This window comes from Elaeis guineensis, chromosome 7, assembly GCF_000442705.2.
Source record: "Elaeis guineensis isolate ETL-2024a chromosome 7, EG11, whole genome shotgun sequence".
Taxonomy (NCBI): Eukaryota; Viridiplantae; Streptophyta; class Magnoliopsida; order Arecales; family Arecaceae; genus Elaeis; species Elaeis guineensis.
Window position 1 is genome coordinate 1,105,146 of NC_025999.2, and position 144,179 is coordinate 1,249,324.

General features: G+C 38.4%; 7 protein-coding genes, 1 non-coding gene and 2 pseudogenes across 10 annotated transcripts; 6 read left to right on the forward strand and 4 right to left on the reverse strand.

Annotated features, from left to right (window-relative positions):
* The first annotated feature begins 46,950 nt into the window (after positions 1–46,950).
* Positions 46,951–49,047, forward strand: LOC105049268 (uncharacterized). Its single transcript, XM_010928866.4, has 3 exons — positions 46,951–48,074; positions 48,319–48,607; positions 48,720–49,047. Exons 1-3 carry the CDS (start codon positions 47,124–47,126, stop codon positions 48,854–48,856), a joined length of 1,377 nt encoding a protein of 458 aa, XP_010927168.1. The 5' UTR covers positions 46,951–47,123; the 3' UTR covers positions 48,857–49,047.
* A 7,798-nt stretch (positions 49,048–56,845) lies between these two features.
* Positions 56,846–62,194, reverse strand: LOC105049269 (uncharacterized). Of its 2 annotated transcripts, none has more exons than XM_010928868.4 (4): positions 62,072–62,194; positions 61,167–61,400; positions 59,264–59,363; positions 56,846–57,251 (listed from the first exon to the last, which is right to left on the reverse strand). In XM_010928868.4, the coding sequence occupies exons 2-4, from the start codon at positions 61,344–61,346 to the stop codon at positions 56,995–56,997; spliced, it is 537 nt and encodes a 178-aa protein (XP_010927170.2). In that variant the 5' UTR covers positions 61,347–61,400; positions 62,072–62,194; the 3' UTR covers positions 56,846–56,994. The 2 variants fall into 2 exon arrangements, with proteins under 2 accessions (XP_010927170.2, XP_010927169.2); XM_010928867.4 differs by lacking the exon at positions 62,072–62,194 and adding an exon at positions 61,518–61,969.
* Positions 62,195–69,854: 7,660 nt separating this feature from the next.
* LOC114913616 (small nucleolar RNA R71) lies at positions 69,855–69,960 on the forward strand. The gene has a single exon (XR_003799538.1). It is a non-coding gene; the product is annotated as a small nucleolar RNA R71 (small nucleolar RNA).
* A 3,308-nt stretch (positions 69,961–73,268) lies between these two features.
* LOC105049353 (protein GRAVITROPIC IN THE LIGHT 1-like) lies at positions 73,269–83,035 on the reverse strand (annotated as a pseudogene).
* Positions 83,036–83,723: 688 nt separating this feature from the next.
* On the forward strand, positions 83,724–90,016 carry LOC105049270 (protein APEM9). The gene is made up of 6 exons (XM_010928870.3): positions 83,724–83,869; positions 84,719–84,883; positions 86,683–86,760; positions 87,238–87,520; positions 89,021–89,412; positions 89,752–90,016. The coding sequence occupies exons 1-6, from the start codon at positions 83,820–83,822 to the stop codon at positions 89,879–89,881; spliced, it is 1,098 nt and encodes a 365-aa protein (XP_010927172.1). The 5' UTR covers positions 83,724–83,819; the 3' UTR covers positions 89,882–90,016.
* Positions 90,017–92,140: 2,124 nt separating this feature from the next.
* Positions 92,141–92,548, forward strand: LOC140859143 (probable LRR receptor-like serine/threonine-protein kinase At4g31250). Its single transcript, XM_073260685.1, has 2 exons — positions 92,141–92,200; positions 92,255–92,548. The coding sequence occupies exons 1-2, from the start codon at positions 92,141–92,143 to the stop codon at positions 92,546–92,548; spliced, it is 354 nt and encodes a 117-aa protein (XP_073116786.1).
* A 1,320-nt stretch (positions 92,549–93,868) lies between these two features.
* Positions 93,869–94,692, reverse strand: LOC105049272 (large ribosomal subunit protein uL11). The gene has a single exon (XM_010928871.4). The coding sequence runs from the start codon at positions 94,627–94,629 to the stop codon at positions 94,129–94,131; it is 501 nt and encodes a 166-aa protein (XP_010927173.1). The 5' UTR covers positions 94,630–94,692; the 3' UTR covers positions 93,869–94,128.
* Positions 94,693–94,990: 298 nt separating this feature from the next.
* LOC105049354 (U-box domain-containing protein 52) lies at positions 94,991–99,091 on the forward strand. Of its 2 annotated transcripts, none has more exons than XM_073260818.1 (10): positions 94,991–95,286; positions 95,511–95,608; positions 96,008–96,129; positions 96,235–96,446; positions 96,585–96,639; positions 96,781–97,051; positions 97,196–97,297; positions 97,412–97,840; positions 97,943–98,698; positions 98,891–99,091. In XM_073260818.1, the coding sequence occupies exons 1-10, from the start codon at positions 95,118–95,120 to the stop codon at positions 98,972–98,974; spliced, it is 2,298 nt and encodes a 765-aa protein (XP_073116919.1). In that variant the 5' UTR covers positions 94,991–95,117; the 3' UTR covers positions 98,975–99,091. The 2 variants fall into 2 exon arrangements, with proteins under 2 accessions (XP_073116919.1, XP_073116920.1); XM_073260819.1 differs by having other exon boundaries at positions 96,238–96,446; positions 98,891–99,089.
* Positions 99,092–128,743: 29,652 nt separating this feature from the next.
* LOC105049273 (uncharacterized) lies at positions 128,744–132,144 on the forward strand (annotated as a pseudogene).
* A 2,502-nt stretch (positions 132,145–134,646) lies between these two features.
* On the reverse strand, positions 134,647–143,922 carry LOC105049274 (biotin carboxylase 1, chloroplastic). Its single transcript, XM_010928872.4, has 16 exons — positions 143,651–143,922; positions 142,592–142,926; positions 142,217–142,358; positions 141,139–141,237; positions 140,950–141,006; positions 140,017–140,088; positions 139,795–139,884; positions 138,906–138,965; positions 137,740–137,925; positions 137,556–137,648; positions 137,392–137,473; positions 136,906–137,012; positions 136,619–136,694; positions 135,880–135,926; positions 135,690–135,752; positions 134,647–135,067 (listed from the first exon to the last, which is right to left on the reverse strand). Exons 1-16 carry the CDS (start codon positions 143,690–143,692, stop codon positions 135,011–135,013), a joined length of 1,608 nt encoding a protein of 535 aa, XP_010927174.1. The 5' UTR covers positions 143,693–143,922; the 3' UTR covers positions 134,647–135,010.
* Positions 143,923–144,179: the final 257 nt, after the last annotated feature.

Consider the following 144,179-nt stretch of genomic DNA (forward strand, 5'->3'; position numbering starts at 1 on the left):
TATTTTGATTTATTGGATGAAAAATATTAAAAAATTAAAAAATAAAATAAATTGTATTAATCAGATGTTCATAATTCATAAAAAAAATTATTGATTTTACGATTAAATTTAAAATTCTACATTAAAATATATAAAATTTTTTAAATTTATTATATATGGTCCGAAAAATATTAAAAGATTCACATAAATAAGGTTCATTGTGTAAAATCGAAACATATATATATATATATATATATATATATATATATACACACACGTATTTAGTTTAAAAATTAATAATTAAAAAAATAATTTTAAAATTATGAATTATATTTATTGATTAATTTTAATATTTAATAATAAATAATTTGTTTATAAGCTTGAATCTGGTCAAGACATATTAGTCAAATCAATTTAATGTTATTCTATAAATTGGGCTTAAAACGCTTATTTTTTTTGAATCCAAATATGTTATTGGTTTAACTATGGATCAATTTAGGGTTAGACTAACCTTAAAAAAATTAAAGTAAAATAATTTTATATATGATATTTATATAAAAAAATTTATTATAAATATTTTAATTTTTTAATTCTTGTTGAATATTTTTTTATAACATTGATGCATTTATATTGTTTCCATATTTGTATTCTATGATAGAGATATTTAATATATTTTATGCTTAAGATTTTTATCCTCGATTCAAAAAAAAATATTGTTGGATTTTATTTATGACATAGATTCAAAATGATGAAATAAGAATAAAAAGATTATACTTGAAGTAATTTAATTTCAAATATTATTATTTATTTATTTATTTATTTATTTTATTAGTAATTTTTTTAATTCAATAATACTCTATAAAAATTTTTAATACTAATATTTTCTATCCAAAAAAAATCAAGATCAGTATAGATATTATTTATTAATTCATAAAAATTTTCTCAATATTATATATTATATTATATAAAAAATTTATATATTGATAAAATATTTTAATTTTTTTGATTTTCCTACCACAAAGTGCGGGTTATGTGCTAGTAATTAATAGAGAAATTCTTTGTGCACCACGTGCGGTGCAATAAAAATGACGTGGAGTGCACCATCTAATCATGATAGAGTACATAGTCACTATTTTTCAACACATATTTCATAATGCATTTAATGCTTGCAGCCTTCATTTGAAACTTTGAACGACGAAAATATCTTTTTTTTTGAAAAAATTATGATATTCTGCATAGATATTATAATATTTTATATCAATATTACGATATCTTACGTTGAAATTATGATTTTTTTGTATAAAATATCATAATTTTTTTATAGAATATTATAATTTTGATAAAAATATTTTCATCACATAAAAATTTTATAAATTTTTTAATAATAAAAAATATATCTTTTTATGATATGTTATAAAAAAATTATGACATGAAGTCGTAATTTTAACGCAGAATGATGTCATAATTTTTTTCATAAAAAATATAATTTTATTATTTAAAATTTTAAATAAAAAATAAAATTATAAATATTAAATATATATTAAAAAATAATCAATCTAATCAGACACATATCAGATTTTTTGCGTTCTTAATTAATGATGCGATGCAGGCAAACCGGTTTTTGGGGCCCGTTGAAAAGGTCTGCGGGCTAACGCCAAACTGATGGACTAGATTGTAGCACGCCTTAGTCGTCGGACTCCTTCAACGTGATCCCATCCCCATCACGAGGACGTCACATCATACGTATCAGATGGACTGGAGGGACATCGGTCTATCATCTTTATTAAAAGAAAATCTTAAAATTATAGAAAATTTGAAATGATGCCTACCTATTTAATAGGCACCTACTACGTCAAGCCTATTAAATACTTTGGATAGGTACATGCGCAACTCTTTTGAACTAATTTTACATCTAAACTATAAACTTTCCATCAGCATTCAATGATGCCACAGGATAATAACAATTGAACCAAACGGTAACCACTACTATTAATATTGCAATTGTTACAAGAGTTTTGTGCAACCACTACCTAATCCTACTTCACTTAAGATTTCGAAAATGTGAAATACAGTGCCATGTGGAGAATGAAAATGCTATTGTCATGAAAATTCTCAACCGTAAGTGCATCCAATCCCTCAAGATTAATGACGAGGCATTGATTTTATTACTACCAAAGGTCTTTTTTTAGTTTTTTTATTTTTTGGTAAAGCAGATTATCTGCACATTATATAAATCAAGAAAAAAGGGGTCCAAATTTACAACTCCAAAACAAACAGCCCGTAAAGTACATCATACAAAAGTTGAGCTATGCACGAAGTTTGCAAGGTTAAACATAAAACAAGAAAAGATTGCTTAGGACAGAAAATAAGATAAATACAAAACAGGAAACCCAAAGACATGTCAGTGCCACAAAGCAGAACCCAAAATGAGAAGCTGTGAGACACCTTGAAGTTGACCCCGAGCCAAAGAAGAATTAGCAACATAGAAACAATGCACCTGATTTGCTTGACTTCATTCCCAGCCGGTGATAGATAGTTGAGTAGAAAACAGTGATTGGTCGGGTTGTTCGGATGCCGTTTCCTGCATCTGCGCATTAGTAGGCTAACACAGCTCCATTAAAAATCATTTAACAGGGATAGATACAGCAAAAGATAATGCAATATAAATTTCGGCACATATCCCAGGTGCCCTGCCCCAGGCCAAGCATAAAGAGAGTCGGGTAACACAAATGAAGCAAAACCATTAAAGGCAACCCTGTGATGAAGCAAGTTGACAGAAGAACCACCTTCCTGGTCATTCGGTTTGAATAGGCAGTAGCCCTCCCAGTGAACAATATGTACAACATAAACAGGAAAAATAAGAAATCTTAAACTTTAATGCATAAATAATCATATCTTCGGCCATTGTCATTCAAATCCTAGATGAATGAACGATCAAAATCTGCACCTATTTGCAACCTGCAACCATAAAAAAATCAATCCTGGATGCTCTTTGTCATCAATGAGCAACACTTTAGTTTTTCTGACCCTAATCCGAATATTCCCGAAGAAAAGGATCTCACAAACTCTCGGATGGATAGGGGACCAAATCCATAGAAGCATTTTTATAACATGCACCATTCATCAGAGACAGTATCTGAGTCAGTCACAAAAATTGGAAGATAGACGTTATCCATAATAGTTGTATTGAGCTCAATTTTATCAAACCATCTAATATATCCCTATTACTTTATCGAAGATTTATCTTTAATCATAGTTCAGATTAATTAAAATATACAAAAAAAATCTTGATGTGTATTAGTGTGGGCCACATCCGGATGTGCATAATCAGAGAAATCATAATATTCTCCTACTTAATCCAACCTAATAAAGCATCTTCGTTTTAATTATTTAAAGTTGTTGGGTATAAAATACCCCCCGGCCGAAGTTTGTAAAAGACCGATCCTTCGGGGCTCTTCCGGCTCCCGACCTTGTATGTGGCGCCTCTCCGAACTCCCTCGGCCGTCCGGACTTCTCCGACAATGAGCTTCTCCATCCATCTATCGGGCCGCTCCAAAGGCTCTCCAGGCCTCACTATCGGCCGACCTTCTACAGTGATCAGCTATTCTCCGAACTCCTTCCGGACTTCGTCAATGTTGGGTATAAAATACCCCCCAGCCGAAGTTCGTGACAGGAGTGACCCTCCGGGGATACAACCGACTTCCAACCTCCGACGACGTCTCTTCAAACCTCCCGGGCGGCCGAGCCCCCGCAACACTCTCAAGTTTTGCTGACGGATAAGTCCCCACCAGTGTCGACCGGATTCTTCGCGACGGACGGACTCCAACTAAATTTCCACGATGATCGACCATCTTCTAGACTCTGCCCGGACTCCTACGGGAGTCGGACCTCGTCTCCGACTCCGGCTGCAGGCAGACTTCGTCCGGACTCCTACGGGAGTCGGACTCCACCCACGACTCTAATTGCAGGAAGACTCTGCCCGGACTCATACGGGAGCCGGACCTCGCCCACGACTCCAATTGCAGGCAGACTTCGTTCGGACTCCTACGGGAGCTGAACTCCGCCCACGACTCCAATTGCAGGTAGACTTCGTCCGGACTCCTAAGGGAGCCGGACTTCGCCCCTGACTTTGATTGCAGGTAGACTTCGCCCGGGCTCCTACGGGAGCTAGATCTCGTCTCCGACTCCAGCTGCGGAAAGACTCCGCTCGGACTCCCACGGGAGCCGGACCTCGTCCCCGACTTTGACTGAAGGAAGACTTCATCCGGACTCCTACGAGAGCCGGACTCCGAGCTCCTCTCAGTCGGGTAACTAGCCACCTCTCTCCGCCAGACACTCCAGCCGGACTTCGGCCGACAGGTCTGGACCCTCTAGCAGGCCACAGCAATGGCCATGACTCTGCTCCACTTCCTGCGACGGATTCCACGCGGCTCCATCACTCCCTGGCGGGCCGCAGTAACGGCCACGACTCTGCTCCACTTCCTGCGATGGATTCCGCGTGGCTCCATCACTCCCTGGCAGACCACAATAATGGTCACGATCCTGCTCCACTTTCCACGATGGATACCGCGCGATTCCTCCATCCTCTGGCAAGTCGCGACAACAGACGTCGCTCCACTCCCCGCGACAGACTCCACGTGGCATGTCCCGGTGATAGCCATAATTTCACTACACTACTCTTCGCAATAAACTCCTCCTGACCATGGGCAGCCCACGGCCAGACGGTTACAAACATCGCTATCAGTCTGTTGCTCCCTCCACCTATAAAAAGGGGACCCCAAATACGTTATTCTCTAAGCTCTAGTCTCCATCCAAAAACTCTGCTAAAATTTCCGTTCGAGCACTCCATTCTTGTTGAGGCAGAGAACTAACTTGAGCGTCGGAGGATCTTGCCGGAGCAACCCCACCTTCGGTTTAGACTTCTCTTGCAGGTCCCGACGGCGACCGCGACTCCCTCGACTCCAGCTTCTCCGACGCGGGCGAATTTTTGCACCAACAGGATTGGCGCTAGAGGAAGGACTGTGTCTTCGCAGTACCCTTATTCTTAAAGGAGTGCTCAATGGGACCGCCTCCGGTCATCTTTTTCGGTGCCCTCTCCTCCTTCCCCCACTAAGTCTTCGCCCGATGCCTCCCCGCAAAGCATCCACACGACGATCCACGGCCTCCGCGGCCAGATCTCAGGCTCCGACCTCACCTCCAGTTTCCCAGCCTCCTCCTCCTCCGACGACGGCGGTTGGTGCGGAACAGTTCGACCTACTGGTGCAGCAGGTCAGAGGCCTCACTGAAGCTGTGCAGGCCATGCAACAGCAGTAGCAGCCGCAGGCATCAGTGCGACTAGAAAGAGCGTCACCGAAACCCCAAAACCCGACGGTGGGACGGGCCACTTGGGCCAGCCGCCCCGTCTTTCCCAGAAAGATGAATCCAAGGGTGGAGAGCCCTCAGTCAGACCACGATTCCATCCCTGGAAGATCTCTACCTTCATTCTGCCAGAAGACCCTCGAGACCCACAGTCGAGAGGATTTTCTGGATCGGAGGCTCCAGGAGATGAACAAGCGGATCGAAGAGCTCCGCCACGCTCCCCCCGCTTATGGTGAGGATATTTGTACTGACCTTCCCTTTTCTCAAATGATCATGCAGGAACCGATCCCGCCGAACTTCAAACTCCCTCAATTCAAAAGCTACGACGGGACTTCGGACCCGATTGACCACCTGGAGGCCTTCCGGACAATAATGCTGCTTCATGGTGCGTCCGACGCCATCCTGTGCCGAGCCTTCCCATCCACCTTGAAGGGCGCGGCGAGAAATTGGTACTCGACACTGAAGTCGGGTACCATTTTTTCCTTTGATCAGATGAGCCACCAGTTTGTGGCTCATTTCGTTAGCAGCCGGCACCTCCGGAAGGGTTCGGAGTCCCTCATCAACATCAAGTAGAAGGAGGGGGAGTCTATTCGGGCCTACATCAACCGTTTCAATATCGCCGCGCTGGAGGTCCGGAACTTGGACCAGTCGGTAGCGATGGCCGCTCTAAAGGGCGGCCTTCAAAAGAATGACCTCTTGTTCTCCCTGGAAAAGAAGTACCCCAAGGATTTTGCTGATCTATTGGCTCGGGCCAAAGGGTACGCTCGAGTAGAAGAAGCCTTCAAAATGAAGGATGAAGAGACCACGAGAGAGCGGCAGGCGGGGGAACCGAGTAAGCTCGCAGTCAAAAAAGGGCTGAGAGAAGCTCGGCCACGTTCTCGAACTCCTCCCGGGCACAAGCGTGTCCAGACACCTCCTCGAGCACGCAGGCAAGGAAGCCCAGATCGTCGGGCTCGGCGGGGTTCTCCCACAGGAAGATTCTGCAACTACGCCCCCCTCAATGCATCGAAAACTCAGGTGCTGATGGAGGTCAGAGAGCAACTCTCTAGGCCAGAGAGGATGCGCACGCACCTCGGAAAGCACAATCCGAACAAGTTCTGCCTCTACCATCGTGACCACGGCCACGACACGGAAGAATGCATCCAGCTCCGAGACAAGATCGAGGAGCTCATCCGACGAGGTCGGCTCGACAGATTCATTAGACGTCGGTCTGAGGGTAGAGAAGATCGGCCAAGGGTCCTGCTGCAGCCTGAGCCGCCAAGAAGGGAAGAGCAGCCCGAAGATCGGCCTCCAATCGGGATCATCAACTCCATCTCTGGAGGACCCCGACAGGGAGCAGACCTTCCACAGTGCTAGGATTTGAAAACTTGTAAATATATAACGAACGACTCTATTTTAAATCAGGATTCCTTTCAGATCTACACATCTTTTCCTTTTTAGCACGGACTTGTAACGACAGGGGATGACCCCTTTAGGCAACGAAAACAAACCCTGATGTGGGCAAAGTTGAAGGCCCAGTTCTCTTAGACCGGATGGGGGGAGAGGCCAAACAGCGCCCATATGCGCCCCCACAGCCATGTTAGGGACAGGAGGAGAACCTCATCCTAACATGAGCAAAGTCGAAGGCCCGATTCCTCTTAGACCGGATGGGGCCTCTCCCCACAGCCATATTAGGGACAGGAGGAGAACCTCGCCTTAACATGAGCAAAGTCGAAGGCCCGGTTCCTCTTAGACCGGATGGGGGGAGAGACCAAACAGCGCCCATATACACCCCCACAGCCATGTTAGGGACAGGAGGAGAACCTCGCCCTAATATGAGCAAAGACGAAGGTCCGATTCCTCTTAGATCGGATGGGGGGAGAGGCCAAACAGTGCCCACATGTGCCCCTACAGCCATGTTAGGGACAGGAAAGAATCTCGTCCTAACATGAGCAAAGTCGAAGGCCTGGTTACACTCAGACCGGATGGGAGGAGAGGCCATACAGCATCCATATGTGCCCCCAACAGCCTCGTTAGGAACAGAAGGAGAACCTCGTCCTAACTTGGGCTGAAACCGACCACATCAAAAATATGAGAAGAACCTCATCGCGACGTCGACTAAGGTCCGACCGTTCGAGACCCGACAAGAAAAAGAAAACTTTTGCGACGACCCCTCTACGCCACCGCGACGACCCCTCTACGCCACCGCGACCCTCTACCCCAACGAAAAATGGAGGCCGAACTACATTAAAAGTACAAAGGACCTCGTCTCTATGAAGAGGGAGGAAGAGAGAGTAAGATCTACGGTCGCAAACGAAAGGCAAACCGACACGGCGATGATCAGGAATCTCCAAGCGGCGTCGATGCCGAACCAAAAACTCGGCAATGACGACCTAATACACAGATGAACAAGGAATCCTCGAACAACATCGACATCATGCGGGACAAAAATGAAAGAAGTCCGGCACACGACAGTTCAACACGACATACGGGTAAGATGGCAAAGACCTTTTCATTTCATTAGCAAAACATGCGTTACAGAGCCTGAAAGCCCGAAGAAGAAAAATAACAAAAACAACAACGACAGCGACAACGGAGACGATGAACAGACAAGCGACAAAAGAAGACACTTAGAGGAACAAAGGACAAAAAGAGCCCTAAGGGGGCCCGACTTCCTCCGACCTCGAACTTTTGGCTTCGACCCTCGCCAGGGAGCACCTTAAACTTTCGACTTCTGCTTCTAATTCTCTCTCTCTCATTAATATCTCTATGTATCTTCGGTGAAATCGCTGGCTTTCATTCTCTGCCTCTCGACGTCTTTTTCTCAGAACCTCGAATTTCACCTCTGCGTCCTTGACGGCCTGCTGCTCGTATACCAGCTGGATCTTCAATTACTGTAGCTCGGCCTTTCCCTCCCCAAGGGCGACAGATAGCTCTTCTGCGGTTCTTCTCAGGGATTGGAGTTCGCTGGAATCCCGAGCGGAAGCAAGCTGAGCCCCTCCAGCTAGCTGCCCTTGAAGGCGGGCAACCTCGTCGGTCGTCATCCTGAGCCTCCCCTTGTATTCGTCCACCTGCTTGCGCCAGCCGGTCCGATATGCATTATAGCTCGCCTCGGCATCCTGGAGCTGTTGCTGAAGGTCGGAGACCTTCTTCGACCATTCCCGGTCGCTGTTGGCCCGAGTCAAAAGCCGGGATGAGCTTCCTTCCAACTGGCTAATCCTCTCCTGTGTAGCCGACAGCTCCACTCGGAGGGAACTGATCTTGGCAGCTTGAGCCCAAATTCGATCGCTGACGCGCTTCTTGTGTTCCTCAAGCTCCTTCTCGAAGTTCGTCTTCCTCCGGCTGTACTCCATGATCCCCTTCACGTGGAGGTTCTGGAAGCGGGTGGCCTCCATGGCGGCTTCAAAGTGGCTCTCCCTCAACCTACGAAGCTCGCCTTCCATCTTCTTCGACCTTTTTGTCAAATGAAGAACTTCCTTCTTCAGGCGCGGGATCGTGGACTTCAGCGGAATCCCCTGAGGCAGGGGAAGCGCTTCGGCAGGACACTGCCATCGGAAGACAAAAGCGTCAAGGCACGTCTCATGGCAGAAAGAAAAATAAAAAGGAGGAGGAAGGAAGAGTGGAGAAGAGTGGAAAAGCCGTCCACAAGGAGAAACTCAACTTTATTGATTGAATGTTTCTTAAAGACAAAAAGAAAAGGAAAAATTACAGTAAAAGAAAAATACAAGGTCGGAGGTCTCAGACATCTGCAGTAGGAGTTGGGGAGCTCGGTGTCCCTAGAAGGGGGGCTGCGGCAGCGATAGCAGCAGGAGGGGGATCGGCCTCATCTTCAGACTCCTCGCCCAAGAAGCTGAGATCGAGCTCAGAAAATTTTCTGGCCACCTTCTCCTAGCAGAGCTCGAATCCCTTGATGAATGCTTCTTGGCCGAACCTGTCGTTCAGGTCCCTCATCTCCGCAGAGGCCTTGAACTCTTCCACCGCAAGAATCCTGACCTCTGAGACCAGGACCGGGATCTGCTCCGCCAAATTTGCGACCTCGGCCTCTGCCTTCCTCACCATCTCCTCCGAGGTCTGCTTCTCTTCCTCCCGGGCCTGCTTTTCTTTCTCCAAGGCCTCTTGGAGGGTAACTACTTCGGCTGCCTTTTCTTTGAGGCGAGCGACTTTGGCCCGACGATGCTCCTCCGCCTGGATGGCGTCTCTCCTCGCCCAGTTCATCGCCTCGATATTGGCAAGGAACTGATGCCCAATCTGCAAGGGCGGCTAGGAAATCAGAACAAGGGTCGAAAAGCCAATTAAATGAAGATTTATTTACCTCGAGAAAGGATCCTAGGGAGTTCCAAACCCGCTGCTCAGGATCGGCGCGATCAATCCTCTCGACGACTTCGGGCAGAATGCAGCCGTCGATCAACAGCTTGATCAAGTCTCTGTCATTGAAGGGATTCTCCGGCTCTTCTTCAGAACTGTGGGATTCTTCGGTGGCTACCCGGCGGCCACTTATCCTGCGGGCCACCGACTTCCTTCTCCTCCCCCTCTCGCCCCCGGACGCCTCCGCGGGATGGACCCCCGAAACAGGAGCCTCAGTGAGGGGACTCCTTGAAGAGGCCCGGGGAGCCGGGGTTCGGCATCCGAGGGAACCTCGACTGCGGGAGCCGCCTGGGCAGGCGCGGTCGAGCTCGTCTCCTCTGTTCTGGCCTTCTTTGCTGATCCGGAGGCCGCAGTGCCTTTTCTTTTGTGGGCCTTGAGGCCCCTAGCGAGCATCCGTGCTGCTTCGGCATCCATTCCTAAAAAAAAAAAATCAATCAAAAATTGGTGATGGGGTGAAAAAGGAAGAAGTGACATGCAAAAAAAAAGAAGAAGAAAGAGAGAGAAGAAAAGAAGAGAAAAAGAAGAAGGATGGGAGAAAAGAAGAGGAAAGAAAAGATGGAATACTCGCAGGATCCTGGGGACTCAAGCCGATGTTGAACAAAAACTGCTCTTTCAGAAGGTTGGGAAGAGAAGGAGCGGAATAGCCAAGAAGCTTTGGACGGCTTGAAGGTCGTCCTCCCCCAGGCTGGGAGCCCGACGGACAGAGTCCCTCAGAGAGCCCCAAGGGGGCAAGCCCAGCCTCAAAGTCGGACAGTGGACGAAGAGGTACTTCCCCTTCCAGTTGTGGATTGAAGATGGAGCACCTTTCAGCAACCCCTTCTTACCAAACTGGGGGGAGAAATACCACCAGTCCTTTGCCGAGGGATGACGCTTGAAGGTGTAGAAATGCCTAAACAAAGAGAGGGATGGCTGAACTTCGACTACGTGGCAAAGGGAGAGAAACCTTATCAAAAACCTAAAGAAATTCGGCGCCACTGAAGCTAAAGAAATATCTAAGAAACGGAAGAGGGCAACAACGAAAGGCAAAAGCGGAAGTCAGAGTCCGACACGGAAGGCCTCCTGATACAGGCAGAAGCGGTCAGGCGGGGGGGTGCTAGCTCGGTCGGTGGGACCGGGGAGCTCCAGATCGTACTCCGGAGGAACTCCATACTTAACCCTTATCAGTAGGAGTTCATCCAGAGTCAGAGAACAGGGAATGGCGCCCGGCGCAAAAATCGGGCGAAGCCCAGCCCCAGATGTAGGTTCGTCTACAGTGTGGGGGTCCTGGGGGGCTGAAGCGGACGAACTCTCGGAACCGCTAGAGGCGAAGGTGCCGGAAGACATTTCAAATGAGGACCCTAAAAATTTCGGAGAAATCAGGCGGAACAAGAGGCGAAAGGTTTGCGGGGAACCAAACCAAAGGAGGGCGACAGGAGAAAGATGGAGGAAAAGGGGCACCCGAATGGCAAGAAGGGAAACAAAGTTCCGGGACTAACCTAAGTCGCTCCGAAGGATGCAGAAGGTGCGAGGACAGGGATGACTCGAAGGACGCCTAGGGCCAAGGTAGACACCAAGGAGGGTCAGGGCTCTCGAAGAAAAGGCGGACACCGATAGAACTTTCAGACGGAATAGGGCCCCTAAAGGTGGAAGGACGGGTTTAAATAGACCTTGGGATCCGACGCCATAATGATCGCGAATCCCCCCAGGCCGACCCACGCTCGCCACGTGTCCCACTCGCCGCGGCAGGCGGCTAAAAGCGGCTGACAGCTGACAGAGCCATTACTGTGTCGTACCTGGGCCAACATACCAGCGAAAATTTCGAAAGGTCCCTTCGAATCACCTCGATTCGAAAAGACTCCAACACGCGCGCATTTAATGCTAAAATATCTGAGGGCGATCGTGCACAGGATTCAAGGGGACAACTTCGACTGCGAAAATTTCTTTGTACTTTCTTCATTCGAAATACGAAATCGGAAGTAGGGGGACTGGTGTTGGGTATAAAATACCCTCCAGTCGAAGTTCGTGATAGGAGTGTCCCTCCGGGGATACACCTGACTTCCGACCTCCGACGACGTCTCTTCAAACCTCCCGGGCGGCCGAGCCCCCGCAACACTCCCAAGTTTTGCTGACGGATAAGCCCCCACCAGCATCGACCGGATTCTTCATGACGGACGGACTCCATCCAAATTTCCATGATGATCGACCATCTTCTAGACTCTGCCCGGACTCCTACGGGAGCCGGACTTCGTCCCCAACTCTGACTGCAGGCAGACTTCGTCCGAACTCCTACGGAAGTCGGACTCCGCCCACGACTCCAATTGCAGGAAGACTCTGCCCGGACTCATACGGGAGCCGGACCTCGCCCATGACTCCAATTGCAGGCAGACTTCGTCCGGACTCCTACGGGAGCCGGACTCCGCCCACGACTCCAATTGCAGGTAGACTTTGTCCGGACTCCTAAGGGAGCCGGACTTCGCCCCTACGAGAGCCAAACTTCAGGATTCCAGCCGAGCTCCTGCGAGAGCCAAACTTCTACTACGAGTGGTCTGCTCTGAACTTCTACTACGAGTGGCCTGCTCCGAACTTCTACTACGAGTGGTCTGCTCTGAACTTTTACTACGAGTGGCCTGCTCCGAACTTCTACTACAAGTGGCCTGCTCGAACTTCTGCTACGGGCAGTCTACTCCGAACTTCTACAGCGGGCGGTCTACCCCAAATCTCTACTGTAAGCAAATTTCATTCGGACCTCCACTGTAAACATATTTCTTCTGAACTTCTATTACAGGTAGACTTCAGCCAAGCTTCTTCGTAGCCGGATCCCAGATGAGCTTCTACAATGGGACAGGACCCACCGGCCAGGTTGCTACTCCGAGCTTCCACAACAACTGATCTTCGATCGAGCTTCTACAATAAGCAGTTTTCCCTTAGCCTTTTACAAGAACCAGATTTCGTCCGAACTCCCATAGCGGATGGATATCGAACGAGATTCTATGACGGATGGACTCCGACAGCTGGATTCCTACAATGATCGATCGCCTCTGATGTCTGTCGAATCGCCCCAACGCCATCCAAAGTCCATCGCTGGCCGACCCTCCATCAAATCCTTCATGAAATCGGACTTCTCCAACGGATCATTTTCAGACGAGCTTCTACAGCAGATGAATTTCAGACGGATTTCTCTAGCAATCGGACTCCTATCGGACTTCACCAACGAAAAATCTCCATCCGAGTTTCTACAGCAGATGACTCTCACCTGTAGTATCAGCGTCTAAGGTATCCGACAATAGTAGACTCGTCAGCAGTTTCAGAGATATCCGGGCTTCTCCCAGACCAATAATAGAGAGCCATTCCGCTCCATCAGATATCCCAGCCGAGTTTCAGCCGACAGATCCGAACTTTCTGGCAAGTCATGACAATGGCCACTACCCTGCTCCGCTACGCTCTGGCGAGTCGCGACAACGGACGTCGCTCCACTCTCCGGGCTCCACTACTCTTTGGCAAGTCACGACAACGGACACCACTCCACTCTCCGTAACAAACTCCACGTGGCCCTGAACGACCCCTGACGTCACTACTCTTCATAACAAACTCCGCACAGCTCTGAACAACACACTACCAGGTGGTTACAGACGTCGCTGTCGGTCAGTTATACCCTCCGTCTATAAATAAGGACTCCCCAGATACATTCTTCTGAAGGCTGGTAACTCTATCTCGAAACTCTGTCAAAATTTTCGTTCGAGCACTCCATTTCTGTTGAAGCAGAGTACTGATTTGAGCGTCGGAGGGTCTTGCTAGAGCACCCCCAACTCCGGTTTAGACTTCCTTTGCAGGTTCCGACGGCGGCCGCGGTTATCGCAGCTCCAGCTTCTCCGACTTCGATGAAATTCTGCACCATTTTTGAAGGTGCCTCGACGTCCTGCAGCCATTTTTGAAGGTCGGAGAACCTCTTCGACCAGTCTTGGTCGCGGTCAGTCTGGACTGAGTCGGGACGAGCTCCCTTCCATCCGGCCTATCTTCTCCCGTGCGGCCGCCAGCTCGACTTTAAGGGAGCTGATCTTGGATGCCTGAGTCCAAAATCGATCGCTGACACGTTTCTGGAGTTTCTCAAGCTCCGTAATGAAGTCAGCTTTCCTTTTGGTGTATTCCATGAAACTTTTCTTGTGGAGGTCCCGAAAGCGAGTAGCCTCCGCGGTGGCCTCTGAATGGCTCTCCTTCAGTCGGTGAAGTTCGTCTTCCAGCTTCTTAGATTTCCTTGTCAACTGACGAACTTTTCTTTGGAGGTCTCGTATCATCGACTTCAAGGGAATACCCTCCGACAGGGGAAGGGCTTCGGCAGGACACTGTCGTTGGAGGACAAGAGTGCCACGACTCAAATTAATACAAGAAGGCAAGAAAAAAAGGGAGAAAAGAATACGAAAAAAGAGAGGAGGGACCCTCCGTAAAGGCGAGTCCGGCTTTATTGATCAAATAAATTCCAAGTATAAGAGAATGAAAAAAAAATCACCACAAAGAAAAAAATACAAAACTAGAGGTTTCGGACCTCGGGGACAGAAGTAGAGGGGGTCGGTGTCCCCGGAAGATCATCAGCGACGGCCACGACAGTCGACGAGGTCCCGACTGGAAGAGGACCGGCAGTGACTTCGGACGGTCCGACTTTATCATCGGATGCATCATTCAGGAAGCCGAGATCCAACTCGAGAAACCTCCCGGCACCTTCTCTTGGCAGAGCTCGAACCCCTTGATGAAGGTGTCCTGGCCGAACTGGACCTTCAGATCCTCCATCTCGGAGGAGGCTTTGAACTCCTCCACTGCTCGAGCCCTTGCCTCCGAGATCAGAGACGAAATCCATACTTTCAACTCAGAAACCTGCTCCTTCAATTTGGAGACCTGTGCCCTTAATACGGAGACCTCGGCCTCAGCCTTCCCTCTCTCCTCCTCCAAGGCGGTCCTCAGATCGGACAAGGTTTGTCCCTCCTTTTTCAGCGCCTCTTGGAGGCTTAGGACCTTGGCGATTTTCTCCTCAAGGCGAGCAGCCTCGACTAGGCGACCCTCTTCTGCCCGAGCTGCCTCCTTCTTGACGATCTTCGCCGTCTCGATGTTGGCGACGAGCTGGTGCCCAATCTGCAAGAAGGGTCGGGGAGTCGACATAAGGGCTGAAGAATAAATTAAAGAAGCAGGGAGAAGGAAAAGGATGAGTTAACCTACTTCGAGGAAAGATCCCAAAGAGTCCCAGGTCCACAGCTCGAGATCGGCGAGGACGATCTTCTCAACTACCTCGGGCAGAATGCACCCTTCGACCAGCCTCTTTATTAAGTCCCTGTTATTGAAGAGATTTTCCCCCAGGTCTTCCTCGGAGCCACCGGCCCCCTCGACGGCAGCCCTGCGACTGCGACTCCTCCGGGCCAGGGTCTTCTTTCTCCTCCTCCCTTCGGCCCCGGATGCCCCCTCGGGATGAACCTCCGAAATGGAACCCTCGGCCGGAGAGCTCTGTGAAGGAGCTCAGGGGACTTCCGGTTCGGCGTCGGAAGGGGCTTCGACGGCGACGGGCATCGGAGCAGGCGCGGTCGAGCTTGTCCCTTCAGTCCTGGCTCTCTTCACCGACCCTGAAGTTGAGGCGTCTTTTCTCTTGTGGGTCTTGAGACCCTGGGCTAACCTCTGAGCCACGCTTGCATCCATGTCTGCGATAAAAGGAATTCAGCATGGCTCTGAAATGGAACAAAAAAAAAAAGAAGAGAGGGAGAGATACCGGCAGGGTTAAGGGGGCTCAAGCCGATGTTGAACAAAAGTTGTTCCCTCAGAAGGTCGGGGAGGAGGGGGGCCTGATAGGCCTCGAGCTTTTTGGAGGCCTCGAGGTCGTCCCTTTCTAGGGCAGAAGCCCGGCGGACGAAATCCCTCAGGGAGTCCCAAGGGGGTAATCCTAGCTCCAAGGTCGGGCATCGGACATAGAAGAACTTCTCCTTCCAGTTATGGACGGAAGAGGAGGCACCTTTCAGCAACCCCTTTCTACCAAACTGGAGGGAGAAGTACCATCAATCTTTTATCGAGGGATGGCGCTTGAAGGTGTAGAAGTTCCTAAACAAAGAAAGAGTCGGTCGAACTTTGGCTAAACTACAAAGAGAAAGAAATCCTATCAAAAACCTAAAGGAGTTCGGCACGACGGAAACTAGAGAAATATTCAGAAAATAGAAGAGAGCAACGACAAAGGACAGCATCGAAAGCCAAAGTCTGGCACGGAAGGCCTCCTGGTACCGACAGAAGCGGTCGGGAGGAGGGACGCTAGCCCGGTCAGATGGCCCGGGAAGCTCCAGCTCGTACTCCGGTGGAACTCCGTACCGAATCCTTATCAGTGAGAGTTCATCCGAAGTCAAGGATCTGGGGATGGTGTCCGGCACAAAGGCCAGACAGGGTTCGGTCCTAGCTACGGGTTCATCTACGGTACTAGTACTACGGGGAACTGAGGCTGACGAACTCCTAGAACTACTAGAATAGGAGATATCAAAGGACATTTTGGATCAAATGGAAGCCACAAAAATTCCGAAAAATCAGAAAAAAATAGCAAAAAGGTCCCCGAGAAAGCTAAACGAACAGAATACGAAAAAAAAGGATGGAAAAACATCAGGAAGTTCTAGAACTGACCTAGATTGATCCCAGGAGTGCAGGGAGACGGCAAGGATGATGGAGGTCGACCTAGAGGATGCCTAAGATCGGGAAGGATGCTAGGAGAAGCTGGAGCTCTCAGGGAAGAAGAGGGGAACCGAGGGATTCTCTCGAGCAAGGTGGAACCCCTGAAGGAGGAGAACGTGTTTAAATAGACCCTGGGATTCGGTGCAATAATGATTGCGGATCTCCCCTGGCCGGCCTGCACTCGCCGCTTGTCCCACTCACCACGACAGACTGTTGGAAACGGTTGGCAGCTGACAGAGTCATTATTACGCCGTACCTAGAGCCACGCTCCAGCAAAAATTTCAAAAAGAAGAAACCTTTTTCGAAAAGGTTCCAGTACTAGCATGCCGAACGTCAAAATATCTGGCAACCATCGAGTACGAAAATCGAGGAGAGCAGCTTCGATCGTGAGAATTTTTCTGTACTTCCTTCATTCGGAACCCAAACTCGACAGTAGGAGGACTGGTGTTGGGTATAAAATACCCCCCCGATCGAAGTTTGTAAAAGATCGATCCTTCGGGGCTCTTCCGGCTCCTGACCTTGTATGTGGTGCCTCTCCGAACTCCCTCGACCGTCCGGACTTCTTCGACAATGAGCTTCTCCATCCATCTACCGGCTGCTCTAAAAGCTCTCCAGGCCTCACTATCGGCCGACCTTCTACAGTGATCAGCTATTCTCCGAACTCCTTTCGGACTTCGTCAATATCCGAGCTTCTTCGACAACGAGATTTCTACAGTAATCAGATTCCATCTAAGTTTCTACGGTGGTCGACCGCCTTCGGGATTCCAACCGAGCTCCTGCGAGAGCCAAACTTCTACTACGAGTGGTCTGCTCTGAACTTCTACTACGAGTGGCCTGCTCCGAACTTTTACTACGAGTGGTCTGCTCTGAACTTCTACTACGAGTGGCTTGCTCCGAACTTCTACTACGAGTGGCCTGCTCCGAACTTCTGCTACGGGCGGTCTACTCCGAACTTCTGCTACGGGCGGTCTACTCCGAACTTCTACAGCGGGCGGTCTACCCCAGATCTCTACTGTAAGCAAATTTCATTCGGGCCTCTATTGTAAATATATTTCTTCCGAACTTCTATTACAGGTAGATTTCAGTCAAGCTTCTTCGTAGCTGGATCCCAAATGAGCTTCTACAATGGGACAGGGCCCACTGGTCAGGTTGCTACTCCGAGCTCCCACGACAACCGATCTTCGACCGAGCTTCTACAATAAGCAGTTTTCCCTCAACCTTCTACAAGAACCAGATTCCGTCTGAACTCCCATAGCAGATGGATAACGAACGAGCTTCTACGACAGACGAACTCTGGCAGCTGGATTCCTACAACGACCGATTGCATCCGATGTCTGCCGAACCTCCCCAATGCCATCCAAAGTCCATCACTGGCCGACCCTCCATCAAATCCTTCATAAAACCAAACTTCTCCAATGGATCATTTTCAGATGAGCTTCCACAGCAGGCGAATCCCAGACGGACTTCTCTAGCAATCGGACTCCTATCGGACTTCACCAATGGAAAGTCTCCATCCGAGCTTCTACAGTAGATGACTCCCACCTGTAGTATCGGCATTAAAGGTATCCGACAATAGTAGACTCGTCAGTAGTTTTGGAGATATCTGAGCTTCTCTCAGACCAACAATAGAGAGCCATTCCGCTCCATCAGATGTCCCAGCCGAGTTCCAACCGACAGATCCAAACTTTCTGGCAAGTCACGACAATGGCCACTACCCTGCTCCGCCACGCTCTGGCGAGTCGCGATAATGGACGTCGCTCCACTCTCTGGGCTCTACTACTCTCTGGCAAGTCGCAACAACGGACACCACTCCACTCTCCATAACAAACTCTACGTGACCCTGAACGACCCTTGATGCCACTACTCTCCGTAACAAACTCCGTGCGGCTCTGAACAACCCACTACCAGGCGGTTACAGACATCGCTGTCGGTCAGTTACACCCTCCGTCTATAAATAAGGACCCTCCAGATACGTTCTTCTGAAGGCTGGTAACTCTATCTCGAAACTCTGTCAAAATTTTTGCTCGAACACTCCATTTCTGTTGAAGCAGAGTACTGACTTGAGCGTCGGAGGGTCTTGCTGGAGCACCCCCAACTCCGGTTTAAACTTTCTTTTCAGGTCCCGACGGTGGCCGCGGTTATCCCAGCTCCAGCTTCTCCGACTTCGACAGAATTCTGCACCAATAAAAGTATTTTAAAAATTTTTAATAAAATTTTATTTGGATCTGATAATTGAAAAACTGATATGGCCACGTTTAAAAAAATTAATTCCTCCATAAGATATATACTATATACTTGATTATAAAATAATCACCAGTGCGAATCGTGGGGGCAAATGTGTTATCAATCAACACACGACCTTCTATGTATCACAACACTAATGACATTGCATAACCAAGTTCTTTATGTAGAACTTTACTTTATTAATAGATGAAACTTTATGTCTATTCCTTGATCATTTTTATATCATATGGTAAATAGTTGATCAGCATAAAATAAACCAAATTTTATCATAAAACCCAATGTGATGACTTTATACATAATATCCAATATATATCACAAAATAAGTTGTATGCCATATGATCCATCTGATCCTCAAAAATCTCGGGAATAAGTCTTTAGTCAGCGGATCTGCAATTATCAGTTTCTTTAAATATGTTTCACAAATACTATATTCTCCTTTATTCTTTCACGAAGAGCAAAAATATTTGATACCTGCATGCTTTGCAAGCGTCTGCATTCTTCATATTATAGGAGAATCTTACTGTAAAATTATTACAGTATATCTTTATTGGTCTGCTGGTATAGTCAACAACTCTAAGTCCCGTAATAAAATTCTGCAATCTTATAGCTTGTGAGGAGTCTCATACAGGCACATACTCTGCTTTCCTAATAGATGTAGTAAACAAAATCTTATTTTATATACATCCCTGATATAGCACCTTCTGTAAGTAGAAAGATATACTAGCAGTAGACTTTCTACTGTTGGCGCATCCAGTAAAGTACAAATCCTAATAACCTATTACTTTATGATGATCAGATCGATTGTATGTGAGCATATAAACTTTTATACCCTACGATAATATGTGACTTTCTCTATAACTTTCCTATGCTCCACTCCTAGATCATGTTAATAACGTCCAAATATCAATACAACATAACCAAAACTGGACTCATATAAATATGTGCATAGGCTCCCAACATCAGATGCATAGGTTATGAATTTTATTTCCTCTATCTTTATACTGTTTGACCTTTTCATTGAAATTCTTTTTGATCATATAGATTCTTTTGTAATTTATTTGTCGCATCCTTTAGATAGGTCAACTTATTTTCAGATATGGTTGTTATCCATAAAGCCCAGCTCTTCTTTTTATGGCATCCAACCACTATAAGGAGCTTTCATCTTTTATGGCTTGCAAGAACGTCTTAAGGTCATTCTCTTTTCATTCATATCTATAAAAAATATCATATAATCTTATACTAATAGATCTATAGAGAGCTGTCTCTTGATCTGCTTATGGTGATGGTTAGACAGTTACTTCATCGATAATGAAAACCTCATGGAGTAAAACTTAATAAAATAATGATCCCTTCTAAATGTTATCTCAAGGAATAACAGTAGGAATCATTACTTCAGTCTGCTTTATAGACCCAATATTACCTCAAACATAATGTCTTAAGATTTTTCATTCTCACTAAACATACCATTCTCTAGAAATTTAGTTTTATTAGTTTCTGCTATCTGTGGTTTATGAGATAATAATAAAATCTATACTGTTTTTAATCTCTTTGGATAACTAATGAAAAATTACTGATCGTACTGAGATCAATTGTCTTTTCTTATGGGTTATGAACTTTGGCTTCAGCTGGATAACCCCATATATGTATATATTTCAAAATAAATTTTTTACCAGTTCATAACTTATGAGGAGTCTTTTGAATTACTTTAGTAGAGACTTTATTCAAGATATATGTAGCTATCTTTATAGCCTCACCCTATAAGTAAATAGGTAGAGTATAATAACTTATTATAATCTGAATCATTTTTTTAAGCATCATATTCCTTCTTTTAACGACACCATTTTAATCCGGCATACTTTGACATTATCTAATATAATATCATGTTCTTTTAAAAATTTCGCTAATGATCCTAATCATTATTCCATCTTTATTTATTTACCATATTATCCATCACTTCTATCAAATCTGACTACTCAAATCACTTTTTTTGATTATCTTTTTATCTCTATTTTAAAATTTCCTAAAGGCCTCAAACACATCAACCTTATCAAACAGAATGTATAGATATATATTTTGAATAGTCATCCATGAGTGTGATAAAATATTTTTTACCTATTAGATATAGAAAAAAGATTTGCATACAATAGTGTGAAAGATTTCTAAAGTTTCTTTAATCAACCTAGTAGCCTTCTGAAGTATGTATGTCTGCTTTTCCTTTATGCAGTCAATACATACTCACAAAATCAATAAAATATAATGATTCTATGATCCTATCCTTCACTAGCTTTATGACTCTTTCTTTAAAGATATGCCCCTCTTTCTAATGCCATAACATAAAGGGTTTTCAAAAGAATATGAAAACTTACTCTAGAATCTAAGACTATCCTGTAGCATCTAACTATCTTGCATAAGTGAACGTGTTTGATTTCTCATGAGAATAGATCGTTCACTTTCCGTCAGAAGCCTCCTTAATAGGAAGCCTAATAATTTGTTAGTAATGGGCACAAATGTACCAGAGTCAATGTGCCAGATAGAATTAGAAATATTTACTAAATTGGATTCAAAACACACTCAAGAGTAAAGGATATTATTCTTTTATAGTTACTTTTCATACTTCATACAGTTTTTTTCTTTAAATATCTCTTTCTTTTGTAGAAGAAGCATTTGACAACCTTATTAATGGCTTCACCTAATGCCATCTAGCAGGATTCGATCAAGCACATTAGTGGCTCCATTGGCACACATATTATAGTAGATAGATTGGTAAAAATTTTAAACTTATATTAATCTCATATTAGTTGATCATATGTATATTTTTATTAATTTAATTTTATTATTTACTTATTGTAGATATGGCAGTTGGATCATATATCAAGGCAGCTGCAGTTGTAGGAGGCTACACACCAGTCTAAAAAGATCGATGGTTACTTAGATTCTAGATCCAGATGAATCGCGATAACTTAAAATATTAATTATTAAGTTTTTATATATACAATATAACAAAAAAGGTCTATAGTAGCAGTCAAAACTATCGTAAAAAATATAAAAAATTATTGATAAAATCTATACCAAAGGTTGGTAAACTGTAGCAATAGGTGGCATCGCTAAAAACTATTACCATCTATTACCATGATTTTGGTGAGAGTTGGTATAAGCAAGTCTATGCTAACGTGATTATAACAATCGCTATAGATGCAATCAAAATTAAATATTTTTTAAAAATAATCTACATTTATGATCATATATTTTTTATAAATTAATAATAAATATTTTTATAATCAAATTTTATCCTCTTAAAGTCATATTTGACTATGGTACTGTTATATTTAATCCAACTTATAATTTTAATTAATCACCTATATAGAGAATCGAACATAAAATCTATTGGATAATTATATAGTACTTAGCCACCATGAAAATATTAAGTTATTATGTAGAGTTATAATTTATTATACTTATTCAAAATTTATTAATATTATAAAGTATATTTATTTCAAATATATTATGATATTTTAATTTTAATAATTAATTATTTTCATAAAAAAATAATTTCTTTCTTTTTGAAAGAAAATTAAAAAAAAGTAATTTTATTTTATTCTTCATAATATTTTAAAAATCTTATTATTTAAAATATTTTAAAATATCAATAATTTTAACATATTTCTATAATCATCAATATTTTTTTTCTAATTTTGTTTAAAATAGACAATTTATTATTCTTCTTATTTACTCTATAAATAAAAAATAATATTTAATATATAATATCTTAAAACCCTATATTATATAATTTATATAAGTAATTCTTAATTTTTTTAATATTTTTTTATATAACTTAGATTGGATTGGTTAAATTTACCTTCATATAGATTTCTTAGTAATTATATCATAGATCATTATTTAGTTGTGATATTGTGCATTCAATATTGATAGTGAATTTCAAATTAAAATTTATTTTTATTTAATTATAATTATATGAACTTATTTTAAAATTTATAAAATATATGAAATATTTTTTTCTATCAAGTTTAAATACATATTTAGTGATTAAATATTATCATCACAAAAAAAAATCCAAATTAGTTTGCAATGATACTAATTCATCATAAAAATAATTTATAAATAATTAATAATAATTATTAATTATATAATGATATATAGGATAAAATTTATTTCATTGATAAATAATCAATAATCAATAATAAAATTATAAATATTACCAATTAGGTTTTATTTAACTATAAAATATTATTCTTACATGATACCATGATAACATTATAAATTTTAATAATATCTATAAATAACCATTATAATATTATAAATTTTTTATTATAATTTTTAAAATTATTACAATAGAATATAATTTTTTATGATATTTATAAGATATCATCGCTATATAATAACTTTTAATAATACTCCTGACAATGTGCTATAATATTATATATCTTTTATGATATTTTTTTTAAATCATCACTAAAGAGTATTTATAGTAATTTCTTTAGTGAGCATTACTAAAACATCATCGCTATAAATTATTTTTATTATAGTGATACTGATATGTATAATAGCACTAATGAATTTTTAAACTATACAGGCGAATTATGCAGAGTACGTCGTAGTGCGGCATAGTGAGGGCCCATCATCTCAATCCCTCCTTGACCACGAAGGATGGCTCAGAGCCATCGAAGGGGTGAGTAGGGGCTGGATCATAGGGTTCGGACATAGCTTCGATCCTCCAGTAACTCACTAGTTTTTGATGTCCTCCTCTTAGACCTCAATGACCCAGATTTAGGATGATGCACATGTCGAGGAAGTCGTTCAGAGATTTTTTTTATTAGCGATTTTAGAGCTTTTGGGACAAACATTTGTGAGATCATTGTTGAGATTCTCCCAAATTTATATCAGCCATCACTAGGGCTAGAAGTGGGCCAGGCCGGATCGGGCCAGACCCCAGCCCGAAATTTTTTATTGGGCTTAGGTCCAAAAATTTTTAAAAGACCCAGGCCCAAGCCTGACCCGAACAGATGGGGCCGGCCCAAATAGATTGGGCCAGCATGTCCCGATTCCCTGTTAAAAAATAAAAAAAAAATCTAAAGCCTACTGCCAACATCTCTCGATTCCCTGCTAATTTTTTTTTAAAAAAAAATCTAAAGCCCTATAAACCCTAATCCATTCCGGTGGCTAGTCACGATGACAATGATGCCCGCTAGGTCTCCGACGACGACGATGACCTGCTGGCTCTTGGAGCTCGAGCTTGGCCTAGGTGGCACCATTGATTTCAGTGAAGATGATGCCCGTCTCAAGGGTGTGGGCATGGACGGTGTGGAGCCAGATGGTAGCGACTGCAGTCGAGATTGGCATGGGTGGCGAGACCAATCGCAGGCCTCGTCGACACCATTGAAGAGCTTGTCAGACTCTCTAACAGAGGTCAAGGCAGTCGAGGTACATTAGGTAGTGGGACTTGGGAGCGGCGGTCGAAGGGAGACAGGGGCTTGAGAGCAACAGTCGAGGCTCGAGAGAGCGACGGTCGGAGGGAGATGGGGGCTTGGGAGTAGCGGTCGGAGGGAGACAGGGGCTTGGGAGCGACCGTCGAGGCTCAAGGGAGTGGCGATCTGGGCAGAACAGGCACGACGAAGGTGGAATTGTAGAAAGGAGAGCACCTATCGGAGATTGGAGAGGGGAGCCTGATGCCGCTGAAGACTGAGAGGAGAGCGACGACAGAGACTGACAATCGATGGGAGAGCAGGGAGGATCGGGAGTGAGGACGGTAATGGTCGACAGACATCAGACGGGTCCAGGGCACCTGGAAAAATTAGGACTCGGAACTTCAGAAGGAAGATTGAATCATTGAAGGATGGAATGAAGCTCTTAAAATTTGAGCTCATAATAGGGCTAAACTTTCGGGTCGGGTTCGGGTCGGACCCAAGATAGGCCCGAGCCCGGCCTGAAAGTAAAACGGGTCCTATTTTTTTGGCCCAATCTCGGTCTGAATGGTTTCGGGCTGAGCCCGAAACCCAACCTGAAGCCTGCCCGGCCTGATGGGCCTCAGGCCGGTTTGAGCTCACTTTCAGCCCTAACCATCATAGCAGGTAGGTCAAGCAGTATTAATAAATTTCTTTACTTGTTTTAAATTTTTATATTTAGAAGCTTCACATAGTTAGATTTGAATTGAGAGAAGAAAATCTAGAGGTTGAAAGTCAATCTATCTATCCGATGGATGGATCGGAGGTGTAGATACATCCATATCATCGAATGAAATATGTAGAAACAAACTATTTAAGAATCGGAGGAGTATATCGAAATATATCCTTTCGTGTCGGTTTAGGCTTCAAGCGAAAGGAATGAGATATTCAGGAGATCAAAATTTAATCTAACCATCCGATGGATAGGTCGGAGATGTCTATAGCTTTGTATCATCAAATAAAATATATAAAAATAATTCATTCGAGAATCAGAGGAGTATATCGAAATATACCTCTCTGTGTCGATTTAGGCTTCAAACGAAAGGAAGGAGATATCTAGGAGATCAAAATTTAATCGAACCATCTGATAGACTGGTTGGGGATATGTATAGCTCTGTATTATCAAATAAAATATGTAAGAATAATCCGTTCAAGAATCGAAAGAGTATATCAAAATATAACCCTCCATAAAGATTTAAGCTTGAGGCACACTAATTACTTTAGTTTTACGATTTTAATTAATTTAGTTTTAAAATTATTAATAATATTTTATTTTTTTTCATTATAGGATGTTGGGATATCTAGCTCTTATCCACCTGCTGCTACAGATGACGTGCAGGAGGAGGAGGATCTTCATTGATTTTTTTTAATTTTGATGTGATATATTTAATTTTGATATTTGAACAATGTTACCTTATATAATTTGATAATTTATACTTTTTATATAATATTATTTTTTATTTATGATGGTGATTGTTAATTTTTAGTTGTTATAGTGTTTATAAATATATGTTGATTGTTAATTTAATTGTAGTTGATTTTAATAAATATATTTTTTATAATTTTTTAAAAAAAATCTATTATTAGTGATGGCTAAATCCGTCGTCAATACCGTTGCCAAATATTAGCGACAACTGACCTTATTAGCGATGGCTTATAGCGATCGCTAATATATTTTTTTTATTTTTTAATTTAAATTAAAAAATAATCTAAAAATTATTATAGGTGACAGATTTGCCATCGTTAATTATTGTCACTAATACTTTATTAGCGATTGTTTTTTCTATTGTCGCTATCAGCATCTAACTTTTTTTCGATGGTTTATTGGCAACAGTATGCTATTGCTAATAGTATTAAAGAAGGCTTTTCAATAATTAGTGACGATATTTAACCATCGCCAATAAATAATTTTTTTGTAGTGCAACCACCCAATATCAATGCTACCCTCCATCGGGAGAAATTATTAGTTGGATTTGGTCCAAAGTGGAACCATAGATAATTTGATACTTAGGATGAGGGAAATGGGATTAGATATGCAGTCAAGCATGTTGTTAAGGAGAGGAAAGGTATTAAATGCATAACAAGATGTATGTCAAGGAGGAAAAATGGAAAGGAAAAGGATTACATAATCTATGGTCCACTGTGGACCAGGTGCAACCAATAATTGATCCTCCATCAAACCCTCAACTCTTGCCTAGATAGATGGGTATAGAGAGAGATTATTAAAGAAAAAGTGGAAGGGGATGGGCGAATTCCAGGAAAGAGTGATGGTTGGGGCGGTAGGGTCAGGGGTGTTAGAAAGTAATCTACTTCTTTTTTGGGCAGCCCACATAGGCTATGGTAAAAAAAGCCTATATTAGCTTAAATAGCAAAAACTCATATGGATTAAGATTCTACAAAGATCCCAAAAAATATCTAAGCATTGTAAAATATCTATACTACAAATATCTAGACTTATCTAGGGATAAAAAATCTTATTTCTAGAATCTACTTTGACCTCTATAAATAGAAGGGGTCGTCTCCATTTGTAACTACGAAGTTTGAGAGAAAGTAACAAATGTCTAAGTTCACTTTTACTACTCTTCCACTTTCTCCTTCTCTCCACAAACATCTATACAACCTTTTTTTCACTTTGCTTAAAAAAATTAATCTTTTGCCTCAATCCAAGATCTCCTACTTCCATATCAACTATTTAGCTCTTACAAATTGGCATCAAAGCAAGGTTACAATAGCAGGCAACTAACAAATGGCTGGTTCTGCTGCCTCCACTCTTTCAATGGTTGGCTCTACCGCCTCCACATCGATGGTTGGCTCTACTATCTCTATGTAATTTCTTGCTGGCCTTGCCACCCACGTGCAATCTTCTCTTCCAATATTTGGAAGAGAAAACTATGATTTTTGAAAAATTAAGATGAAAACTATGCTCCAATCGCAGGGGCTATGATCTATTGTTGATGTAGGTTATATAGAGCTAGAAAATGAGAGCCACCTCTCAGATAAAGCAAAGTAGAATCTTGAAGTCTATATAATAAAGGATGCAAGTGTACTTTACCTCATCCAGCAAGGGTAGTGGAAACAATATTTCTAAAAATCATGTGAGCAAGCAAAGCAAAGGAGGCTTGGGATATCTTAAAGTAGTAGTTTGAATGTGACAACAAGATTAGCAGTATTAAACTACCATCTCTCAGAAGAGAGTTGAAAAATTTAAGAACAAGGGAAGGAGAAACCATGAAAGATTATTTTTCTAAAGTTACAGATATAATGAATCAAATGAAGTTACATGTAGAAAATATAATAGATCAAAGGATAGTAGAGAAAATATTAATAAGCTTACCAAAAAAATATGATTATATAATTGCAGCTGTAGAGAGTCAAAAGATTTATTAAAATTATCAGTACAAGAATTAGTGGGCTCTCTACTATTCCATGAACAAAGAAAGTTAAGACACATAGAGCAGTCTTCTATAAAAAAGTGCATTTCAATTAAAGTTAAATTTCCAACCTCAAAAAAATTTTAAAAAAGAAACTGTAGAAAACTTACAAAGGAGAGGAGGCAAGAAGATAGAGGGAGAACAAGGTAGCTAGGTTAAGTATAATCAAGAAAGAATTAACCAAGGTGTAAGCTCTAATAATTTTAAGGCCCCTTGCACTATTTGCAAAAAGAAAAAACATTCAACATCTAAATGTTTTTTTAAAAGAAAGCCCTAATGTTATTATTGCAAAAAATATGATCACATGGAAAAGGATTGTAGAAATAAAAAACAAACAAATTTTTCTAAAGAAAATAAAGAAGAAGAAAAATTATTTTATGCATGTCAAGCGACCTCACATAATAAATATAATATTTGGTACCTTAATAGTGGCTGTAGTAATCATATGAGTGGAAATGAAAGAATATTTTTAGACATGAATACTATAGTTATATCATAAGTAAGAATGAAAAATAAGACTATTGTACAAGCTAAAGAAAAAGGCACCATAGTAGTAGAAACAAAGAAATCAGTAAAATATATCAATAATGTGCTATTAGTACATGATTTAGAGCAAAATTTGCCGAGCATGGGGCAATTGGTACGAAAAGGATATTATGTTCATTTTGAAGATGGTGCTTGTAAAATTTATGACAATAAAAAGAAAAATTAATTGATTACAAAGGTAATGATTGAAAGAAGTAGAATTTTTTCTATTGAGTTCTGATATCCTCCACATATTATACATTTCAAACAGAAGTAATAGAAGATACATGGATAAGGCATAAAAGATTTTGTTGCCATTTAAATTTTTGGGGCCTCAAATCATTAAAACAAAAAGAAATGGTGTACAGATAACCAAATATTTCTACCTACATAGATACTTATGAAGGGTGCACTTTGGGAAAGTACCATCATATGCCATTCAGAGGCAGAGCTTGGAGAGCTAAGGCATCCTTGGAGCTTGTAGACACTGACATATGTGGAAAGATATAGACTCCATCTTTGAGAGACTACTGGTACTTTATTATCTCCATTGGTGGTTATACTAGAATGACCTGGGTATATTTTTTGAAAGAAAAATTAGAAGCATTTGAAAACTTTCAAGAAACGTGAGATCCTTGTGGAGAAGCAAAGCAAACATATGTTCAAAGTTCTAAGAAGTGACAGAGGAGGAAAGTAAAAATAATTGATTACAAAGGTAATGATTGAAAGAAGTAGAATTTTTTCTATTGAGTTATGATATCCTCCACATATTATACATTTCAAACAGAAGTAATAGAAGATACATGGATAAGGCATAAAAGATTTTGTTGCCATTTAAATTTTTGGGGCCTCAAATCATTAAAACAAAAAGAAATGGTGTACAGATAACCAAATATTTCTACCTACATAGATACTTATGAAGGGTGCACTTTGGGAAAGTACCACCATACGCCATTCAGAGGCAGAGCTTGGAGAGCTAAGGCATCCTTGGAGCTTGTACACACTGACATATGTGGAAAGATATAGACTCCATCTTTGAGAGACTACTGGTACTTTATTATCTCCATTGATGGTTATACTAGAATGACCTGGGTATATTTTTTGAAAGAAAAATTAGAAGCATTTGAAAACTTTCAAGAAACGTGAGATCCTTGTGGAGAAGCAAAGCGAACATGTGTTCAAAGTTCTAAGAAGTGACAGAGGAGGAAAGTATACCTCCAAGAATAGGATAGACGAGGACATTCATAGACAGTTGATGGCATCATACAGCCCACAGCAAAATAGCATCGTTGAAAGAAAGAATAGAATGATTATGGAGATGGTCAGGCCTATACCAAAGGAGAAGGGACTGCCTAACATATTCTGGGCAGAGACAGTCAACACTGCCATCTATATCCTTAACAGGTGTTTAACCAAAGTAGTGCAAAACATGATGCCAATTGAAGCATGGAGTGGAGAAAAGCTTTTGGTAAGTCATTTAAGAGTTTTTGGATGCATTTGCTATGCATATGTTTCTAACGAAAGAACAACAAAATTTGATGATAAAAATAAAAAAATATATTTTTATTGAATATGGTACTAATTATTGGAATTTGAGATTTGGAGCATGCATGTATATTTTAAAATTTTATTTTCTAAACACCACAGCACAATACAAGATTAAAATATTTTTAATTTAAATCATGCATGCATAAACACATAAAACCATAAGAAACTAGTTCATGTGCTGAAATTGATATATGCTGAAATTCAGATTGTGATCAAATTGCATACCTGTTTCACAATCTCTTTCTTCAAATCTGGATCTGGAAGAGAAAAATTTTTTTTCTAGCCACACAAGTGTCTGGCCTCTATAGGTATCCACTGGGGATCAGCCTGGAATAGTCCTCTTCAAGTTAAATTTTCTTCTCTAAGAAAATTCAGCATGCTGAATCTGAACGAAGCCTAGATCGCAATCAATTCTTGATCTCTTTTCTTGATCTTCTTCTTCTCTTCTTCTCTTGCCTTTCTACCCTTGCTTGTATTACTACCAAGCACCAGGAACTAGCAAAGAGGGACGCCCAACCAACCTTGGGTGTGAGGTAGAAGGGATGCCCCAACAAGGGAGGACGTGTGGGACGTCCAAGGGGAGGAGAAAAGGAGAAGAAGAGAGGGCGTGGGGCTTTCTTTGGAGGGCGTGGGCTGCTGGTTTTGATTGCCTAGGGACCTTAGGGGAGGTCTCTTTAAATAAGCGAAAGGATTGAATCCTATTCAATCTCATAATACCAATCCTACTTGCATTACGTTTCCTAATAACTTAAGTTATTCAACTTCTATTAGGAATCCTTTTAGGAGCCAACTCTTGGAACTCTTGCACCCACTAATTCACACCCTCTTTTGCACCTAAGGGACATCCCATATGAAATCAAAAGGCTCTCTAATCATGGGACACATCCAACTTAATCAAATCAAGGTGGCGCCCAAGAATAACTGTCAAGAAAATTAATTAGGATCTTGCACCCTTAATTCATATGATCCAAAACCTTAAACACCCAATAATTGGAGTCCAATGAATCTAATTTATTTAGATTATTAGCAAATAATTATGTTTGAATTATCTTATCAAATAAAAAATTTAAATGAAAAGAGAAAATTGGGTCCAACCATGTGCTAGCAAGGTTACCTTGAACCCAATCGGATTTCTCTAAACTCAATTGACACTTCATAAGTTCAATTGTTAATTTCAGACCTAATTCTTTTGTTGTGTGATCCCATAGATTCAATTTTATCTGGTAGTGAGATATACAATGATCTCTATCAATGTATCATTGAAACTCTTTTCAATGGATCAGAATAATTTCACTCCAACTCATCAAAGATTGTCGATCCAGAACAACCCTAGTGAACTCTCACAATCTATCAGTGATATCTAGCAGTATGTAGTGGCAACCCAGTAGAACTGAAATGAATCTCTAGATGTAGTTAACATGTGATTTAGTCCTCCTATCATAAGTTCTGACTGGATGGCAGATCATAGATAAATCATCAAACCTCAACATCAGTCATATGATAGATTCGATCAGCTCAAGTTCCATTGTGACTTCTATGAAAACTTTTTTTCATCAATCATACTCCTGTGGCTACAAACTCTTAAACTTAGTCTTTCAAATCTTATAGGATTACTCCTCTCTATCAAGATCGATAGATCTCATCTTGATGCACACCCTACTCCTATAGTGAACCAACTGTCGCCAACATCTACTATAAAGACTCATTGAGATCCATGTTTATGTGTCAATCAAACTCCAGCAACCTCACTGCGAGCAATAGTACCATCTCAGGTCAAAAGATCAATCACACAACTACAGCATCGAGATAATCACTGACGATTGAAAAAAAATCTAAGTGATCTCTCATATGGTCACGCTCAGTACTAGTTATTCTCTAACAACTATCCGCACTCATCGTCCAGTGTCTCTACACTATAGATCAGAGACTCATCTATCCTAAAGAAAGTGATCTGTGCATCGATCTATCCAGATCAATCATCATCCTCATGATGATACTATGATCGAGAGTATTTAAGAATTAAATACATGTCTCTAATTCTCAATACTTTGAGAATATGTATCGAAAGTTAATTTCATGGACGATTCAAGGACACATTATACTTAAATAAAAAATAAATTTATCCTTTTATTGATCAAATCAATGTATAAAGTATAAATTTATATCCCAGATTTATTACAATATGTCAGCCATATTGGCTTCTAGGACATACATCTAACAATCTCCCACTTGGACTAAAATCAATTGGTCACAAATCTAAGTCCCATCTTCTCAAGGTGGACTTCTATCTTTGGTTGGCTCAATTGCTTTATTAGCAAGTTTGCCATGTTATCCACAGAGTCTACTCTTCGCACCTCAACATATTTTTTTTCGAGGTAGTCATGTATGATATGATACCGCTACTCGATGTGCTTTGATTTTTGGTGAGACCTTGGCTCCTTAGCAAGTGCTATGACTCCATTGTTGTCGCAGTAGAGTGATATGGGATTCGATATCATAACCTCAAGTTTCGCGATGAACTTTTTGAACCAGAAGCCTTCCTTTGCAGTATCCGAAGCAGCGACATACTCAGCTTCTGTGGTCGAATCCACTATGATGGATTGTTTGAAACTCTTCCAGCTGACCACACCACCATTGCAAATGAACACATATCCTGACATAGACTTTCTATCATCAGGATCAGACATAAAGTCTGAGTCAGTATACCCCTTAACTCATAGCTCAGAGTCTCCTCCAAAGATCAAGAATAGATCTTTAGTCCTTCTTAAGTACTTAAGGATGTTCTTCACAGTTATCCAGTGCTCCTCTTCTGGATTCGACTAATACCTACTCGTGACACTCACAACAAGGACAATATCAAGTTGAGTATACAGCATGGCATATATGAGACTTCCTATGATCGAGGTATAAGAAATCCTACTCATGCACTGCACTTCTTCAGATATGGTCAGACACATTGTCTGAAAAGATTAATACCATGCCTAAGAGGTAAAAGTCTTCTTTTAAAGTTTTTCATGCTGAACCTCTTCAGCACCTTTTCTATTTACAGCTTTTGTGACAGGTCTAGCATCCGTTTAGATCTATCCCTATAGATCTTTATTTCGAGAATATAGGATGCTTCCCCTAGGTCTTTCATAGAGAATTTTTTGGACAACCATCTTTTGACCGTGGTCAACATGAAAATATCATTTCCAATGAGAAGAATATCATCCACGAGGAATGTTATTGCGCTCCCATTGATCTTTTTGTATACACATAGTTCCTCTTCATTTTTAATGAAATCAAACGATTTGATCGCCTCATCAAAATAATGATTTCAACTCTGAGAAGCTTACTTTAATCTGTATATGGATCTTTACAGCTTGCAGACTCTGTGATCACCATCACTAAATGTGAAACTCAAAGGCTGCTCTATATAAATATCTTTCTCAAGATATCCATTCAGAAAAGTAGTTTTTACATCCATCTGTTAGATTTCATAATCATAGTAAGCTGCAATAGCAAGCAGAGTGCGGATAGATTTCAGCATGACTACGGATGAGAAGATTTTCTGATAGTTAATGCCCTCGTGCTGACTATAATCTTTAGCCATAAGCCTAGCTTTATAGGTCTTTATCTTACTATTGGTATCTTTTTTTCTTTTGTAGATCCATTTACACCCAATGGGTACAATACCCTCAGGTGGATCCACTAAGATCCATACTTGGTTCGAGTACATCGAGTCAATTTCTGACTTCATAGCATTTAATCATTTTTCAAAATCAATGTCAGACATTGTCTCGTCAAAGATATTAGGATCATCATCATGACCCCTATCTTTCATAAGGAATATTTTTTTTACTTCCTTCGTAAGCATACCTATGTACCTTTTAGAAGATCGAGAGACCCTGCTACATCTACAAGGTAGTAGAGGAACGTCAACTACTGGTTCATGAATAATGAGTTCTTGAGGATTTATAGCTCTTTGCTCTTCAAAGACCTTTTCTTAGAGCTCCACTAACCTCCTACTGCCACCATTCTGGATAAATTATTTTTTTAAGAATATAGCATTCTGACTCACAATCACATTGTGATCTTGTGAAAAGTAGAAGTAGTATCCAATAAATTCTTTTGGATACTCTATAAAATGAGCTATTATAGTTTTATCCTCCAATTTATCAGTCATCTGTCTTGTGACATAGGCCGGATATCCTCAAATTTTAAGATAACCTAGACTCGACTTCTTACCGTATCATATCTCATACGGTGTGATAGGAACGGACTTTGATGAAACCCTATTCAATAGGTAAATGATGGTTAATAAGGCATGTCCCCAGAGATATAAAGGTAAATCAGTGAAGTTCATCATGGACCCGATCATATGCAATAAGGTCCTGTTCCTCCTTTCGGATATTCCGTTGAGCTGAGATGTTTCAGGAGGAGTCCATTGAGAGACTATACCATTGTCCTTAAGATATCTAAAAAATTTTCGACTAAAGTATTCACCCCCTCGATCAGATCAAAGAAGCTTAACAGGCTTACCTGTTTGCTTTTCTACTTCATGTCTAAATTCTTTGAACTTTTTAAAAGTTTCAGACTTATGTTTCATCAGATACACATATCCAAATCTAGACAGATTATTGATAAAGATAATGAAGTAGGTATAACCACCTCTGACCTGCACATCAAATGACCCATACACATCGATGTGTATCAAAGCAAGTAACTCAGTAGCCCTTTCTCAATGTCTCACAAAAGATAATTTGACCATTTTTCTTTGAAGGCAAGATTCACAAGCTAGATATGACTCTGGATTAAGAAAGCCAAGGATCCCATCATTCTCTAGTTTGTTTATCCTGTCCTCTCCAATATGATCTAGTCTATGGTGCCATAAGTACTTCTGGTTAATATCATCTCTGGGTCTCTTTTGACCTACGGTACTCACTATTTGCTCGTTAAAGTTCACATTCGCATCAACATGCAAGTGATAAAGATTGTTAATTAAAAGACCTCATACAATCAATTTATTTCATAAATAAATGAAACAAAAGTCTTTATTGAAATTAATTTTAAAATCTTCCTTTGCTAGTACAGACACAAAAATTAAATTCCAATTAGCTACAGGAATATAATAACAGTCCTTCAAATCTAATCTAAAATCAGACGGTAATCAAAGAGGATAAGTGCCAATAGCCTCTGCAACAACTTTTGCACCATTACCGACCCGAAGGATCCATGTCATCTTCCCTCAACCTTCTACTTTCTCTTAGATCCTGCATTGAGGTACATTTATGAGCACTCAAATCAGAGTCTAATATCCAATTAGAAGTAGAAGAAATCGTAAAGTTATATTCAATTACGAGCATATCTTTGAAAGGTTTGTCATCTTTTTTGGTTTTTAGGCTCTCCAGCTATAGTGGACAGTTCCTCCTCCAATGGCCTTCAGCATCACAGTGAAAATACTTTTCTTTTGCTTTGGCCTTCTTAGAAACTTTCTTCTTTGGCCTATTCTCCTTCTTCTGCTTCTTAGTGGATTTAATCTTTTTTTTCTTAGTAAATTTTTTTTTGAAAAAAGTCCGCTCCACAGCGAGAACAGTTTCCCTTGAACTCTTCAAAATTTTTTTCGTAGTGACCAACATGTTGACCAGTTCAAAAATAGTGCAATCGAGTTTATTCATATAAAAATTTATAATAAATTGACTGTATGAATTTGTTAGAGATTGAAGGATCAAATCCATCGATAATTTTTTTTGCATATCAAGCTCGAGCTTTTCAAGCTCCTCAATGTCCTTGATCACTGTCATACAGTGCTCATGGACAGACTATCCTTCGTGCATCTTCAGATTGAAGAATCTTTTGGATACCTCGAAACATGTAATACGGCTCTACTCATCATACAACTCTTGCAGATGAGTGATCATAGCCCTGGCAGTGGGCATATGCTCATGCTGCTTTGCAACTCATTTGACATAGAAATCAGTATATAACACTTGATCTGACTGTCTTCATCCATCCACTTTTCATAAGCAGTCCTTTGCTCAGCAGCATGACGGTTTGGTATCACTATGGATTTTTGGTTGAGTATATGATCTAATTTTTTTAAGATCAGGATAATCCTGAGGTTTTTGAGCTAGTCTTTATAATTTGTACCGATTAAACGATTGGTTTCAAGGATGCGGGCTAAAGGATTTGAGGCTGACATTGTTTAACTGCAAGAGTAGAGATTCAAGTTAGATTTTTATACTTAATGTTATATTTACTTCTAGGGACTTTAATATGCAAACAATGATCTCCACTAATTTTTCGGATCCCTCCACTCTTCGTGAAGAAAACAAAAATCCTAATGCGATAAAAAAAATTTTAGTGGGTGCTGCGGTCCCACCAATGCCATGCACCTCACCTAACAGTTATTGATAACATGTACACCGATGCATAGACAACTCTTTGTCTAGATGCTTTTTTAAGCATGTTGCAGCGACTTGATCTCTAGGTCATGTTGGCTCATCTAACAGTTATTTCCCACACTTTTTAGTTAAACTTGATCCACCATTCACAAGCAGGTGCAAAGCCGTCATTGGATCTCTTATCTAATAGTTATTGAGTCCAACCCCATCCTTATCTTGGAGTAACTCTTTGCTAATAGAGTGGTTGCATATTCTCGATGCAACTGAATTACTGTGACCAGTCGAGAACAATCAACACCGTAGCACGTCTGCACATCTACAGTGGTGGATGACCTATGGACTTAATATTTGTGGAGAGGTTTAGATTTAGGTCTCATCTAATCAGTTATCATATGATCGATCTAATTGGTATAGACTAAATCAAATCGCTAAGCAACCTTATTGGAGACTCAATCTTTCAAATTGATCAAGTAAGTGGAGATCGGTGGGGGTCCCCCCGTTGCTTTTCTTAGACATCAATAAATTGATCAAATAAACTAACGAAACTAATTAAATAACCATATCTCAATTACTTGTCTTAAATACCAATAGGTCAATTGATCCAAATAGGTTAACTCAAGCAAATCAGGCTCAAACCATCGAGCCAAATTAGATCCTTAGGTTAATCGATTCTACATATGGGACTTAGTCAATTTGATCAACAGTAATTGCATGATCATATAACTTAATTGATCTAGTCCTAATCAACACTTGACTCGATTTGATTAATTATTTAATCAAATTAGATCCATATGATTCAAATCATAAACCTTAGATGTAATCCTATTACATGACCTAATTTTTGATTTTTTTATAACTAAAATTCTCATGTACAAACACAAATTTTAGATTCTAAAATTAAATTTTAGATCTAAATTTTTTACATATAAGATAAGTTTTAAATCATGAAAATAATTTTTAGATTTAACATACAAACATATATCTCATATATGCATGTAAAATTCAGATCTAAATAAAATTCAGATCTACAACATGATATCATATATCTCATATACTAATCATAGATCATATTAAAAATAACTTTATGACCTAAATATGTAATCACATATCTCATATATGAATCATGAATCAGATCAAATAAAATTTTAAGTTTATGCATCCATCCACATATCATGTGAATATGAACTAGAAACCGTTCTAGATCAAAATTCAGATCTTGCATGTTTTCATATATCAACTATATATTTTAAAATTAATTTAAAATTAAATTTTATATTCAAAAATTCATCTATACATCTCGTGTATCAAGAAAAAATCAAATTTTAAAATCCTTTTCAAAACATATATGTCAATTTTCAGCATATGAAACCCGTAGCTCTGATGCCACTGTTGGAATTTGAGGTTTGGGGCATGCATGTGTGTTTCAAAATTTTATTTTCTAAATACTATAGTAAAATATAAGATTAAAATATTTTTAATCTGAATCATGCATGCATAAAAATATAAAATCATAAAAAACTAGTTCATGTGCTGAAATTGACATATGCTGAAATTTAGATTGTGATCAAATCGTATACCTGTTTTGCAATCTCTTTTTTTAAATCTGAATCTAGAAGAAAAGAGATTTTTTTTTAGTCACATAAGTATCCAGTCTCTACAGGTATCCACTCGGGATCAGCCTAGAATAGTCCTCTTCAAATTAAATTTTTTTTCTAAAAAAATTCAGCCCACTGAATCTGAACGAAGCCTGGATTGCGATCAACTCTTGATCTCTTTTCTTGATCATCTTCTTCTCTTATTGTCTTGCCTTTCTACCCTTGCTTGTGCTGCTACCAAGCACTAGGAACTAGCAAAGAGGGATGCCCAACCAGCCTTGGGCGTGAGGTAGAAGGGACGCCCCAACAAGGGAGGACGTGTGGGACGTCCAAGGGGAGGAGAAGGGGAGGAGAAAGGGAGAAGAAGAGAGGGCGTGGGGCTCTCTTTGGTGGGTGTGGGCTGCTGGTTTTAATTGCCTAGGGACCTTAGGGGAGGTCCCTTTAAATAGGCAAAAGGATTGAATCCTCTTCAATCTCATAATACAAGTACTACTTATATTAGGTTTCCTAATAACTTAAGTTATTCAACTTCCATTAGAAATCTTTTTAGGTGCCAACTCTTAGAACCCTTGCACTCACTAATTCATGTCCCCTTTTACACCCAAGGGATGCCCCATATGAAATTAAAAGGCCCTCTATGTTGGAAAATATGTTCTAAAGCTAATCGTGTGACGATTGTGCTAATTATAATTGTATATGATTTAATAAATAATAAAAATTATTTGATATTTTTTATCACAAGGATACATCTTTTAACGAACTCCTATGTTGTGATGAAATTCTTAAGACTATTTTGATCGATAAAGGAGGATTTATCGCATAGTTCTTAAACTGGTTTACGATCAAATGATACGTTATTATTAGGATGATAGCGGTATCAAGTGTAGATCGTTGTGTGCCATATGCATTGGTTGTCCTAGTAACCAAATGATATGAAGATACTAGTATGACATGCAGGTGAGATATAGAAGTACATCATCACTGAACGTGACTAACTGTGGAGCACTCTGCTGTCAAGGGTAGCTCGTAAAGGGTATGGGTATAAGTGTCTCTCCGATCTGAGATCACCATAGTGACTTACAAGCAACTCACTATACTTTAGTATCAAACTAACTAAGTTTCTAATTCAGTGATAAAAGATTTTTAGGTATAGTCAAGTACTTGTCAAATCAGTGTGTGAGTCAAGATGAGATTGATCCCTTCGAATTAGTAGAAGATATGCATCAGTGTATTTCAATTTAGCAAAATCTGAATCTAGATAATCTATGTGATGGATTTAAAAAAGATTAAAATATAATATGGATGACTTATCTCGGATTGACAGTTAAATCTTAGGCTATCCTCGAGCATTAGGGTCAAAAGGATGAATTATATGGTAACTATACGCCAATAGATTCTTGAATATTGCTTCGCCATCATTCGACCTATCCGGATATCGAGTCATCATTGCTAGATGGTTACATTGATTGGTTCAAAAAATTATTCCTGTGCTACCGGCTTAGATTCAAACCTATGAGGTCACACTCAAAAGAAGTTTATGACTGATCATGTGGCTGATCAACGATTGAGAATCGTTCAAGAGCTTAATCATCAATTCGATTGATGATTAACCTTATGCAAAAGTTACAATAAATTAATTCATCAAGTATTAGTGAATTAATGAAGAATTAATTAGCAATTAAATTACTGATTAGCTCAATTTGATTGAGAAAAAAAGATTAAATAAAATTTAATTGAATTAAATTCAATTAGGTTTGATCCGATTAGGTTATGAGATGATCTAATCGTTAAGGAAGAATAATCTCTGATTTAATCGAAACTTTAGTTCAATCAATTCTTAATTTAATTAGGATTTGATTAAAAATTTATAAACCTAATTAGATTGGGTTTCATATATTTTATTTGGGCTAAATCAGATATGATTTGATTTGGATCCAAATAAGAAAAGTTAGAGTTCTTATTGGAATAGGACTCTTCTCCCTGCCTCAACCCAGATTGCACGCCATATATCTCCACACACAAAATTATTTTATGTAAATTTTTTTTACACCAAAGAGTTTTTTTTCTTATCTATCTCACATCTAAATCTAATTTGATTTTAATAAAAGAAAGGTTCAAAAATTAGATTTCAAAATATTCTATATTAGAACAATCTATTTTCATCCAAATCAACCTCTTCACGTCAATAAATTTCTTTCTTCTTATATGTGTGACTTTTTGAAGAGATTTTTCATGGAAGATCAGTTGGAGAATTAATTATTGAAAAAAAATATGGAAAGGGGCATCCCATATTTTTTTGGTGTATTTTGAGATATGAAATTGTGAAGGGAGGCAGAATCCTGTAAGAGTCCAGGATCATTAAGACTCTTCACCCCATTCCTTACATGCCTATAAAAGGGGCTTTTGTGATTTTTTTTATATGTACAAGATACCAGAAGAGATCTCTTCATGTGGTAGAAGTTTGGATATGGTTCATGCTGTGAAAAATAGAGAAGAGGATCCTCTCTCTTGGGGTGTGCGCAAAAATCTAAATTTCAGATTTTTGATTCTAAAGATTTAAGAAGAGAGAATAAATTAGAAGAAAATTATTTTCTTCTTCATCTTTCTTCTATCTCTTTATCTCCTCTAGAAGTCCATCTTCAACCTCTGAAAAGATTTTAGAGATTTGAAGAAAGAATCCGGATCAGCCTAGAAGAAGGTCTTCGCGTGAGCTAGCACTTCCAAAAAGATCGATCAGATCGAGGCTTCGAGTGAATTTTTCGTAGAGGCCAGATGCATGTGCGACTATGAGCAACCAGTAAAGATCCTTTCCATCATATCTCTCAGCAGCGAAGATCATCGATCCGTGATCAGGTATGGAGTTCTGAACTCAAATTAGAAGTAAATGTGATCTACTGCTCATATGCATGCATGCTGATTTTATCTTTAGATTATTTTAAATTTTATATACAACATAACATATCATAGATTCTAGAGTAGGTTGATTTGATGATTAGATCATATGTATGTTAGATTAATTTGATTAATCTAGTTATCTTTCGCTATAATTTTTTTGAAAAAGTTTTGAAATACATACATGAAATCACCTACGCATCCTAACAGTAATCATGGAACATGTCCAATTTGATCAAATCAAGGTGGCACCCAAGAATAACTATCAAAAAAATTAATTAGGATCTTGCATCCTTAATTCATATGATCCAAAATCTTAGACACCTAATAATTGGAGTCTAATGAATCTAATTCATTTAGATTATTAGCAGGTAATTAAGTTTAAATTATCTTATCAAATAAAAAATCTAAACAAAAAAAAAATTGGATCCAACCATATGCTAGCAAGATTATCTTGAACCCAATCGGATTTCTCTAAACCCAATTGACACTTCATAAGTTTAATTGCTTATTCCAAATCTAATTTCTTTGTTGTGTGACCCCTTAGGTTCAATTCTATCTGGTAGTGAGATATACAATGATCTCTATCAAAATATTATTCAAACTCCTTTTAATGGGTCAGAATAATTTCACTCTAACTCATCAAGGATTGTCGATCCAGAACAATCCTAGTGAGTTCTCACAGTCCACCAGTGATACCTAGTAGTATGTAGTGATAATCCAGTAGAATTGAAATAAACCTCTAGGTATTGTTAACGTATGATTCAGTCTCTCTATCGTGAGTCTCGATTGGATGGCAGATCATGGATAAATCGTCAAACCTCAACATCAGTCATATGATAGATTCGATCAGCTCAAGTCCAATTGTGACTTTTATAGAAACTCTTTTTCATCAATCACACTGCTGTGGCCACAGACTCTCAAACTTAGCCTTTCAAATCTTATAAGACTACTTCTCTTTATTAAGATCGATAGATTCCATCTTAATGCGCACCCTACTCCTACAGTGGACCAACTGTCACCAACATCCACTACAAGGGCTCATTGAAATCTATATTTATGTGTCAATCAAACTTCAGTAGCCTCATTACGAGCAGTAGTACCATCTCAAGTCAAAAGATCAATCACACAACTACAGTATCGAAATAATCACTGACGATTAAATAGAAATCTAAATGATCTCTCGTATGGTCACGTTCAGTACTAATTTTTCTCTAATAATTATCCGTATTCATCGTTCAGTGTCTCTATACTATAGATCAGAGACTTATTTATTTCGAAGGAAGCAATCTGTGCACTGGTCTATCCGGATCAATCACTGTCCTCATGATGATACTATGATCGAAAGTATTTAGGAATTAAATATATGTCACTAATTCTCAATACTTTGAGAATATGTATCGAAGGTTAATTTTATAAACGATTCAAAGACACAACACACTTGAATGAAAAATAAACTTATCCTTTTATTGATCAAATCAATGTATAAAGTATAAAATTATGTCCCAGATTTATTACAATGTATCAGCCATATTGACTTCTAGGACATACATCTAACACTAATACCAAGGGATGCAGAATTTATAATATCAACACTAAAAAATTGATAATCAGTAGAGATGTTATTTTTAATGAAAAAGTCTCTTAAGATTGGAATGAAGAAAAAGTGTAGGAGACTCCAATAATAATTTCTCAAGTGCAACCACAACCAATACCAGCTCATGAAGAAGAGAAGGAGACTACGTCAAAAGAGATAACAAGTCCAAGACAGCAACCATCCGAACCAGAATCTCCTTCAAGAGGTGGATAAGATCTTTAAGAGAAATTTATGAAAGATACAATTTTACCTTACTTGAAGCAGAAAATTTTGAAGAAACAGCAAAAGAAGAAGTTTGGATTAAAGCCACAGAGGAAGAAATCAAAATGATTGAGAAAAATAAAATATGAAGCTGGTAGATTGACCCAAGGATTGAGAGGTCATTGGAGTTAAGTAGATCTACAAGACTAAGATCAATCTAGATGGGTCAATACAAAGGCATAAAGCAATGTTAGTTGGAAGAGGCTTCACATAGAAATCAAGTACCGACTTCTATAAAATTATTGCTCCTATAGCAAAATTAGAAACTATCAGAACATTAATTGCCCTAGCTGCACAAAAGAAATAGAAGATTTATTAGTTGAATATTAAGTCTATATTTTTGAATGGAGTATTAAAAGAAAAAATATACATTGAGTAACTAGAAGGATTTTTGGTGCGAGGAGGAGAAGATAAGTATATAAATTAAAGAAAGCTCCATATGGATTAAAACTAGCACTAATGGCCTAGTATAGTGAAATAGATAAATATTTTACTAAAAATAATTTTAGAAAAAGCCAAAGAAAGCCTATTTTATACATTAAGACAGACAACCCAGATATATTAATAGTTTCATTATATGTTGATGTCTTAATTTATATGAAAAATAATGAGAAGATAGTTAAAGAATTTAAGAGAGACATGATGAAGACTTACGAGATGAGCGACTTAGGCTTATTACATTACTTCTTTGGTATTGAAGTAGACCAACAAGAAAAAGACATATTTATATGCCAAAAAAAATCCTCACCAGAATCTCCTTCAAGAGGTGGATAAGATGTTTAAGAGAAATTTATGAAAGATACAATTTTACCTTACTTGAAGTGAAAAATTTTGAAGGAGCAGCAAAAGAAGAAGTTTGGACTAAAGCCACAGAGGAAGAAATCAAAATGATCAAGAAAAATAAAATATGAAGCTGGTAGATTGACCCAAGGATTGAGAGGTCATTGGAGTTAAGTGGATCTACAAGACTAAGATCAATCTAGATGGGTCAATACAAAGGCATAAAGCAATGTTGGTTGGAAGAGGCTTCACATAGAAATCAAGTATCGACTTCTATAAAATTATTGCTCCTCTAGCAAAATTAGAAACCATCAGAACATTAATTGCCCTAGCTGCACAAAAGAAATAGAAGATTTATTAGTTGAATGTTAAGTCTACATTTTTGAATGGAGTATTAAAAGAAAAAATATACATTGAGCAACTAGAAGGATTTTTGATGAGAGGAGGAGAAGATAAGTATATAAATTAAAGAAAGCTCCATATGGATTAAAATAAGCACTAATGGCCTAGTATAGTGAAATAGATAAATATTTCACTAAAAATAATTTTAGAAAAAGCCAAAGTAAGCCCATTTTATACATTAAGACAGACAACCCAGATATATTAATAGTTTCATTATATGTTAATGTCTTAATTAAAATAAAAAATAATGAGAAGATGGTTAAAGAATTTAAAAGAGACATGATGAAGACTTACGAGATAAGCGACTTAGGCTTATTACATTATTTCTTTGGCATTGAAGTAGACCAACAAGAAAAAGACATATTTATATGCCAAAAAAGTATACTAAAAATATATTCAAAAATATAGAATGGAAGGGTGCAAGATTGTTTCTATATTATTAATGCCTAATAAAAAATTAAAGAAAGAAGATGGTTCCGAGTCAGTAGATGCACGATCCTAGAGAAACTTGATTGGAATTTTTTATATCTCATTACAGCAAGACCAGATATTATGTATGCTTCCAGTTTATTGTCAAGATATATGCAGAGTCCTAGTCAACTTCACTTCAGTGCTACTAAAAGAATATTAAAATATTTGTAATGCATCAAGGACCATGGCATTTATTATAGCAATAGAAGACAACAATCACATAAGATACGGGGATAGTGACTGAACCAGAAGTTAAGATGACATAAAAAGCACTTTAGGCTATGCATTTTTTTTGAGATCTGGACTATGTTCATGGGCTTCTAAGAAGCAGAAGATCGTGACACTTTTTTCAATAGAAGAAGAATATATTGCAGCAGCAAAAAGTGCAGCATAAGCAATCTGGATACGAAGAGTTCTTGAAGACATCGGAAAGCAACAAGAAGGGCCAACTATCATCTACTGTGACAATAAATCAGCAATAGTCATGAGCAAGAATCCAATTTATCACGATAGAACAAAGCATGTTGCCATCAAATACCACTTCATTCGAGAAGTAATTGAAGATGGAAAGATCGAGTTTCAGCACATCGACACCCAAGAGCAGCTCGTAGATAATTTTATCAGAGCTCTTCCTAAAAAAATGATTTTTATACTTAGGAGAGAAAATAAGAGTTGTAAAAGGAAGTGAATTAAGAGGAAGTGTTAGAAAGTAATCCATTTCTTTTTTTGGGCAGCCCGCATGGGCTATGGTAAAAAAACCCACATGAGCTTCAATAGCAAAAGCTCACATGGGTCAAGATTCTAGAAAAATCCAAAAAGATATCTAAGCATTGTAAAATATCTACATCATAAATATCTAGACTTATCTAAGAATAAAAAATCTTATTTCTAGAATCTACTTGGATCTCTATAAATAGGAGAGGTCTCCGCATTTGTAACTATGAAGTTTGAGAGAAAGTAATAAAAGTCCAAGTTCTCTTTTACACATTTTCCACTTTCTATCCTTCTCTCTACAATGTTTTTCTCTCCACAATCATCACTACAACTTATTTTCCACTTCGCTATAAAATAATTAATCTTTTGCCTCAATCTAAGATCTCCTATTTTCATATCAACTATCCAGCTCCTAAGGAGGGAAGGAATGGTGATTGAGGAGGGGCGATGCAAGGAGTGAGTGGAAGATGAAAGCCAAGAGGGCGTAGATCACCCACATTGTCAGAATCGTCCATTAGTCATGGTGGCAGCATCGCCATTGTTAGAACCACATCTCTACCAATTGCCATTCTTTAGTTCAATTGCCTTCATTTGGTTAGGAGTGGTTGGGTTAGGGAAAGATTAAGGAGGGATTGGAAGGCGACAATGATGATAAGGAGCAGCGTGATGGCAGAGATGGCATAGGTCGGTAGCATTGCCGAAATCATCGATTGGTTGTATGGTGGTGGCGCCACCATCAAAACCCCATCTCTTCCTTACTTTTCTGTGGTTTGGGCGGCGGAGGCGAAGGATGGGTGGTCGAGAGGGGTGGGGCGAGAAGGGATTGGAAGATGACAATGAGAAGCAGCAGCATGGCGGCAGAGAGGGTGTAGGTCATTGATCAGTACCACTGAAATCACTCTACGATCATGATGGTGGTCAGAATCGAAGTTGTTGGGTCGGGGGTAGGAAACAAACTGAACCAGGAGGAAGAAAAAAGCCAGCACCGAATACAAGGTTGATGTGGAGGGCTTACTGTCAACTTAGCAAATATCATTATCATGATGTGGATGGTCGTCAGCATCCATGTGGCAAAGGTCAGCAAGAAGTGCCGCAACACCTTATCGATCTCCATCAATCCTCTCCTCTGTCGCCGTCGATTAATTTGCAGCCATCAATTTGGATCACACGCCTTCTCTTTTTCTCTTCTTTTCAATCCCCTCATCATTTGAGGGCTTACATGGATCCCCCAGGAATGCTTAAATTGCATGACTCGCTTCGGTAGTATCAGCCTCCCACTGGGCTCGTACATTCAATCTAATTAATATATAGTTTCCTCCTGAAACCTCGTTTATATGTGGTACACCGATTAAGATTTTTTTTTTTTTTTTTGGTAAAGTCACCAATTAAGGTATTGAAAATGATGAACAACCTTGAATCCAAAAGCAGGACAATGATAAGCAGCAGTAAAATGTTAGCCTCAACTTCTCGAGGCTCCTACCAAATCAAGAATCTTCTGCCAAATGGTCTTTCTATAAGCCACAATAATTAGTGATATCAATTGCAGGAACCATCTATTTACAAGGTTGCAAATTTTACATGCATGATTTTTTTTTTTTAATTTTAATTTTTGTTTTATTTTTTTCTTTTAGTGCCAAACGGTTCCAGCATGTGACCGCGTCTGAAAAGGCAAACCAGAATCTCGTGATGGGAAGGACGACATGGAATCGGGACAAGCTAGAAACGAGTTAGTTGGAACACGGCCGGTAAGAGCAAAGGCCACCTGTAGTCGGTCTTTTCCCTCCCCCTTCCCAGCCACCAGCACTCGAGCTCACGAGAGGAAGTTGCCTTTCGACCATCCACCGCCCTAATTTTCACGGTACATACTCCCTTGTTCCTCTTGGTTATGGCCATCACTAATTAATTAGTCGATTTGAAGAAATGGCTCCTTTATTTTCTCTCTAAAAAAAAAATATTAACTGATATCAAAAAAAAAAAGATATTGCAGAAAACGATATATAATGCAAAATATAATTAAATAATTTGTTTCTGATTGTGGAATCAGGTCCCCGTGAGTCCACGATGTTCGGCCATTGGAACTTCAGTGATCACATATAATTGTTCCTAAAAAAAATATATAAATCCAAGTTAAAGAATTAATAATTCACACGAGAAATTTAGAGGAACTTTCCAGTAATGCCTATTGAATAAAAATGATCAGAACATCAGGATCTAGTCACATGATTCATGTAAAGCATATAGAGTCAGGATCCGGGGCAAACTAGCTAGTGGGCTTCAATGGGGGTGATCCTTTTCCACTCCTATATAGCGGCTTCACAAGACGGATTCCATGCCATGCCATGCGCCGCCCGTATTTGTCCAGCTTCCTCCAACATCCCTCCTTGCCACCCACCCATATATTACTAACACACCACGTCGCTACGTGCACCAGAGAGAGTCGGAAACCCCACACATATATATCCGGCTTATAATTATACATGGATCTTCCCGGCGGCACCGGGACGGATGCAAGAAACGGTTCGGACCCGGCCGCCATGGAAGCCAACTCCGCCTCCGTCGCCGTTCCTTTACTACTGAACCCTGCGTACGCCCGCACCAAGTCCATCGTCCACGACGAGCTCCGCAACTTCCGCATCTGCCTGAAATGGTGCGCCCTCGACCACTCCTCCTGCGGCGGCAGGGCCGCCTCCTACGCCACCTTCGTGGCGCTGGCCGTCGTCCTTCCCGCCGCCACCTCCCTCTCCGTCCGTCCCCCGCCCTCCGCCGCCGCGATGCCCTTGTACCAGCTGGTCCAGCTCCCGGAGTCGGGCCTCGCGGCCATCTCCTTCCTGACCCTCGCCGCCTTCTTCCGCCGGCACGGCCTCCGGCAGCTTCTCTTCCTGGACGGCGCCCTCCGCGACGACTCCGCCTTCGTCCGCCGCGGCTACAACCGGGAGCTGGACCGCGCTTTCCGCCACCTCGCCGCCATCCTCCTACCCTCCTTCTCCGTGGAGCTCGCCCACAAGATCCTCTTCTTCTCCTCCGTCCCCGTGTCTGCCCGGCTCCCGTTCCGGGCGCCCATCCCCTGGAACTCGGTGGCCTTCGTGGCCACGCTGGCGTCCTGGGTGTACCGCACGGGGGTGTTCCTGCTGGTCTGCGTGCTCTTCCGTCTCACCTGCGAGCTCCAGATCCTCCGCTTCGAGGGCTTCTACAGGATGTTCGACGAGGGGGAGGGAGCCGGAGTCGAGCATCGGAGGAGTGGTAATTACGCCTGGGCCATATTCAAGGAGCACCTGAGGATAAAGAGGCAGCTCCTGGAGACCAGCCACAGGTACCGCATCTTCATCATCGGCTGCTTGGTCATCATCTCGGTCAGCCAATTGGGGGCTCTCATGCTCGTCTTGGCTTCCAAATCCCAGAAGAACTTCTGCAATTCGGGGGACCTCGTGGTATATATATATTTATATGCTAGATTTATTCACCGTTACATATACTGATATATATAACAACTCATCAACATCAAACTAATTAACAACTCACCAGATCAACAATAGGGAAACTAGCTAATTACATATATATATATATATATATATATATGTATATATATATATATATATATATATGTATATATATATATAAAACGAATCCTACGATTATTAATTCTTAGCTCTTCTAATTGTAAATTAATTACAGGTTTGTTCGGCGGTTCAGATCAGTGGCTTCTTCATGTGCTTGTTAGGAGCCGCCAGGATCACTCACAGAGCTCAGAGGGTTGTCTCGGTGGCCAGCCGATGGCACACGATCACGTCATGCGCCCCCCGGTGCCCGTCGGATGCATCGCAGCTGCAGAAGCAAACACCAGCACCGCCCATAAATGAGCACCATGCATCAGATGCTGGTGACTGCGAACGCAACCTATCCAAAGAACCCATCATGTCTTCCTCCCATCCAGGTGCTTCTTTCGAAAGCCGACAAGCTTTGGGTGAGATTAACGGAGTAGCACTCCTCTAACAACTACATAATTAATTAATTGCACATAACCGCATTAATTTGATCAACGAATTAATGATTTGAGCCGACGGTTTTGAATGCAGTGACGTACTTGCAGCATAACGGTGGCGGCATCACGTTGTTTGGTTTTGCACTGGATCGAGGATTGCTCCACACACTCTTTGCCTTTGAAATGACACTGGTCTTGTGGATCCTAAGCAAAGTAGTCGTGCTTGCCTGATCTCTCTTCTCTCACTGGGTTGGCCGTGAGAAGCTGCAATTTGGATTCACGAATATGTACACCATAAATGGATGGCAAAATTAAGAAATCATGTATATATATATATATATATATCGGAATACAATAGAAATTCCAACTAGTTCTTAAATACCCACTAATTTGGATATATATCAGAAGGTTTATTTTGAGAAGTTTAGAACTTTGGCTTGGAGCCTGCGGAATACTGCTGCATGCATCGATTCTAACTTGTCGTTACAGATAATTGCATATGCCAACCCACCACCCCCATCCTTCCCCATTCACAGAGTAGAAAATCTTTGTTCTCTACTCTTTGTTCCACGATCAATGCATGCACCCCTTCTCAAAAGAAAACAGCCGTGAAACAGGGTTCAGGGCTCTGATGAACCCCCGCATCTACTCCCCTTTCACCTCCCACCAAACAATGGCTACACGTTTTTGCCTGCCGAAAGAGCTGCAGGTAGGACAATGTTGAATATACAGAGAAAAAGGAGAATTTTTATTTTCATATATCATGGGGGTGGAGCAGTTTCTATTATATATAATAAATTTATTTTTTACAAAAAAATATCACAGTTCATAGCCATATTAATTATTCCTAATTAGAGTAGCTAATTAAAAAAATATATTACAAAATATATTACAGCCCATAGCCATCTTAACCATCCCTAATTAGAGTATCTAATTAGGGAAGTATAACTTACTTTTCAACACTCTCCCTCAAGATGAGGTGAAGATATCATGGAGTTTCATCTTGTTACAGATAAATATAAAAACTGGAGTACTAAGCCCTTTCGTATAAATATCAGCTAGCTATTCGGAGAATTTGATAAACGAAAGGCAGATAATACGCTAATCTAACTTTTCTTTAATAAAATGTCGATCAATCTCAATATGCTTCGTCCGATCATACTAAACAGGATTGTTGGTAATATTAATGGCTGCCTTATTGTCACAGAAGAGAAACTAGGAGAAGTCCGAAAAAGATGCAACTCAGTCATGAGTTGTTTTAACCATATAACTTCACAGACCCCTTGAGCTAAGGCCCGATATTCAGCTTCAGCACTGGAACGAGCAACCACATCCTGCTTCTTACTGTGTTATGTCACAAGATTATCACCTAAGAAAGTACAATAACCTGAGGTAGACTTTCTATCATCCAAAGCTCTAGCCCAGTCAGCATCAATATATCCCTCGATCTTAAGGTGTCCATGACGAGAAAACAGAAGACCACATTCAGGATATCCTTTAAGATAACGCACAATCCGATAGGCAGCTTCCTGATGTCTCTAACGAGGATCGTGCATATACTGACTTACGACATTAACAGCAAAAGTGATGTTAGGACGAGTATGAGAAAGATAAATCAGTCGTCTCACTAGGCATAGTGCTAATATGGCTTGAATTTTGGGTATTTTTTATTGGCTTGAACTATGACCCGATCCGAAAAGCCCGCGTTGTGATCTGAATGAAATTTTTGGGGATGTCTGTGGTGGTAGCGGAGGGTATGGGCCGATAGGCCCATGCCCGAAGCCCTCCACTGACTTCATTGGGGGGTGCAGGGGGCAATGCCCCCCGTGGTACGGACCAGTATAAATATTGTACTTTCTGTCAATCTCGATAGTTTTGTGAGAGAGGTTTGGAAAATCAAATTGCGGCTAGGATTTGGAGAGTTCTGAGTGATTGTATCTCTCTTTTCATCATAGTGGAATTTTTCTCTCGTGTCTTTCTCGTAGACGTAGGTTTTTTAGCCGAACCATGCATGTAAATCCTGTGTTTGTTTTTCTTCTTTTCTCTATTTTGTGTGATTGTACGAATCTGTGTGTGTCTTATTTTTGTGCTTGCTGTAACACATAGATATCTCTCTCAATCAATTGGAGTACCATCATCTGACATAAGATGATGGTTCTGCTCAATGGGAGTAGCTGCAGGTCTACAACCCAACATGCCTATTTCTGTTAGTAAGTCAAGCATATACTTTCGTTGAGAAAGAAAAATACCATGAGATGATCTAGAAACTTCAATCCCAAGGAAGTATCTCAAAGGACCAAGATCTTTGACTTCAAATGACTGAGCTAAATGATTCTTTAGACGATTAATCTCTGGAAGATCATTATCCGTTAGAATTATATCATCAACGTACACTATTAAAATTACAATCTTCCCATTGTTATGTTGAAAAGATATGGTATGATCGGCATTACTTTGCTGATAACCCATTTCTAGTACTGCGCGTCGGAACTGATCAAACCAAGCCTGAGATGACTGTTTCAAGCCATAAAGTGAGTGACGCAGCCGACACACCTTTCCAGCAGTTACGGCACTAGAGAAATCTAGAGAAATTTTCATGTACATCTCCTCCTGAAGATCCCCATGTAAAAAGGTATTCTTAACATCTAATTGAAAAAGACTCCCGTAAAGATTAGCAGCACAAGAAATAAGGGTCCTCACAGAGTTCATCTTTGCAACTGGAGCAAAGATTTCATCATAGTCTATTCTGTATGTCTGAGTATAACCTTTTGCTACCAATCACGCTTTATAGCGATCAACGGTTCCTTCTGGAGTTTGTTTCACTGTAAAAACCCATCTGTAGCCAACAGCTTATTTTCCAGCAGGAAATGGAACAAGCTCCCATGTATTGTTCTTGGCCAAGGCCTTTATCTCCTCAAGCATTGCCTCCTTCCATTTTAGATCTGCTATAGCATCCTTCTAGTGCGAGGGAATAGAGATAGAAGCCATAGATGCAATAAAAGATCTATATGAAGGTGAAAGAGACTTATAGGAAACAAAATTAGCAATATCATGACGATAACGAGAAGAAATAATATGTGGACGATAAGCTTTTCTATGAGCAATAGAAAGATATAAATCAATTAAAGAAATATTACCGTCATTATTATTAGAGGAAGAAGATATCGGAGCCAACTCTGAAGGAGACTGTGGGGTAGTAGTAGAATGTATACTAGGCTCTATAATAGGCTCTGTAACAAGTGGAAAAAACTGCTGCTCCCTCTGTCGATTAAAACTACTATCTACAGAATTACTATCTGATTGCTCCTGTTCTCTAGACTCCTGCTCCTCAGACTCTCCCTCACGATTGCTAAAATTAGACGAAACATCGAGAGAGAAGAGAAAGTCTGATACCAGAGTAGGTTGATTGGTGGGCACATCCACAGGATCACTACTAAAGAATGCTTCAGACTCTAGGAATGTCACATCTATACTGACCAACATATGCCGCTCGAAAGGATAATAGCATTTATATCCTTTCAGAGTAGCAGAATAGCGAACAAAAATACATTTGAGAGCCCGAAGATCAAGTTTACTAATCATGAATCGATGATCTCGGATAAAGCATACACATCCAAATACCCAAGGAGGTATAACAAAAGAAGATACTCTTTATAGGCACTCAAGTGGCGTGCGATAGTCCAAAGCTCGAAGAGACATCCGATTAATAAGATAAGCTGCAGTAAGAACTACCTTACCCCAAAGATACGTAGGAACTCTCATAGTGAAGGACAAAGACCGAGCTACTTCCAATAAGTGTCAATTTTTACGTTCAACCATACCATTCTGAGCAGGCATATCAATACATGTAGTCTGATGGACAATCAAATGAGCAACTAAATACTCACAGATCTCCCTATTCATGTACTCAATGCTATTGTCAGATCTCAGAGTTTTGATTGTGGCATTAAACTGAGTATTTACAAACTTGTGGAACTCCTTGAAATACTTGAGAACCTCATCTTTCGTTTTTAGTAGATAAACCCGGATCACTTTACTATGACAGTCAATAAATGTAACAAAGTACCGATGTATAGAAAGAGAAACAGTGCTACACAGCCCCCACACATCAGAGTGAATAACATCAAAGATCTTAATATTTCGAGTGCCAGAAATAGGATAAATAGTCCGTGTGTGTTTAACAAACTCACATGCATCACAAACCAATTTATACTTGTCATAAATATTATATAAACTAGGAAAGAGTCTTGTTAACACAGAGAAAGATAGATGCCCAAGCCTACGATATTGTAACTGGAGTTCATGCACAGCATTCTCAGAAGAAGATACAACCAAGTCAGTTTTTAAATTACCTTTCTGTCCTCTTTCAGTTAGATAATAAAGCCCATCATGCATTCTACTATATCCAATCGTCTCCTCCATTGTCAGCTCCTGGATAACACAATAAGTGAGAAAAAATGTTACTTTGCAATTTAAAGCAGCTGTAATGGAGCTTATAGAGAGGAGATTAGTAGGAAAACTAGGAACATGTAAAACTAAGGACTATGTCATGGTTGGTGTACAGTTGACAGATCTTTTTTTTGATACAGTGGAGAAGGATCTATCAGCTATACGTACTTTATCCCGACTAGAGCAAAGTGAATATGACACGAAAGACTTTGATTGTCCTGTCATGTGACTAGTAGCTCCTGAGTCTAGGATCCAATATTGAGAAGTATCTAAGGCAGTAAGTGTACTACTACTATCGGAAGTATAAGAACTAGTTTGTGCAAAGCAGGAATGAAAAATGAAAAAAAGACAGGAAGAATCACTGATGCTGGGACGACGGAGTGGTGGGGTGGTGCCAGGACGACGGGACAATGGGGAGATGAAAAGATGAGAACGGGGTGGATAGGAGATGAAGATGAGGGAAAGATGGGGGAGAGAAAAAATTAAGAATCGAAAGAAAGATTCATGGATCAGAACCTAAGTACTCTGATATCATGTTGAATATAGAGAGAAAAAGAAGAATTTTTATTTTTATATATTGTATGGGATGGAGTAGTCCCCATTATATACAATAATTTTATCTTTTATAAAAAAATATCACAGCTTATAGCCACCTTAACTATCTCTAATTAGAATAGCTAATTAGAAAAATATATTACAAAATATATTACAGTTCATAGCCACCTTAACCATCGTTAATTAGAGTATCTAATTAGGGAAATACATTCTACTTTCCAACAGACAAGCATCGATCAGGCTGCTCGATCTTGGCTTCTTACAAGCAAGATAATGGAATTCAAGATTGATGAGCTCAACACGATGTTAATTAATTACAAATTTTCTACCTCAGTTTGTTTCATAACTGGACGTACAAGATCGAACGAGCCCATCCCTGAGCTGCATCCGTTTATATTTGAGCCTGGAATGTTCAAGCTTTGCTTGTTGGTGAATCCAACTTTAAGAAAGGACAGAGCGAGTTTGGGTCATTTCTTGATTAGATAAGCTTAATCAAGCCTCTTCATAAACAATTGGTTCATTTACACCTAAAAGACATCAGATCGTTCAGGTTGCTAGCTCCGTCATTATGGAAATGCTCAGGCATGTTAGACCATGCATTTTGCTCCTACCATAGCACACTCGCGCTAGTACATACACCACTTCGTACTATTTAATAAATGAAAAACTAATACATGGACCAAAATGAGAAGAAAACATTTCGAAAGTACTTCAAAAACCGAAGCCCGAAAAACTGATACTTGATTTCTGACTCCTTTGGATGTATCTGCACAAGTATTGTTTGAATGATCTATTCTATCAACAATAAAAAAAAAAAACGATACAAAATTTCATATCATTTTTTTTTCATCAAAACAATATGGTACGATAAGATATCGAAACCAACCGCATACATCAAAATCGAAAACAAAAAAGTCATAGGTCACAAGTGGTCGGATGCGCATTGGTACAGACTGTCTCAGCAGCCTGGAGCTTCGCATTAGAACCGTGTGGTAACGATGATGCCTTCTCGTTCTTTGCAGTCCATGCCAAATATCTTGACTGATAGGGTACAAAATGCGCCTTCCTCTCAGAAAAATAAGGGAAATCAAGCATGCCAAGCAGTAATGCAAGGAATAGACCTAATCAAAGTGACCAGTTCAGCATTCAGGAACAATTTAAGTAGGGGCATATGATTCAAAAGTTTATTAAAAAACATGAAGATAAACCAAATCCTCATGAAGACTAATCAAATCTTCAGAAAGAATCTGGATAATTAGAAGGTAAAAAATGTGGAATTTATTGATATAGCATGCAGAGGAAAGCATATTTGAAAGATAAGGATCAGAGTGTGAGCGAGGCGGAGGCAACTCAGACTTGCCTATTTTCACACTGTGCTGCAAGGAATGAATCCTTCTACATACAAAAAAGATTCAAGCAAATGGCAGAAACTAATCGTCTTCAGAACAACAGACCATCTAAGCTTTGCATCACTAGTTCAACAAGAAGAAAGTAATGATGGCACACAGTTTGGCAGATCCATAGATCATAGCAACCAGAAGAAAGATTGAGACAAAATGCTGAACCAAAGGAAAACAAGATTATGATTTTCTGACAACTCCACGGTCTGTGTCTGGAAATAAAAGATACATAATTTTAGACCTCTTCCTGCAGAGCTGTGCCATGCAAAGTTGAAAACTTGCACGTCCTTTAGTTATGCCCACTTTGCTCGCAATTTTTGCTTCTTTTTCAAAGTGTCTGTAGCTGATTGCCGCAATTGACACTAATAAGTTGTCTTGTTTTCTGTTTTTTCAAATCATATGGCGTGAATAGTTCTAAAAAAAGCTGATTTCAAAATCGATATCGAATCTGCACAGAGGGAAAAAAAGAAAAGGATGAGGGTACATTGTTATGCAAGACCCTCTTTCCAGGAACATTTGATGATTTTTCCCAATAATTGCGAGCTTTGTTTGGTTGGAAAAGCCGAAACGAAATTTAATGATTGCAAACATTATGTGGTTGGGTGAGCAGAAGTTAATTATTTTTTGGGAATTGTCCTTTCATGGCAACTTGACCTTAATAAGTTATTAAGCCTCCATTCACAGAATAATCATTCAAGTTGAAGTGCTTATGTATCCGCACATGAAAATAGAACTACGCAAAATAGGTAGGAATAATTTGTTGATTTTTGGCTGAATAAAGCTTCCATTCAGTTGGAGCTTTTTGGGTAACCATTAACCAAACAAGACCAGCGAGATTGAAGCCTTCAAAACAGTACTGTACATACCCATTTGTGTTGCATCCTATCAATATTACTTGGATCTTGTAATTACTGAATAAAGTTGATCTCAGGGGCTTGATCGTTTTAGATAGTTCATTTTCCAGCCATTATCATCCACTAGTTGGTACCAAAGCATTCTAGCCTTGCTAGACCATTGACGCGTGCACATGCACAGTTAACTTAGGACTAGAGCTGATCACTGGCCAGATGGCCCGCAAAGCCCACTCAACCCAACCCGAAACCTAGTGGGCTTGGGCACTAAAAATAGGCCTGTGGGATGGCTGCAGAAAAAAGTAGGCCCGACCTAAAATCGAACTGGATCTAGAAAAATTAAAAATGACCCGACTGGGATTATATATATTTTATATGGTAATTATATTAACTAATTATATGTAATAATAAAACAATGATAGATTATATTGCATTTAGTCTAAAATAGTAGAAGGGAAAGAGGAAATCAGGCATGAGATTGGCTCCTCAAGCTTAGACCGGCTTGTGTAAACATATATTTGGACCGAGGCTGGCCTGAGAACAGGTATCGCATCTAAGTTCTTCTATAGGTCCCGGTCCGAGCCCGATGTTTGATCAGCTCTACTTTGGATATGCTCCTAGCCCAATACACGAAGCCGGAAGGCCGGGCCCGCAAAAAGAGCGGATGTGGGTGCGAGAGAGACGAGGGGTAATATGATCGTCCTAATCTTCTCACCGTGCAGCGGAAAAAAGAAAGAGGAGCCAGAGGAGATCAAGGAGACGGTGGAGGCGAAGAAGAAATCGTCGGAGGCCGGTTCTTCGCCGGGCAGGGGCATCCAACTCGGGCCCTCCGTCTACACACTTTGCGCAAATTTTTTTTTTGATGTTTCCTTTTTCACCTCCAATTTCTTTCACGTATATTATTACTTTTCCCTAAGAATTTCCAATCGTCCAGACTATCTTGATTCATGTCCTAATAATTCAAATTCTATCGATAATTTGGCCCTCTCTTCTTATTAGTATGAAATATTATATCTTTCACAATTCTTGAGAGTGACTTTTTGGATGGATTACATGTAGTAGGGTTCAAAATTTGACTGCCCACAAGACTAACAATCCCAATTTGATAGACAATTCAATCAGCTGGGAATCCAAGAAAATTGTCGATTAGCTTAGCAACTGGCACAGCATCTCCTGGTGGGTAAGGAATAAGGGACTTTAGATCCATGACTTCGATGGTCTGATGGAGCGTCTGCGGGCGGGCACAGAACAGGTGCTTCCTATCTGCTAGTTCCTCTGCAAGTTCGATTTGGTGGTTGTCCATCAAGTCCTCATTGACAACCACAATTAGAGGCTTACCCAACCGCAGTGTCTCAAATATGCTCCCAGACCCTGCTTAGCAAATAAAAATAAAATTATTTGTCGCATTTTCATCAATGGATCATTGTTACAGTCAAAATCTGCATTAATAATATTACTAATATCACAATGAAAATAAAACAATTTTGTTAATCTCATGCATTAAATAAAGCAGCTGAGAACATAAAACACCATATCCGCAAGTTAGAAGGTTCGACCATAATATGAAGAATCAAAGTAAGAATATATTTTTGGAAAAAGCACCAATATAGATTTAAAAAAAAAAAAAAAAAATGAAGTGATATCAAAACTATAAATGGTGCCATGTATAGATCACAAGGCGCACCAATTTGCCGTTTTATCCCTTTTGTTGCCACAGAAAGTGACCGAACATGCCCATTCACTTGGCCTATAAACAAGAGGTTGAAGAGTGCCATTCTGAACAAATAGAATGCTGTCAATCAGAAACATACGCAAAGATTGCAGTTTTCTGAATTTTGTACAGGAGCCTCATAAGGTCAGGTAAAGTTCACACCAAAATCTCTGAACACACCATACTGGAAATTTTGCAAGAACTCAAGTTTAATTTGTGGGAGAAAAGCAATGCCTCCTTGGACTTGGATCACCAGCAATGGAAAAGGAGGCAATTATCAGAAAGACAACTTGTTATTTGACACAATTGCAAACTGGGCTGTTTCAATTAATAAGCTGTAGAATCCACGGTCAAAACCTAGCTCCCCAGCCAAGGGTAATGGCTGCTATATAAGACTAGACCTTAAACCAAAGAATTTTGGTTTATTTCACCTCCTAGGAATTACTAGCTCAGATTTGGTAAAATCATAAAACATTTTTATGGAAAAATGTCTGGTATGCAACATCCACAACTAGAAAAATAAAACAGTATGATCAAGGTAGATGGAAATAACCAACCAGGTACATAAAAGACCACAACATGTATCACCAAGCATATCCCCTGTAACGTTTTTATCCCGTATGAGTAATCTAATGAAAAATTTACAAGCATATTAAGCAATCAGTTAGAAGCTGTCTCTGTTCTTAAATGAACCATAATCACCAGGGAAAACGTAACTTCTGAATGCACAGTAATCGCTTACAGAACAGAAGTAATTAAACCAGTATGACTGAAACACAGTTGTATACCACACAATCAACTATCTTTTCTCTATTTTTTGGCTGTTTCAATCCAACATATTGGAATCTGCCATTGTACCTGTTAAATGAGATTACAACCAAGCCCAGAATATTGATGATCGCTAAGAATTTGATCATTAACACAAGAAAAATCTGTGCATACAAATTTTTCTAACTTCCATAGAGAATGCTTGAATTAAAACATCTCTCTCATTTCAAGCCTTAGCAACAATGTTTACAAAATTACATTCTGCTGTTACTATTGGTAAACAGGTGCTCCTCTTCTTATCTGATGAAGTTGGGATCAAAAAGAGATCAAAGCAAGCAACCAGCCCAATATTTTATTTAGGAGATCAAGCATGATACACAGTTGTCTTGTAAGGGAACATGTGGGGGGAGTTTTTAATGTGGAGGAGGTAAAAATAGAATATGGAGCCATGTAGAAATCAGTAATATAATACATCATGCCGCATTCAATAAAATTTTATATAGCATTTTAGAAGGGCCTGCCTGTTTATTATATACGACTCTCATAGCATCCCATAATACCAGATTAGAATAAGACCTAATACATTACAACCTAACAAAAAATAGATTTTGTTAGACTCACATCACCATTTTCATCATTCTCTTCTTGTTTGTTTATCCAACTATTTTGTCTCCACAAGTCTTTTAACAGAAAAAAGGAAAGAATGATGATGAATCTGAATGGTATCTAGAATATACTTCCAGTCTCTCATTCTTTGGCCTGGATTTTGTGACCTTGTTACTTCATAAAATTAAAGGCAGCGAATCATATGAATAGAAAATCTTCCCCTTAAAATCTTGTCATGGTTGGTACGTGCCATACACAAGGAAAAAATTTCCAAATATAGATTACAGCAAAATGTTACCTGCATGGCTGATGATAAGAGATGCTGATCTAAGGTAGTCAGCAATGCTTGGTGAGAAAGTGAAATAATCCACAGCAAGAGATCCGTCTTCTCCTGAAAACTGTTTTCCAGGTCATATGAGGCTCTACTCATCTATATTCATGCACTCAGATGAATATGAGAAGAAGAAAAAATATTCACAATACTAAGTCAACCCAGTTGCTCTCTAGCTTGAAGAAAAGTTAAAGATAAAAGAAAAGCACAGATGCTTAATTTCCATCCAAAGGGAAATTCAATGGTGCATAAAATCAATTTACAGTCAGCTTCATTACACAAAAGACATCTTCATGATGAACACAAGACATGTCCATGATGAACATTGGCTCTTTCTTATTGAACTGAAGAAGGCTTCAAATGGAAATGCATAAAATAAAAGCAACCTTATGAGCAAAAAAAAAAAAAAGGACATAAATATATGATAGATGTAAAAGACGATAGAGGAACTAGAAGCCAGATGAGATTACTTCTGGCTGTAAGTTACTGTGTAACAATTGGTTAGTCAGATGCACCATGCACTTAGAAGGATTCTCCAATTTTGTATTTCAACATTCATTCTAGGACGTGATTGGTGAAAAAGCATTAGAAATTTAGATGTATACAAGAGAATTTAAGGCATGATGAGGATTTAAAAGCATTTAATGTCAGAAAAGATTGCCCACTACAAGGTTTGGTGAGAGAATGTACCAAGTGAGCTGCAATCTTATTAAAACAAAAATGCAACAATTCTTTGCTTTGTTCCAAAAAGCAAAGACCAACTTCTCCATATAAACTCAACCACCTTTTAGGCCAACAACTTTATAAGTCCAAGATGCGGTGACAGCAGGATAATTTAAACCATTTGAAAGTTTTATTTTTGTAAAAATAAAGCATTCCTGCTCAAAACTCCCACCATAAGGATCCTTCACAACATACAAAATGTATCTAGCTAGAGTTGTTCACTGAACAACAATAGAGTTCTGTCACGTAGTCTACATAATAATGCCTACACAAAGGTTTTATAATACTCTAGTGATATTCTTTAACCACAGAAGTCTTGGCATTGCAAAACATGTATGTTTCCCAATTCCCATAACAATATATATTAAAATAGGCTCATGACATTGCTCCACAAGTACCATAATGCCGTAGCAGAAACATGGTGCACCCGTTTACAACAAACAACCAAAAGATATGGATCCTACCACATGAATCATATTGCCTTTTCAGATCAGGCAAACAGACAGCTTGATTGCTTAAACCATATAAATTAGACTAATAAATGAGAAAAAAAGGGCATCCATTTGATTCCTTGGTGATTATTACACATAAAAAATTACTTAGGAATAACTAACAATAGAAAAAATATAAATCCTGGTAAAGCTTCCGGATTCCAATCATTCTATTGTTTGGTGCACACAAACTATAGCATGGGCGCATAACATCACCTTGACTTGGTCAATCATTTCAATCTTAGTTGTGCAGAACATCAAAATGCTATGATCAAGGTTTGCCGTACCGATATCCTCTTTTTATAGTGTTGGTACGTGGTATGGATTAGTACGACAATGTCGGTATGGTATGGTATCGTATATCCCATATCGGACAGTATGGGGTGGTACAGGAAACATTGGCTATGACATATAAAATCATCTCAATTTCCTCTAAATAAAATTGTCTCTATGTACTATTCTCTCTTATGGTGATATTCAATGTTTTTTCCGATACTAAAATGACCAAGTCAGTAAAGGAGCAAAATTATACTTCTGAGGAGTATATTGAACACCAAAAAAAAAATAGTTTCAAATTCTAAAACATGCAATTAAGCATGAGAGATGTTATCATCAGAGAAAAGAAAAGAATTGATTAGTAGGAGAAGAGTCAAAACCTTGGAGGGTACATATGTTCCACGGCCCATTTGAATGAGGAGATCAGTGTATCCCTTTCTCGACAACTCTTCTTTGACATGCTGAGAGTCTACTGCCTTGATGAGAGCATCAAAGCATGTGGTTCCCACTGTCACAAATACCATCTTCCTTGATTCTATGCCATTAGCCGCTCCACCCATTTTTTCCCAGGTCACACCCAATGTTATGATGGAAGCTTTTTCTCTCTATAAAATCTACAAAATGATGAGAAAAATCATGGAATACTGTCAAATTAAGATAACATGTAAATAGTAGTTTGATGCTGTAAGTTAATTTGAATTGATAGAATCTTCTAATCTTCTATACACTACATTTAAGGAGAGTCCACATGACTCCCAGCGCGCCGCATTTTTTTTTTTTTTTCTTTCGAATCCTTCCCCAGCCCTTGCGGATGCCGAGGTCACCGACGGGGAGCACATCGGGCGGGGGAGAGATAAGATCATGATCCCGAGCCCTTGCGGACGCCGAGGTCACCGACGGGGATGTGGAGAGAGAAGATCGCAAACGAGGCACCGATGCCGCCTCGCCCCCTTCTGCGGCCTCACAATCGCCCTCTCCGACCGGGCTGCCAACCCACCATCTCCTCCGCCGAGTCCCGCCACGTCGCCGCCTTCCCCCGCCTCCGCCCTCTCGACGTCCGCCTCGCCGACTTCAACCCCTCTGCCTTCGACTCCACCGATCCCTTCTTTCTCCGCTTCGAGGCAATCCGCCGCTCCGCTCACCTCCTCCCCGTTCTCCTCGCCATCCCCTCCCCGCTCTCCCCGCCGATCTCCGCCGCACGGATCTCCGAAAAATAGAAAGAAATGAAAAGAAAAAGAAGCAAAAAAAAAAAAAAAAAATCAATCTAGGATGGAAAAGGTCTTGCCTTTTAATTTTCCATCTTTCTTTTGTTTTCGTTGATTTTTCCTATCTCCTCCGGTGTTTCCTCGGCTTCTCTGACTCTCAGTCGGGTGGGAGGCTTGGAGAGGTCGAATAGGGTAGTTTAGACGATGGATTGGTGGTTATGTATAAGGGGGTAATAAATATATTATCAAGTAATATAAAAATAAATATTAACCGTACTTTTTTTTAGAAAATATTAACTGTACTTTATTGATTAAGATGATAAACATATATTTTAATAAAAATTTATAATTAATACATACATAATCAGATTTTAACTTTAAATTCTAAATTTGTTTCAGATTTTATAGAATATATACATAATCAGACACTCAAAAAAATACTTCCAACTACCGAGCCAAAGCTCATTGTAATATTAGATATATGATTGGCTCATTGCATTTTCGAATTCATATATTATATTTGAATCTTATTTTTTTTAGATTTTTTAGATAGATCATAAAAATTTATGTCTAAAAATTTAAAATATTTGAATTTATTATATATTAGTGAAGAAATATTAACAATTTAAAATATAAAATTGATTGTATTAATTGGATGACATTAGTTCATTATAATTTTTTAAGTATTTAAAATTAATTTTAGGATCCAATATTGAAATATATAGGAATATTTAATTTATTATATATCATCCAAAAAATATTCAAAAATTAACATAGATAAAGCTGATAGTTCCGGTTGTATGAAATAATAATAATAATAATAATAATAATAATAATAATAATAATAATATATTTGATTTGAAAAATTGATAATTTAAAATTAAATTTAAAATTATGATTTATATTTTGATGCATGTACGTAGCACATCAAAATTAATCCTACTCACTATTATGTAGATAGGGTGAGTCGGGATCTTATCCGTAGGGATCTTAGTTGATTATTTTAAAAATACAAAAAAAAATAAATTATAAAAAAAATTAAGAAAGAAGCATAAAAAAATTAAATTATTTTTTATTAATCTAATAAAGAAGCATACATAAAGAAAAGAAACGATACAAGACAACTAAACCAAGTTGATCTTCTTGCTGTGTCCGATGATGGATGTGTCTCCTTGAATCCTTCGTCTTCCTCCGTACAGACAGCGACAGGATGGCTGGAAGGCTTGGTACAGAAACTCCAAGAAAGAAAGGTTGATGGAAGCGGATATGTAACAGAGAAAGGGTAGCGGCACTAGGATTAGAACCTCTCCTAGATTTGATGGGATGTGGAAAAGGGATCTATAGGGGAATATGTTGTGCTAGAATTAGTACCTCCCCTAGACTTATAAAGAAGAAGAAGAGGGAGAGAGAAAGAGAGAAGCTTGAAGAGAACTTAGGTGTTGGCTTGATTGAAAAAGAGGGAGGCCTTGGGGTTCTATTTATAGAGTGAGGAGGCTAGGGTTTCATGAAAAGAGAGATGGGAGTGTGAATAAGGATCTTTGGATCTTCATATTGATTCTCCTCCGTTGATCAATAAGTCATGTTCACACTTAGTTTTATTTATCTTTTAATCTGGACTTTTGATTGGAGAGGTTGCTTCTTGACCCTTGATCTTTAAGTTGCGTTTACACTGAAATAAGAGCTGATTGCTTGGTTTACTCAAATCTGAACCAATTTGAGTCCAAATTGAATCGTATGAACCCAAACTCCCAATTACCTGCAAAATAGACTAGATAGCATTAAATTCTTAATAAAATAACATTAATGATTACAATATTTAGTGTCTCTAGCATCCTAAATTAAGTATTCATCACACCCTCCAATTTGAACTTTACTCATCCTCGAGTAAAATAGATACATTAGTATTGTACACTAAATTATCCTTGAATTGAAAGTTATCCTAGACATTCCTAACTATAGTTGATATCCGGCTAGATCATTAAAGAGGTACTTCATTGGATTATCAATTCGACCCAATTAATGGTTGAGCATTAGCTATAAAATTTTTAGAGATCTTTTTTCACCGACTTCCCACTCTACTCTTGAAGTCCTCAAACTTGATGTGAGCAGGGTTTATTATCTCTTACAATTTAGTCTCCCTTTTTTTTTTGAAGAAATATTTACATGTATAGTCAGTGCAATGTTCTAACCCCTTAAGCTTTCTAATTGACTCTTATAGCGAGCTTTAGGTCAATGACTCCCAAACCAGTTGGCTTTAGGGCATTAGGTATAAGGCACCCCTCAGGCTTATTAACTCAAGTCAAAAAGACTACGAGTTAAAACTGACTATACAAGAGATTTCTTTACATTCTCATCTTTTGACGCGAACAACAACGCTTACTTAGGCGAAGGGGCCCGGTTCTTTTTTTTTAATAATAATTTTTTTTACATATCTCGATCTTTCCACCCATACCCGCATAAAGTAGATTCTTCATTAAGATGGTGGAAAAAGGGTTCTAGAATCATTTCAAAATTTAGTTTGATCTAAATTCTTCCATTAATTGGGTGTCCTTAATAATTTTTTTCTTGATATCTCTAAAATTATTTAGACCGTTAATCATTTATTGATTAGAGTGTCTAGTTAACTTCAAATTGAAACAAAATTTAGATGCACAAAACTAATTATTTTTGACCATACTCGAGGACTTAATTAGTTATTCTCCCCCCAACTTAATTTTCATTGTCCCCAATGGAAGAAGAGAATCATAACAAATCAAAAATAGAGTATAACAAAGAAGGACACCACCTGAGTTTGATGTGTGTAATGTTGATTAAGATGTCATTCATTGCTGGGCTAGTGTGTTCTTAACTCCATTGATAATGGTGCTCCCCCAACTTGACTAATTATCCTTTTCAAAAATTTTTATAAAATAAAAAAAAATTGGATAGCTGAAAAATAAAATATTGGGTTGCCTCCTAACAAACGCTAATTTAAAGTCTTCAGCCAGACCAAGCCAAAGTTCCATTATAAATTGGATCCTGTAATTCAATTGAGTCAACCTGCTCGCCATCTCTAATTTCATCCACATAATGTTTCAATCGTTGGCTATTTACTTTGAATGTGTTTTCCTGTTTAGGATCTTTGATTTCAATTGCTCCATGAGGGAACACCTGAGTTATGACATATGGTCCATCCCAATGTGAACGGAGTTTTTCAGAGAATAATCGCAACCTCGAATTATAAAGCCATATTTTTTGATTAGGTTCGAATATTTTTCGTAAAATATATTTATCATGATAAGCCTTAGTTCGAGCCTTATAAATTCATGAACTCTCATATGCTTCATTGCGTAGCTCTTCTAATTCGTTCAATTGTAGTCTCCTATTACTACTCGCATTTTTCATGTCGAAATTGAATTTCTTTATGGCCCAAAATATGCGGTGTTCTAGCTCTACCAACAGATGGCAGACTTTTTCAAAAATAAGTTGGTAAGGAGACATTCCTATCGGGATCCTGTATGCAGTACGGTAGGCCTATAATACATCGTTTAATCATCCAGACTAATCTTTTCGATCAGGCCTAACCGTCTTCTCAAGAATTCGTTTGATCTCTCTATTGGAGACTTCCACTTGGCCACTAGTTTGGGGGTGATATGATGTAGCAACTTTGTGAGTGATTTCATATTTCTTCATTAAACTTTCAAAGTGCCTATTCATGAAGTGTGTACCTCCATCACTAATAATGGCTCTTGGGCAACCAAATCGACTTAAGATATTCTGTTGGATGAATTTGATTACCACCTTGTGATCATTCATTCTGGTTGCCATAGCCTCAACTCATTTAGATACGTAATCTATCACAACCAAAATATATTCATATCCATAGGATGGAGGAAAGGGGCCCATAAAATCGATTCTCCAAACATCAAAAACTTCCACGACTAAGATGGGAGATAGGGGCATCATGTTTTTTTTAGAAATATTTCCTGTTTGCTGATAGTGCAAGCACTCAAGGCAAAATTTATGTGCATCCTTAAATAATGTCGGCCAGTAAAATCCACTTTGTAACACTTTTGCGGTCGTTTTCTTCCCACTGAAATATCCCCCGCATGCATGAGAGTGATAAAAGATAAGTATACTTTGATACTCACCCTCAGAGATACAGCGTCGAATCACTTGGTTAGGGCAATATTTGAACAATTTGGATTCCTTCTAATAATAATGTTTGACCTGTGAGAAGAATTGATTTTTCTTTTATTTTATCCAATAGAGAGGAACTTGCCCTGTTGCCAAGTAGTTAATGATGTGGGCAAACCATAGAATTTGATCAGAGGATATTGCAAAAAGTTGTTCGTCAGAAAAATTTTCCTTGACTTCATCTGTATCCATCGTATGATCAACCAAGATTCTAGAAATGTGATTAGCAACCATATTTTTGGAATCCTTCTTATCTCAAATTTTTAGATCAAATTCTTGAAGCAGAAAGATCCATCTGATCAATCGTGGTTTAGTATCTTTCTTTGAGAGCAGATATTTCAAAGCCGCGTGATCAGAATACACTAGAATCTTAGACCCTAACAGATATGAATGAAATTTATCAAGGCCAAATACCACCGCTAGTAGCTCTTTTTCTGTCGTAGTGTAGTTCAATTGAGTATCGGATAGAGTTTTGCTAGCATAATAGATCACATGTGGCTCCTTATTGATTCTTTGACCGAAGATGGCCTCTATTGTAAAATCGTAAGTGTCACACATGATTTGAAATGGGAAGGACCAATCAGGAGGTTTTATTATGGGTGCTGTTGTCAGGACTGTTTGTAATGTGTAAAAAGCTTGTAGATGTTCTTCATTAAAGACAAATGGTGTATCTTTGGCTAGCAGATTGCACAAGGGTCTTGATATTTTGCTAAAATTTTTAAGGAAGCGTCTGTAAAATCCAGCGTGACTTAAGAAAGATCATATTTATCGAACCAAAGTGGAGGGTGATAGTTTGAGATGACCTCAATTTTTGCTTTATCTATCTCAATCCTCCTTTCGAAAATAATATGTCCCAATACGATTCTTTTTCAAACCATAAAATGGCTCTTTTTTCAACTTAAAATCCAATTTATTTTCGTGCAGCGCTTAAGGACTTTGGAGAGGTTATGAAGATAATCCTCAAAAATGGTTCCAAATATGAAAAAATTATCCATAAATACTTCGAGATATTTATCCACCATATCCGAAAAAATGATCAAAATACACCGTTGAAATGTAGCGGATGCATTGCAGAGTCCGAACAGCATACATCGAAAAGCGAAAGTGCCATAGGGGCAAGTGAAGGTGGTCTTCTCTTGGTCATCCGAAAATACAGATATCTGATTGTACCCCGAATAACCATCTAGAAAATAAAAAAAATATTGACCTGCTAGCCGTTCTAGGATTTGATTGACGAAGGGTAATGAAAAATGATCATTTCTAGTAACGGCATTGAGTTTTCTATAGTCGATGCACACTCGCCAACCAGATGGTATGCGAGTAGAAAGCAATTCACCTTCTTCATTCTCCACCACAGTAATACCTACTTTTTTAGGTACTACTTGAGTAGGGCTGACCCATTTACTATCGCATATGGGGTAAATGATTCCAGCATCTAACCATTTTACCACCTCTTTCTTCACTACTTTCCGCATATTTGGGTTCAGTCTCCTTTGTATGTTTCGATGGGGTTTGGCATCTACCTTGCAATAAATATGGTGCATACAGATGGAGGGATCAATTCCTTTTAGATCGGTAATGGACCAGCCGATAGCCTCTTTATTTTTCTTCAGAACACCAACCAATTATGCTTCTTGATCTGAGGTCAAGTCTGATGCAATGATCACCGGAAGGGTGTCATTAGGTCCTAAAAATGCATACTTGAGTGTGGCCGGAAGTGGCTTTAATTCTAGTGCAAGTGGTGATTCTAATGATGGGGCTGTGGGTGTATTGGCTAATGCAGGCAAAGGCTCATACTTGATTGTCTAATGGGGAGTAGTTTCATCACTTGATGTATCAATTAAAATATTTATTTCTTCACTACCTCCCTCCATATCACAGTCGTCCACTCCAAAGTACGTCAAATAGATATCTCGAAAATCATGTGCAAAAATCATTGATGTTGCCTCCTTTATAATATCCTCGAATGTATCTATCTCGTAGCAATTATCCATTGATGATCTTTGGGATGCACTAAATATATTTAATCTCAGTTTCTTATTCCCAAATGATACGTCCATGACTCCTGTCCTACAATTGATGCACGCATTTATCGTAGCTAGGAAGGGTCTGCCTAAGATAATGAGAATTTGCCTTGGATTGCCACTCAGTTCTATGTCAAGGACTAAAAAATCAACTGAAAAATAGAACTCATCTATCTTGACCAAAACATCATCGATCATCCCACATGGTGTCTTAATTGATCTATCAGCTAACTGTAGAGTGACCGATGTGGATTTCAATTCTCCGAATCCAAAAAGTTCATAAACCGAGCTAGGTAAAAGATTCACACTCATCCCTAGATTTAAGAGAGCTTGTTCGATGTGAAGGTCTTCTATAATGCAAGAAATGGTAGGGGTACCTGGATCTTTAAGCTTTGGAGGGGTAGCGTGCTGGAATACAGAGCTAGCTTATTCGGTGAGACATACTTTTGTCGAGAGTTGTAATCGAGATTTACATTTCTGGATGTACAATTCCTTCAAAAATTTTGCGTAAGCTAGGACCTGTTTGATTGCATCTAGAAGGGAGAGATTAATTTGGACTTGCTTAAATAATTCCAACATCTCATCAAGTCTTCCTCCTTTCTTATCCACAAGAGTGGGGGCTTTTAGGGCACTCGAAAATGAAACTTTAGGCAAGTAAGATGATTCCGGTGCAGTTGGTCCCTTTTTTACTTTTGTGTCCTCCTTGCTCTTAGGTGATTTGGGCTTAGTCAGAGGTCTAGGGTCGGTCTCATTGATTTTACTCGTGTGCTCAATGACCTTCCCACTTTTGAGAGTCATGATTGATTTGGCGTGTTCAGAAAAGGTATCTGGAGTATTGAAGCTCTCAACCATGAATTGTCCTCTCGGATTGCTCTCAGATTGGCTAGATAATTTTTCTCCTTCTCTCCTACTGACTGCGACTGCTAGTTGACCTATTTGGGTCTCTAACTTAGCAATGGATTGCGTGTGGGAGTTAAAGGTCTGGGTGTTGACTTCTAATCGTTCTAGCACTTTTAGAACCTTATCCACAAAAGTTGAGCTGTGACCAGTGATAGATGGTTGAGGAGTATTTTGAAACTGATGGTATGGTCCATGCCTATATGTCGGATCCTGATAATTTGGTTTAGGTACAGTAGGGCCAACCACTGACTGTGATCTTCAGAAAAAATTTGGATGGTTTCTCCAGCCGGGGTTATAAGTGTTCGAATATGGATCATTTTTTGATCTACAAGCTTGTTGGGCTTGAGCTTGCTGGACCTGCTCATGCACAAATTCAGAAAATTAAGGTGCGATTGGACATTCACTAACAAAATGAGTCGAGCTTGCACACAATGCACAAACATCTTGCACTGGATTAGGTAGAATCGAAGAGTGTCCGATATTCAGAAGACGGTCTAATTTTTGGGACAACTCATCTACCTTACTGTGGATATCCATAACATTTTCAATCTGATAGATTCCATCTCTTTTCTGTTGAGACATGGATTGTTCTCTAGAGATGGCAGACATATGATGTAGGGAGTTCTCACTAAGTATTTCAAAGAGCTGCCAAGCCTCGTCCTCACTCTTTAGCATGAATGTCCCACCACACGATGCATCGATCATTTATCAATGTTTCTCCAATAGACCATCATAGAAATACTAAACAAGTTGCCATTTGGGGACAGTGTGGTGGGGGCATTTATGAATAAGATCTCTTAACCTTTTCCATGTCTCATGAAAAAGTTCACCATCTAGTTGGGAAAAACTAGTGATGACTTTTCTAATTTGATTTATTTTTTCAATTGAAAAGTATTTCTTGAGAAATTCTCTCTGAAGATGGTCCCAAGTTGAAATGATTATGGAATCTAGGGAGTTTAACCAATGCTTGACTTTGTCCTTAAGTGAAAAAGGGAACAGTTTCAACCTGAGGGCATCATTGGAGAAATTTTGAATTTTTACTGTGGAGCATATCTCAAGAAATTCATCCAAGTATTTATACGGATCCTCATTCGTCAGTCCATAGAATGATGGAAGCATTTGAATAATGCTGGACTTGATTTCGTATTGTGCCGCCTCCACAGGAGGAGGCTGGATACATGATGAGTAAGTGTAAGATGAGGGAGTAAAATATTCTCTCAATTATCGTGGTGGGCCATTCTCTTGTTTTGGATCCATGGTTTTGATTTGGTTTATTCGAATCATTATTTTTAGCTCTAGGTCTAATGGGTGTAAATCAAGTTGTAATGATCGGCGTCCTAGCATGCACCCAAAAGATCTCATCGAGTTTTAATTTCAACAAGTTTTTTTTTTGGAAAGAGAAGAGGAGAGTAGGAGGAGGAAAAAGAATTCTAAAGAAGAGAACCTAAAGAGTTCTAATGCTAAGAAGATAGAGAAGAATTAATTAGATTTGATATTTTTAGTTAACAATCAAGTGGTTCAATCAATCCTATCTATGGGTTATCCTAGATCTAGACAGCTCCTAACTGCCAAGGTCACCTTCAAGCACTCCAAGTAGCAGACTAACCGCTCAACTGGCTAGGTAAGTGTAAGGTTGGTGGGGATCCTTCCGTTGCTTTCCTTAGACACCAACTGTGTTGGTCAAGTTAGCGAACGAAATCAATTAATGAACCACCTTTCTTCAAGATGTAATCCCTGAACCACTTTTTTAGACACCAATTAAGCTGACTAACCTGAACCTGATCTAACTTTTAGGATTCCTTGTCCTACGGAGCTTGAGGATCCTTAAGGATCAACGTATAATTGATTTTAAATTAGAAATTTAGGTCAATGTAATTGCAAGATGGTGATTTATGGATCAAGAAAGAGTGATGAAATCTTCACCTTATGTTGATTAGGGCTTTGCCCTTAAGATTTTTTTTTATGAAAATATACAATGCAAAAGGAAAAGATGTCCAAACATGTTAAGTGGATTTTAAAATTTAATTGATTTATTTATATTAGTCAAGTATTATGTATTATCGTTGTATTCTTTTTATATTATGTTATCTTTTAGCAAGAAGAAATAAAAAGTAAGTTTTTAAATTAGGTTAATTAGATATTAGAAGATCAAGTGAATCTAACTAAATAAAAAGTAAATCATACTAAGATTAAAAGGCAAGTAGGTATTCTACAAATAAAGCAATAAATCAAATCTACTTTTAGGATAATAAATTATTTTAAGCTATAGAAAATAGTAAATCACTAGAAATAATAGACAATAATAAATAAGATAACTACTTTACTAAGCAAATAAGATAATCTTACAGTTAAGAATAAAAGATAACTACGTAATCCAAATAAAAGGCTAAAAATCTAATCTACTTATGAAGTAGGAAATCACTAATTATATAAAATAGTAAATTATTCTAATCTATAGAAATCAGTAAATTGCTAGGTTATAGAAAATAAAAAATATTTTTATGCATGCAAATAAAAAAATCTAAATATAAAATAGTAAATTTACCATATACGAAGAGTAATATGAGGTAGAAATTTTGAAAAAGAATACATAAAAGGCAATCAAGCAATCTAAAGTAAGAAATAAAAATTTAAAAAATAATAATTTTTTTTTTTATTTTATAGATTTTTTTATTTTAAATTTTTTTTTTCAAAACAATCTGCCAAAATCTTCGATAACGGTGCCAAAATTTGATGCATATCGTAGCCCACCAAAATTAACCCTACTCACTACTATGTAGATAGGATGAGTCAGGATCGTATCCACAGGGATCTTAGTTGATTATTTTAAAAATATAAAAAAATAATAAATTATAAAAAAATACTAAGAAAGAAGCATGAAAAATAAAATTACTTTTTATTAATCTAATAAAGAAGCATACATAAAGAAAAAAAATAAAATTATGATACAAGATAACTAAATCAAGTTGATCTTCTTGCTGCGTCTGATGGTGGATGTGTTTTCTTGAATCCTTCGTCTTTCTCCATGCAGACAGCGATAGGATGGCTAGAAGGTTTGGTACAAAAACTCCAAGGAAGAAAGGTTGATGGAAGCGGATATGTAACAGAGAAAGGATAGCGGCACTAGGATTAGAACCTCTCCCAGATTTGATGGGATGTGAAAAAGAGATCTATGGAGGAATATGTTGTGCTAGGGTTAGTACCTCCCCTAGACTTATGAAGAAGAGGAAGAGGGAGAGAGAAAGAGAGAAGCTTGAAGAGAACTTAGGCGTTGGCTTGATTGAAAAAGAGAGAGGCCTCGGGGTTCTATTTATAGAGTGAGGAGGCTAGGATTTCATGAAAAAAGAGATGGAAGTGTGAATAAGGATCCTTGGATCTTTATATTGATTCTCCTTCGTTGATCAATAAGTCGTGTTCACACTTAGTTCTATTTATCTTTTAACTGGATCTTTAATTGAAAAAGTTGCTTCTTGATCCTTGATCTTTAAATTGCGTTCATACTGAAATAAGAGCTGATTGCTTGGTTCACTTAAATCTAAACCAATTTGAGTCCAAATTGAATCGTATGAACCCAAACTCCCAATTACCTGCAAAATAGACTAGATAGCATTAAATTTTTAATAAAATAATATTAATAATTATAATATTTAGTATCTCTAGCATCTTAAATTAAGTATTCATCATATTTGCTGATTGATTTTAAGATTCAATATTTAATAATAAATAATCCGTTTATAGATTTAGGTCTGCTTGAGACATGTTAGGTAAGATCGATTTAATATAATCTTACAAATTAATCTCAAAAAATCAATAGCCAAAGTTGGATTAAAATATGAAGTTTGTATATTTTTTCGAATAGAATTTGAATATATTGTTGGTTCAATCGGGAGTCAGTTTAAGATTAGATTGGTATGAAATAATTTTACAATATATAATAATTTATTTTTTAGAGATGAAATTTATATGTAAGATAAATTTAAAATTCATTGACATCTCTTATAGTTGATAGTATAAAGGTGCAATTAATATGGCCCTATTTGTAAATTGATTGATAATTATTTGGGTTAATTATCTAAAAAATCTTATATTTTTTAAAAATTTTTAATTTTAGCATAATTTTTAAATTTTTTTAATCAAATATGTATACTATCCAATTTGTTACAATATTGGCCTATCATCAACCGATATTGAAGTTTGCCGTTAAAATGCTTACGTAGAACTTTCTTAATGCCAATTTTTGACTTTTTCCATTGACAATCTGCTTTAATTTCACAAATTTGAGATTAGTGAACTCATCGAAGAATCGGCGCCGGTCCTAAGTGGATCGGTTAGTTAAGTCCCAAAGATGGAAGTTGGAGAATATTTTCTGGCAGACGAATGATTCGAAGATGAAGATCCGGTGGCCAGCTTCCAGCGAAGCATGTTAGGCTGGATGGATCCGACCGCGACATTGAGGTCCCACTCGACTGATTCCATCTTCTTAACCACAGCTTACTGAAGAAGTGGATCGATTTCATGGTGTACCACAGTGTGGTGAGGAAATGGGTGGGGTTCACCAGAGAGGTGGAGGTCATCGAGAGCACAGAGCGAGCGGCCTGGTGGGAGCCTGGCATTGAGGGCTCGATTCTGCTTCTCCAAGGCTTGGGGCTGGGCTTGGAGGGAGGGGATCTCAGAGTCCTTATGTTGGAGCTCAGCTTTGAGCTTCTTGGTGGCGATCTAGTAGGTCTTGAGGAGGCTGTGCTACCCCTAGATTCGGGCCACCAGGGCCGGCTCGGAGACTGATGGAGCGGGGGATTGGAGTGTTAGCATGATTTTAGGGATTACACATTAATCTGATAATAATTTTTTTGTTAACGTGATCCTATAGTATTTTTCTTTATTGATACGATTCTATCATCATTTTTCTTTTTTAGCATGATTCGGTATCAGTTGTTATTATTTTCTTTTTATGGAGTCTATACACTAATATAAATAATCTCTAAAATGTATTAAATGAACTTGAAACAGAGATAATAAAGCATCTCTCTTTTCTCCACCTCTCTATTGTTTTCATCTTCTTTTGCATATATTTTAACATAGTATTAGACCCATCGATCACCTAATATACCACCGTCATCTCTTTCATCTTTACTGTAGCCACTATTGCTAATCTATGAATCTCTGTTTCCCTACAGGTCTTCTATTCTTCAGTGGATTTGTAGATCATCTTTTTTTTACGATAGATTAAGATCCAAAGATTCTTTATTTTTAGATGAACCATAATTATTCTTCACCGTCTTTTCCTTCTCTTTGGATATTTTCTGGCTCATTCATTATTCAATTGGAGGCCTTTTTCCCTTTTCTTTGGTTATTTTTTTTGTCTTTGGTTCCTTCACCGCCCAATTTGAATCCTTTTCCTTCTATTTGGGTGTTTTTCTATCTACGACTCCTTCATCGTCTTGTTTGAAATTTTTCCTTCTTTTGAGTGTCTTTCTATCTCTAACTTCTTCATCATCTAATTTGAGATTTTTTTCTTTTCTTTGGGCATTTTTCCTCTAGCTCCTTTCCCACCCAATTTAGGGTTGTTTTTTTTTCTTGGGGTATTTTCCTGCCTTTGGCTCCTTCACTGCTTAGTTTGAGGTTTTTTTTTTCTATAGTATTTTTGTCTATAAGGATCATCAATCTTTAGCTATCTTCTATTTGAGTGCTAACATTCTCTTCTATGGTATTTTTCATCCACGAGAATCCACTACAACAGAAATAGATTTTGATGGCGATTTTTATTGCTTTTAGTGACAATTATATTCGCCGCTAATGTATTTATCGGCAAAAGGCATTCTGCCACCTAAGGCAGCATCGAAAAAGATTTTACCGGTGATCAAGGGCAGCATTGGTAAAGGCCTTTTAATTGCCGCAAAAGATCAGAGTTTTTAACGGTAATTATTTGTGGTATTTATTTTTACCGTAATAGAGCACTAGGCAAATCAAGTTTGAAACACCTATTACGGCAATTATAATCATCGAAAAAAGATTTTCAAATTTTAAGCTGACAATTGTTAATGCCGTAATAGGATGAGTCAACCAACGGTTAGAACATATATTATGGCAATTATAATCATCAAATTTTTTTTTTGAAATCTTAAACTGGTAAATATTTATGTCGTTAAAATCTATGAGTATTACCTCTAAATCTAAGCTTTTGCAGCTGCAACAATTACTGTTAAAATCATAATTCTATATTTTACGATAATTAGTATTGCCATACAATTGCCAAGAAAGAGTTGCTCTGAATTATATATTTGTATGCTATATAATTTTTTTTGATAGAAAGAGGAATAAAGCTAGATTAAAATAAAAATAAGATATGATCCACCAAAATATAACTCCAATTATTTATAGATATAGTTTTAATTCCTTATCTCTCAAATATTTGAGATTACTATAATAGGGATCAAGCCTGCATCAATCATTAAACGTAGGCATATACGACTTAATAAAAACTCAGAAGTCAGAACAGAAACACATACATGAATCATAATTATCCAAAAGATAGCTTGTGGTATCATTTCCACTATATGATAATCTACTTTGACTTGATTAAATTGCCATGGTAGTAGACAATAGCTGCAAGATTGCTGCTCTAGAAACAGCTGAAATCTCTTATCTGATATTCACTGGCATCATATAATCCCTCTCTGATATCTACTATTATTGGTCTATTATTGTTGCTCAGCTTCTCAAATCAATAATAAGTATCTAGAAAGATTTCATATATTACTAAATCATGAAATTTGCAACAGCATAATTGATGCTATTACTTAAAAAGTTGCAGTATAAGTTTTTTCAATTTGCATACAGATCTCTATTTTTGAATAATATATTACACTGAAACACACTTGTCAAAACAATACCTTTCCATTAAAATTGAGTGTTCAAAGAACTCATGGTGCAAAAAATATGAGACCAAGAGACAAATTGGGAGCTGGGAGATCTGAAATCCTAATAAAAATCCAACTCTAATTCATCACAAAATACTGCTTTCTGTTTCTGTTGAAGAAAAAAGGAGAAAGAATTCAGTTTCCTTCATTTGTTATATTAAAAATAGACATCTAGTTGTCATTAGACCCAGAATTTATATTTATGATCAAAAATCTTACCAAATTATATTATATTATAGCAAAATTTTGCGACTGAAGGTTCAAATTTAAATACAGTTCAAGTATTACCTGTCTAACCTGTCTCCTATGCTGGAAACTGCACATATTGTAATTTGTTCATGGAAAATAATAATGCTGAAGACTACAAGGTATTATAAATCTACCATAAGTCATATCAAAAAAAATTGTACCAAAATATATTAGCTACTCTTTAGTGCAAACTTGACATTACACTAGCAGTAATAGTTATTGTAGCAACAAATTAGCAAAGAGAACCAGCTAGATCTCTCATCATAGCTAGGAGCTTTTGCTCCCAGTTAACGTCAGATTTGGTTGTAAATTATAGCAGACAAAAGTATCAAACAGATTGTTTTTTTTTTATTTTGCTTTCATAGTGTCTCAAAGTTATGATGTAAAATTTTTTATTGAATGTACTTAACTTATGATGATTCTAGAGTATATATTTATATTATTAATGGAGGTGTTTTGCAAAAGAAATCTATATTATAAAGTAGTTTGCTCTATTTTTTTTGTAGGAACAATATATTTTGGACTTTACCACTAGACTATTATAATTCTGTCCCTATAGGCTTTGACTATTAACTAAAAAATTTTAAAATTTGTATTGACCAATATTATATATGCACTGATTACCACCACTTATGCATTTATTAGGTTCAATGTGTACATTCATTTGAGAACTGGCATCTAATATTAGATACATTTACATGCATACACATATATTTCTAAAAGAAATTCATTCTTTAAGTCATTCTAAAGATCTCTTTGATCATTTACAGGAGCTAAAAGCAATTAACTTATACTGTTGCAGATATTATTTCTTATAATTACTTATCTTTGATATAGGAGTTATATATGTAGGTGAAAACTTAATTTATGCTATATCAAGAGCCTAGTAAGTGGTAGCTAGTAAGTAGTAGTAGATCTACTTTGATGATGGTAAAGCCACTATAAATTTGCATACTAAACTAATCAGCAAGAGCCCATCTCCAACCACATTTAAGAAAATCAAATAACTCAAATAATTTACATAAGGTATGTTTAATTATATCGAGAGCCAGATTTTACTATTCAAAATCAAATAATTCAAACTTGAAACTTCTTCAATTGTCCAACATTCCAATTGTTTTGATATTTCTTTCATTTAAAAAGTACGACCTAAATGAAATAGCAAAAAAAAATAAATAAGCCGCTATAGCAAACTAAGTTCTCAAGACAGCTTCCATAAAATACAATGCTTTACCTTGACTTGGAGGTTAAGATACAAAAGGAATTAGAGTAGTGTTGCATTGTCCATGAATCTATTGTGTATTCCTATGAGCACTAGCAGCATCTGAAACCTACTAAAAAAATAAAAAAAAAAATTATTTTACTTGATTATCATTAATCCAACAAATGATATACAATTATCAAAAAGAAAATATTACTTGTCTATGTGCTGTATCATTTGAACTTAAAGGCAAGTCTTCAGGATGCACGAACCTACTCATATATGATTTCATCGAAGCAACTCAGCTTCTAATTTTTCTTGCTTATGTTTCGTGACATTCATCTCCTCAAGATGAAGTTGTTACATCACTTTCATATCTTTTTGCAACTTATGTATCTGAACTCTTTCCTTTGATGGCATGCTACTTGAAGAAACGACACTACCTTTACCCCACATCCTAGAGGGAGTTGGACCAAGTCCTAAACCACATACTTTACCAGCTCTTTCTGTCCCCATCACTTGTGAGTATATATCACTATCCTAAGCAACACTGTCTCTAGATTCTTTATTATTATATTGATTGTTGCTTAGTTTTTTCTACATCATCACCTATTTATAGAAAAGAAGCAATTCAGTTTAAAAGAAACAAAATAAAAAAAAAAATTGTGCACCAAAATGCTTTATATTGAAGGGTCATATATGCTTACAATTTTTAAAAAGCTCGAGCTCATCTACTTTAAGAGACTTACTACATAGTCCTTGAAAGAAGCTACAGAACTCAATCAAAACAAAACTAACTTTGTCAGGTAATATCTCTCGTATTGCAAGAAGGATAAGTTGCTTCATTAGAACATGATAATCATGGCTCTTAAGTCTAGAAAATTTATGATTCTTGCGAATACAATGTGATATATTTGATGCATAACCTTATGAAAACTTTACATTTTCCAAGACTTCATAAAAAAGATTTTTCTCATAAGGAGATATTGTGAAACATGCTGGGGGCAAATAAGCCCTTCTAGAACCTCATTTTTCAGCCCATAACTCTGGTCTTATTTTCATCTCTTGCAAATCACGACGAGCCTTCAAGTTGTCCTTTGATTTCTTATCAACATTCAATAAAGTATGCACAAGGTTACCACATATATGTATCTCTATATGCATTGGATCAAGATTATGCTTGATGAGATAGTGCTCCCAATAAGGAAGTTCAAAAAAAATACTCTGCTTTCTCCATATTCCTTTTTGAACCCCGTCTGTTGGTACACTCATCTTTCCAAAACTGAACTTTATTCCTTTTAATTGATCCAACAAATCAAATCCAGATCGAGCCAAAAGTTTATGCCCCAATTCTTTAGACCCATCAAATGATTTTGCATCATGCCTATATTTATATGTAGAATCCAAGAAATACCTATGACCCATGTGGCAGAACTTCTTTTCATGTGTCAACCTCCTCGAATAGATATCCACATTACAAGATGGACATGCATATCGACTATAGGTGCACCAACTAGAAAGATTTTCATATACTGAAAAATCATTTATAGTCCACATAATTGCTGGATGCATTTGAAATGTCGTCTTCGTTGAAGCATCATATGTTTCTACACCAAACTCCCATAACTCAATCAACTCTTCTATAAGAGTTTGTAAGAACAGATCAATATCATTTCCAGGTAACTTTGGGCCAGGTATAAGCAATGACAATATAAAGTATTCTTGCTTCATACAATTCCATGGTGGCAAATTATATGAAATTAGAATCACTGGCCATGTGCTGTATACACTTCGTATTGTCCCAAACGGATTAAAACCATTGCTAACTAGCCCCAACCTGACATTACGACACTCTTTAGCAAATTCTGGATACCTTTGGTCCAAATTTTTTCATGCTTCAGAATTAGCTGGATGCCTCAAAATACCATTTTCTTTATTGCGGTCTCTTGCATGCCATCTCATCAAATCTGCCGTTTTAGATGACATAAACAACCTTTGGAGTCTCCGTTTTAAGGAGAAATACCTTATAATCTTCATAGGAACTTTTTTCTTCTTCTGTTTCTTTAAAGTTGACACATCATTGAGTTGATCATTTTCATTATTTTTCTATCGAGAAGTCCTACATTTTAAGCATGAATCATCATGAGTATATTTCTTTCTAAATAAAAGACAATCATTGGGACAAGCATCAATCTTCTCATGCTTAAATCCCAGCGGTTCAATAACTTTTTTTTGCTTCATTGAAAGATTTTGGTATCTCACTGTTAGGATATGCATGCCTCAGAACATCTAACAACACATTAAAGCTCGAGTTGCACCATCCATACAAACACTTCACATGATATAAATATAACAAAAAAGATAATTTTGTAAAATCCTTATAGCCTGGATATAATTCTTTCTCTGCATCTTCCATCACTTTATTGAATTTTTCAACATCTGGCAGAGAATGCTCCATGAATTTTGATTCTACAATTTTTTTTAAATTTACCTCACTTAAAGGCTCTGTATTTGAATTTAAATTTACTTCATCATAAACTCCAAATACTTCACGTATCATTTCGACCATATCATTGTCTCTAGATGTCTCTTCCCCATTAATAGTGACTCTATTAGAAATGGTTGCATATGTAATAGACTCCAAAGCATCATACCCATGCATTATACCATTGACTACAAGATGATCATAAATCTCTGCATGGTTTCTATGATAGTAACGTGCATACTTTTTGCAAGGACAAGAGATTTTCCCATCAATAGATCCAAATTTGAATGCTGAATTGAGAAAACTCTCTATCCCATCCAAGTAATCCTTACTCATTGTACTACACTCTATCTATCTCTTGCATTTACGATTATCCATAATAATTAGCTATCCTACAATTAAAAAAAAAATTAATGGAGATGCAGCATATTTTTTTATTTTGTACATTACACAAAATATATTACAAAAGTCAAAATATTCAAATATAAACTAAAGGATTGAAATCAGCATATATAATAATCATATCATTATGAAGATACGCATTTGTCTAAAATCTTATAATTTAGAGAACCAATGCTAAATATAAACTAAAAATATAAATAGAAAATAAGTTGCTCATCCAATTTGATCTGATGCCGACTTATGCCCTCACTATCCACATGCATAGAAATTTTTGGTTAAAATGATTCTAATCACTAATTTCTACTCAAATGAGTGTGTGGGAAAGAGAGTAACATGAAATGCGCACTGGATCCGGCAATCCACTAGCCGACATCAGCTCCACTCGCCGTCGCTGCCACCCCTCCCCCCATTCCGCTCACTGGTAAGCTATTAAAGTCCATCTACCCATGAATAATGTGTTTCATTCTCTATATTTTTTGGTGGACCCGGATCCCACAGCGATGAAGGTTCTACCCCGACGTCGGTGTTGGCGACGACGGCGACGGCAAGGTCGGGGTGTCATCGCCGGCAGATGAGTGCTACGCGTGCACGCAGACAAGCGCATCGGTGTTCGACTCGATGAGCTGCGACCGTGCGCATGCCTCCGAGTGGGAGAACTTAGCTCAAACAGCGATCCAAAATCCTGATCTTTAATACAATTTACAATCAAAAAGATAAGATTTTGGATCAGAAAATCATTTCTATGACAAGATAACGATCGAAATATGCTGTAAAAATCCCCAAGCAACAACAAATCTAAGATAAATCAGACAAAATAGGATACAAAAATTTTATATTTTTGAATGAACTTCTCTCCGGAATAAGGCATCCATCACAAAAAAAAGCAACCTAGAGAACGGCGATTGGAAGACCAATTTGGGGAAGAAGGAATTGATCGGAATCCTCGACTATATGGGAAAGATCGGAGGGATCGATCGGAGAGGATTCGGATTTTGTGAGATGGGGGATCGATGGGACGAGCGACGCCAGTCTCTCTGTATCTCTCCTTGTCTCCCTTTCGATGAAAGATCGACGGAAGGAGTGACGTCGATCTCTCTCTACCCTTTCGACGAGAGATCGACGGGAGGAGCGATGCCGATCTCTCTCTCTCTCCTTGTTTCTCTTTCGATTTTACTCTAATTTTTTTCCCATCCTTGCGGGCGCCAAGGGAAGGAAAAATTCTAATTGGGAGGAAGCATGGAGTCCGTGGAAAATCTTAAGTGGGGTTGAGCTAGTGCACGGAAAAGAGCGGAAAACATTTCCTCCACGCACGAAACAAGAGTAGAGTACGTATGGAATTGGCCCGGAGGGGGGCGTGCTGGGGTGCCCATACACATGGATAAAAAATAATAAATAAATTATGATAATTATTAATAAATATCAATAAAAATATAGTTTATAATAATTATTATTAATAAATATAGATAAAAATATATTTTACAATGATAATTATTAATAAATGCCAATATTAATATGATTTATAATGGTAATTACTAATAAATGCCGATAAAATATATTTTATAATGACAATTTATACATTTATCGATAAAAAATAGATATTAATGGTAATTATTTTAATTTGTCACTAAATTTTGTTATCTTAAATTACATTCGTGGCAATTAGGCTTTTGCCTCTAATTAATTATCACTAAAAATGAGTTTTGTTGTAGTGATCATCGGCCTTCAATCATCTTCATTTGAAACGTCAGTTTTCTCTTCTGTGGTATTTTAATTCGTAAAAATTATTAGCCTTCAGCTGCCTTTTCTTTGAGCACTAGTCTTCTCTTCTATAGTATTTTTATTTATAAAAAAAAATAATTTTCAAACTCAAATTGACATAAACAGCATCATCTTGAGTTTGAAGGAGAGTGTTAGTATGATTTTAAGAATTACATATTAACCTAATAATAATTTTTTTATTAACATGATCCAATTATTTTTTTATTAGTATAATTATATATCATTTTTCTTTGTTAGAATGATTCGGTATCAATTGTTATTATTTTTTTTTATGGAGTTTTGTACATTAGTATAAATAACCTCTGAAATATATTGAATAAATTGAAACAAAGATAATAAAGCTCCTCTCTTCTCTCCACCTTTCTCTTGTTTTTTTCTTCTTTTGCAGGTATTTTAACATGGAGTTGGTTTGTTAGGTAGGACTGCTTGAGGATGGAGATGTGCTTGAGCTCGTAGACCATGACCTCGTTCGCGGATTGGATGGAGTCAAGGTCGTAGGGGGATTGAGCCACCTGGAGTTGGGCATAAGCAGCCTTGATGGTGAAGGTACTGGCGAAGAGCTTGACGAGGAGGGATTCCATCACCTCGTTATCCTTGGAGGATAGCTTCTGCGAGTGCTGCTGCTTCTCATTCTCACCTTTGTGACACTTGGAGAGCATGATGAAGTAGTTGTCTTTGAGATTTCCTAACAGCTTGAGCTTCTTGATGATTGGCTTATCTTTGCTCGGGATGACACCAATATCGCTACCTCCTTTAGAGCCTATGGCGTTGCAACGGTGGGGGTGCAAAGTATCTTGATGAAAAGCTTGAACAATGATTCTAGATTAGATGGCATCGATCTTATCTTTTCCATTATTTCTTTATGCGAAAGGAGAAATCCAGGATTTTAAGATGAGTTAATTATACCTCATTTTCATGTATGTATCTTAACAGCAAACTCCGACATCGTTTGACAGATTCGGTGGTTACGATAAATTAGATAATACACATATTTTATTGAAAAAATTAAAAAATTATGTTGAAATTAAAAATATCAAAAAAAATTTAGATAATTTATCCTAATTATTTATACCATTTAAACTCTTATATATAAATACCAACACAAACCAACCCATCATCCAAGCTTCCCTGTTCGGCTGCTGCTCCAACCCTCCCACTCGATTGGGCTCTTGAGGATCGAAAAAAATAGAGGAAAAATTCGGGGGAAATATGGGAAAAGTCCACGCAAACAAGGAAAGAGGGGCAAGACCTTTTCACTGATCTTTTATTTTTTTTCACTTCTTTGCCTTTTCACTTCATTCTCTTTTTTGGAGATCTGTGCGGAAGGAGGGCACCTAAGGGACATCGGAGGGGTTTTTTAGGTTCTGGTTGGGATTTTTTCTCAAGCATACGTGATTTTGTGCTAGTTGTGGCGGTTTTAAGAGCTTAATCTGATATTTTGTAGGGTTTGAGAATTTTTGATCAGAAGGATTCTTCTTTGGCTCCAAAAAAATTCGTCAATTTCATAATGGGTTTGGGACGGATTCAGATAGTAAGATTTTAAACGGATTCGGATACGGATCGAGCAAATTTTGCGGGTATCCTACCCGTTGACGTCTCCTTATCAAACAAAGCATGGAGAAGTCTCGGCGCAGTTTATAGTCTCCGTCTCCCGAACAAGCCAGAGAGAAAGAACGGAAAAGAAGCCTAGGAGTAATGGCAGCGGCACTCTCCGAGACCTGGAAAGCGATCGATGTTTCGGAGAGGTAATCGACTCGTTATTTCACTTCAATTCCGTGATTTCGATTCTCCTTTTTCTCTCTCTTTTGATTGTTGTTGCGGAATTAGTTCCTCCTCGATCTTCCTATTCCGTTCTCTTTCCAGCAATTGACGAGCGTTGACGTGTACCTTTTGAAGGTTGTAGGTTTCTTTATCCTTTAAAGACAAAATTGTTTGCTATAGGTTTGGTGTTGGAAGGAATTATGATTGTGTTAGCTTCGATTTGCTTAGGAATAAGACAACGTATTTTGTTTCTGGGAATATGTGATTGTATTATGATTCCAACGAGTCTTTTAGCTTTCATCATCTTCAAATTATTTAACCACATGTATCTATGATATCGGACTCCTATGGCCTGGTGAAATTCCTGTATACCTAACGAAGGCCGAAGAAGGTTTTTCTTTCTTCCTTTTTTTTTTTTTTTCTTCATGCGTTTGTTTTTTAGTGGATTGAGTAATAAGCTTTTCTCAAAAAAAACAAAAAAACAAAAAAGAAAAAAAGGAAGAATGGAATTTGATTTCTTGGAAAGCACCTTGTAGGTAGCCCAACTGTTCAAGCATCATCACATTTCTTTTTTTTTAAAAAAAAAAAATTATAAATGTGTATACTGAGAGTAATCACAACACCAAGGTCTTATCCGTTACCTATTAATTCATGTATGAATAAATCTCTTTCAACTATGAAAAAGGGATTAAAATATCATCATAAATCCTAATTATAGGTCGTTTAACTTATGGTGTTATTGTATGACCGTGTTAGATGCCTCCCTCACTACTTAACTCTTAATCATACGGCATTATTTTTATTTATTTATTTATTTTAACCGAATGGTTCAGCTGTCTGGTTTGCTGCATGTTTGAGGACGCTGCATCTCTATCTTCTTCTATTCTTCGACAAATACATACTACTCCCTCTTCAGAAGCAATAGATGATAATGAACTAGCCGAAATGATGGTATCAGCTGGTATGGTGTTCGTACAATCACTGAGAGAAATGGGGAGGTATCTTATTCTTCTGTTCAATGTTCTTTGATTTTAATTTGTTTTGTCACAGAGTTTTGATATCTCATATCATCATTTCTAAAGGAAGTAAATACCTGGAAGTTCTTTAGATCAGCTTGATAGCTATATTAAAATCTCAAAGTTGACCTTATGTCTCAGTGAACTTATTATCTAGGTTTACAAGAACTTGGCATTGGCTGATGAACAAGAACTCTATCAACGGTCGCGCCTTGCTATAATTGTTTGTTATTTTAGGTCTTGTGTGTCCCTTAAAATATTGTGGTTTTCTATATATTGTTTGATGCATTTTATAGGTTGATTACCACATACCATCATTATTTCTATAGGAAGCTAGACAGTTATGGGAATTACATAATGCAAAATTACAGTGAATATAATTTATTACCAAGTCATAAGCAGGCTTTCAACCTTTGAATATTGCATTGTTGTTCTACATGTTACTTCTAGCCATAACCATCAAGAGTCCGTCTAAACTTTTATGTTATCATAATGAAGATTTTGTCAAAAAGGAAACATTCAGAAGAATTTATTGTGATCTATCGAAATAATGTTGCTCTTCTTGCCTGCAGCCAAACCTGTTCTTTTCGGTGATTTTGCTCCATGTAGCTATAAAGTGGACTGACTTACTAGAACTCCAAATGGTGTAATGGGTCTGGTTTTTTTTCCTCAAAAACTTGTATCATTTTCCGTGGCTTTGTTCCATGTAGCCATGAAGTAGGCTGAGATACCAGAACTACAAATGGTATAAGTGGATCTGGGGTTTAAAAAAAGATGTATGCTTAATTTTTTTTAAAAAAAAGATGATATACAGATTTGTGTTCATTATAATAGTAAACTTGCAAGCCATAATATGAAGTTCATATAAAGTTGCAGCTGTCTATGTTGACCAACCATATATGGAAAGTCTATTATTTGATGTGATGAATTCAAGATGGATTCATTACAGATATGCAGATGTACCTAAGAGAAGTGAAGTGATGGTTTCAACATGATCATCTGCACAGTTATGTGATTTCTACATCATGGAGAGTGGAGTTAAGAATGAAAAATATATTATAAAGTTTCTGAAGAAATACATGAGGATGTCTAAGAGAATTTGAATTAGGTGGATAATTTCAAGATGTTCATTGTGAGAGCTTTCTGATTGCCACATGCTGAAGAGATTTAATAAAAATATTAAAAGACAACTTAGATCCGATAATCACAAATGACTACATGCATTTGGTGATAGTTGTGGAGATGGTCATGCAATATTTTGGTAACACAAGGAAAGATGCAGCTGGAGTAACGTGCATTGAGCAAGCTTAAAAGGTGCACCTGATGGAGATCTAGTGATGCTGAATTGATTGGATCACATGGTCATGTGCAACATACATTGAAGATGACCTTCGCAAGGAGAGGTCATGCATGAGTAAAAGGGTTGGAGAGGGGATAATATGGAAGTGGGTGCATGAAAAATTTAGAAGCCTGCTTTAATGTGATGTTTAACTGTGTTGTGAGCGTATGATGAAGAAAATATTACATAGTTGGCTGCAAATGTTGGTCATAAGTCTTGTAGTTCTTGATTATGTATATTCAGTCAGTATCTCAATAACTTTGTATTTTTCAAAAGAAAACAAACAGAATTTACATATGTTGTTTCTTCAAATTCCTGATATTACTTTGTGGAGCCTTTTGTCATGTTTATTTGCATTATGCTTTTAGGCTTCACGATCTTTGCTGTTATTCAGAGACTGAACTAATTTAAACCTTTCACTTGGTTTTGGATAAAATTGCAGGACATCTGAACTGCTGATTGAACTTGAATCATTATATGGTTCAGTGGCAGCTATACCTGTTCAAGTCTTCCTAGCGGGGTACTACAAATTTACCATATTGTGGCATACATGATATTTCTGGTTTCCCTAATGCTTTTGCTGACCTGTTGAAGTCATGCTAATCATAGAGACTTCAATGTTCTAAACTTTAGGCCATGTTTGGATGCTTGGAAGCTCTTATCTTAGCAATAACTAGGTTAAGAGGGAAAAGAAGAAAGGTGATGGAGATAAATGGGGCAGCTTGATGATTCCGTTATTCTAAATGTTTCAGATATGCCTAATTCCAATTCCGAGGTGATTTACATCTGGACAAATCATGATTCTGGACCCACCAATCGCTCCGATCCCTCTCCAACTCCTCTCTTCTTTTACTTCCCTAAACAGAAATGCTGGCATATTTTATCTTATAGCATGGTTAAATGCTTTCATCATCCAAACAAGTCCTTGGATTTAGCATATCTTGTGATACTGTCATTGTAAGAATTAGATCCGATTGATAATTTGATGATTTGGTAGGGCTTCCATGCAAATATCAGGAGGATTTTTATCTAACCTACGAGAAATCTTTGAGGAGTTCCTCAGCAAGTGGAAATATCTAGATGGCAATGTCTATGTTTTGACAGAAGCAGAACCACGAAGCTCTTCTGCTGGTGGCATAAGGCAGTCAATCATGAATGCTGAAAACTATTCAGAGGTGGCAGAAGTTTACACCATAACCCTCCTTGGGATGATCTTGCATAATTTTGACCTCGCTGTATCTTGGACAGAGAGAGCAGAGCTGCCTGAAGAAAAACGTCAGGTAAGGATTATCATCATTGTATGTTTTCTGCCTCTCAAAATGTTGGCATTATAGATTTTAATGAGGATCAAAGATATCTTTCTTCTTCATGGAATACATCAAGTATATGTTCTACAGTATTCCTTAAAAGGAGATGTCACAAAGAAAAGCAATATAATGGATATCCTTGTCATGATAATGAAACAGACTAACCTTCCTGGCGTCCACCTTTTTCCTGTAAAGTGGATCCCATACTTGCTCTACTTTGGAATTATAATAATTTAATTTTGGCACTTCATTGATATCTTTTAATTTGATGTTCCACTTTATTATCTGATGTGTGATTTAACTTTGAAACTAGCATGTAATTTTAAGGCTTGCTGGAGTCAGAATGTGAGAGATATTGCTTCAGAATATCTATATGTTAAGAGAATTTGGTGAAGAAATTGGGGAATATGCAAGACTCGATGGATTGTAACTTTTACTTCTAAGGCATCCTCTTTGTTTCCTTCGTGAACATTATGGAGAAGAGTCATACCAATGTATTATGTCTATATTCCTGAAGATGTGCACACAACTAGTCCGGGCAAGATTATAGTCAAACCAAACCTCAACAAAATCCAAATTTAAACTGGCTGTTTATATTCAGAATCCAGTTCTGTTGTATCTTGCAAATGTATTTATAATTGTGAAATTGGAGCAGTGAGTTTTTTAACTGGATCTGCATTGGGAAGGCTTTGGGGATGTGTTAAGTTGATTGGACTTGTACTAAGTATAATGAGTGTGATACAAGTAAGACTATATTGACCAAGGTTCTTGAAGCAATTAATCAAACCGTTGGATTTAGTAGACTAGATGAGAAAAAATTACTATGGAGATGTCTGATAGCATAAAAGGGTCACATTAGGTGGACAATATCTTACAAGATGAACATTCTTGTGAGCCCTAACAAAATTTTCACTACTCCAGGGCTCAGTGTTGTTCAGTTTCAAGATGTTGGGTATTATTAGAATTCCTGCATATGAAATTAGCAAAACAGAGATGAGTGTTTTGCACCTTTTCATTGTTGGTGTGTTTATGTTGTAAAATTGGTGTTAGAGTACAATGGGTTACTCAAGGAGATGCTGCAGAAGAATATAAGGTGTGGTATTACCTGTGCGCCAATAATGATGGCATGCCTATATATCATGGTGGCGAGTATAGGCTTGAATAATGTCAGAAGGTCTCAGGAAAAAAGAAGAGAAACAAATGAAAACCTTGATGGATATCATGACAAATATCCAACAAAAGTAGCGTTGAAGAGTTCCTTTTGCAGAATGTTTCCTTAATCTGATTCTTGGCGATCTGCGAAAAGTTAGTTGGCTATTGATATCCATATGTCTTGTCCTGTGTCACAGTATGTGTCTATCTTACTATATGTGATAACAACTCTCTCTCCTCTTCCACATCTAAGTTCTTTCTTTCTTATGGCTGTGTTTAAGGAATTATAATTTTTTCGATAATCTATTTTAAATTTGGCAGGACATGTTGAGGAGATTGCACTCACTGCATTGTGCTAAAGAGTCTAGCTCATCTCCAGGTCCAAGGATAATTAATTCTATAGAGAAAACTGGCAGCTTATCTGCTCTTGACACTGGGTCCACACCTTCTCGAGTTGAGAATTATCCTATGACCATCAAGCCATTACCCCATTCAAATGGAGATAAATCAAAAGCAGATTCATTTAAATCTGTTAATCTAACTATTCAGCGCATTTCAGATCGGATCCATCCATGCTTATGGTGGTTTCGCACAGTCAATTTGAGGTTGGGCAACATTCACTTGGTCCTTCAGCATGGAAAGTTAATGCTTTTGGGTCCATTGATATTTTTAACATATTACATTCTGCGGAAGAAAGGTGCAATCTTGAAGCGGTGAGATTTCTTATCATGCTACACTTCAATTTCTTTAAATGCCAACATTAATGAAAATAGTTATTTAAAAATTTGGAAAAAGTGATTTCAAGAATAAAAAATATTTACCTTCTCATTTTGAAATTTGCTTACTTGAAACTAATGGTATATTGTATCTCATGCACTGTGCCCACTAAATATCTTGATCTATAGCATCACCATGGGTTTCTCTATTTATGATCAAAAAATGATGAGATAAGAACTGTTATCAATGAAAAATGATTCATGACTTCCCATTCAATCTGGGAACACAGTTGAGATAGTCTCTAAGCAGTGGTTATTTCTTCGTATATTTCACAGGATGGTGGCCAAAGGAGCATCATCTATAAGAAGTGCTTTGATTGATGCTTGGCAGCTTGCATTTTCTGTCCAGGTTAACCCACTGGCTGCTGTCCAACAGATGCCTTCTGGCCTGCTGGGAAGTAGGTGATCTTATGGCATTTCTGCCTTACCACTTGGCCATAAGAGATGTTTTCATTGATTGAAATGTGAGATAAATATGGCAAAACATCATAAAAATATGCATTCTAAGAATTATTTAAATGCTCGTTATCGTTCTAAGGAAGGTGGTGTAATCATAAAAGGTTCTAGTTTTCAGCAAAAATTGTCTGCTAAAATGGATGTTCATGTAATTTATGTAAGTATTTGATTTCATAATGTATGTTTAGATTGTTCATCTTAAATGGTGAAACTCTTTTCTCCTCCTAGGAAAAGATGTGAAACGCCACTGTGTCAGATGCATGTTGGAACTGTTGCATCATATCATCATGATTTTGTTGCTTCCTGTAATGTTTCACCTGGTAGGTAGGGAATGATAAAAATTTGCAGGGTGCAATATAACTCAACGGAGTTTTTCTTCTTCTTCTTCTTCTTTTTTATTTTTTTGCCTTTGATGCCTATTATATCTTCTGTTGAAGTGTTTCAGATTCCGAAACAGAAGTTTATTAGTTAATAAACTATGCGCCAATGTCCAGCATTTGCATGGTGTTTTTTCTTGCTGGGTACCAGGAAATTGTTCAGCGTTCAAGTGCTTGGCTTTGAAGCACTAATTGCCTTAAAAAGATGAAATTCTTTCTTCTAGCATTGCAAACAAGGAGCAATATGATAGGTGACCCGCAACTGCAACGCAAATATATGGAGGACTATTAATGGAGATCACGATTCAGATCCCGGGTTCGTAATGGTCCAACGGCTAAATCCTGGACGAATAACTAAATAGCACATTAAGCAACATCTTATGTGTAATTGTTTCATCCACACTTCTTCTGTATTCTCTGATTTTGTCCATCTTTAACCGTAAGCAGTATAATTGAACCATGAATATGTCTTCCTTCAGTCTTTTTCGAAAATCAAACCGAGAATCCTGCTCTTTTGTCAATCACTGGTTCCATAATAAAGCCAGAAACGTAGCAACATCCGGCGGAAGAGAAATTCTTTGTGCACTGCAGGTAGCGTAGAATGCGCACCATCTGCAGTGATTGACTCACGTGCGAGATTGAGGTGCGGTATGTAAAATAAGAAAAAAAAATTTTCTTCTGACCCCTTGTGTAAATTTATCTTGTGTGAGTCTATTACTGTGGATGGTGTGCGCAATTTTACACCGTTGGCAGTGCACAAAAAATTTCATCTATCACTGTGAATGGTGTGTGCAGTTCTGCACCGTCTGCAGTGCATAAAAAATTTCATCCGGCACAAATATATGCGCTGTTCTTGCCTTTCCTTCCATCCTTGTGAAATATATATAGGATCCTCGTGTTAAGGCTATAGACGATTCCCGTGTTAAGGCTGACTCATGGCTATTTTAAGTCGTCCTTGCCTTTCCTTCCATCCTTGTGAAATATATAGGATCCTCGTGTTAAGGCTGGCCCACAGCTACTTTTAAGTCCTCCAACGAAATCCATCATATAGATTTGGATTAAACATATTTGGATCATAAATAAATTAATCTATTTACTTTATTTATTATTTAAATTAAATTTAAATTTCAAATATTTAAATTATTTAATCTATTTAATCTATATAATTTTTGAATTGTATCAGATTAGATAATATATAGGATCGTTTAAATAAGTTAAATAATGGGCTAATGGCCCCTTTTATCCATTTGGTAAATAATGGGCTAATGGCCCCTTTCATCCATTTGGCACGCTCTTTTCTCCAATTCGTCCAATCCATGAGGTGATCACAACAAATTTCATGATTGACAATACGCCATGCTATCCTGCATATTTCACCAATTCTCAATTGCGCGCCACCCTAGCCCTCATATTTCTGAAATGACCCTGTCCCCAATTCATAGCCTAGGTTTTCCTCTCTTTCTTTCTTCTTCTCTTCCCCACCACCTATGCTGCCATGAAGTCCTTTCGCCGCCGTTGCCGTGTATCCTAGACCCTACCATGCATCTGACCTGGTGAATGGCGCCATCGTGGTCCACTACACTCACGTGGTGGTGGCCAGGAGCTCAATCAAAGGGATCACGGCGGAATTTGGGACGAACAAGGATAAGGTCGATCAAGAGCTCTGGTGGGGTGGAGCAAGAGACGGCAAGAGCTCCAATGGGACGGAACCGGAGGCAATCTATATTTAATCCAATCTATTTATATCCGATCAGATTCGATTGCCACCCTTGCCCCTCCCGACCGATTATGCCCTCATTCCAGTCACGAACCAATCTCACGCTGCACAATTCATGGTGGCCTACAAGTACCCCGAGTGCAAGCAAATCAGCGGAACATCCAAGAAGAGTGATGTATGGAGACTTGCATGCAGATACTAAAGGATTTGACACGCAAGGTCCCCACAGCAAGGGAGGGAGAGCACTGATTTGGTGGACTGGGTGAACTCAGTCGCCAGAGAAGAGTGGGTCGGCCGAGTGCTCGACAGCAAGATGAGCCGGTCCAGGAGCGCTGAGGGAGAGATGTTGAAGCTGCTGCAGATTGCATTAGCCTGTGGCGAGGAGCATATCGAAAAGAGGTGGGAGATGAAGGAAGCTGTTGAGAAGATAGGAGAAAGAAGAGGGGGAGGGGATGCGGACAACACTTCAACCGTGCATAACAGAGAAGGAAAATTGCTGCTCTCCGGAATATCTGTTGCATAACAGAGAACCCATGCTCAAGCCGCTTACCCAACATGTCCCCACATAAAGTTTACTCCCTCCACCTACGACAAAATGGGCTCCTGATTAATTATACGCCTCTCATACGAAATCATATTGAAAGAATAAGATAAACAAACAGTCTTCTTCAATTTACATTCATCAAAATGTAAATAGATCTGGTTTCAAACAATTTATTCATGGGCCGTATCTATTCTGTCAGTGTCGACCTTGCTGGTTATCACAGAAAATAACAGCACGGGATGGGGGAAAGAACAGAAATCCCAAACATGTCATCAGTCCCAACATGTAGCATTTTACGAGATTAAAATCATCCATCAAATTCTCCTTAGCGATTAAGATGCATAGTACACTAAATGCTAGTCTCATAATCCATCTTTTATGCTAAGTTTATTTTGCTTGTATGAAAATTTAGAGATGCATCCTTTTTGGCACCACTTACACATTCCTCACATCCCTACATTTTTTGTTTGTCAATCAAATTGGTACATAGGGATGTTGTTTTGCTACCGATTTAATCAAGTGTTTACAGTTTTATAGTTCTTCCAGCTCCTCATTTTTTCACATTATTCTAACGTAGAGATTGATTGCAAAAACAAATTAAATGAAAGAATCAAGACAAAGTTGCTCCGAGAATGTTGCAGCCCACCTTCACGAGTATAAACAACCCAATTATCAGAAACCTTCACACTGCTTGATATGGCATACAAGCCATGCCTTGTAGCATAGACATGAAACTATGTAAAGTTCGAATGGAAATTCTTCTCCATGCTGGCATTGATAAAGTCCCCTGTCCTCCAATCTCTTGCAGCGGATCAATTGTAGTTGTAAAAGAAAGATATGAGTTAAACAAGCACTCTTGGCCTTCATGCATAAACTACAACCGACCTTAAAAAGGTTGCCTACAAAAGTTGCCAGTACTTTAAACAAACACCTAATGTAACCGAACAACATTGACTTCCTACGCCCTAGCACGGACATTTTCTCAATGATTCTGGCGACGGATCCTCATGAAATATGCTTGGCATGGAATGATTTCAAGCAGATACCATCGAAATCAACCATCAACCAAACTGGAGGAAAATTGCAGAAGTTTATCCTAATAAAGTGCAGAAGTATCATATTATGAAGGGAGACAAAGATAACCACCTTAAATTTGGTGGCAAAAACGGTGTACATACTTTCAAACTACTTTCATAAATCTGCCATCACCTACCAAATCCACGCATGTAAGCGAAGCTATAAACATCCAGCAATCCGTAGATAATAATCGAAAACAGAGAAAACTTAATAAAAACCACATTTCGACGGCTAAAATAGCACTGAATTCGCTCATAGATAATCAGATGAACAATCCATGGTATTGTATCGAAAGCTAAACTTCAACATCCAAAAATCCAAAATTCTTGCTTAAAGACTTGGATCAAAGAGACGATACTAAATAAAAATAAAAAAGTGACGGAAAACAGGAAACATAGGATGGTTGGACGGGAAAACAAGAAGCTAACTCTATTACATCAGGCAAACGGCGGGGTGTGCGACTGAAACCTCCGGCTGCGGCTCTATTCGGAGGGGATCTCGACGTCGCCGTCGGTGATCTCCTGCTGGAGGTCCTTGGGGTCCTTGCCATCGACGGTGCAGCCGACGGAGACGCAGGTGCCGAGGATTTCCTTGACGGTGCCGGCGAGGTCCTTGGCCATGGATCTCGGCCGCATCACCCGGGCGATCTCGATCACGTCGTCAAGCGAGAGGTTGCCGTTGTGCTTGATGTTCTTGGTCTTCTTGCGGTCGCGCTCCGGCTCCTTAAGGGCCTTGATCACCAGGGCGGCGGCGGAGGGCACCACCGACACCTTGGCCTGGCGGTTCTGCACCGTGAGCTTGACGGTGACGCGCAGGCCCTTCCAATCCTTGGCCGTCTCCTTGGCGATGTCTTCACCGACCTTCTTGGGGGAGAGACCCAGGGGACCGATCTTCGGCGCCAGGGAGCTCGCCGCCCCGACCTCGCCGCCGGTCACGCGGACGTAAACGTCGACGACCTGGGACGGATCAAACTTGGGTGGCATCGCAGCGGCGGCAGAGGGTAGAACTTGGGAGGATTGTTAGGGTTAGGGTTTTTGAAAGAGCAAGGGTTGGACTCGGATCAGTATATATATAGTGTGGAGAAATTCTTTGTGCACCGCGCGCGGTGAATGGATCCCGGCCGTGTCCTTTTCAGAGAAAGGCCCAGGCCCGCCGCGGATCCATGTATGGGTGGTCGAGCCAAACTTGGACTTGTGAAATATGGGCTTGGACAACAACGTGGGCCTCAACGTTTACTCAAGATTGGAAGCGGTCAACGTTTCAAAGCGGAACAAACCGCAAGGCGTGGAAGGCCCCAGATTATATTATAAGGGTGAGAGGGGTCTGCTATAGGGAAGGCTGCCTCCTCTTCCTCTCAAAAAGGGATCTTTGGAGAAGAAGATCGAGGTAGAAAGTAAACAAGAGGAAGAAGAGGCTCGATAGGATCTGGCTGGTCTCAGGGCTTTTATTTACTGAGGATCGTCGTCTTGGCATGAGAAAGGTTCCGGAAGTGAAGGATGGAGACGCAGCGCGTCACTTGGTGGCGGTGGCCATTGACAAGGATAAAAGCAGCCAGAATGCCTTGAAATGGGCGGTAGATAACCTTGTCGCCAGCGGCGAGACCCTCATCCTCGTCCATGTCAACACCAAGAGCCCCTCGGGTAACGAACCTTCCATAGTTTGTTTAATAATTTCACTTTAAAATGATACAGAATATATCAGCCGGCCGTGCAACTCGATAAAGCATGCACGGGACCTCTCCTTTACCATCAGTGGTCCTTGTTACGTACATATGATGGCTCTTGGTGAAGATAAAAAGTTATTTCTCATGCAATGCACCTTGCTGTGATAGCCATTGATGATGGCCATTTCTCATGCAATGCAGCGGGGAACCATGATGATGGTGCTTGTTTTAAAGAACCCACGGATCCACAGATGAAAGAACTTTTCCTTCCCTTCCGTTGTTTCTGCACACGCAAGGATGTGAGTACCCTAATGTCCTGGCCTCAACTACTTCTGCTTCGTACGTAATTGTTCATTTGCACAAGCAATTTAGCTCCCTTGAAATTTATCTATCAAGATAGAAAAAAATAATAATAAATAAAGACTCTGCGATATGGATCACGCTCAATTTATTCGATACTATGGAGAGCTTTTCTGACCTTCTCTGGCCATGTCTTTTAATTTTTAATTTTTTTCCTTTTTTTTTTTAAAGAAAGTACCGGTGTCCGGTTCAATTGTTTGTTGTGTTCATGAGACCTGATTAATTTGAACGTCACTGCACAATTCTCATTCATCAATCGCATAAACAGGCAGATGGCATTTAACAAGAAAAGGCATTTAATTTTTTTTCTTACTGACTCGGACTGAATATTCCCACAGATACGTTGCAGGGATGTGGTGCTTGAAGAGCAAGATGTAGCGAAGGCAATTGTTGAATTTGTTTCCAATGCCTCGATTGAAAAGTTGGTCGTTGGTTATCCAACGAGGGGCGGATTTATGAGGTAATAACGCATCCAAATTCCAAGCCCTATAAAAAAAATTTAAAAAAAAAAAAGGAAAGAAAAGAAAAGAAAAAATCGTGCTTAATTTAGCTTCTTTCATCTCAGAAGATTCAGGAGTACAGACACTCCCTCCAACATCTCCAGAGGGGCACCCGATTTCTGCACCGTTTACGTCATTTCTAAAGGGAAGGTATTATCCATGAGAAATGCTATCCGACCAGCTCCGGGCATATCTCCCCTTCATGCTCCAATCCAGAGCCAAGCGTCCGTCAAACCCGACCCTGCAGTCACCCAACACGGCTCGCTTGGTCCGAGAGGTTCGAGTTACTGCAAATGTCATATATAAATATATAATTAACTTCTCTTCGATCAAAACTCCTCGTACGGTTTTCTTTCATCCTAATTTATATCACTCGATCGGCTTCTCACCGGAAGAAAATGGCAAATTCTTGCAGTGCTGAGTGAAGCATCACTGGACTCTCGTAGCCTGCACCACGATGACTCAATCAAGTAAGTTAATTAGACTTGCATGCATGCACAAGCATTAACAAGGCTAGCTGCCGTTCGTCGACGAGGAGCAATGCATTGCTTTGCTATCATATATAACCTTTGTTCTGAAACTTATAAGAATGAATCCGGTTCCCGGACCAGGTCTCCATTTGCCAGGGGAATGCGTGGCACGACCGCAAAGTCATATGCCGATTTCTCATTCACAGACAGCGACATATCATTCGTGAGCTCCGGTAGGCCGAGCGTCGATCGAATGTACCCCCCAAGGTTATCCACCGGCTCAGAATCCCTTGATCGTAGCTTCGAGATGGTGACAACCCCGATGAAGTCGGCTGATTCGTTCTCCACCGGGAATGATTTCTCCTCAATCTCGCAAGCCAGCACCGGAACATCATGGTCATCACACACCATGGTAAACACATGCAACAACAACTGAAATATTTTATGCTCAACTAATTAAGAAACAGTTTGGAAAGAAAAAAAAAAAATAGAGGGTTTTTTTCGTGCATTTACTGAATTAATTAGATATGGAATTCCGGCCATACTTCTCGTGCAGGAAGATGTCGAAGCGGAGATGAAGCGGCTGAGGCTGGAACTCAAGCAAACAATGGAGATGTACAACACGGCCTGCAGAGAAGCGATCACAGCGAAACAGAAGGTAAGAAATTAATCCCTTGCATGCTTTAAATATATCGAATTCCCGGCCGTGTGATGATCGAGTTGAGACACGATCCATTATTTCTAACCATACGTACTGGCTAATTTGCTGCAGGCAATGGAGCTCCATCGTTGGAAGACGGAGGAAGAGCAGAGACTGGTAGAAGCCAAAATGGCAGAGGAATCTGCGTTGGCTCTAGTGGAAAGAGAGAAAGCAAACTGTCGAGCGGCTTTAGAAGCAGCTCAAGCCTCCCAGCGGATCGCCGAGTTAGAAGCTCAGAAAAGAGCCCATGCAGAGATGAAGGCACTCAAGGAGGCCGAGGAGAGGAAGAGAGCCGCAGACATCATCCCGCGTCCAGTCGTGAGGTATCGGAGATACGCGATTGAGGACATCGAAGCAGCCACAGAATACTTTGCAGAACATCGTAAGATTGGTGAGGGAGGTTACGGTCCCGTCTATAAATGTTACCTGGATCATACGCCAGTCGCCATCAAGGTCCTCCGTCCAGATGCAGCTCAAGGAAGATCTCAATTTCAACAAGAGGTATACATGGAACACCACCAAATCTATATATATATATATATATATCATCTCTACTAGTAATTAACTTTGGCCGGGGATGCATATATATTTATATATGGCCAGGTTGAAGTACTGAGCTGCATTCGGCATCCAAACATGGTTCTGCTTCTGGGTGCGTGCCCGGAGTACGGGTGTCTTGTGTATGAATACATGGCCAACGGGAGCTTGGATGACCGCCTGTTCCGGCGGGGAAACACGCCGGTGATCCCTTGGCAGCACAGGTTCCGCATCGCTGCGGAGATCGCAAGTGGCCTCCTCTTCCTCCACCAGACCAAGCCGGAGCCACTGGTGCACCGAGATCTCAAGCCCGGAAACATCCTTCTCGATCGAAACTATGTCAGTAAGATCAGCGACGTTGGGCTCGCACGGCTCGTGCCCCCATCGGTCGCCGATAACGTCACCCAGTATCGCATGACCTCCACGGCGGGGACGTTCTGCTACATCGACCCCGAGTACCAGCAAACGGGCATGCTCGGTGTGAAGTCCGACGTCTACTCCCTCGGGATTTTGCTGCTGCAGATCATCACAGCAAAGCCCCCAATGGGCCTGACGCACCATGTCGGTCGCGCCATCGAGAAGGGGACCTTAGCCGATATATTGGACCCGGCGGTGACCGACTGGCCCATGGAGGCGGCGCAGCGCTTGGCCGAAATGTCACTCCAATGTGCAGAGCTGAGACGCAAGGATCGACCGGATCTTGCCACCGTCGTGCTGCCGGAACTTGAAAGATTGAGAGAGCTTGGAGAAGAGACGATGTATATTAATGGTATGCTGCCGAGCACGCACAGCTCACCCATGCACAGTCAAGTTTCCATGCAGGTATATATGCTAATTGGTTTATAGCAAAAATTAACCATATATATATATAGCTGACTTAGAAATTCCTTTATTAGATACAACTTTTTCAGGCATATAGCTTCGTATTCTCAATGATCTCCATTCTAATAATGTACCAAAATATTATTGGGTGCGATAAATCTCGATCGGATTTTTTTTTTTTCTCTTGTCCAGGATGTCATGAGCGATGCTTCACTGACACAATCTGGATATTCTAGTGGATCATCAGTGACTGGAAGAAAATCAAATGTGGCATGAGAATATAATTAACAGATCACGGACAAACCCAAGGTAAAGCTTAATTTCTGTGATTACGTACCACCCTTTAACTATCAACAGATAAGATCGAGTTGCCAATAAAAACCAGAATAGTACGCATATTAAGATTATTAATTCTTGGGTCCTGCAGGTAGATAGCTGGCAATCAACCTGGAAATGCAAAAGCCGGATCTACAAACATCAGTTTCTTCGTGCATGTTAACCAGAACATAATATTGGTAGCCGAGCGCGGTCAGCTACTTAAGGCAGGGATAAGACGAATATGCCAGGAGAAGAAGCTTCAGTAGGCATACGATAATATCTCTCTCAAACGTACTCTTGCTGGTGATACAGGTATCAGGAGGTAGAAAAGAACTGAGGCAGAGAGCAATTCAAAGGCAGGCTGATGGGAACCGAGTTTTCGCGTCTGTTGCCTCACGGTCAAGTAAAAACCTCTCCATATCTAAAGCTGTAAAATTAACTACAATTGTAAATGTAAACTGTTTTGTTATATATCCAGAATATATAATTTTGGAAATCAAAAGTCCGTTTCCAGCAAGAAGAAAATGAAAATTATTGCAATGACTCAATTTACAAATATTATATATTTGTACTCAATGTACAAATATATAATATTGTTTCTTTTATAAGTTTTGCGCATTTAGTTTCCAATGCTGAGAAGCGTAGCTGGACGAAAATTTGTTGCTTCCACAACAAATACTCCATTTTATTATAACCATTTCATGGAAAATTTTATGTTCCAACAGATGAGCCGGTCCCCGAAATTACCAAAGTTGGATCTTCCATAGAATGTGATATTTTCTTTTTATGATCTGGTCAATGTATGCTCCACCATCAGCAAGCAGATATTTTCTTTTTATATCTGGTCATGACATGCTTCCCTTAGTTCCTAATCTAAGAGGTCAGGACAAATTTGTATGCAACCTAAATTCATCGGGGTGGCTTCTCCAATGCCTTTCTGTGCAAATTTCTGATCTTCGGAGATGTTAAATGGGTCCCTGCCAATTTAGTTTGGAATCTTACTGCCCGTCTGAAGGTTAAATATTTTTTCCAGCTAGTTGTCTCCTACAAACTTGATACTAGAGATCTCCTTTAGAGAAAGCTGAATCGGAATTGGGTGGTTGTGTGCTTTGTATGTGTGATGGCCCGGCCTGAGTAAAAATTCCAGCCCACAAAGCCCAAAAGAAAAAAAAAAAAAAAGAAGAGAAAAACAGAGGAGAAGAACTCTCGAAGGGAGTCTTCTTCCTCCTCTCATCGACTCCCAATTGAAGTCAGAAAGAAACTCCTCCGGCTCTATTTAAAGAGGAGATCCCTCCTCCCTTCCTTCCACCGAAGATCCTAAGCATAGTCGGCGGTAATCGCCGGAAAACCACCGCGGAAGACCGACCTGTGCCCGTCCAATTGCTCGCCGGAGAAGTCTCGCCGGCATCGGAGGTAAGCCTCCTTCCCTTCCTCTCTTCTCCCTTTTCCTTCCGTGCCGGTGTGCACGCTCGCCGGCGACCGGAGTCGCCGGATTTTATTGCGGAAGAAACTTTTATTTTGTCGTTTTTCTTTGATTTTCGATGTCGGTGGTCACCGCCGACCACCGGTTTGGCCCTCCTCTCGTCGTTGGGTCGGCCCCTCCTGCCGACGGCCGCCCACGCCGGTTGCACTGCCGACCGGCCAGCCAATAAGGGATTGTGAGATCCCCTGTTTCGACTCAAAGGAACCCACGGGAAGAAGAAGAAAGAAAAAAGAAAAAGAAAAGAAAAAGAAGGAAAAGAAAAAAAAAGAAAAAAAGAAAAAGAAGAAGAAAAATAATATAATAATAATAAATAGGATTTTCTTTCCTCTCTCTTCCGTGAAGAAAAAGAAAAAAAAAGAAAGAAAGAAAAGAAAAAAAAATAAAATAAATAAATAAATTAATAAATAATGATATAAATAATAAAATATGAGAAAGAGAGTTTCTCTCTCTTTCCTCTCTTTCTTCAGCCTGAACTAGTATTTTCTCTATCTAGAATTGGACTTTCTCTTTCTAGAATCCTCTCTCTAAGTTATTTCTCTCTCCTAAGATTTTTTAAAATTTTGAGAAGAATGATGATGAATTTAAATAATCCTAGTGATGGATTTTTGATCTGTGATCGTCGGACGGTACACCGACACCCACTTTAATCATATTAGGTATTTTTAGATTTTATTTCTCATGATCTTGTTGAATTGACCACATGATAATTTCAGCATGATTTGATCCAATCGATCGGATTTGTTGAAGCATATTGTCTGAAAAATTCAAGCTGAATTTTCTCTCTCTAAAATTTTCTCTCTCTATAATTTTTTCTCTAAAATATTTCTCTCTTGATTGATTCTCTCTCTAAAAAGATTAGTGAATGAAGAAATTTCTTTTAATAGTCCAGATCTGATTCTAATGAAGAACCCTGATCCATGATTGTCGGACAGTGTACTGGTACTTACCTTGATCAGATCCGATATTTATCAATTTAATTATCCATGATCCCGATTTAATCATGATTTGATCATGTTGATTTCACCACTCGAGATATTGGACCAATCATAATGTTGGATTGTATCATCTGATCAATTCGAATTGTACCTCATGAATTCTCTCTCCTCTGATTTTCTCTCTCTACTTGATTTTATGAAATCGATGAAGAAACCTCGATCCTATCACTTCAAATCCGATTTGATCTAATAGTCAAATTTTGGATCATTTAGGTCCTAATTAAAATTTGATTAGATGAAATTAGATGATCGGACCCAATCTAAACCGTTGAAATATGGTATTCGTATTCTTTCTAATTATTGAAATTGATTCTGTATAGGATTGTGGATATTTGATCATGGGATATCGCGATATGATCTACGAACAAAATTTTTGAAAAAAAATTTATAGAATTTTGTGGATTTATTGGAATGCATTCGAGGTAAGTAATGTTTCACTTTTTTTAGATTTATCGACAAATTATAATGTATTTTTCTGACATGATTTGTGAAACGATGCATGAATTAGATGAATGATATTTTGTTATGAAAATATCTTATTTGAAATGTTATGATGAAGCATGATTGAACATATTGATTTCATGATGCATTCTATTGATTGATTTCGATACTACATGATTATATATTTTATTATCAAAATTAGAATATAAAATATGATTTATGAAGAATTATGATATAAAAAATATTATAAATTGACAACCTGACTATGTAAAGGACCCTGCCAATGGGGGCATATACGTTGGCAATTGATTTGTCCTGAGGGGTTTACGTCATCAGAGAGACCAGCGACAAACCGCCAGAGAGACCAGCGGTTCCGAAGGACTTTGCTGCCAGATGATTCGCAGCTCACCGTAAGAAGATACGCGGTGTTATGATTCTGCCACAGAAAAATATGATCATAGCTCATGGTTGACGAAAAGAATTGAAGAACGAAAGAAATTGAAATCTGGAAAGAAACTTGAATTTTCGAAAAAGAAATGAATTTGGCATGAATTATATTGCATAATTGGAAATTGATTTCGAATTAATGAACTCTATATGCTTATTTTCTATAAATGATTATTTACTTAAATGCCTGATGAAATCTGTTGAGAAGTGATCATTGCTTACTGGCTGTCTAGCTCATTACCTCTTATTTTATTTTTTTTTATAAATATTGAGAAATTAAGATGATACAAGATATGAATAGAAGAGTGATCAGAAGCAGAATCTTCATATTTTTAATTTAGGTTGAAAGTCTTATTGAATTAGATGTAAGGTCTATGAATTATTGTTAAATTTATTAAGATATTAAAGAAAAAATTTAGATCATTATATTTTGGATTTGAGTTATTGACTAATTATTCCGCTGTTGTTTTAAGATAACACGATAAGATGCCTTGCATGCTTATGGGAAGAGTTTTCTATGAGTATGCGGCGGTTGCCATGACCCTCGATTCACAATCTCGGATCAGGGACGTGACAATTAAAGTGGTATCAGAGCATAAGTGGATGAATTATGAAACATAGAATCAGATATAGAATCGGTATAAGTGGATAGACACCAAGGACATTATAGTGTAGATCTTTGATGATTGTAGTGGAGAAATATTTATAAATTTTGATTAAACATTGAGATTATATATGAAAGGATCACAAGAGATTATGACATATAGAATTTGAAATATGATGGATGATCTATTGATCATGATATGATTAGTTAGATTTTGATTGAAAGTAATTACAAAAGGATTGACATAAAATTTTATTGTGCATTGTGGTTATTAATTTGATCATTGGTTATTCAAATGAATCGTAAGTTCAAATTTGATGTGAGAATAATATTATGATATTACTTCTAGTTGAGAAGTTGACTATTATTGGAAAGATAAAGATTTGATGATAAAATATTATTCCAGAATGGGCTAAGAAAGTTTTTTTTTTATGATGCTTGATTAGAATATTTATCGAAATTGAACTTGGTATGTGGATCATATATAAAGTGGCATATTAGGATGAATGCATATTTGAAGATATTGCAAAGAAGCCTATTTCTTATTGATGAAATTGATTTTGAGATTATAGGATATTCATCGTACTGGAATCTTTAATCATCATCCTTAGATCTAAATAATGAATCTTATTATGTCTCTTTGAGACTACATGATGTGTATGAAATTTCAATTTAAAGATTTCGTATCTAAGTTGATCAAGAGATTTTCTGATATTATTGTTGAGGTTGTTAATGAAAAAATTGATATCTTTAGATTAAGATAAAAAATTTGATTTATATTTATTTAAAATTATCGAAATCATATAAATTTATAATTTAGAAATTTTGGATTTAGGAATTGATATGAAGTTTCTTTGCTTTTGTTAACGAGATCCCTAATTGAATCTACTATTAAATAAAAATTTAATTTTTGAAGGTTGTATAATTGTTGTGAAAAGATACGTGATAGATATTAAAGATCTTGATTATAAAAATTTTAAAAAAAAATAATGATTTGAAATTCTTATATATTCTGACTATGTCCAAATTTGGTGGAGCATCGAAAGATTTTCTCATTGATTTGACTTATAAAGATTTTGGTTTGAAAATTATCAAATTGAATTGATATGAGAATTAAGATTTGATTCATATTGATTATAGTAAATCTATATGATGGTTTAAATATGATATTGGACTCAAGGGTTAATCAAGATTATTGTACACCAGTAAAAGTATGAATGAGAATCGAAAGTTAATCTTTGACTTCAATTGAAATTTAAAATTTTAGATCTTTTCTATTGATAAGATAAACAAATAATTTGATCAAATTTTTTTTTGGTGAACCTAAGAAATTTTGATTGTTAGATCAGAGTGCGCAACGAAAGCATGGTAATCTGGATTACTTTGAGTAAGTCAGGAATGTTGACCCTTTGAGTTAAAAATTATGATAGATGATATGGTTTGATACAAGAAATTTATTGATATTAGAAAGAATAATATTTTAAAATTTTGAATTATTTTAGATATCCTAATGTGATTTTTAAAAGTAGTGCTTCCACCTACTATGCTACAAAAATATTTAGCATCCTGATTTTAGGATGAGTGGACCCTTAATTTTTGATTTTAGATTTAGAATATTTAGAGATAAATTTTCTCTATCCTAGAATTAAATTTTATAATTTTCTATTTATTAAGAAGAATTTGAGATTGTTTATAGAATAATAATTTCGATCTTAGATTATTATACTCAAATATTTATCTCCAGGATATAATAAAATTTGAAGTTTAGACTCTTTTGATCATTATTATTTCTCTGACTGAATAGAAAAGATTGAGGTTATCTATTGATATTGACGATTATTCTACAAAAGATGGATTGGAGTTATTTATAATTTAATTTGATAATGAATCGATTAATTAAGAGTTGTTAATGTTTAGATAAAGAAAATTGATATACTTACTTAGAATAGAGATATTGATTTTGATTATAAGAAAAATATAGTTTTGATTTAGATCAATTTTTGAGTTATTAATTTTTATTATGGAATGACTTAATGATAAAATTTATTTCAAGAATTAGAATATTTAAGAGTTTGAGGGTTTGAGTAAGAAAATTTTGATGACTAGAAATAGTGATATTGATTCAATCAATAATGGTGATATTGATCTCTATGAAATGACTTAATGATGAAGTTGTATCGAGAATTAAAATATCAAAAGTTCGAGAATGAGATTGAAATGATAAATCTTCAATCTTTGAAAGTACGAATAAGAGAAAATATTTTTGAATTTTGATTGATTGGGATGTCATCATATAATTCACATAAGTATGTTTTCCTATCTTATGATGGGTTGAAATTAAGAGTGGATAATATTTAAAAAAAATGAATGATGATAATGAATGAAGTTCTTATGCAAGAATAGAGACATTGATTTTCTTCTACCTACAAGAGATGGATTTAATTTTAATTTGAGTCGTAAGATATTGAACATGATTTTTATAAAAAATGACATCATAATTTCAAAATCTTGAAATATTGAAAATCTTTGAGATGTTGATCTTGATAAATAAGAAAATGAATGATTCCGTTTCAGATAGATATTTGATATACCGACTTTTTTTTTCTTCTTCTTATGAAATAATTTAAGAATGAATTTATATCAAGAATTAGAATATTAAAATATTTGTTGATGAGATTCAAGTAAGAAACTATGAAGACTCAAGCAAAAAAAATTTGAGAACGAAATTTCTTTTAGAGGGGAACAATGTGATGGCTCGGCCTGAGTAAAAATTTCAGCCCACAAAGCCCAAAAGAAAAAAAAAAGGAGAAAAACAGAGGAGAAGAACTCTCGAAGGGAGTCTTCTTCCTCCTCTCGTCGGCTCCCAATTGGAGTCAAAAGACCCCCTCCGGCTCTATTTAAAGAGGAGATCCCTCCTCTCTTCCTTCCACCGAAGATCCTAAGCCCAGTCGGCTGTAATCACCGAAAAACTACCGCGGAAGACCGACCTGTGCCCGTCCAATTGCTCGCCGGAAAAGCCTCGCCGGCGTCGGAGGTAAGCCTCCTCCCCTTCCACTCTTCTTCCTTTTCTTTCCGTGCCGGTGTGCACGCTTGCCGGCGATCGGAGTCGTCAAATTTTGTTGCGGAAGAAACCTTTATTTTGCCATTTTTCTTTAATTTCCGACGCCGGTGGTCACTGCCGACCACTGGTTTGGCCCTCCTCTCGTCGTTGGGTCGCCCCCCTCCTGCCGACGGCCGCCCCACATCGATTGCACCGCCGGCCGGCCGCCAACAGGGGATTGTGAGATCCCTTGTTTCGGCCCAAAGGAACCCACGGGAAGAAGAAGAAAGAAAAAAGAAAAAGAAAGAAAAAGAAAAGAAAAAAAAAAAAAAAAGAAAAAAAAGAAGAAAAAAATAATATAATAATAATAAATAGGATTTTCTTTCCTCTCTCTTCCGTGAAGAAAAAGAAAAAAAAAGAAAGAAAGAAAAGAAGAAAAAAAATAAATTAATTAATTAATAAATAATGATATAAATAATAAAATATGAGAAAAAAAGTTTCTCTCTCTTCCCTCTCTTTCTTCAGTCTGAACTAGTATTTTCTCTCTCTAAAATTGAACTTTCTCTCTCTAAAATTCTCTCTCTAAGTTATTTCTCTCTCCTAAGATTTTTTAGAATTTTGAGAAGAATGATGATGAATTTAAATAATCCTAGTGATGGATTTTTGATCTGCGATCGTCGGACGGTACACCGACACCCAGTTTGATCATATTAGGTATTTTTAGATTTTATTTCTCATGATCTTATTGAATTGACCACATGATAATTTCAGCATGATTTGATCCAATCGATCGAATTTGTTGAATCATATTGTCTGAAAAATTCAAGCTGAGTTTTCTCTCTCTAAAATTTCTCTCTCTAAATTTTTCTTTAAAATATTCTCTCTTGATTGATTTTCTCTCTAAAAAGGTTAGTGAATGAAGAATTTTTTTTAATAGTCTGGATCTAATTCTAATGAAGAACCCTGATCCATGATTGTCGGACAGTGTACTGGTACTTACCTTGATCAGATCCGATATTTATCAATTTAATTATCCATGATCCTGATTTAATCATGATTTGATCATGTTGATTTCATCACTCGAGATATTGGACCAATCATAATGTTGGATTGTGTCATCTGATCAATTTGAATTGTACCTCATAAATTCTCTCTCCTCTGATTTTCTCTCTCTACTTGATTTTATGAAATCGATGAAGAAACCTCGGTCCTATTACTTCGAATCTAATTTGATCTGATAGTCAAACTTTGGATTGTTTAGGTCCTAATTAAATTTTGATTAGATGAAATTAGATGATCGGACCTAATCTAAACCATTGAAATATGGTATTCGTATTTTTCTAATTATTGAAATTGATTCTGTATAGGATTTTAGATATTTGATCATGGGATATCGCGATATGATCTACGAACAGAATTTTTGGAAAAAAATTTATAGAATTTTGTAAATTTATTGAAATACGTTCGATGTAAGTAATGTTTCACTTTTTTTAGATTTATCGGTAAATTATAATGTATTTTTCTGACATGATTTGTGAAACGATGCATGAATTGAATGAATGATATTTTGTTATGAAAATATCTTATTTAAAATATTATGATGAAGCATGATTGAACATATTGATTTCATGATGCATTATATTGATTGATTTCGATACTACATGATTATATGTTTTATTATCAAAATTAGAATATGAAATATGATTTATGAAGAATTATGATATAAGAAATATTATGAATTGACAACCTGACTATGTAAAGGACCCTACCAATGGGGGCATATACGTTGGCAATTGATTTATCCTGAGGGGTTTACGTCGTCAGAGAGACCAGCGACAAACCGCCAGAGAGACCAGCGGTTCTGAAGGACTTTGCTGCCAGATGATTCGCAGCTCACCGCAAGAAGATACGCGGTGTTATGACCCTGCCACAAGAAAAATATGGTCATAGCTTATGGTTGACGAAAAGAATTGAAGAACGAAAGAAATTAAAATCTGGAAAGAAACTTGAATTTTCAAAAAAAAAATGAATTTGGCATGAATTATATTGCATAATTAAAATTGATTTCGAATTAATGAACTCTATATGCTTATTTTCTATAAATGATTATTTACTTAAATGCCTGATGAAATCTGTTGAGAAGTGATCATTGCTTACTGGGCTGTCTAGCTCATTATCTCCTATTTTATTATTTTTTTTACAGATGTTGAGGAATTAAGATGATACAAGATATGAATAGAAGAGTGATCAGAAGCAGAATCTTCATATTTTTAATTTAGGTTGAAAGTCTTATTGAATTAGATATAAGGTCTATGAATTATTATTGAATTTATTAAGATATTAAAGAAAAAATTTAGATCGTTATGTTTTGGATTGGAGTTATTGACTAATTATTCCGATGTTGTTTTAAGATAACACGATAAGATGCCTTGTATGCTTATGGGAAAAATTTTCTATGAGTATGCGGCGGTTGCCATGACCCTCGATTCACAATCTCGGATCGGGGGCGTGACAGTATGTGCATGGTGGAATCCATTAATCATATCTTTTGCTCTCATCCTTTTTTTCTGAAATTTGGGAGCTGGTGATAGTAACCTTCAACACTCTTCCTAAGCCGAATAACCTTCTCAACCTCCTTTCCACTTGGAGCATCCGAAATTTTCACAAAGAGTTGCATGGTCCAATTCTAATGCTTATTGCGGCGGTTATATGGAGCTGTTGGATTAAAAAGAATTCTCGCATTTTCTTGAAGAAGTTTTCCTCTACTGCCTCTGTTGCTTATAAGGCTCTCCCTTTATGTAACGATGTTGGGTTTAGGTGATTTTCAGCATACAGATTTTTCATCTCATGAACATACGCAGCGGGAGAATAAGATTAAAATTATTTTAATCTTAAACATGCTTGAATCTAATCCTACAATCATCTAGGGATCTTTCTAAGCATGCTATGAAATAAAACAAGATCTGATTTCAAAGAGATGGATCAAATCCATACCTGAATCGCTCCTGTGTTTTTAAGATCCGAATCTGAGAATGTCTACTATCCTGATCTAGCTGCATAATTATCCGACCTCTACAGGTATCCACTGGGATCAATCTTGGATCTTTCTTCTCGTTGTAGATTCATCTTTTTTAAAATGAATCACAGCCTTTTAGATCCTTGATCAATGATTGATTTTTCTCCATGATCTCCACACTTGAATCGCAGCCTTTCTCTTTGCTTGGCGTCGATTGGATCACCCAACCAACTTTGAGCGTGTGGAGATGGAGGACACCCAATACTTGGGCGTGGGATAGAGAGGAGAGAGAGAGGAGGTGGAGACATGGAGATAAGACTAGAAAATCAGAATTTTTAATTCCTCCCAAATCATAGGGAACTGCCTCTTACATAGAGCCCTTATTGGAGTCCAAACCAAACTCCAATTCGGGTTAAAAAGTAAGTCCTTATCTTATAAAGACTCTTTCTTCCTTTGCTGATTTTCTTTCCAAGAAAACCAAGTTCAAAAAGAAAGAGATCATGCCCAAATAAGAAAGTAGAGGGGGTTTTTTCCACACACACAAGAGAGGGGCGCACGCCCTCTCTTTTTCTCTCCATGCTAATTAGAGAGAGCGGCGTGCGCCCCTCTCTTTGTCCACGTTAATTCCAGGGGAATGCGCCCTTGGACTTTCTAAAAAGAAAAAGGAGGCGTGCGCATCCTCTGGATCTCATCTAGAGGTGGCGTGCACCCCACTTAACTTTCCTTTTAATCCATACCAAGAGAGAAAATTTTTAAGGAGAAAAATGAGGAGATAAGGCGCCAACATTTGGCTTGATCCAACCCACATGGAGCACCCAATGTGGTGCCCATAAACCCAAATCCAAATAGAATTAGGTTAGGTTCAAGGCTATTGATTGACTTAATCTAATCCTTATCCAATAAGTAATCCAAGTCCAAAGAAGAATGGGGTTTAACCATATGCTAGCATGATATTCTACTAAATCCAATAAGATTTCATCAAATCTTAGTCCAATTGGTTAATCCAAAATTAAATCCTTTAATGTGTGATCCTATAGGTTTAATGTTGTCTGGTAGCAAGACATACCATGATCTCCATCATAATATCATTGAAACTTCTTTCAATATATTGGAATAATTCCAACACACACCTATTAATGATTATCGATCCAGAATGATCTTAGTGAGTTCTCACAATCTATCAGTGATATCTAACAATATGTAGTGGCAATCCAGTAGAATCGAAAGTAGAATTTTTAGGTATAGTTACCGTATGATTCAGTTCTTCTATCGAAAATTCCGACAGAATGCAGATAATAAAAACTCGTCAAATCCAAAGCATCCATCATATACAAGACTAAATTAGTTTGAGTCCAATCATGAATCCTATGGAAACTCCTTTCCATTATCACGTTGCTGTGGCCACAGATTTAAGAACTCAGCCTTTTACGTCATATAGGACTACTTCTCAACTTATTAAGGCCGATAGATCTCCTATACGTGCACATCCTACTTTTACAGCGAATCTACTGTAGCCAACAAATACCGTAAAGCCCCGAATGGCTAGAAACTATGTTTATGTGTTGTCAAACTACAGCAATCCTACTGTGAGCAGCCGAAGCACTATAGATCAAAAAACTACTCACACCACTACAGCATCAAGATAGTCACTGACAAGTGAGTAGACATCAAGTGACTTTTCATTCTTGATCACGCTCAGTACCGTTGTTCTCTAACAATCACTTGCACTCGCTCCAGCATCTCTACACTATAGACTTGAGATTCATCTATCTAAAAAGAAAGCGATCTGTGTACCGATCTTGACGGATCAAACACCGTCTCCGTGATGATTCAATGATTGGGAGCAATTCAGGAGTTAATCTATAATGATATATGTCTCAAATTCTCAATTTTTGAGAATATATTCATTATCCATTAACTCCTTGGATGATTCACAGACACATTACACATAAATGGATAATAAAAATGCTCATTTTATTAAGGATATAGGTGTGAGGAGGTAGAAAAGAACTGATGCAGAAAGCAATGCAAAAATGGATGCCTCTACTGATGGGAAACTAGTTTCACATTTGTTGCCTCATGATCAAGTAAAAACCTCTCCATATCTAAAGCTATAAAACTACAATTGCAAAAGTTTATCATTTTGTTATATATCTAAAATATATAATTTTGGAAATCAAAAGTCCGTTTTCAGCAAAAAAAAATGAAAATTATTGTAATGACTCAATGTACACAAGCTTCCATTGCTGAATTGTTATGCAAGAAAAGATAATAACTACAGTGGCAATAATAGTATCATTTCTTTTGTGCAATGGCTCACTAGCTGTCAGAGCTGCAAGTATCTGCATTAAATCTTTGAATGGAGAAGAAGGTAACTCTGTTTTACAAGAAAATATGGGTAAAAAATAATAATAATACAAATTGAGTAACTAGATAAGTGGTCAAATTCTGAAATTCCTTTCATACCAACTATATCGTATCAAAGCCATGAACACTTGATCACATCCTTTTCTTATGGTTGGCTATAATTTTTCTTCTCCTCCATGATGACCATAAAATCTAAAAATTATACGGCAAACCTATTATAAAATAGATAACCAAACAGTTCAAGTAAATAGATATTCAATGAAAAGATGTAAAGAGATTTTTTATCAAAATAATATTATTTTTAAAATAATTTATCAAAATAATATCTTTTCAAAAATATTTATCAAAATACTGTCAGACTCAAAAGTTCGACACGTCTTACGTCAAAATGGGTGGATGTATTGAACAATAAAAATCACCATATGATAGGGTGACTTATAGAGTCGCCTTAAGATAGGACGACTCATAGCCTCTTATAGAGCAACTTAATGTGACTTAGCCAAAAAAAAAATCCCAACTTCCCTCTTCCCCGACGCAAGAACCCCCCGTGCCCGGCGCCCCCTCTCCTCCTTTTGGCCTACCCCTATCCCTCTTCTACCCCAGTACGAGAACCTTCCCCGGTCAGTTGAGTTTTGGTAAATGTCTTAAAATTTTTTGAAGAAAGGAGGGCTGTCGGAGACCAGGAGGGTTCTCATGCTGGGGAGGAGAAGGGAAAGACGGGGCGGGCCAAGAGGAGGGAGGGCCATCGGAGACCAGGGGGAGCTAGGGAGGAAGAGGATGGGGGCGGGCCGAGAGGAGGAGGGACGGTCATCGAAGACTGGCGATTCTTGTATCGGGGAAGAGGTAGGTTAGTTTTTTTTTTGGCTAAGTCACTTTAAGTTGCTCTATGAAAGGATGATTCTATTACGTTAAGTTGCTCTATGAGAGGGCGACTTTGCGACTCATAAAGTTGTCCTATCTTAAGGCTACTCTATAAGTCGCCCTATCATAACACGATTTTTGTTGTCCAACGTGTCTGTCCAACTTGACGTGGACATGCTGAGTCAGCACAGAAAGTCATCCTATCATGATAGAACGACTTTGTCTCCGATAGCATTTGGATAAATACTTTTGAAAAGATATTATTTTGATAAATTATTTTAAAAATAATATTATCTTGATAAAAAATCTGACACGAAGCTATCTTTGAACAGCACCACCTAAAGGATAACTATTGCTAATTCTCCATCCTATCTTGGTCAATATTTCTCCTGTATAAAATTTGTTCATCAAAACCAACCACAAGAAAAATTTCTCTAGCACTCGAGCCTTCCAAAGAGTTTTGCAGAACTACCAATATGTACTACTATGATTGATGAAACTATAGTAAGATTAAATATTATAATTTGTATCTACACAAGAATTCCATAGGATCAGAGCATCAAAAGAGCCTGAAGGGCGAACAGTACTGGAAAGTAAACCCATAAGATGCTCTTCCATTTATGTTAACTTGGACATAGAAAATCAAGTAAAGCTCTTCCAAGTTTACCTCCTCCTCCTTTTTCTTTTTTCAGATGCTCGAGAGCTGCCTTTCATATCTATTTTGGGAGAGATCTATGTTTAGCGGACAAAATCCCTATAACTCTTCTCTCGGCTATTAAACTCTATATGTGAAAAAATAATTACATTCTATAGGAAACATAGCTACAATTCTAAATCGGACTACCTTGCCATCAAGCAGAAAGTGAGAGGGAAATTGGAGATGGGTATTGTGATAGCCCAACCAGCCCAAACGAAAAAAAAAGAAGAGAGAAACAGGGGATCGAGAAGAAGACTCCCGGTGGAGTCTTCTTCTCCAATCAAACCTCGAAGAACGGAGTCCTAGAACCACGAGGAGTCTTAGGGCTCTCTATAAAGAGACCTCCCCCTTCCTAAGAGATCCCTCACCGGTCTTTTTCCCTCTTTTCCTCCCAAATTCCTCCGATTGAAGCCGCGGCCCTTGATCGTGCTCATCGCGATTTCTCGCCGGCGGGACCACCGGAGGTCGAGGTAAGCTTTCCTCCCCTTCCTCTCTCCTCCCCCTTCCTTCCCATGCCGATGTGCACGCTCGCCGGTGACCGGAGTCGCCGGATTTTGTTGCGGAAGAATCTTCCTTTTTGCCGTTTTTCCTTCGTCGGTGGTCACCGCCGACCACCGGTTTGGCCTCCTCTTGCCGTCGGATTGTCTCCCCTCCTGCCGACGGCCGCCCCAAGCCAGCTACGCCGCCGGCCGGTCAGCCAACGAGGGGACCTCAAGGTCCCCTGTTTCAGCCCAAAAGAAACCCGCGGGAAAGAAAAAAGAAAAAGAAAAGAAGAAGGAAAAGAAAAGAAAAAGAAAAGAAAAAGAAGAAAAAGAAAAAGGAAAAGAAAAAAAAAGAGAAAGAAAAAAATAAAATAATAATAATATAATAATATAATAAATAGGATTTTCTCTCTTCTCTCTTCCGTGAAGAAAAAGAAAAGAAAAAAAAAGGAAAGAAAAGAAGAAGAAAAAAAATAAAAATAAATTAATAAATAATGATATAAATAATAAAATATGAGAAAGAGAGTTTCTCTCTCTTTCCTCTCTCTCTTCAGCTTGAATTAGTATTTTCTCTCTCTAGAATTGAACTTTCTTTCTCTACTTTCTCTCTCTAAATTCTCTCTCTAGATTATTTCTCTCTTCTAAAATTTTTTAGAATTTTGAGAAGAATGATGATGAATTTAAATGATCCTAGTGATGGATTTTTGATCTGTGATCGTCGGACGGTACACCGACATCCACTTTGATCAGATCAGGTATTTTTAAGATTTTAATTTTTATAATTTTATTAAATTATCCACATGATAATTTTAGCATGATTTGATCTGATCGATCGGATTTGTTGAATCATATTGTCTCAAGAATTCAAGATGAGTTTTCTCTCTCTAGAGTTTTCTCTCTCTAAAATTTTCTCTCTCTAAAAATATTCTCTCTCTTGATTGATTCTCTCTCTAAAAAGGTTAGTGAATGAAGAAATTTTTTTAATAGTCCTGATCTGATTCTAATGAAGAACCCTGATCCATGGTTGTCAGACAGCGTACTGGCGCCCACTTTAATCAGACCATGAATCTTTAGATTTAACCATCCATGATTTCGATCTAGCCATGACTTGATTTGATCATGTTGATTTCACCAATCGAGATATTAGACCAATCGTAATGTTGGATTGTGTCACCTGATCAATTCGAATTGTACCTCATGAATTCTCTCTCCTCTAATTGTCTCTCTCTACTTGATTTTATGAAATCGATGAAGAAATCTTGGTCCTATCACTTCGAATCCGATTTGATCTGAAAGTCAAATTTTGGATCGTTTAGGTCATAATTAGATGTTGATTAGATGAAATTAGATGATCGGACCCAATCTAAACCGTTGAAATATGGTATTCGTATTCTTTCTAATTATTGAAATTGATTCTGTATAGGATTGTGGATGTTTGACCATGGGATATCGCAATATGATCTACGAACAAAATTTTTTGGAAAAAAATTTATAGAATTATATGGATTTATTGAAATGCGTTCGAGGTAAGTAATGTTTCACTTTTTTCTAGATTTATCGATAAATTATAATATATTTTTCTGACATGATTTGTGAAACGATGCATGAATTGGATGAATGGTATTTTGTTATGAAAATATCTTATTTGAAATGTTATGATGAAGCATGATTGAACATATTGATTTCATAATGCATTACATTGATTGATTTCATGATGCATTACATTGATTGATTTCGATACTACATGATTATATGTTTTATTATCGAAATTAGAATATAAAATATGATTTATGAAGAATTATGATATAAGAAACATTATGAATTGACAACCTGACTATGTAAAGGACCCGCCAATGGGGGTATATACGTTGGCAATTGATTGTCCTGAGGTTTATGTCGCCAGCGAGACCAGCGACATGTCGCCAGAGAGACCAGCGACAAACCACCAGCGAGACCAGCGGTTCCACAGGACATGGCTGCCAGATGATTCGCAGCCTACCGCAAGCAGATACGCGGTATTATGATCCTGCCACAGGAAAAATATGGTCATAGTTCATGGTTGACGAAAAGAATTGAAGAACAAAAGAAATTGAAATCTAGAAAGAAACTTGAATTTTCTAAAAAGAAATGAATTTGGCATGAATTATATTGCATAATTGAAATTGATTTCGAATTGATGAACTCTATATGCTTATTTTCTATAAATGATTATTTACTTATATGCCTGATGAAATCGGTTGAGAAGTGATCATTGCTTACTGGGCTGTCTAGCTCATTTCCTCTTATTTTACTGTTTTTACAGATGTTGAGGAATTAAGATGATACAAGATATGAATAGAAGAGTGATCAGAAGCAGAATCTCTATACTTTTATTTTCGATTGAAAGTTTTATTGAATTTGATGTAAGGACTATGAATCATTGTTGAATTTATTGAGATATTAAAGAAAAAAATTTAGGTCGTTATGTTTTGGATTTAAATTATTGAATAATTATTTCGTTGTTGTTTTAGGATAGCATGATAAGATCCTTGCATGTTATGGAAAGAGTTTTCTATGAGTATGCGGCGGTTGTCATGACCTTCGATTCATAATTTCGGATCGGGGGTGTGATAGGTATCTTTAGAAATTGCTAACGTGACCCTCAACATGGAAGAGTCCAGTCAAAACGTGTGTCATGCTTGGAATTATTAAATTCGGCAAGAATTGTTATGCGTGGGAAGGTGTAACAATTTTTGCTTGAAAGAAATCGCCAGCCCAAATTGGTCAGCGTGAATGCTTCCTTCAGCGGAATAATGAGGGGAGCTTCTTCTAAAACATCATCCCACGCGCTACGCGAAATGAAAATGTTTGAACACACCCAAGGCCATTCATTCTGAAAAATGCAAACAAAAATGCCAGACGGAACCCCTTGTTCCTTAGATGAGAGATTGATTCACCACTATCTTAGTGGCATTCAGTGACCCAATTAAATGAGATTACTATAGTAATCTTAAATATGGGATAATCTGATCTGTATTGATGTAAGGTCATGGTCCTTAGTATACCATATTTCAATGATTAAAGATCTCTAAAAATTCATAATTAATCTGTTTAGTATGCCATGGGAATTCAATATTGTTGATAATATAATATTAAAATTATCTCTGATCCATATATTTCATATGTTTTATAATTATTAAATAAAATTTTCAAAAAATTTGGAGGAGAATCACTGTCGGACTTAAATGACTTACAATGATTTGATCCTAACGGTTTGAGATAAGATTATCAAATTCTTCCGATCAGAAAAAAAAAAAAAAAAAAATTCAGAGATCAATATTTTTTAAGATACTTTGTTTCATCAGATGAAGAGGTATTTTTGTTCCCAAAGCCCAACTCTCTGATTATCTAGGAAACCAATATTTTTTAAGATACTTTGTTTCATCAGATGAAGAGATATTTTTGTTCCCAAAGCCCAACTCTCTGATTATCTAGGAAACCTGTCTTCAAGTATAGGTTTAAATGAGGATGATTTAGTGGCATTGAAATCCAATCAAATAAGATGACCTTGTCACCTCCATCATCACTAATCTTGGGATCATCATCCCATACCAAACGTCATCTTTAACATCACATAGAGAATTGTCTAAAATCCTCCAGTGAATGATGCAGTTTTTTTTTGCCCCAACGATGCGTTCTTTCAAGAAGAGCACGAGTCCTGCGAGGATTGTTGCAGATTTGCCGACACAAGCGTGATCGAGATCAATGATTGCACTGTGATCAAGAACAGAACAACAGATTTACTACAGTACGGCTGTTTTATATTTTATATAATTGGCATCGTGTCACAGTTAGACGAAGACTGAACGGAGATGCTTCAAGTCATAATAAAATATTAGAACAAAATGCTGAATAAAAACAAGTAGGACCCGTATCTGGCGCATTGATGCTCTGGATTCAAGAAAATAAAAATAAAATAAATAATCCATCGACCTGATAAACTCTTTAATATAATTATATTAAATAACAGAAAATAAATTTTGTTTTCACGAAGATTTTGGGGTATTTGAAAGAGAGCACCATCGGGTGACATACCGATTTTTTTTTTTTTTTTCCTTTGCTTTTTGTGACCATATTATAAAATATATTTTATATAAAATTATTTTTAAATAACCTTTCTATCATCAATGAGCATGTGGCAAGTAATTTTATAAAGAATCACAAATCTGAGAGCACATAAGCCTAAGGCCCAAGACCAAAGTCATCAAAAGGTAGAAGACGTTAGAAAGCTGATCTTAAAAAGTAGATCATCAAAAAGCCGAAAAAGCTGAGAAGGCTGAGGAAGCTCTGGAGGTCGAGGAAGCAGAGAAGGTCGAAAAGTCGAGGAAGTTGAGAAGGCCGAAAAAGTTGAGAAGGCTGAGAAGGCCGATGAAGCTGAGAAGATCGAGAAAACTTAGAAAGCTGAAAAAATCGAGGAAGCTGAGAAGGTTGAGAAGGATCAGACGGCCGAATAAGCCTAGCTTATCAGAAGGCCGAACAAGTCTAGCTCACCAGAAGGCCGAATAAGTCCGGCTTATAAAAAGGCCGAATAAGTCGGCTCATCGAAGGTCAAAAAAGTTGACCTCGGTAGAGATTCGATCTTCTCATTTGGTTGAAGACCGACAATAAGTCAACTACTCAACTCAGATCTCATCCGAGAATCTACTAGAACACCGAAATTCACGACCCATGAAATTAGGGTTTGATGGAACAGTTACAATGCACAATAGGAGCATTAATTGCTCATAACTAAGACATCGTGGGTCAGAACAACTACCCACTAAATCCATCTAAATTCGGTCACTCCCACGTTCCCGTGTTCCTAGGGATAGAGGTTACAGAATAATGACAGACTCCATCTTTATATAAAAGGAGGTAAGAGAAGGATCAAGATAAGTTTTTGAGAATGTACGTTATGCTCTCGCTTCTGTGATTTTCTTTCATTGTTCCTTCAACTTTAGCTAACTTAAATATAGGAGGATCCTCCACTGGATAACTTTCAGTAAGCAGACTTGATTTGGCGGGTTCTTTCTTCACCGAAAGCAAGGCACACTTACTCAATACCCAACCAAAGATCTTGCCAGAGTTTAGCGACAACAGATTGGCACGCTAGGAAGGTGATAATTTATCCCTTAGAAGGAAGAACCATGATCAGAATGAGAGCTCTGACTGCATCCACAAGCACCATCAGATGCTCTTCACGCCGCGAAGAGCTTCCTATGCAGCATGCGGAGTCCAGTGCTTCCCATTCGGTGATCATGGTGGACTAGCAATAGTTTGCCACCTTGGTGCAACAGGTCTAGACCTTGACAGAGGCTGTCTATAATTTGCAACAGACTACAAAACAACGACAACAGTAGCAATCGTCAGAAGAGTCGACGCTATATGCTGCACCTTCTAGGCATAACTAGTGTTCTCCCAAGCAACCTTCGAAGCAACGCCAACCTACTCAACACGCACACCATCTAGACCCCCCGAAGCGACAATCTCCTCCTCAGCAAAATTTGAGGAAAGAGAAGCAGTGTCACTCCCGTTCAATCTTATCCAAGGAAGACTCCACTTCGGAGTATTTCCAACACCATGATGACCCCCCAATGATGACTGGATGCTTATGAATGAAAGCTACAGGAGATCGATCGTCGACTTACTGAGCTTCAGGGAGACAACAGGAGCTCATCAGAAGGTCAAGAAAATCGAGCTCGAATAAGCTGAGTTCCCAAAGGCAAAAGCTCTTAAAGACTGAGATAAAGGCCATCCAAAATCAGGTCAATCAGAATAGATAATGAAAGATCCATCTTGAACCACATTGAGCTACAACAAACTCGGGGCAATCGAGCTGAAGTTGACCTCAACTAATCGAGAGGAAGATAATCCAAATAGAGACTTCCAATGCTCCTCATGCCAGATGCGAGTCGAGCAGATCTTGACCAATCAAGAAAAATATCTACGAATCATTGCTCATATCAGAAATGACTTAAGTTGAAGATAAAAAATTAACTAAGGATCTAGCTCCATCCAAACGACTAAGAAAAATCAATTAAGGTCATCCCGGCTCCGGCTAGGACCCCAAATGATGACTACAAGAATAATCAATGAACTCTAGTTTCAGATGATTTGACTTGGTTGGTTGAACACTGACCTAATAAAAGATATGAGCTCTAGCTCAGATGATTCAACTTGATCGGCTGAACACCGACCTAATAAAAGGTATAAGCTCCAGCTTGAGATGATTCAACTAGGTCGGTTGAATACCGACCTAATGAAAGGTACAATCTCCAGCTTAAGATGATTCAACTTGATTGGTTGGTACGAGTTCTAGCTTGAGATGATTCGACTTGATCAGTTGAACACCAATCTAATGAAAGGTACAAGCTCCAGCTTGGGATAATTCGACATGGACGAATAAGAACCAGCCTAAAGAAATAAGATACAAGCTCCAGCTCTAGCTTTAGCCAATCGACTAGAAGCAGACACTTCGACCCAAGTTTGGACCTCCGAACTAATGAGAATGTTCGACTAGAGACACCTCAAGTTCATTTGAGATTTCTAAAATACTGACCCTTGGGTCAATGAGAGGACTTAGCGAAAAGTTGTGCCTAGATAGGAACATGTGATCACTCAAGTAGAAGATCAAATATTGACCTATTCAACTGATAACTGGGGGGCAAAACTATTAGCCGACCTCAAATACAATCATAGCAAAAAGCAATAAGGAACAATCACCACTAAAATTATTCTCAATAACATAATGTTTTGAATAGATAAATTGCAATCGGACTACTTCCTTTGTCCGAGCCAGAGAAAATGGCTCGGACTTGAAAGTGGGGGGCATATGCTATGATATATAAATCAGCCTCCCTATCATCAATGGATATGTGGCAAGCAATTTTATAAAGGACCATAGGTTTGAGAGCATGTAAGCCTAAGGCCATAGGCCAAAGTCATCAAAAGGCTGAAGACATCAGAAAGTTGATCAAAGAAAGTACGTCATCAGAAAATCGAGAAAGCTGAGAAGGCTGAGGAAGCTCAGGAGGCCGAAGAAACTAAGGAGGCCGAGAAAGATGAGAAGACTGAGAAGGCGAGGAAGCTAAGGAGGCTGAGAAAGCTGAAAATGCCAAGGAAGCTGAGAAGATTAAAAGGGCTTAGAAGGCCGAATAAGCCTAGCTCGTCAGAAGACCGAATATGTCTAAACCATCAGAAGGCTGAATAAGTCTGGCTTATCGAAAGGCTGAAAAAGTTATCTTGGTAGAGATTCGATCCTTTCATTCGGTTGAAAACTAACAATAAATCAACTACTCAACTCGAGTCTCAATCGAGAATCTTCTAGAAAATCGAAACCCACGATCCATGAAATTAGGAATCAATGGAATGGTTACAATGCATGACAAAAGTAATAACTAATCATAACTGAGACATCGTGGTCTAGAATAATTATCCACTAAATCTATCCAAATTCGATAACTCCCACATTTTCATGTTTCCAGGGATGGAGATTATAGAACAATGACAGATTCCATCCTTGTATAAAAGGAGGTAAAAGGAGGATCAGGATAAATTTTTAATGATATATGTTAAGCTCTTGCTTTTGTTGTTTTCTTTCATTGTTCCTTCAACTCCGACTAATTTAAGCATCGGAGGGTCTCCTGCCAGACAACTTCTGACAAACGAATTTGATTTTGCAGGTTGTCTTGTCGTTGGAAGTAAGGTGCGCTTACTTGACACTCAACCAAGAATCTCATCGGAGTTTAGCGGCAACAACCTTTATTACATATTTATGCTTATTTGTAAATGTTTATACAATATCATATCAATTATATGATCAAAAATTGACATATGGAGCTTAAGTGGCTATGAAATCCTACTTTGATTGTTTTTGTTTTTAAAAAAAAAGGTAATGAGAAGGCGCTTTATTTTCTAGCTCATTGATCAAGGAACTTCCAGGCATCCATTGAACTTTTTGCGAGTATATCCACTTAGCTCATTGATTAAACACTAACCTTTTAGTCATGTCTCAAGTACATATTGGGTGGATATTTGGTCAGGACACCATCTTTTAAGATCTTTTTGATATTGCATGATGCAGCAAGAAGAAAGAAGAAATAAATAAAAAATAATCAAATATATAGATCAGCCAAAAAAAGACTCACCTCCACAGACATACAAACTTCACTATGAGAAAAGAAAGTTTATAAGAGAAGATCTCACCCTCAACCCTTGTACACCCAATTTTTCTCTCTCAAAAAGTTCTCTCTTACAAAAGCTCTCTCTCTAGGAAATCCCCTTGAATCCCTGAAACGATCGCTGTCCGCTGTCCAAAAACCTCCTTGGAGCTTCTCCTCTTAGCGTCGTGCCTTCTCTCTCTTCACGGGATTCGATTTTTCGCGTGAAGCCATCTGCATTTGCATCTACGAGACCAATAGGCCACCACATCCACCACGGGTGTTCTATTGAACAAAATCCACCACACACTCTCCTGTTCACCGATCAAGCCCTTTTAAAGGGTTTAAATCCGTGTTAGATCGTGATTAGAACTCCTAATCATGCCCATATAAGGATCTGAACCGTTAGATCATCACCGCAAGCCTCCTAGAGCCATCCGATTATGATCGGTCCATGAAATAGTGTCGTGGACCGTGCGAAATGCGTGGAAAATACCCCGCGGTCCACGCGCCAGCCTGTGGACCGTCCGGTCCATCGTGGATCGAGGAAAATGGGCTGCTGAGCCCGTGCGCATGTGAGTGGGTCGGGACCGGCCCGCATGCTCGCGCACCTGGGCCTGGGCCCCGCACGCTCGGGCCTAGGCCGACCCACGTGCCCCATGCACCTGGGCCTAGGCCGGGCCCATCCGTTGGGCCGCGCCCTTCGTGCTGGCTCGCCTGGGCCACCCCCTACCATGCACGACCGCGCCGTCACCGATCCATCGGCCGTCGCTAGCCGCCGACCGTCCTCCACCACCTCGAATTTTGTGCCGACTTCAAAGTGCGTATCTCCTCCGTCCGAGCTCCGTTTGGGATGATCTTGATCTCTTTGGACTCCATTTTTTATCTCGGATCTCACTGTGGGCTCAATATGGACTGAATCTCGAGATATCAAATCCTAACAATCTCCACTTCGACTCGATATTCAGCCTTCTCCTAACTTCGAAAGCTCCTGGATCTCCTCACCCCCATGCCCTGGGATAATGGCCTGTTGATCATGGATGGGCAAACATGAGAGTCGAGCCAGACCGCTTGATTCCATCTCTGTCGTACGCTGTGCTCCTCCTGACCTGAGACCTGCTTGGGGCATCATCCTACGGTAATAAGAATCTCACCTTGCGATATCGCTTTTTCTCCTCCCAAGTCTCCTATCTCATGCCCGATCTATCTCCATCTAGAGCTCCACCTTGCTCTGAGCTCTACTGGCTCCTGAAGCTCCATCTCGCACTAGGCTCTCCGTCAGATAATAATGTCCTCTCCTCCCATTCTTTCCCTCCAGTACAATCCTATCGCCACGTAGCACCTTCAGGATTCTCTACCAGCTACCATCCTATAGCCTCTCAAATCTAGTGTACTCAGTGAGATAAGATTTCGTCTGAAATCGGGTATGTATCGGACCTCTCCCAATCTCCTCACTGCACATCATGTGTCCTCCAGCTGACCGTCCTGATGTCTCTGATCGATAGCTCGATCCATCCGACAGATAAACAGCACCCTCAATGTTCTCCAGGGAGTTAATCTGCTCCTCTCTGCAACATACATGATGGGTACATACAGAATCTAATATCCACTACTAGAAAGAAGTAAATATCTCATCAGATATCTACAGGACATCTCTCTCCGAATCACTGCTGGTCGTCGCCACAACAGCCATCATCTGATTTTTGAGTTGAGGGCAATCTCTGGCTAGATGTCCTAACTCATCACACCGGTAACACTTGATTTTGCTCAAGTCCCTCCTGGACTTGGACGTCCTCATCGCGATCTCCTGTCACTCCGTCTACCGCCTCTTGCTCCTCCAGAAGCCACCAAAGCTGAGCTACCGCCACTGAGCTCGAAGCCAGGTTCTCCCTCCAGAGAATCTCATTCTCGAGTATCATCGTGGTGACCTCGTCCATCTTGATAGTGCTCTTTTTTACTAGAAGAGCAGTCACCAAGAACTCATACGAAAGTAGAAGCGACGTCAGTAAAACCGACACCCTGTCTTTTTCTCAACATTCTCTCCAACACTGAGGAGGTCAGTGAAGATCTTCTGAAAGTGGCTTAGATGCTCCTGCATGCTCTGTCCCTCAGCTATCCGCAGCTGGTAAAACTGCCTCCAGAGGAAAAGAGTATTGGTGAGAGATTTCACCATGTACAACTCCTCGAGCTTCGACAACAGCATCATCGAAAAAGTCTCGCTAAGCACATAGATCACCACTTCATCCGCTAGATACATGCAATGGTACTCACTGCCTGCATCTGTAGTCGTTTCCAATTCTACACCTCCATGGTAGTCGGCTTCTCCTCACACAAGAGAGCATCGATCAACCCTTGTTGGATGAGCACGTCTTTCACCCTTACCTGTCACAAGGAGAAATTGCTCTTTCCATCAAACTTATTGATTTTCATCTTGATTGATTATGTCTTCTCCATCTTCAGTCTTGCTCACCACCACTGCAATCTGCGTCCTTATACCACCTCACTTTGATACCACTTGTTGGATGGATGTCTAATCAGGACACCACCTCCCAAGATCTTTTCAATACTGCGCGATGCAGCAGGAAGAAAAAAAAATAAATAAAAAATAATCAAATATGTGGATTAGCCAAAAAAGGGCTCGCCTCCACGAGACATGCAAACTTCACTATGAGAGAAGAAAGTTTACAAGAGGAGATCTCACTCTCAACCTTCGTACACCCAATTTCTCCCTCTCAGAAAGTTCTCTTTCACAAAAGTTCTCTCTAAGAAGATCCTCCTGAACCCCTAAAGCGACCGTTGTCCGCTATCCAGAAATCTTCTTGGAGCTTCTCCTCTCAATATCGCACCTTCTCTCTCTTCACAGGATTTGATTTTCCACACGAAATCGTCTGCGTCTGCGTCTACAAGACCAACAGGCCACCACGTCCACCACGGGTGTTCCGTTGAACAAAATCCACCACACACTCTCATGTTCGCCGATTAGGCCCTTTAAAGGGTTTAAATCTGTGTTAGATTGTGATTAGAACTCCTAATCATGCCATATAAGAATCTAGACCGTTGGATCATCACCGCAAGCCTCCTAGAGCTGTCCGATCGCAATCGGTCCATGAAACAGTACCGTGGACCGCACGAAATGCATGGGAAATGCCCACACGGTCCGCACGCCGGCCTGTGGACCACCCGATCCACCATGGACCGGAGAAAACAGGCTGCTGAGCCTGCGCATGTGCGTGGGCCTGGGCCGGCCCAGTCGCTCATGCTCCTGGGCCTGGGCCTCGTGCACCCGGGCTTGGGCCAGCCCGCGCCCCGCGAGCTTGGGCCTAAGCCAGGCCCGCACCCCGCGAGCTTGGGCCTAAGCCAGGCCCGCCCGCTGGGCTGCGCCCTGCACGCGCCAAACCGCATGCTGGCTCGCCTGGGCCGTGCCCCACCATGTGCAGCCGCACCGCCGCCGCTCCGCTGGCCCGCTGTCGACCGCCGACCGTCCTCCGCCACTTCGGGTTCCGTGCCGACTTCAAAAGTGCGTCTCTCCTCCGTCCGAGCTCCGTTTAGGGTGATCTTGATCTCGTTGGACTCCGTTTTTCATCGCGGTCCTCGCTGTAGGCTCAATGTGGATTGAATCTTGAGGCGTCAAATCCTAACAGTATACTTTGATATTGAGATATGATATTGCATGGAAAACAGCAGGGCTGGTGTTGACAACAAGACATGATTTGGTGAGGAATATCTACAAGCACATCTTCAGGATAGTATTACTTGAAGCACCCATTTCGTCCTGATGAAGTGGCTGGTGAATTACAAACTCGAAATGTACCAACACACGGGAGGTAACATTTTTATTGTAACACAATAACATTGAGGCCGAAGACAATATGATAACATCTTTACCTATATATCCTTGGTAGCTAGACCAAAAAATATCATTCGGACAAGAACCTTTGCAAGCAATACCTTACATGTCATTTGCAATACAACCAAGGCCTTGTCATTGTATCAAACATGATCGCCTAGAAAGCCGTATTGCATGGATCATAATAGAGATATTAAACACCGATGGCCGAGCAATTATTAGAACAGCCCAAGCAACAAGCAATTCTTCTGCCAACCATCTTAATTAGATCAATTTTTTAAGACAAGGATGCCAAATAAAACCATATCAATGCCAAAACAGCCACATCATGCACACGGCATCCCATGTGCAAGAAAAAACTCTAGCTCAATGACACAATTAAGAAAGCAATAAAGGATTTAAAAAATGATCACTAAACTTAGTGGGAGATTTATACGTGAATAAAGAAATACGCACATTGAAATATGTGTGAATAATTTCCAAACGTAGATGTAGATTATTATATAAAGAAAGGAACATGCATGTATTAAAGCCTAACCATCTTGGCTTAATGTAATATAATAATAACTAGAGTTTAGTAGGAGTGTAAGGAAAACGGGAATGCGAAAACACCAAGCGACACGGCTAATTAAACCGAGCATTTATAACACAGTTTATTTGGTTGTCTAAAGTTCTGGAAGAAGCTAAAACTTTGGATACACAATTAATTTTTTAAAATAGCAAAACTACCCTTACTTTGTTTAGTATATTTTGTGCAATAATTGTTAGAATTTGATATCTCGATATTCGGTCCACACTGAGCCCACAATGAGGTCCGTGACGACGAACAAAATCCAATGAGCCCAAGATCACCCCAAACGGAGATTGGATGATGGAGATACGCTCGATTGAAGATGGCATAAAAATCGGAATGATGGAGGCCGACGGCGAGCCGATAGAGGCAGTGGTGGCGCTGCCGGCCGCAGATGCACGGGCACGTGCGATGCGTAGCCCAGGCCCACATGAGTGCGTACGGGAGCAGACGTGCGGATATCCCGATCCATAGTAGACCGAGCGGTGCATGGGCGGGTGCATGGACCGAGCGCCCATTTTTCATTGGTTTCTCGTGGTCTACCATGGACCGACTAGCATTTCTCATAGGTTTCTCGCGATCTACGATATTTTTCGTAGATCGATGCACGATCAGGTGGCTTAGGATGATCGCGGTCGCAATCGAACTGCTGTGAGCCATCCTTGGGAGATCAGACGCATGATTTGGCACGATGGGATGCAATCCAATAGCCAGTTTTCGATCTGAGGTACGATCGGATGGCCGAGAAGCTATAGAAGTCCTATCAGGAGTGTGATTCCGATATAGCCTGGGTTTTAGGGCCTTTAAAAGGCTCTGTGAGACTCAGAGCAGTAGAGACGAGGCGCCGACAGAAGCAGGAGTAGAGACTTCAGGCAGATTATCAAGCAGCAGACAGCAGTCGTTTCAGGGATTCAAGGGGGTCTTCCTAGAGAGAGCTTTTGTGAGAGAGAGTTTCTTGTGAGGGAGAGATTGGGTGAACGAGGATTGAGAGTGTGATCTCCTCTTGTAATTTTTTTTCTTTTCTCATAATAAAATATGCATGTCCTGTCGAGGCGAGCCTTTTTTGACTGATCCACGTATTTGATTGCTTTTGTTTTATTTCTTCTTTTTCTTACTGCGACGCGCAGTATCGAAAAGATCTTGGGAGGTGGTGTCCTGGCCAGACATCCCCAACAATAATATCAATATTTTAAATACAATATTGAAGAATAATATTATATTTTATATTACATAGTATATATTATTATGTAATAGTATTCGAGTGTATTATATTATATAATAAAATAATATGAATAAAATATATGAATTGATCGTTTATATTATAACACTAATATTTGATGTGCTATATTAATTTGAATAATAATGTTTTGAATAATAATGTTATGATATTATTTTTAATAACATATTATTTCTATAATAATAGATTTACATAACATATTAAAATATACCATTAAATTTTTGTATAGTGATATTATATTATAATATTAGTATTAATAATTCAATATAAAATAATAAAAATGACATATTATTATAGTAAAAATATTACAATATGACACAATGCTATTATTATGTAATATAATATCATCTTAATAATATTATTAGAATTATTTTATTATAGTATATAGTAAATATTAACTACTTAATAAAAAATATATTGATGATGAAGATACGGCATCATTAGTCCCACATTGATTGTGAGTTAAGAGGAACGTTAGCTTATAAAGGATGAGACATTGTCCCTCCCGTGTGATGCTTTTTAGATTGGAATCCAAATATGCTGAGCGGATAATACCTCACGTATTGAACTATGAGCCTTTGATCGTAATACTAGCCTCTATCGTGAAGCCGATGTATACAGATTTTGATACCTCTCTTATAGAGAATGAGATTTTCTCTCTCTCGTGAGGCATATGGATTCGAGCAGATAATACTTCATATGCCGAACCATGAGTTCTTCATCGCAATAGATATAATATTTTATTAATTATTATAAGATTTTAGTTTAATTTATATTTACATACTATCCATTATTATAATATATATTATGAATTTATGATATAATATGATGGTATTATAAGATTATCATATTTTATACTAGTAATATCATATATAATATATTAATTATAGTATCATAATATGTATAATAATTAATATCATATTAATTATGATAGTTTTCTCTATAATGTAATATATAAAATTAATTTTAAAGTTACAAAATGTGAACCAAAATGGGCATAAGTCTACTCTACGATGAACATGGAATAGCCTATGCCCAAAAACAGGTGCATAAGAAACGTAGCTATGCCCTGATGTTTGGCTGTTCCATGACCCCCTTCCAATTTTATTTTATACTCCAATCAACCAACTTCCTAGTTTCACCTCCCCACAACAAAAGAAAGACACCACGATAAAATTTAATTTAATATATTAAATGCTGTAATGAAATTAAATTAATAACATTTGCTTCACAATTTGCCCCCTTCCAGCCGTGTTATATTATGTCCAAACCCAACGACCATGTAGCCGAGAGGAATAGAGAGGTGGCCCCTCAGAAGCCTCCCTCGTCTTTCCTCTTCTTGAAAGAATAGAGAAACAGGGAGGTGGACCTTCGGAAGCCTCCCTTCTCCTTCGTCTTCTCTCCCTCTCTGTTTCTCCTCTCCTCTTTTTCCACGCCCGTTCTAATTATAGACCATAACGGTAGAACCGAGGAAAACAGACGGCAATCCTATATTTTTCTGCTACAAAGCTGGGATTTTTCCGCTGAAATCGAGGATTCTGCCCCAAAGTTGTGATCATTCCGCTAAAATCAACTGATTCTGATCTAAAGCTGCGACATTTCTGCCAGAATCGGCTGATTCTGCTCGAAATCGTGATCTTCCCCCCCTCTAAAAGCGCTGACCCAGAGTCTCGTCCCGTCAATAAAAGTGACTGATGCTGAGCAAAAACAAACGATTCAGAGAGACCCACTCGGCAAATCCACCAATGAGCGCGGCCATGGTCGATTCTTCGGAGCGGAAGCGCTCTCTGAAGCTTTCCCTCTTCGTGGGGCAGGCCGAGTCCTTCGCGTCCGATCCCACCACCGCCCGGTCGCCGATGTGCTTCGGCGACGGGGCCGTCGGCCTGGGGATCGTGGTGGCGTTGAGCAAGGCCGTCGGCGTCGAGAGGGCGGCGGTCCCGTCCCTGTCCAGGTCCGAACCGATCCCGATCGTCCCGGGGAGGCCCCCGGCCCTGGCGAAGCAGAGGGACCCCGCCGCGAGGGACGAGGAGCTCTCGGAGAGCTACACGTGTGTGATCTCGCACGTGCGTGGGAACCCCGTGACGAAAAGGGTCTACTTCGGCGATGGCTTTCATGGCGTGGACGCTAACTACAGGAGTTCGGGGGTGTTTTTGGAGCCACCGCCGACGGAGTTCTTGAGCCGCTGCTTTCTCTGCCAGAAGGAGCTTCATGGGCTGGATGTTTTCATGTACAGGTACTTCTTTTTCCTTTTTTTTTAAAAAAAAATGGAAAATTAATCATTATCTTGAGACTTTCTTTATTACTTGCTTTAATTCGAACATCACGATCAAAAAAAAAAAAAAAAATCTTATATCTGTTGGTAAGTTTGCTTTTCCATAAAATTTTGTGTGTTTCGGTATGTGGTGGAAATTAGTTCTGTTGGGATCTTATTTACTTGTAAGAATTTTTGATTTGGTCGATGCTCCAGTGAGATGATTAGTAGAGGGCAGCAGGGATTTTCTTTCCCACTACTTGATGCAGGTTGCGAAATGATGCTCCGTTCAGTTTTAACCATCTGCCCAATTGGTGTTTGGTGATTCATGCAGGAAGGTGTTAAGTATAGTATTTGCTCATCCATCACAGATAATGTGAATGCATGCATATATACCCATCCGTGCATGTGCATTACAGAAGCATCAGTAATATATATATATATATATATATATATATATTCTATTTCTTTTTTGTTTTATCAGGGTGGAGGATGGGAATGGTTAGATTTAATGGGAAATTTCATCTAGTAGGCCGTCATTTGGTGTTCTTACAGGCTTTTGGTAAATTAATTTGGTATCTTTTGTTGACCGAGGTTTTTCTAAGTTGGTTTTTGCAGTCTCTACCATGTTTACCCTGAAATAGGAATGGTGGTAGATAGTTTCAGCTTCACATTCTAAAACATGTAATTCCTATTCTGTTGAATTCTTTCTTTATGCTGGCTTTTCTTAGGAACTCAACTGTTGGTGCTTTTGGCATGCATATTTTTGTTTCTGTCTCTGGTGGTTTCCAAATGCTCGTCTTTTTTTTTTTTTTTTTTTTTTTTTTTTTTTGTTTGTGTGATTGAAAAGGAGACACAGCCTCCCACTGTTTTTGAGACGTTTAAAGTATTTACATAAGAGAGCATGGAAAGATTGCAAAAAGAATGTGCATGGTAAATTTGTTTCCAAATGCAAACATGCCAGTCATGAGGAGTATATTTAGATTTCATGACCTGTGAATGTGAGGGCTAAAACAGTATGCTCAACCTTGGCCATCTCTCAGCTGTTATTTCCTTTAAACATGCCTTGTTATTCTGACAAATTAAATAGTTTTCATTGAAAGAAGCTTTCCTTCTGCAAATATTTGATTCAGTCTTCTGGACACTCCAATGAATGCTCAAATTTACTCCCTCAGTGCAACTTTCATACCGATTTAAATTCTTATTGAATAATTTGACAGGTTTCCTCTTCAAATTTTAAAGCATTCTCAACTCTGAGAAAATGACACTGGACGACTGAGGTTGGCTAAGCCTTATCTTAAGCTTGGGGTCTTACACCTTACGGTTTTCACAAACAGCAAACTCCACCAGATTGCTTTCTAAATGTTGTTCTTAAAAACCTATGTCCAAAATCTAGCTTCATTGATCTCACTCTAGCACAAAACCTTTCATCTGATCATGTTTCTTCAAACATATTTGCGAGCATATATTAGTGAAAAGAAGTATTTTCCATTCATTTCAAGTTAAGATGTGGAAAATCTCCACACAACCTTCAGGCACGGGATCTATAAGACAGATGGCATCACATTTCACAAAATCATTTGGCATATATACTACCCAATAAGCCCAATAGTTTCCTTGTTAAGATGAAATACAAATAAATCTTGTTGTTTATGCCAAATTGGTAGCAAGTTAGTAGTTTCTTTAGATTTTTATTGCAGTTTAATCAAATTAGCAATGAATTGGTTAGGAGGTTAGCAGTTACTGAGGGATAGTTCATAGTTTTGTCTAGTAAATTTATATTTATAATAATTGTTATATTCCAGCTGCACAAGAGGCATTCAGAACAGAAAGTGAAAGTTGAATGCCATACTATTACTCTTGCAGGGAAATCTTTTCAGCCTTTTACATTTAGCTTTAGTTTCTCATATCATTCTCAAGAAGAAGCATATCTTATGCTATTGAAGCTTTTCTTCTTTTTTCCCACCATAGATAGAGGTTTAGCTTTGTAAAAATAGTAAAATTTACCTGAAGGTGATGGAACTTGTCCCAATTTTACTTAATCCTGTTAGAGACAGTTTAGTAGGTTGTGATTTTGGGTATTTTTCACATCATAATCCGTTTGCTACCAAAAATCTGATTTGAAAGGATTTTGGCCATGTTGTTGCCTCTAGATCTTTTGGTTATCATCTATTCCTGATGATTTATCTTTGATAACTTTCATATGGAGCCTTCTTAACCATTTAATAGTCTATCTTAATATTGGAGATTGTAGGATGTCAACATGCTATAAGAATGCAACACTAATGGATTATCTTCTTTTTTATCTTTTCTTTTTCCTTTGCAGAGGAGAGAGAGCCTTCTGCAGTGTGGAATGTCGATGCCAGCAAATTCTAAGCGATGAGCACAGGGAAAAATGTGGGTCAGATGACTCACCTTGTTCGACGACTCTTCTTTTTGCACCTGGTGTTGCAGCGGCTTAACCATATCACAGTAGATTAAAGATGGAGCACAAACAGAGAGAGAAGTAATAAGAAAAGGTACCGACATCATAATGGCTATGTCATATTAGATATCTGCAGGTTCTTTGCACATGAGAGTTGGGGCAGAGTTGAACACACGGCGGCGTGGTCAAGGGGTGGAGATGCACCATGTTGGCATTATAATGGTAGAGATACAGGATACAGAGATATTAAGAGGGTCTTTTTCTTGTGATAAGAGGGCCTTGCTAGCCTCATTTTGCAATGCAAAGCCAGAGGATTTGTTAAGTATGGAATTTGTAGTCTTTCAAATAGCAGAGAAAAAATTGGAAGTTTCGGATATCATAGATGTTCCAGTTTTTCAGAATAATTGGTGCTATTATTTTTGTTACTAGCATGCCTGTTACGCACGAGGAGAATGATCGATCTAGACATTTGAATACCTCATTGTGGCTTACTGTTATGCACGTTTTTATGAATGCATAACTGTTGATAAGAACTTTGCCTGTGATTCTTAAAGTATGTATTCATCAGGCTTGGTTGTTAATGTAATTGTCCTTGTCAAAGTATGCAGACACTTCCGTGTTGAAATGAACTTGTTCTGCTTGGTCCATCCATCGCAGCCGGAGAACCTTGGGACCTTATATGGTGATTCCTTCCAAATGGTTAGTTGGAGTTGGAAAGTAGGTGGTTATGCTGCATGCTCCCAAAAGAAGGTGAATAATGTTTCAGGGTTCCCAAGAAGGGCTCCAGTATACTATAGACCAACCTCTTGTGAATTGCATCAACCCTGTGTAAGCCACATAACCCACCATACGTCACATTGTATCCTGGCTGAATAGGGCTTTCTCTTGGTATTAGGGATGAGCCTTGTAGTACTAAGAAAAGAATTACAATAACACTGATGAGTCAGCTAGCTCATGTTTGAAAATTAAAATGGTAACACTTTTCATGAATTCTAATTTCCCCAGTTTTCAGGCCACTTCAGAAGCCATTATTTTCTTTTATAGGCTTTTATATCTACGAGTTTGCTTTCATTCCTTTGCTGGTTTTGTTTGAGAGTACAATTAAGGATTGTCATAAAGACTGTAATATGCCATTGGAAAGTGAGTTCAGAACTGAACACGGGAAAACAATAGCGTTGTTTGTTTAAATCAAGATAACACTTTCCGGCTGGCACATAAATATTCATTTAAAAATATTACTTTATGTTAGGGAAAACATTGAATCATGGATGTTATTCCTTCTATTTAAGGACTATCATATCAGAAGAATCGCTAGATAATGTAAGTTATTTAATATCTGGTTGCTATAATAGTATGACCACCATTTATTTCAAACCTTATGATAGGAGTCTCTGGTTCACCTACTAACATCACCTTTTGGTTTAATCAACATTGTGGCACCTAGCTAGACCATCCAGTCGACATAGTGAGAGAATCCATCTGTTAGATAGACAATTTCTCTTCTCTATGCTGTTGATCAATTTTCTCCTGGTTGGCAAGTTTTATTAAGATTAGCTTATAAACAACTCAAAATAAATGAGTTTTATAAACTACCAACATGTTTTATACTTAACTATTCTGGAAGACTCGCAACCAACAAAATAACCTCCACGTATACGAACATCTATGTGAATCTATATATGCTAACTAGAGTTTAGATATACGATGTGTACAGTGCGGGGTAGATGGGATCCCAAGTGGAGGCCTTTTAAACAAGATGGGAACCGTGCCCATAATGCCTCTATAAAATGGATCATAAGATCTATCGACATAAGCTGGAGCCCAACCAACAAAAACAGAGAGTTTCCTTTTGGTAACAAAAATAGTATGTTATGTACAATAACATTATGAAGATGGTATATATATACATATATGGATGCATGCATGTGCAAAAAGAATATACACCTTTTTGCAATACACACACACACACACACACACACCGAAGTGTGGCGCATTAAGATATTATTCTCTACAGCCCCTCCAACTTCTTCTATCTCCTCTACGAAATCAAACCTGCACCATATGCAGGGTGATACATGGATGACCTAAACCAGCATCCAAGTATTTGAAGAGGATTTAAATTATGAGAGGTGTACTTCAGAAGACAGATCTAACCCTATAAGTGGAGGCATAAACAACCATCTACAGCAGATATGAGTATCTAAACAGCACCTTGACAGCGTTTGTCAAACAATTGATGCCAAATGTGTCTGAAAGACTAAAAACAATTTTGAATCTAAGAAAAGAAGAGAGTTGAGAATATCTGGAAATGCTTCTAATAATCATAGCACTTATTTCACGGGCTTGAAGTCAATTACCCACCTGCATCATGAAATGCAGCTACAAGGAATTATTCCCTGGCTTATCTCTGGCAACTTGGCTTCAATCACCCTTCACTTGAAAACATTCCACTTGTCACTGTCACGAAGGCTGATGCAGCAATGCAAATGAGACTTAAATAAATAATTGAGCAAAAGTTAAACATCATCTCCAATGCTTCCGATGGAAGCTTTAGCCATTAACATTAGAATTGAAACTACGATATATTGGGCTTCAAGATTGAGCCACACATCTCTAAACCACATAACATTCAGTTAGGTCATGACTTACAATAATCATACTACAAATTTAATTCTATGGCCGGCAAAACTTGAGAAAAGCACATTGCATTGAACTATTGGAAAGAACATGAAGTCCATAAATAACAATAACAGCTGAGTTCAAAATATGTCTCCATACCCAAATATACCTACATCCCAAATTGTTTCCAAGCAGAAGCTATGCTTCTCATTCATACAATTTCCAGTCATGTTTTACTGCCTAGACAAACTGAAAGAAATATTTAAGGTAATTAAATGTGAGAGAGAGAGAGAGAGAGAGGAGAGAGAGAGAGAGAGAGATTGGCCTAGGCTACAGTTATTCTCAAGTCAAAATCTTCAGCTGGTAAGCAATGAATGATGTATAGATTGAAATGCCATAGGGACTGCAAGGAACTGAAGCACATAATATAATGTTTAGGCACCCACCCCGGCAAGCTCTTTCTCCAATGTCAACAGCACTAGTTTCTGGGGCTGCATTGCAGAGAGAATATTTAGACTTGAGACATTTAAAAGATAGTAAAAAAAAGAACTAAATTTTAGCACGAACATATAGAAAGCCGCGGAAGGTTCAAGATGTGTTCCATGTTGTAATTCTATATTGCATGCATCATGCATATATAGGATCTAACAGATATTCCTCAAACCATCATTGGAATGTTTGCATCTCAGTTTAATGTCTGATTAAAGTTCTGTAGATATATGAATTCTTCTTTTGAAAATACATACAATAGAAGACAAATAAGATGGTAAGGTCATGTGCATCTAAGACTAGAAATAGCCCACTTAGGAGAGAATCTTAGATTGCATAAAACAGTGGAAATTTGATTGAAGTGCTTTAATTCGATTTTATAGTTTGCAATGTCAGCAGATATAACCCATGACAGGTAACAGCACGACAAAGGGAAAAAAAAAAAAAAAAGGCCATCCCCCAATACTGAAAACAACTCAAGATATTGTACAACTTAGAAATAATAAAGCTTCTCAACTTCTAGTGTTTATCCTACTGTTTAATTTAGACATCTAAACAAAAGTATGCCTTAGGTGAATGTCAATGGAGACGTGATATTGCAGAGGGGAGTAATTAAATACTCACTGCAGCCAAATCCTTCTCATGCTTCGGTATGAAGGCAGTATCTACCTTTCCATTTCTAAAATCCTGCAATTCCATAAGCATGCATTTAAAACAAGTTAGAAATTAGAACTTCTGCCTTGTGATTGTCTCTGCAATTATCTGGACTAATCAGGGACAAATTCCTGCAGTATTGAATCCAGAATCTTCATACCTCGATATCAAGAATTAGCTTATGGTATTCAATGGTTGTAGGAATTCCTGTGGAAGAATGAAACTGATGTCAGTTATAGAGCACAAACTAAATACAATTATCAGAAAAATGAGGGTGCAGTCCCTTACAAATTCTCCACAATTATCATACACTAAAATAGTCAAAGTGGAGGATGGCTCAAAGTAGCTAAAAATGGAAGCCTTACAGCTACAACCATAAACTGTTTGCTAATTTCCCACATTCTGGTAGCAATGTGGATCACAAAATTCTCCTTGCACATGAAAAGATATACCTTCTTTTTGTAAAATAAAGTATCACATCTACAGATCACCATATTTTATATATAGGGCAAATATTATTCTCCTTTCATCAAGAACAAAGCATAACAATGAAGAAAAGCGAGTTATGAATTTGGGGAAAAATCGGAGGCAAAGCTAGTTAATTCATGCAAAAGCCCACCTACTAGGAGACACAAAATTAAAGTAAAAGATAGGCAGGGAGAGGCAAAAATATGACTATATATCATGAGATAATGCCAAAGAAGTAATTGTATTTTCAACAGATTACAAGTTGCTCAAAAGAATTTAATGGAGTTTGCATGGTCACAAAGATTCTGGTGCGTCCACTTGGTGTGGTACTTCATATATGATAATATATCATGCAGAAATATTCATCAAGAGCTACTAAAGGTAATGTTAAATATCCTTCAGTTCACCAAATTCATTACAAGCCTGCTAACCTGTTATTATCGTGTCATCAAGAGCTCTTTTCATCCGTTCAATCGCTTTTTCCCTGGTTGGTGCCCACACAATAAGCTAAATCACAGAGCACAATTATCAGAACACTACAAGTGGTTTTCAGCAAAAAAGTCCAGCAAAATCTATAGCCGTAAAATGTAGGAGCAGATTAACTTTATATACAGCATTATGCTGAAGTTTTTAAAAGAGGATCTTGCATCATATTACAAATTAACATTAAGATGTTTTGCTGTGGAAATTATAAATGGCAAGCAAGAAATTCAAGTACCTTTCCTAACAAGGAGTCATAGCTTGGGGGAACCACATAGCCTGGATAAACATGACTATCCATTCTCACAAATGGACCTCCAGATGGCAAGTATGATGTAATCTTTCCTGAAATTTCAAAAGTAAAGTGTAATCATATAAATAGCTCCTAAAGGTAAATATATCAGTAAGTTTCTGTCAGGTTGTTCATGTAATAATGAAAGCACATTTATCAACCAACATAAAAAATGGCAACAATCAGCATAACAAGAGCGTTAGGATGAAACTTAGTTTTCTTTACAAATCAAATATCATCATTGCAATCTGTAAAAGAATAGAAGCTTGAAGGCAAAATGCAGGTGAAAATCACATACCATAAAAATTGTGGGGGAGATAGTATGTAAATTAGACCAAAATTTCATACTAAAAGACATGCAAATTCCAACCTGTATCTAATATTTTGGCATCCTATATGATTACTACTTAATAAAAAAGAAGAGAGAACTACCAGGCCCTGGACGAAATCCTTTGAAGGCATCTTCTGCATTAATCCGGCATTCAATTGAATGTCCTCTCAGAACAATGTCTTCCTGTAGGTGGCAAATATTATGATGTATAATGAAATCAAGCTGTAATTGATTATCATAATGAACTTCGAAAAACAAGGTTTACCTGCTTGTATGTCAGCCTCTCTCCAAGAGCAACTCGAATTTGTTCTTCAATCAAGTCGGTTGAAGAAATCATTTCAGTGACAGGGTGCTCTACCTGGTTTTATCAGGAAAGAAGAAAAGTTTCATACGCAAAACATTGGGCAACTTCAGAAGAAACAAGCATGAACCATAGATAACATCAATACCTGAATCCTGGTGTTCATCTCCATGAAGTAGAAGGTACCTCTTTCATCCAAGAGAAATTCCACAGTTCCAACACCAATGTAACCTATAGATGCAGCAGCAGCTACAGCTGCATCACCCATAGCTTTCCGTAGCTCAGGCGTCAATGCAGGGGATGGAGCTTCTTCTAGGAGCTTCTGATTCCTTCTCTGTCAGACACATCAGAAGTCAATTTTATGGGTCAAGAGCTTGGTATGGTGTTCGTGAACAATAAATGGCTTTATAAATTACACCCGTTGCAAAAAACTATAAAAACATATCAGCAATAAAATAAAAGGAGATCTCTTGTGCCAAAATTTCTCATTGCCATGTGGAATAAAAATGTTAAACAAGTGAATTACTTCTACAAGGTGAGGGTATTGATTTCAAAGTTGATCTGAATAGCAGCACATAGTTACTCAAGATGAAATAGGCAAATTCATGTTGTTAGACAAATTATTGCACTCTAATTGTCATGCTATAGTCTTTCCCTTTTTCTGCTTCTGCAATGTCATGAAATTGGTGCTTGGTTGGTCCCAGCATTGTCACATAGCTTGAGCTACAGATTAAAATAACTGTCTCAAAATATGCGCTTGTAGTGCAATAACATGCACACATAGAAGCTTCTAAAGTATGAGTCAACTGGAACTGGGACTGATTTCCAATTTGGCTCATAACAGGCATGGAAAGAGAGAATAAAGAAAATAAAGTTTCAGACATTTCCTCCATCCCATTGGACCTCTGTATTAGTGATAATACAGAGGTCCAATGGGATAATGAGTTCATTTAAAATTGGAGGATGGAAAAAAATTGGAGGAAATGACCGTCTCTATTAGTGATAATGAGTTTGCCATCAATCAGAATAGGATCTTCACTTTTAGACTTCAAAGCAATGACAATATCTACATTTTATTGCAAGAAAATGAAAATGAAGAAGAGAAATGTATTTTACAGGTTTCAAAAAATTGCTAATTTAAAATTCATCCTATCAATTCAACTTAGAAAGTCTAAAGTCAGAGATCAGATGTTTCTTCTCAATTACTATATCTGTTCATTGTACCTGACAAATCAGTTGATTCAATCATGGGTCAATCGGCAGGAGTTTTTTCAACACTGGATATGAAGCAAATAATGATGACAGATTATGTACCTGTATACTGCAATCACGCTCACCAAAATGAACAACATTACCATACTTGTCTGCAAGAACCTGTGAAGCAAAAGAGGGAACTTTACAATCACATAATTCCTTGAGTTATTCATTTCACAATTCTCATAGTTCTCATCAGATAATCATGCAGACACTTTATTAGTAATTGATTACATAAATCTCATATTCTACATCAAAAACTTTCATTACTAATACAAATAAAAGGATTGAATGCATATTTTTGGGGTTTTGACATCCACTATGGTAGAAAAGAAAGAAATGAATGCAGACATAAGCACACACAGGAATAGATGATTAATTTTTGTTTTCTTGCAAATATTTATTTCATAATGGCCTTTGTTAGCTGTAACCATTATTGATTGATTTAATATTCCCTCATTATATTTATAATTTTGTATGTTACAGCAAATTGCAGAATTTCGCTTTAGCCAGATTAAATCCTGAATCTTGACCATGTAAGAATGTTCTGAAATGATCCAAATCATATCTTAAACATCCAACAGTAATGAGTAAATCAGTGATACCAGAGTTGTAAGAGTAAATCAGCAATTTAACAAGCAATTCTTCTATTAAAAAAGCCACAACCAATCTTGACTGAATAAGCAATATATTCCCACATGGAAAGCTTCCAAATATTCTTATACCTTACATTGCTGTTTAGTTGATATAGAAAAATTAAACCAACAATCAGAAGCTCTGCAATTAATATTCCAGAAAAGATAAGATTTAATTTTCTAATATTGTGAACTGTGAAGTTGATGCTAAGTTGAACTACTTCAAAAACTAAGAGGCAATTTAGTCTTCACATGTCCAAAAGCAATTCCTCCAAATTTTGGATATACCAGATAAGCAATATGTGCATTTTAACCTGGAACTCAATGTGCCTTGGATTCTGGATGTATTTCTCCAGGTAAACCCCATCATTTCCAAATGCTGCTGCCGCCTCACTCTTAGCTTGCTGCATATATTCAGTGATTTTGGTTTAAGTAAAACTAAAATTAAGCCCATGTTCCCAAAGGACAAGAGAGAAAAAATGACCAAGCCATCAGATGTTTGCGGCCAATGTCCATGAATTTGGCATAAGATCTACCTGGAGTAACTTTACAAACTCTTCAGGTTCATGAGCTAGACGCATTCCACGCCCTCCACCACCAGCAGTTGCCTACAAAGAATAAAATAGGAACCCATGACATTGATGAAACAATTCCAATATCAACTTATTTAAGTTAGCAAAAGGGTTTCGCTTCCTATCTCTACCCAGTGAGTAAATTCCTGTTGGTTCTGGGCACACAGCAGTGCTACACAAACTTCAAGTGCAGATCATAGAAAGTATAGCTCAACAAAAATCCTAGAAGGCAGCTCACTGGGAGTTGACAGTAACCTAATTTAGTGTGAAAATACAGTAGCAATATCATTGACATAGGCGGACATAAGAGTGTTTGACCAAGGTTTTCAGTCTCGATAATGGACACCATACAAGTAGCTTACCAGTATGGGTCAGGTCAGTGTAGTACATCCCTGTACCAACACATGGTATGCCACCGGAGGCAAGACACCCTGTACCATGTTTCAATACAGTACCATATCGAGCCCCCGTACCATAACAATCTTATCAGGTCAGCACAAAAAACCTTGGTGTGATCAATATCAAGACAAGCAAAGTCTACTGTGAGAAAAATTTTAAGCCTTGCAAACACCGAAGTTCTAACTCTAAAGGTTGAGAAACATCATACATGAGTGCTAAAATATGTAATGCAGGTTAGATCTTATAATAGGCCACATAAAATAAACTTTCAGTTTTGGATTAATTTTTCCTGATCTTTTTGAGGGAAGAATAAAATGAAAAATACTGATGGTGTCTTCTTATCAGAACAACAGCTCTTCCCATGCTATTATGTGAGAGCTTAGATGACCTCATGATATTGCTTTCTATAACCTGTGGTTCAGTATGTCATTTGATTAAACATGAATGATCATATGAACCAAATGCTGTTGTTGGAGTGAAACTGAAAAAACAGGATACCTTAATCATCACTGGGAAACCAATTTCATGTGCAAGCTTGACAGCCTCTTCAGTGGACTGCAACATTCAGCAGTGCTAGTGATTAGAATGCAATAAGGAATAACTATAATAACAGATTGAGGTTATGATGATGAAGCAGTCTATGATATTTAACAGCCAAGCAAGATCCACAAAAAATTGCTGGTGTACCTGTAACAATCCATCACTTCCAGGTACAGTCGGGACGCCTGCCTTCTTCATTGTTTCTCTGGCTGTAGATTTATCGCCCATGACTCGAATGCTGTCAGGCTGGAGAAAGATAATCAAACAATCAAATCTTATAATCCTATCTCAGGCAGGTAAGGAAAGGTTTTAATTATTAACAACCAAAAAAAAAATTACAGGGCTGATAGGAAAAATAATCGTGAGGAATAGCTTTACTCATCTTGAAGCCAAGGAAACCATTTTTTCCCATCAACAAAGTTATAAAAAAAAAAAAAAAAAAAAGAAAGAAGTAGAAGTAAATGCTAGCACTTAATCATCTACCACACTTCCAAAAGTGATAAGTCATTTAATGTACGATCTGGTGTAAAATTAAGATATCATTACAGGATTCATCTGAATGTTTCATTGGACAGATATTTAAGAATTATAAGCCCATGTATGAGTATCACCATAAGATCTGTACAACAGATGACACTCCAACATATTTTGGCATTCTTGTAACATGATGAACAATCATATTGCTACACTTTGCATGATTTAAAAGGTCCTTCCTTCCTTTGCAAATAAATGAAACAGTTATGCAGACACTGATTGTTAAAGAAACCAATAATTCTAGGGTGGGGTTTCTCTTACACTCTGTTGAACTGCCAAAGTAATTCTAGAGTGACATGGGTGCAATGTCCTATGCAAGTACTGAATCATTGTCTTTCATTGCATAAACCAGAACTGCAGATTCAAGAAAGAAGCAATGCCAAATGTAACCTCCTTACCACATAATTTACATTCAAGAGATACCAAGTCTACCTAAACCATGCGAGATTTCAAAAACTAATGCACTAAAATTTGAGATAAAATTAAAACAAAATTGGTCCAGTATCAGAATAACAATATTTGACAATCAAGAAATTCTAGAACTGGGGCTTGTCCTAGTGGTCGCATCCTTTTGCTTGGCAACCAGAGGTTTAGTGAATCAAGAAATTTTATGGAATTTGCAATCCACTTTTGTTTGTCTATGTAAAGATGATAGTTTCATATGCTAGCTGTTTGTGGAAAGGCAACTTACATTTGGCCCAATAAAGTTGATTCCATGCTCTTTGCATATATCAACAAAGCCAGCATTCTCAGCTAGGAAACCATACCCAGGATGCAACATAGTGCACCCCCGGCTAACAGCAGCAGATAAAACATTTGGAATGAACAAGTACCTGTCAAACAGGATGCAATCTAAAAAATTAGCAAAGAACAACTACATTTGAGGGCATAACGTGTGAAAGAAAAACGGTTAATAAAGCAAACGTTTAACCAGTTGACAGTATAATTTCATGCCATAGCACAGAAAAGAAATGTTTGGACACAAGAATAGAAAGATTTGGCATTTGGTTTACGGTTAAGAATAATGCTTACTTGACTAATACTAGAAAAGAAGGGCATCACTTACGATTGACTGCTTGGTGCTTCACCAATGCACACTGCCTCATCTGCGAGTCGCACATGAAGAGCATCCTCATCTATTGTGGAGTGCACAGCAACACAGGGAATCCCCATCTCATGTGCAGTTCGAATCACCCTGACTGCAATTTCCCCTCTATTTGCCACAAGAATCCTCTCATCATGGCAAGTTGCATGCAGAGCTCCTCCGCTCCTTTTTGATTTCCGGTTTGCACAAGCAGCTCTTTGCCTCGGAAAGCTTATCTTGTGAAAGTTTGGAGCATTTCCCACCATAAAGGTACATTGAGAGCTCCTAATTCCTCTGGCTGGTCCGATGACTAACCCCTTTTGGCAGAAATATCATGAGTTTAGACTAGTGACAAATGAGCCGAATGCATAGTAGATGATAGCAAATTCGTGACTCTTTAGGCAGGGTTCTAAAACATAAGATGACAGGCAAAACAGAACATAGGGTTTGCAAACAAAAAAGGAAAGCAGCATCCGGGCAGCAGATCATGTCAGGAACAAGCAGCATATCGGGCATCAATGTATGGGAGAAACGTATCATAGTAAAACAGTAGTACTCGATAATCAAAAAACGTTTCAAATAATCAATAATTCCCAGCAACATTGTAAGTCGCTTATCGGTCTTCAAACAAAAGCCAAATGCTTAAAACGAGACGAGCTCAAAATAGTTCACGGACCGTGCAAGCATCACGCATTAAGCGATAAAAGGTTGCGAGAATCGCAAACCAACGAGAAAGATTCCGGTCGAACCAAGGAGATGAATGTTTTGGATCAAAGCAGCAAATCAAGCAAAAACGAACCATAAACCCACAAAAGTAGCAGACATACTCGTCCTGAAATAATTATGGAAAAGCCAAAAGAATCAAAATAATAATATATATTATTAATATTGAAAAGCTTTTAACGCAAACTGTGCCCCGAAATTCCTGTATACAGAAAATATCTTTCAATCAGGAGCACAGGTTCTCATTGAACAACGGCATCACCAGAACTAAACAACACCAACGAAACGAATTAATCTAAGCAACGCATAGTGACTTACAAGAGGCGAGCAGGCCGACTTGCAAGTGATCATGGAGTTCATCTTCGGATCAAATCCTCAAACAGAACGAAAAAAATTAATACCGATCTCGGTTCGGATAGAGAAAGAAGATACTCCAGCTATCAAATCCGCGAAATGGTGGGAGAGATGGGCGGATCTGGAAAGAAGGGTAGCCGTCGGGGATGAGGAGGAGAGGTATCGAAGGATTAGAGGGGAGGAGAAGAGATGGGTTCCGAGGGGAGGGGTTGAGAGTTAAATTAGGAGAAGCGAAGAGGAGGAGATCGATGATACCGAGAGGGGTGGGGGGTTGGGTTTATTAGACTCGGCTGTGCGGCTGATGATGGACGGGTTTGATCTGACGACCGGTTCGCTTTAGAGTTCCGACGGCAGGCCAAAGATCAAAAGCTTCGAGCAGACCAAGTGCCGATTAACCGTTTGCCTCGCGTAAAGAACATACTCTCAGCTGATAAAGATGGTAATTTTGGGCTTTCACCTCTAACTGTGCTTCATTACGTCGGACACCTCAAGC

Bases quoted from the DNA above. Each gene is read 5' to 3' on its own strand.
- LOC105049268 (XM_010928866.4), top strand. From the start codon at position 47,124: ATGGATCTTCCCGGCGGCACCGGGACGGATGCAAGAAACGGTTCGGAC. The intron at 48,075-48,318 runs GTATATATATAT...AATTAATTACAG, and splicing joins GCAATTCGGGGGACCTCGTG to GTTTGTTCGGCGGTTCAGAT. The intron at 48,608-48,719 runs GTGAGATTAACG...TTTTGAATGCAG, and splicing joins CGAAAGCCGACAAGCTTTGG to TGACGTACTTGCAGCATAAC.
- LOC105049269 (XM_010928868.4), bottom strand. From the start codon at position 61,346: ATGGGTGGAGCGGCTAATGGCATAGAATCAAGGAAGATGGTATTTGTG. The intron at 59,364-61,166 runs GTTTTGACTCTT...CCTGGAAAACAG, and splicing joins GAACATATGTACCCTCCAAG to TTTTCAGGAGAAGACGGATC. The intron at 57,252-59,263 runs GTAACATTTTGC...TTTGCTAAGCAG, and splicing joins TCTTATCATCAGCCATGCAG to GGTCTGGGAGCATATTTGAG.
- LOC105049270 (XM_010928870.3), top strand. From the start codon at position 83,820: ATGGCAGCGGCACTCTCCGAGACCTGGAAAGCGATCGATGTTTCGGAG. The intron at 83,870-84,718 runs GTAATCGACTCG...CGAATGGTTCAG, and splicing joins GCGATCGATGTTTCGGAGAG to CTGTCTGGTTTGCTGCATGT. The intron at 87,521-89,020 runs GTAAGGATTATC...TAAATTTGGCAG, and splicing joins TGCCTGAAGAAAAACGTCAG to GACATGTTGAGGAGATTGCA.
- LOC140859143 (XM_073260685.1), top strand. From the start codon at position 92,141: ATGGTGGCCTACAAGTACCCCGAGTGCAAGCAAATCAGCGGAACATCC. The intron at 92,201-92,254 runs GTATGGAGACTT...AGGTCCCCACAG, and splicing joins GAACATCCAAGAAGAGTGAT to CAAGGGAGGGAGAGCACTGA.
- LOC105049272 (XM_010928871.4), bottom strand. From the start codon at position 94,629: ATGCCACCCAAGTTTGATCCGTCCCAGGTCGTCGACGTTTACGTCCGC.
- LOC105049354 (XM_073260818.1), top strand. From the start codon at position 95,118: ATGAGAAAGGTTCCGGAAGTGAAGGATGGAGACGCAGCGCGTCACTTG. The intron at 95,287-95,510 runs GTAACGAACCTT...CATGCAATGCAG, and splicing joins CAACACCAAGAGCCCCTCGG to CGGGGAACCATGATGATGGT. The intron at 96,640-96,780 runs GTAAGTTAATTA...TTCCCGGACCAG, and splicing joins CACCACGATGACTCAATCAA to GTCTCCATTTGCCAGGGGAA.
- LOC105049274 (XM_010928872.4), bottom strand. From the start codon at position 143,692: ATGAACTCCATGATCACTTGCAAGTCGGCCTGCTCGCCTCTT. The intron at 137,474-137,555 runs GTAAACCTTGTT...TGCCACCTACAG, and splicing joins AGAGGCTGACATACAAGCAG to GAAGACATTGTTCTGAGAGG. The intron at 137,013-137,391 runs GTAGTTCTCTCT...TTGAAATTTCAG, and splicing joins AGGATTTCGTCCAGGGCCTG to GAAAGATTACATCATACTTG.